This window comes from Stenella coeruleoalba, assembly GCF_951394435.1.
Source record: "Stenella coeruleoalba genome assembly, chromosome: 3".
Lineage (NCBI taxonomy): Eukaryota > Metazoa > Chordata > Mammalia > Artiodactyla > Delphinidae > Stenella > Stenella coeruleoalba.
Window position 1 is genome coordinate 132,583,716 of NC_137148.1, and position 140,611 is coordinate 132,724,326.

The 140,611-nt window shown below is 45.7% G+C and overlaps 2 protein-coding genes across 8 annotated transcripts; one reads left to right on the plus strand and one right to left on the minus strand.

Moving 5' to 3' along the window:
• Positions 1-1,048: 1,048 nt before the first annotated feature.
• Positions 1,049-13,434, plus strand: NIPAL4 (NIPA like domain containing 4; the record flags this gene model as incomplete). Of its 2 annotated transcripts, XM_079916552.1 has the most annotated exons (6): positions 1,049-1,100; positions 4,238-4,477; positions 7,929-7,985; positions 9,145-9,235; positions 11,474-11,634; positions 12,809-13,434. In XM_079916552.1, the coding sequence occupies 6 exons, from the start codon at positions 1,064-1,066 to the stop codon at positions 13,432-13,434; spliced, it is 1,212 nt and encodes a 403-aa protein (XP_079772678.1). The 2 variants fall into 2 exon arrangements, with proteins under 2 accessions (XP_079772678.1, XP_079772679.1); XM_079916553.1 differs by lacking the exon at positions 7,929-7,985 and having other exon boundaries at positions 1,064-1,100.
• A 666-nt stretch (positions 13,435-14,100) lies between these two features.
• Positions 14,101-105,542, minus strand: ADAM19 (ADAM metallopeptidase domain 19; the record flags this gene model as incomplete). Of its 6 annotated transcripts, XM_079916547.1 has the most annotated exons (23): positions 104,793-105,542; positions 102,066-102,151; positions 97,584-97,654; positions 71,143-71,221; positions 65,815-65,891; positions 56,566-56,758; positions 55,826-55,891; positions 51,118-51,189; positions 47,587-47,753; positions 45,349-45,433; positions 44,521-44,660; positions 42,235-42,412; positions 38,687-38,776; positions 36,071-36,266; positions 34,685-34,793; positions 33,267-33,471; positions 32,225-32,302; positions 32,003-32,111; positions 30,819-30,963; positions 29,889-29,973; positions 29,378-29,602; positions 20,534-20,686; positions 14,101-19,715 (listed from the first exon to the last, which is right to left on the minus strand). In XM_079916547.1, exons 1-23 carry the CDS (start codon positions 104,857-104,859, stop codon positions 19,662-19,664), a joined length of 2,730 nt encoding a protein of 909 aa, XP_079772673.1. In that variant the 5' UTR covers positions 104,860-105,542. The 6 variants fall into 6 exon arrangements, with proteins under 6 accessions (XP_079772673.1, XP_079772674.1, XP_079772675.1 ...); XM_079916548.1 differs by lacking the exon at positions 51,118-51,189; XM_079916546.1 differs by lacking the exon at positions 14,101-19,715 and having other exon boundaries at positions 20,465-20,686.
• Between the last annotated feature and the right edge of the window lie 35,069 nt (positions 105,543-140,611).

Consider the following 140,611-nt stretch of genomic DNA (forward strand, 5'->3'; position numbering starts at 1 on the left):
CCAGCTCAGTGTTTCTCGAACTCGTTTTACTAGCACCCACTGTAACAAATATACTTTCCATCACCACCATTTTTTTTTTTTTTTTTTGCGGTACGTGGGCCTCTCACTGTTGTAGCCTCTCCCATTGCGGAGCACAGGCTCTGGACACGCAGGCTCAGCGGCCATGGCTCACGGGCCCAGCCGCTCCGCGGCACGTGGGATCCTCCCGGACCGGGGCACGAACCCGTGTCCCCTGCATCGGCAGGCGGACTCTCAACCACTGCGCCACCAGGGAAGCCCCACCACCATTTTTCTTTTTGATGGTGATTTGGAAAACACCAGTCTCTAGATAGTTGATCCCATTTTGTTTCCCCTATTAATAATATATAAGGTTCTTGGGGGACAGGGAATATGTTTGATTCATTTTGGTCTCCAGTTACTTCATTTCCTTCTTTCATTCAATTTACCAAGCTTGTATCACCCATTCATTCCACATATATGTATCGCCCTTTATTGAGCACCTACTATGTGCCTGTTGCATATTAGTGCCCCAGTGCAGATCAGACCTACGTTAAATGAATAAATAAGGCAGGGAGGTAGGAAGCCAGGAAGGTAGGCAGGAAGGGAAAAAAACCGAATGTCCTGGATGCCCATGGCCCGAGAGAGCCCCAACTGGCAGCAGTTCCCCCTTTTAGTCCCCACGTTCCCACTTCTACCTCAGCCAGAAAATTGAACCCTCTCCAGCCACCCTGGAGCCCATCAGCTGTCTAGGTGCTGGTCCGGCGTCTCGAGGAGAGGCGGCGCCCGGGGACCCGCCCCCTCTGACGCCCGCTCCGGGATCCAGGCAGCCTCCGCGCCCCCGGAGGGCATGCGCCCCTCCGCGGGCAACTCGAGCACAGGGCCCCAGGCCCACGGAGTTGCCCAAGAGGCCGGGCGGCTCCTCCCCGGGGACCCTCCCCCTCTGGGGCGCGTCATTCTCCCCACCCCCGGGTCCGACCCCGGCTGCTCCTCGCACGCCGGCCACGCGGGGGACAAATCTCAGCCACCTGCTCCGGAGCCGGGGAGCCGGGGCACCGTCCGCCCCATGGAGCTGCCGGCCAGCAACACCAGCTGCGAGAACGGTGCGTGAGGCCAGCGGGGACCCCGTGCGCTCTGCGCTTCGCCTTCCCTCCCTGCTGCTCCTTTCCTCTGCGTCCTCTCCTGCCAGGGGGACCGAAACGGGGAGGGGGTCCGCATGCGTCGTCCCCCACCCAGTTCTCAGGCCCGTCTTGGGAGGGAGCAGGGTTCTGGCTGACTTTCCCCCTCTTTGGAGCTGGGTAGCTGAGGGGGGAATGGGAGAAAGGGGGACGTGCGTGGGAGGGAAGAGGCGGGATTTATCGATTGGAGCGGGTCTACCAAGAGGTGTGTGTGGGGGGGGGGGTTGTCTTTTATGTATAGTTGCTTCAGATTTTAGTACCTGCCCAGGTCTGTCCCCCTGGGGCTCATCAAAGACAGGGTAGAGGGCGCAGAGACTCACCACCCCCAAACCCACATCCACCTTTTAGGAAAAGGAGGGAAAGAACAACCCAGGAAAGGATAAGGAAAGATTCTGGGCTTTATGCTCAAGTTCTTATTATGAACCTGGGTAGTGGACTAGGCTCTTTACCTGCATTATCCCAGTTAATCCTTAACACAACTCTAGAAGGCAGGTAGATATTATTACCTTCCTGTCACCATTCTGGAGGTAGGGAAAATGAGGCTCTGAAAAGTCTGATGAACTTGCTCAAGGTAGTACAGTGGGGAAATGGAATATAGAACCAGGGCTCTTGGATTCTAAAACCTGTACTGTGCTCATCTCCTTTCTTGGTATTTCTCCATTTTCCTACCTGGTCTTGGTATGCAGCCTGTGGGATATCCCTGTTTTTCTAACTTCTCCTCTCCAGTGAAGCTTTCAAAGCGGGCCTGTTGGGTGTTAGCTGGCCTTGGTTTTCTGAACAGTGATGCGGTCCATTTTCAGCCTCGTCTTCCCCTGGGGAAAAACATGTTCCCCAGTCTTAGCATATTCAGGAAGAGAAGCAGGAATCATCTGGCCCAACACCCATTTGCCAAGATGAGCACGCTCCTCAGAACTGGATTTCCTTTGGCCATCAGCCCTCTCTCCTTTTCTTTTTACCCCTGTGGGAGGACTTGACTCGATGGAGGGCACTGTGCCCCTTGGATGCCTCAAGCCTCCCCCAAAGAGCCAGGCCCACCCTTTGGCTCCACCTGCTGGAGGTGAACCTTCAGGAGGGCGGGGGAAGGGGGTGGAAATGGGCTTGGCCTTCCTCTTGGGAGTCGCCCTCCTTGGCCCACATCCTCCCAGGTTCTGGCTCTTTTCCTGAACTCAGGGAACTCCCAGGATTTGACTCTTGCCCTAACTGAGGAACAGGAGTGAGCAGTCAGAACAAGTTTGATTAGGGACCCAGATGGTTTCTTGTCTCATCTTCTCTGGATTGTGACACAGGTGTTGGAAAGAGAGGTCTCCCACTGCAGAAGACACATGGGCGTCCCCTGGTGGGTTCCAGACCCAGCTCTGCCACCAGGCTTTTATGAGACTCAAGCAAATCCTTCCCCATCTCAGGGCCTCAGTTTCCCCAGCTGAAAAGAAAGAGGGTTAGACAGGATGCCTTCTAAGGGCTCTTCCAGCTCTGCTGTTCCATGCTCCTGTGCCATGGAAGAAAGGTCAACAGTGCCCTTCCTTCGTTACGCCAAAATGCCACTCTGTGCTCTAGATATGCCAAAGCTAAAGCTGCCTGGCCTTTTGGACTTTGGGCCCTTCTAGTGCAGGCCTAGAGATCTAGCTTGGTTCAAGGAGAAGTGCCTGGCCCGGGCCTACATCCTTGGCACACGAGCCTGGGTCTTTGTGACCCACAGTTTGAAAAAGACCTTCTACTACCAAAGGTCACAAAGTCAGATGCTTATAGGGGCCGAGCACATAACAAAAATGACTGAAGGGAGCCGCGTGTGGACTCAGGGGAATCGCAAAGAGCACATCCTGTCTAGGGGTAAAACCACTGCTGAGCCACAGCTTACTGTTGCCTATGGGACCGTGTGCCCAGCAGAGTAAGCAAAGGCAGCCCTGAAGCTGGACTTTCATGGGAAATCTCCTGATTTTTAAATGTTATCAGGGAGCTCATGTTTTAAGGTAGCCTTCAAGAGGCTAAATGACACCCCATCCCCCTTGCCACCTGCTGTGTCTGTGTGTGTGTGTTGTGTGTGTGGGGGCGGGGGGCGCTGGTGACTGAGAGCATGAACTTCGGTATGATATGGGCTAGGGAAGCAATTCTGGCTTTACCACTTACCACCAGTGTAGCCTTAGGCAGGTTACCAAGCTTATCAGGGCCCCAGTTTCTTCAGCTAAAACCCTGGGCATGACCACTCTGCCGTTTCCATGATAAGGGATGCTCCTGAGAAGCCCCAGGGTGGTGGGCCCTGGGAGTACCAGAGGATTATTGCCGTGCTTTGTACTGTCTCCTTGAACTTGGGCAGCTTAGTTCTTCTGACTGAGGGTCTGCCCCGCATGCCCAAGTTTGTCCTGTTGTCCTTGGTATTTGTGCCAGAAGAGCCAGCAAGGGTGTGCTGGCTCAAGGGCGTGAGAACTGATTGACTCTCATGGACTCTAGGACTTGGAAGGAGAGCTAAAGACAGATCCTGCATGGGGTGGCAGGGACACTGATCTCTCTGAGGCCTGAAGGAGGCCTCAGCCCTGACCACAGCACCAGAGGTCTTTGAAGTAAGGCCTGGGGATGGTCGGTTCTGACAAGCAAGGATGCTCGTATTTCATCATCTTCAGGCCTAGGAGGGGCTGTGGACTCCAGCCTCATGCCCTCCTGTTACCTGTCAGGACTCTGCACTAGGGCTGCAGTTAGGGATACGTAAGTGAAGAGGCCTCTGGGAGGGGAGAATCCCTGTATGATCCTGAGCTGTTGGAGGCCCATGTGCCCAGAAGCTGGGAGGGGATTCCTGTGGAGGCCGGGAGGTTGGATTTGATGAGGCCTGAGAGCTGTGGGGCCCTATGTGGTGGTGGGGGGGGCATCAGTCTGACTTAGTGGTGAGGTGCTGGAGTTCTGGAGTCAGACAGCCTGTGTTCTTAGGCAAGGCCTCCATTTCCACATCTATGAAGTGGGAATCAAAGACAGCACTTATCTGACACATGGTTGGAAGCACTTGATGAGTTCACGAAGGTCCCTAGCCTGCATGCAAATGTCCCCAGCGTGACTCTCACCGTGGTCTTCCCTAGGTTCCCTGATCAGCCTGTACTGCTCCTCCCAACAAGTCCTGTGCCAGATCGTCGGCGACCTCAGCCCCCAGGTGCCCAGCAGTGTCATCTCCAGCAGCTGGCAGGAGGGGTTCAGGCAGAACTACAGCTTCTACGTCGGCCTGGGGCTGGCCATCCTGTCCAGCTTCCTCATCGGCAGCAGCGTCATCCTCAAGAAGAAGGGTCTCCAGCGACTGGTGGCCTCTGGTGCCACGCGGGCTGGTAGGCTCCTGGGGGGCGGGGCTGGATGGGGCGCTGGGTGGCGAGCCCTCGGCCAGCCCCGTGAACCTCCCTTCACGGGGTCCACTGTAGCGGCTTGAGAACCTGTCCTAGATAGGCACAAAAGGCTCATTGTCAGTCCCGTTGGGAGGCCGATCCACCCACAACAGGAGACCTTCCTTTGTAATCCAGTAGTTCCTGAGAACTACATGATCAGTTAATTGGGGTGAAGACAGGGAAAAGTCTCAGGGCCAAGAATCAGAAACCCCGGGTCTAGTCCTGGTTTTATTTCTTACCAGTTGTGTCATCACAGGCAAGTCACAATCTCCCTACAAAATGGGAATATAATACCTTTGCCCAGAACAATGTCAGACACTGGTGCGTCCTCACGTACTATCAATCTGAGCTCCTTTATAGGCTACAAAAGAATTACTGAGTCTCTGTCCACAGGGATTTGCTTGTTTGAAAAATAAGACGTGTATCCATGAAACGATTGTTGAGAAAAGGACTCCTATGTTAAAAAATGTGTTCATTTAATCATCATTCATTGTGTACCAGCTGTGTGCCAGGTGCCGTGCTAGACCTGGGGACACAGTGCCCTTGTGGGGCATTGAGTTGAGTGGAAGAGACAGGCAAGTCGATAAACAGTTGTTCTGTAGCATGTTAAATGCTATCATGGGGAAAATGAAGAATGTTATGGCAATATTTTGGAGGGCCATGTAAAGCCAGGCTTGAGGGGTAGGGGAGGTTTTCTGTAAGAGTTGATTTAGAAGCTGAGACCTACATGATGTGGAGATAACAAGGTGAGGGGAAAAGAGAAAGAAGTAGTATTCCAGGCAGAAGGAAGAGCATGTGCAAAGGCCCAGGGGTGAGAGAGCATGAGCGATATTAGAAGCTGAAACTGTCTCAGGATGGCTAGAGCATGGAGGGGTAAGAGATGGGGTGAGGGCCAGCTCATGAAATGTCTTGTAAACCGGGCTCCAGAGTTTGAGTGTAATTGTAAGTGACAAAGGTTTTAGGCAGGGGAGTGACATAGTTCGATTTACGATTTGAAAATCGTAAATTTTGGTTGCTGGGTGCAGAGTGGATTAGGAGACAAGACTGGAGGGTGGGAGACCAATTTGGGGAGAAAAACAACAGAACTTGGGCCAGGAAATTGCAGTGGGAATGGAGACAAGTGGCGAAGTCCAGAGATAGATTTTGAAGGTAGGACTTACTGGGTTTGGGTTTGGTGTTGCCTGGCCCCAAGGGGAGGATGAAAAAATGAGCCAAGGTGACTCAGAGCGCTCTGCTTTGAGCAACTGGGGAGATGATGGTGCTATTTTCTGAGACAAAGAAAGCAGGAGGAGCAGGTTTATAGGAAGATGATGTGTTCAGGTTTGGACGTGTTCAGTTTAATGTTCTATGGGACACTGAGCTTTGGAAGCAGACTATTTGTGTTCCAATTCTAGCTCCTCAATTCCAGGTGATATGATCCTGGGCAAGAAAACTAGTTTTTCTGCCTCAGTTTCCTCATCTGAAAAAATGGGGATAGGAATAGTTCCAGCTATATCTTGTTGTGAAGATATGTAGTATGTTTAGAAAGATGCTTAGCATGGAGTAAGCACCAGTATTAGTTTTACTGTGATCTAAGTGGGAGAGCCTGACAGATAGTTGGATACCCAGGACTAGAGCCGGGTGTGCTCTAAAATGGAGAGATGTGAGGTGTGGGCATGAAGTCAGGATCAGTGGTCATTGCTGCTCTATCTCTTCTTCTGGACAAGGGTTTGAAAGGCCAGAGACCTCCCAGAGTGCCAGAAAAATAGCTGCTTCCACTCAGGAGAGAGCAGAGCAAGTATCACTGACCATTCAGAAAGGCAGCTTCCCCAGAATCCATTTTTTCTCCCATCTGCTCTTTCAATATCTTCTCTGAGATTTCAACTCAGAGTAAAATGCTCTCAGAGCACTTTTATGGGAGATTCTGACTGCTTGCGGAACCTGAGGAAAGTTAAAGACCATCTTAGACAAAAGGGCATTCACAAAAAGCAACATACAACTTTGGGATTTTCACAAAACTGTCTAAAACCCACCCTAATCATCATCATCCTCATTGCTAATACCGAGTATTGACCATGTGCCAGGCTCTGAGTCCATCATGTGAACAAAGCAGACACAATTCTTGGCTACATGGAGCTTCCATTTTAGTGGGGGAAATTTCAGAAAATAAATAGATCAAATTATAAATGACAAGTGTCATTAAGGAGAACTGAGTGTGACGAGAGAGAATCCCGAGGAAACAATAAAGATAAGGGGACCGGGGAGGGCATTTTAGTGGAAGCAGCATTCAAGTAGAGACCTGTAGAGTAAGTGTAGTTATAGGCAAATATTGTTAAGAAGACTATTCCAAACAGGGAAAAGCACATGCAAAGCCCTTAAGGCCAAAAAGAGCTCATCATTTTTGAAGAACTCAAAGACAGCCTGAGCAGCTAGACTGTAGTAGGAAGTGTGGCAGGAGAAGCCTTTGGAGAAGTGAGCAGGGTCAACACTATGAACAGGCTTGTTAGGGATTCTGGTCTTTATCCTAAGAGCATTTCAAAGCCACTGGCCAGCTAGACGCTGAGGTGTGACATAATTCTTAAAAGACTCCTGGCTGGGCTTCCCTGGTGGCGCAGTGGTTGAGAGTCTGCCTGCCGATGCGGGAGACACGGGTTCGTGCCCCGGTCCGGGAAGATCCCACATGCCGCGGAGTGGCTGGGCCCGTGAGCCATGGCCGCTGAGCCTGTGCGTCTGGAGCCTGTGCTCCGCAACGGGAGATGCCACAACAGTGAGAGGCCCGCGTACCGCAAAAAAAAAAAAAAAAAAAGACTCCTGGGTACTATGAAAGGAATGGATTATAAGGGACAAGAGAAGAACCAGAGGAGTCCTAGGAGGCAGTTGCCTCAACCCAGACCAGAGGTGATAGTGCCTGGGAGTTGGGTGGTGGGGTGGCAGTGGAGTGGACACACGTGAAATGCATTTTGGAGACAGAATCAGCAGGATGGAATGGATGCAGAAGGTGGAGTAGTGGGAGGGTCAGGTGTGATTCCCTGGTTTCTGGCTTAAGCAACTAGGTACACGGAGGTGCCGCTTACTGAGCTTCATTTGGTGGGTAGGGAGCATTTAAAAATCAAGAGTTCCATTCGGGACAGAGTTTGAGATGCCTGTGCGAGACCCAAGAGTTGTCAAGTAAGCAACTGGATATACATCAGGGCTAAGAAGAAAGGATCAGGGTGCATATATGACATAGGGTATCTAGATGGAATTTAAAACTTTGGAAGGGATGAACTCACCCAGGACAGGGCCCAGAAGCAGGCCTGGAGGACTCACCACAGCTGACATATACTGAACCCTTAGAGACTGGCGAGTGAAGGTAGAGAAGGAGAGGTCCTGAGAAAGTACGGCCAACCTCTAACTTCATGCCCATTCCTTTCTACAGTGGACGGAGGCTACGGCTACCTGAAGGATGCAATGTGGTGGGCTGGATTTCTCACCAGTAAGTGGGATCTTTGCTACTAAGGACAGTGCCCTATTGATGACAGAGGCAGAGATGAAAGGAGGGGTGGACGGGGCATTTCTGTCTCTCTTGTGCAAAATATGAATCCAAGGCCCAGATTTCTAGGGGGAGAATCTAAACAGTCTTTGCAGGTAGAACATTTTACCTGCATCTCAGGTCACTCTCTCCATCCAAATTCAGTCTTTCATCCATAAAGCATCTGTCCCCAGAGAGGCTTGTACAGAGCTGGTAGTGATAAAGGTGTAATTTCTCAACTTCCCCTGAAATTCAGGGAGCTATGACTGCCCGCTGGAGTCTTCTGGACTCCTGCAGGGCACAGCCTGGGACTCCTAAGTCAGCTGCCCCATTCCACAGGCAATTGTTGGCTCACTTAGAACATGGCTGGTCTGCCACCTAAGGTTTGCCCGCATTTTCACATTCACACATTCCTTTCCACCCACCCTCTCTGGCTTTCAAACCCTAATTCTTTGGGACAGAAAATTAGCCAGCTTTCGATTTGTAATCCCCTAAGTCAGGTTTTGATCCCTGTCTTAGCCAGAGTTATCACATTCATCATCTGCTTTCAAAGGGCAGACCCAGGTCATTCCCTACGAGCAGGGAGACAGAAGAGGCACTTGCAGGAGTCTGCAAACTGGAAACTCATATGGGGAGAGGTAGGCCCTTTGGGAATGTCTGACTTTCTAACCACCCGCCTGTCAGTCTAGACCATCCATAACTCCTCTGGGAAAGACGGCTCCGTGGACCATCAGTAACTGTAGCTGTGTCTTTATTTGATACTTAACACTTTCTAGAGCTTACCTTGAAGATACAGACCAATCATTCGCAGTCCCTGAGATACACTTAACCGTGCCTAGGCTAGAAGCCAAGGGACCTCAAGAACCAGAAAGCACCATGTGACCCTGGACTCCAGGCCACCTCCCTATCTTTAACATGGGAGGATTTGGTCAGGATCATCTGGGCCTGACCTTCAGATCAGATTCTGCAGGGAGACAGCATAAGGGTGGGGATTTTAAGGAATGCTGGTCTGGGATTCTGTGAGTGATTGAACACTGAATGAAGCCGTCTCCACCCAGATTCATTTGGGCTGGAGATGGCGCATCAGAGCCACTGTGACCTCTCTTCCCCCTTAATTTCCTAGTGGCTGCCGGAGAAGTTGCCAACTTTGGGGCCTATGCGTTTGCTCCTGCGACAGTCGTCACACCACTGGGAGCGCTGAGTATCCTCATAAGGTTGTTGTCACCTCTCTTGCTGTCTCTTCCTATTTTCAGTTTGTTGATGTCCGGAACTGCACATGGGGTCAATTGCTACTTGCAGTCAAGGACCTGGGTCAGTCTCAGCTTCCAGAAGGAGGCAGTGTGCTGTTCAGAGCTCCGCACCCTTGGATGGTTTGCTGCCTGGGCGGTGAAGGGGCAGGCCAAGCCCAAACCAGGTGGAAGTGCTTCCCCTGCCGCAAGGCTGAATGTCTCATGTCAGTGTTTTGGTGCCCCAATAGGAGAAGCACACAAGTTGAAAGTACAAGCCCTAGATGAACCCTCCCTGGGTTCTATCTAACCTTATCTCTGCCACTTCGTAGTTACATGGCAGGTCACTTAACTACTCTGAGCCTCAATTTCCCATCTGCTAAGTGGGGATGTTCATAATACCTGCCTGAAGGCACTGATTTAAGGACTAAATGAGATGACGCACAGAAAGTGCCTAGTACAGAACAGGCGCTGAAGAATAACCACAGCTAACATAGATTGAGGGTTTACTCTGCGCTAAATGTTCTAAATGTGTTCCCTCATTTAATCCTCACAGCATCCCTACTAATTAGAAAGGAGGGGAGACCTGAGGCCAAGAGGGGTTAAGCATCTTGGCCGAGGTCACCCAGGTCCCAGGAGGCTGGGCCAGGATTCCCTCCCAGGCAGTCTAATTTCAGAGTCTGGGTGCTTCACCACTAGGCCCCATGGCCTGGAAGATGTTTGATGGTATTAAAGATAGCTGATATTAAATGTGTGTGCTTCCCATTGCCCCGTTCCTCCCAAGCTACAAACACAGTTCCCCTGTGGGGGTCCTGAGCCCCATTTGAAGCTGGCTCTGATTGTCACCCTAACCTTGGAGCCCCGGTAAGTCCCTAGCCCACCACACCCAGTACCTGTAATTTCCTGTTTTGTTTTACCAGCTTGATGACAATTTTGCAGCATTCATGCAGTCAAAAACCAGATAGAGCCGTGACTCACATGGCACGGTTGGCTGATATAGCTGAGATACCAGTATTGCGTATGTGATTAGTTTACAGATTCCCATCCCAGGAAGTTGGGAGCGGCAGGGGATCCTCCACTGTGTGACCTCTGCCTTTGCTAATGCTACTGGGCGCTGATGAACAGGCATTGTGGGTAAAATGGTTTTGGGAGTTTTAGAGGAGAGATGGGAGACATTCAAAGGAGGTTAGACATCAATCCCCTCTTTCCTGATACCTTTAAGCAGGACTCATGAGGCTCATTGGGTTACCTTAGGTCAGCCAACAGGTCTTTGCCCTAAACTAATGCCACCTGTTTAAAGAAACAGAAGCATGCCCCAGCGATTGTACCTGTCTCGTCTCACCACCCTTCTTCCTTCACCTTTGCTGGCTCATTTGGAGGATGTGACGGGAATGAAAGTCACATCACCAAGGAACAGCAAGGAACTGGAGGTGTTTTGTCCAGAAAAGACTCAAGGAAGTCAGGAGAATTCTTCTCAGTGAGGTGTAGAGGAAAAACCATAGGCTTTATAATTAGACAGAACTTGAGTTCAAATCCTGGCTCGTGTCTTACCAGTTGTATGATCTTGCCATCATTTAAGCTTCTATGGGACTCAGTTTTCTCCTCTATAAAATGGACATATTTTACTTCTCAGAGTTGCAAGATGTTAGTGAGATAATAAATGGGAAGTTCTTAGCACAATATCTAGTATGTAAAGTGTGCCCAAGTGTCACTGTGGTGGTTTATATTGGCATATACAAATGGAAGAAGGAATGGATTTGTTTTGTATGGCTCAAGGAATAGATATGGGATGAGCAGAAACTACCATATTTTGGGTTAATAACAGAATGAACCTACAAGGGATTCATTTACCTTGTGAAGGGGGGAGCTGCTTGCCACCAGAGGTATACAAGCCAAGGCTGAAAGCCTTCTGTTTGCAATGTTAAGAGAAGATGTGCTCATTGGGTAGGAAGTTAGACAAGAGTGCTTTGAAGGGCTCTTCCAACTCTTCTCTTTGGGGATATTGTCCGTCTCTAGAATGAAAGAAATTCACATGTATGTCGTCGATTCCTCCAGCCCACACTGTAACCCTCCCCTAAATAAGTTTCTATTTCACACATTTCCTAGGGGGGGTCTAGAAAAGCTTCCACGTGTGAGAGTAGTGAGCCCCTGCTCAGCCCTCACTTTTCTCCAGGATGCTGGGACGGGGCTGGCTGCTGTAATCCCTTTCTCCACTTTCACATGCAGTACCATCCTTTCCTCATATTTCCTGGGAGAGAGTCTGAACCTGTTGGGGAAGCTGGGCTGTGTGATCTGTGTGGCCGGCAGCACGGTGATGGTGATACACGCCCCCGAGGAAGAGAAGATCACCACCATCGTGGAGATGGCTGCCAAGATGAAAGACACAGGTAGGCTCCAGGCTCCCAGTGAGCAGGAAGGCACTGGGCGTGAACCATGTTAGAGGTCTGGCTGGGTTCTGGCCACCTCAGGCGCTGCCATGTGGAGGAGGAGGCAGCAAGCTCAGGGAGGAAAGCTGATGGGCTGGTACTGAGGCTAGCTTACAGGTTCCCAGTCTGATAGGTAGGGATGCTATTATTATGTATTTGTTATGTGCCAGGTACTGGTCTAAATGCCTTGTTTGCATTGTCTTAGTTCAGGTTGTTTGAACAGAATATCATAGATCGGGTGGCTTATAACCAACAGACACTTACGTTTCACAGTTCCGGGGATCACGATCAAGTCCTAGATCAAGGCCCGATAGATTTTGTTCATAGATGGCCAGCTTCTCGCTGTGTCCTCATCTGGTGTAGAGGGCAAAGGAGCTCTGTGGAGCCCCTTTTATAAGGGCAGTATTCCCTTCCTGAGGGCTCTACCCTCATGCCTGAATCACCTCCCAAAGACGTCACCTCCGAATACCATCCCATTTGGGATTAGCACTCAACATGTAAATGCGGGGGGGTGGCATTCCGTCAATTGCGTGTATTAATTTAATCCTACAAAAAAGCTCCTATGAGGAAGGTCCTAATATTAATCCTATTTTACAAAGAGGAAACTGAGGTCTTGGGGCTTTAATAACTTGTACAAGTTATTAAAAAGTTGTATTGCTGGAACTGGGACCCATGTTTGACTCCAGAGCCCACGTTCTCTTTTTTTAAATTTTTTGGCCACACCAGGTGGTGGCATGTGGGATCTTAGTTCCCTGACCAGGGATCAAACCAGCACCCCCTGTCGGAAGCACGGAGTCCTAACCACTGGACCGCCAGGGAAGTCCCAAGCCTAGGTTCTTGCTTTATTTATTTTTGCGGTACACGGGCCTCTCACTGTTGTGGCCTCTCCCGTTGTGGAGCACAGGCTCAGCGGCCATGGCTCACGGGCCCAGCCGCTCCACGGCATGTGGGATCTTCCCAGACCGGGGCACGAACCCGTGTCCCCTGCATCGGCAGGCGGATTTTCAACCACTGCGCCACCAGGGAAGCCCCAAGCCTAGGTTCTTAATGAGACATCCCATTGCCATGAGTGGAGGGCTCTAGAGGCTACTGGCATCCTCCCAGGTCAGGTTACCTGTCTCCATCCCCCACAAAGGGTACATCGTGTTTGCTGTGCTTCTGCTGGTGTCCTGCCTCATCCTCATCTTCGTCATCGCCCCACGTTATGGACAAAGGAATATCCTCATCTACATCGTCATCTGCTCTGTGATCGGGGCCTTCTCCGTGACCGCCGTCAAGGGTCTGGGCATCACCATTAAGAACTTCTTCCAGGGGCTGCCAGTTGTGCGGCACCCTCTCCCCTACATCCTGTCCCTCGTGCTGGCCCTTTCGCTCAGCACTCAGGTCAATTTCCTCAACAAGGCGCTGGACATCTTTAATACCTCCCTGGTGTTCCCCATCTACTACGTGTTCTTCACCTCGATGGTGGTGACCTCCTCCGTCGTCCTCTTCAAGGAGTGGCACAGCATGTTGGCCGTGGACATTGTGGGCACCCTCTCTGGCTTTGTCACCATCATCCTGGGTGTGTTCATGCTTCACGCTTTCAAAGACCTGGACGTCAGCCGGACCAGCCTGCCCCACATGCACAAAAACCCAACCCCGCCTCCCGCCCCAGAGCCCAGCATCGTTAGACTCGAAGACAAGAATGTTCTTGTGGACAACATAGAACTCTCCAGCGCCCCATCACCAAAGAAGCCCGAAGTATTTATAATCCATTCGTAAAGCTTGGAATACATGAGTGAGAGGGTGAGCCCTGTGGTACAGCCTGACTGCTCAATTTCAGAGCCACCTGGTTATTTTCAACACAGCTCTTACCAGTGGGCTCTCTTTTCTTGAGACGTTCATTTATACCTCACCGCTGTTTCCGGGAGAAAAGTCCCTACCCAGTGAGCAGTGGCGGCAGAACCTCCTGGAAACACAGCCTCAGTGACCAAATACCCTACTACACGTTGGTGCCAGCAGGTCCCCGGCCCTCCCGTCCTCCTCGTTTCCTCGGTGCCACCTCTGTGCTGTTGGGAAGAAGATAGGATTTGATCCGCTGAATGTAGCACAAGCCAAGAACTTCCCTGAAACGTTGGTCATCAGGAAATCCTTCGCACTGGTTCTCCTCCTGAGACGGATTCACCGTTCCTGAGCCCAAGACTGAAGTGCAGCTGGCCCTCCGAGGCCCAGAGAGCAACTCGCCGTGCCTCCCACCCGGAACCAACAGACACACAATTACTGTAAAATGTCTTGTTGCATTTGCCACCTCATCTTCGGAGACAGAGGCGAGACCTCAGCTGACCTGCTTACTGTGAAAGCCACCTGACGTCTCAGGGAAACACTTCCACCAGCCCCGTTCCCGGGAGCAGCCAGCCTGGAGGTCAGCATCTGTTTCCATCCGCCCGACCCCTTCCCCACCCTTCCCTCTCTAGGCACATCCTAAGGAGTCAGTCATGGAGACATTCAGGCAGTTATCTGAGAACTCAAAACAACACAACAACAACAAAAGGTGCTTGCTTCCCAGCCAAGCTCTGCTGGTCAAGCCCAGGGTTTCATTTTGCCTCGCTCTCCAAAGAGAGCAGCGATTGCACTGCTCTTAAAAGTGGCCTGGCTGTCCAGCAGAATGCACTTTCCTTTTCCTCAAGGAGTAAACCAATATGATTTGGGGAGATGGGGAGAAGAGTAAGGGGCAGTCAGGAAAGCAGACACAGGCTCTCTGGAAACCAGGGGCTAACTTTTGTGTCTACTCTGGTGGTGAACCAAGAACCCAGGTGGAAAAGGCTCTGGGTAACTTGTTTTTTTTTTTTGGACACACTGCGCAGCACGTGGGATCTCATTAGTTCCCTGACCAGGGACTGAACCCGCACCCCCTGAAGTGGAAGTGCAGACTCTGAACCACTGGACCGCCAGGGAAGTCCCCTCTGGGTAACTTCTGGGCTGAAGCCTTAGAGGCTTGGCCAGTGGGATCAGCTTTGAACTTCAGTGGCCAAGTCGGGGGGTGTAAGCTCGGCACGGGGTGCAATCTGGCTGTTGAACAGATCACCACCAAGTCCCCAGCTCCACTGATGAGCTGCCCACACTGGGAAGCAGTGTGTCACGACTGCTCCACCACCACCTGCTTTGGGGACTGCCTTTGGTCCCCTCACATTTGACCAGAGGCAGTCAAAAAAACAAGAGCAGCTGGAGAGAGACATAATTAATATCCCCTCCCTTCCTGTCTTCTCTCCAGCAGCAAGAATGTGAGAGTTGATATGAGGACCATTGACAGGGAGGTAAGGGAGCCAGTATATCTGTAAAGAAGGAAGACCTGGCCCTCAGCCCCCAAGCTGGTGCAGAGCCTCCCCTGTGTAACTCCACACCCGTGCCTGTGTTTACGTCCTGTGCCCTAAGCATAGCCAAGCCCAGGCCAAACTGTTGCTGGCCTGGTAGCTCCAAGGAACAGACTGGCTTCCTGCACCGCCAGCCTCAAAGCCACAGTTTTTAATGAATGTGGATTTCTCTCTGTAACTAAAATCAATGCAACATGTTGGATCTTGAGAATGACTGTAATCTGAAGGCCCTGAGAGCGTGGTCTGCAGGGTCAGGAATAAAGACCTCTGAGTGTGTTTACTTGATACTTACATCTTGGCTTTCCTTGGACACGGAACAATTAAAGTGGTTCCTCTAGTGCCGGGGGGCCAGTCCCCAATCTCTGGAGAGTTCTGGCTGCCAAGGAAGTCCCTCCAGTGCCTTCTACAGCCACGGCTTCACTAGAGAGGGAAAGGCTGTTTGGGGAATAGCGTCAGTGGAAGACACCCATCCCATGCCTGAGCCCTTACGAGAAGCCAACCACAGTGCTAAGAGCTTCACGTGAATACTTTTTTTTTTTGCTGTACGCGGGCCTCTCACTGTTGTGGCCTCGCCCGTTGCGGAGCACAGGCTCCGGACGCGCAGGCTCAGCAGCCATGGCTCACGGGCCCAGCCGCTCCGCGGCATGTGGGATCCTCCCAGACCGGGGCACGAACCTGTGTCCCCTGCATCGGCAGGTGGACTCTCAACCACTGCGCCACCAGGAAAGCCCCATGTGAATACTTTTAAGCTCTCACAAATCCTCAAGTCGATCTATATTATTCATGCCGTGAGTGACCCCCAGACCTATTAAAACTAGACTGGCCTGTGTCCAGGTGCAAAGACAAACAGCTCCCTCGACTGGTCATGGGAAAACCCAGGGCTTTTCTGTGGCTCAAGATCTTCCGTGGTGGCCTCACAGGCTGGACAGACGGTCTCTGTAGGAACTCTTCTGAGGAGTCCTCGGTGATGGATCCTATCCAGGCTGGCCAGTGCAACGTTAAAACAAAGAAACAAACAAGAGTTGCCAAACCGGACAACATTTCAAATGACAATTTAATTAAATACAAACAAGGAAAAAAGGCACCACAGCCCATTCAAGTATTTTGCATAGATATACAAATATTGTAAACAATTAATAGGTGGACGAGAGAAAAGAGGATCTGTTTTCTGTGAACAATCTCCCAAATAAAAAGAAAATTCACATTGCCCTGGATCCCAGACGCACACGTACATACACACAGTGGATGGTAAGAGACGATGCATGGAAGGGTGACGTTGGGGGCACTTGGCTTGGGTTCTGCAGAACCTCTCCTTTGCACGGTTCCCTAAGGATGGGTGGAGCACCTTTCCAGTTGGCATACTCTTGACTTTCTTGCGTGTCCAGCAGAGCTGTTACATACACATTTAACGCCATCACCGACTTTAGAACTGGTCCCCAATTTAAAACGCGCAAGTTTTCCATACCCTTGGCCAAATAAGAACAAATTCTGACATAGGTAAGGGGAGGCTTTGTTCAAAAGGATTATTGCAAGAGATGGCGAGGGGCCATGGCCACAGGGGGATGGGGCTATGACAGTACTGTAAGGTCTACAGTGAGACCCTAAGATCTGCGAACCTCTCAGAGCTGGGGCAGAAAGGAGCTTTTCTTTCATAGGGAGAAGTCAATAAGGCTAAAAAGAACCCACGGCAAGCAGGCAGTTACCACTGGAGCCTGGTGCCTGGGCTAAAACTCCCACTGAGACAGGGAAAGAGGGTGCAATCCCCCTTGATGTCCCTTGAGGTTTACATTTCAGAGATGCCTCCTAGGCTCTTAAGGAAAACACACCTACCAAAAAAAAAAAAAAAAACCAAACGAACAAATGAAAAAACACACCTAGGGTTGAAAAACTGGCAGGAGGCTAAGTTAGCTTCTAAAAAGATTTACATAGTCTCCACCTGAACAGAAGGCTGGTTAAGTCACTCCACCAAGCCTCAGTTAGGCTCCCCTCCTACCCCCCAGACCCTGAGCATGGACTCACCCTTGGCCAGAGCCAGCATACAGCCCCTCCCCCAAAGGCTGACCACAGAGATGGTCCCTGAATGTGGTTTTTTCCAGCTATGCTCACTCCTTCCTATAAAAGGCCCCTTCCGTCTGAGCTGTGGGATGCTCACAGATCTTGTAGCCGCTCAGCTCACCTGAGCATTCTCCTAATGCAACTGCCCCCTGCCCCTATCGCAACACTCCCTTCCCCAGTCTTGCAGTAATCCTTGAGAATAAAGTGCCTCTTTCCCTAAGTCCATATTGGTTTCCATCACCTCAAAGCAGCACATGGACACAGAAGGGGAAGAACGGGCTATGACAGCCAGGCTTGCTCCTGGGCAGACTCCCCGCCGGCCTGCCGGAACACAGCCAGGAGTCAAACAGTAAATAGAACCGGCTGCTGAAAGTCTTACCAAATTTAGAAAATTCAACCATTTTCCAGTTCACAGTACAATGTTTATGGGATGGAGGTGGTATTAAAAAAATTGAAAACAAAAACGGAAACAAACAGGAGAGCAACAATCCAGGTCTCTTTCTGGTATGGTTCCAGGGAGGGTGGATTTCAGGTTCAAAAGGCTCATGCAGCCACAGTGGCTGGGGCATTTTCACTTCAGAGCCTTCAACCTCCTGACGTTGGGGAGAAAAGCTGGACAGGCCACAGGAATGTCAGTGAGGCAGGGGGTTGAGTTTAAGGGTGATTTCAGTGGAGAGGTGTTTTCACCGTTAATTTTCTGGGGCCCAGCCTCGAGGCCTGGGGCGTTTCGAGTAGCACACTTACATGGAAGGCCGTCCCCTGACCTCATGAGGCAGCAAGGATGGTGGACATCGGCTGTGGGGAGCAACCAGGGCCCTTGTCAGCAAGACAGGGGTGTGAACATCACCAATAACACAACCTGACTACCTGAGGAAAGAGAACTTCATTTTCCTGAGCTCTTTCTAAATCTATCCCAAGTGTCCCCCTGCAGGTGCACAGCCTGAATATCCCACTTGTCTACAAACCCAAGAATATCTAGTGAGCACCTATTGTATACAGAGAACGATAAGGGGGCCCCGGGGTAGTGGTTGGGAGTGAAAACTCAAGCCTCTTCCTTGCACTGAGGTTTTCAAGAGCAAACGTCTGTTCACTGCAGGAGGCGGGGAGGCCCCAAGCTGCCCGGCACCTTTCTGGGGTGGGAGACCATCCCAGACTACATCTCCTATGGTTCTCTGAAAATCCTCCCAGCTAGCAGAGCACCACACAGTCCCCATTCCCTGCTGCGGGGAGGACAGGACCAGAGGAAAGAACACAAGGAAGAGGATGAGAAAATGTCTGGCTGGTCCCGGCACAGACTCTGTTCCGTCAAGGCTGCTGGCTGCTGCTTCTCTAGGGATCTCTAGAGACAGGTCTGCTCTCTGCTCAGAAGACAACGGCCCTGCCTCAAGCCAGTGACCAGGTCTGGAGACAGGCTGGGGCTCCCAGGATGTCCACTCTCCTCCCTGCACCCACCACTGTCCCTGAGGACCTTCCTCAGATTCAGGTCAGGGAGTAAAAGGAAGACCCACACTCTGCTGAGGTCACCACACACCATGGAAAGTAAAGCTACGACCCCACAGCCATGGCCCGAGTCTACCCGGGTCAACACTCTTGAGAACCAACATAGGAGATCCCGTGGCCAACCTGCAGGCAGGACCCTGACTTGCAGGTCACAGCACCAAGTCCCAGGAAGTCGGGACTGCTGGGGATTCACTCTTCACAGCACCACACATTAGGCGGGTCCCAGCAGAGAAGGAGAACTCAGAAGCGTGAGGCACTTGGAAAATGCAGAAGAGAAAACAAGGAGCACTCAATAACAGTGGCGAGCGGAGTCGAAACCTTTGGCTTGACGGCTCAGAGGGGGCCGGGGCTGTGCTCCCCCTGCTGTCTACACTGCCTGCAAATAGTACCTGTCTGAGTCAGAGTGACCCTTGGGAGTAAGGGGATGCGGGGGCTTTGGTGGGGGGAGGGGGGCGGCGTGAGGAGGGAACTTGACGTGTTCACATATGGCCACAGAGCCAGGAGCTGTGACCTCAACCAAGCCCTGGCTGGAGTGACCCCTCCTGATCAGTAAAGCTAAAAGGGACAGTAAGTGCCCAGCCTCTGTCCAGCCTGGGACCTCTGAGGAAGATGGAAGCAAAGGAAAGCTCTCATGCGTACCCTCCTCCATAGGACGTGGATGGATGGCTTCTCCAAGCTGAGTCCTGGCCTCAAGGGCTAAACAGACTTTTCCCAGCTGGGCTCACCAGCTCGGACAGCCTGCACCAGCTCGACTGTCACCTCTGGGGTGAGGGGCCAGCTGAAGGGCGGATAGGGGACGAGCAGCCATTCAACCTCTTCGGCTCTGCCCTCCCTACCTGGGGCTGAATATTGCACAAAACAACACTTGGATGCCGTTGATGGTAGGCACTCTGGGCCTCTGTGGAAGCCGAGGTGGCACTGAGTCAAGGAGGAGATTTTTCAGAGATGCAGTCGTTCCAGGAGGTGGGGAGGGGGGAGGGGGGCTCAGAGGTGGCCAGGCATGCTTCCTCCAGATTCCGTGGCCACGGCTCCTCTGTGGTGTTCAGAGTCCTCACAGGAAGGGAGAAGCGCCTTCAGACGGGTCTAGATTTTCGAGCTAGCCATCCCCACAGCCCTCTGTGACCTGTATTCAGGAAACTGCAGGGAAAAAAGAGAGGGAGAGAGACATCAGCTCCGTGCTATCAGCGGGGAGCTGTCCTCTGGCTTGTGACAGGTGGGCATGAGTGGCAGACTGTCACCTGAGAAGAAGGGTTTCCGCAGAAGTCTGTCCACATGTCTGCTCGTCCAGACCATCAACTCTGCAGTAAGAGGCATGGTGGCAGCCCCCAACCCCCAGCTGACAAGCCATTCCCCTCCTCCCTCCCAGCAAAGCTGCAGCTCAGTCTGCAGAGTTCCCAGGGCCTCGTAGGAACACAGGGAAGTGAGCCAGCTTCCTCACCTGCTCCCCTCTGCCCCAACTCCCAGGACTAAGACTAAGTCCCAGGACTAAGTCCCAGGGAAGATGTATTAAGAGGGGCCATTTGTGCACAGCCTACCGTAGGCCAGCGGTTAATGTAAATTAACTGCCTTGACCTTCACAGTAACCCGATGGGGTTGGCTATTTCTGCTTCGTAAAACCTCTTTCTAGATAAGGAAACGGAGACTCAAGAGAGTGATTTGCTCAGGGCCGCTCAGCTCAGCTCATCAGTTGCAGACCCAGGTTTGAAGCTACCATAGCTCAGCCTCCTAAACATCACCTTTCACATGAAACCAAAAAAGGGGGTGTGCAAGGGTCTCACCAATTTAAGGGACAGTTATGCAGGCACCAAGAAATGCTAAGCTTCTGTCCTTTGCTTTTGTTCTGGAAGTTCAGCACTACATCAAGAAGCATGAACTGGTCTGTTTTCTCAACTCTTATTTTTGTCCCCTGGATCCCTCTGCCCCAGCTTCCACCTCGAGTGTTTCTGAAAACTCACCTTTGGGGTAAGCACAGCCAGGGGCCGGGTCTGCTGAGGTCTAGAGGCAGGGGGCCACAGAATGGAGACACCACCTGGCCTGGGGAGACTCTTGCGGCCTGGCACCGGGTTAGCCGGGAGTGCCTTCTGGGGCGGCCGAGGCCTGGAGAAATCCTGGGGAGAAAGCCACAAGCCTCACTCAAAGGCCAGAGGGGCCTGTTCGAAAGAAAATGTTCTCAATATTTTACAGGTCAAAAGCAGATGAGAAAAGGGATATAATATTTAAAAAGAATGGTCCCTCCGGAGCCTGTGCTCCGCAATGGGAGAGGCCACAACCGTGAGAGGCTCGCGTACCGCAAATAAATAAATAAATAAATAAAAATAAAAAATAAAAAGAATGGTCCCATTTAAAAAGAAATTGTGTACATACATGTTTACATGCTCAGGAAAAGGCTTTTTGGAGAGCAATTTAGCAGTATCTATTAAGATTAGAAATGATCATTCTCTGACCTAATACATAATTTCATTCCCTCTGAGAACTATTTGCACAGGTGCACAAAAATGAAATTGCAAGGATGTTCCTTGCAGCACTGTATGTGACAGCTAAAATAAACTATAAATAACTAAAATTTCCATCAACAAATTACTAAAATTATACAGTGATATATAAAGCAGCATTTCAAAAGAAGGAAGTAGGTTGATAACGTGCTGAGGTGGAAAGATGGTCAAGAGTCATGGCAAGCTGCAGTACAAGCTATACAGGATAGTTTAGAGAAAATAAGTCACCCCACTACCCCCCACCAATGTAAATGCAGAGGTACAGAGGAAAGTCAGGAAGGATGAAGACCAAATTGATAACAGAGGTCAGAGGTTCAGAGTGGGCTGTGCATAAGGAGAGGGGTCGTCCAAGTGAACATTCAGTTTTTTTAACAAAGCATATATGTGTATTACTTGTGCAAATAAAAATAAAAATTGTAAAAAGAAGAAATATTTTCCGTATTGTTTGTCTATGGGTGGCACAGTCTTTCCTTTGTGCTTTTACATTACCTTCATGTTTTGCCCCCTTCTCAATAAGGTCTTCCCTGATGACCTGATTTAAAACTATAACACCCCCAAACACAACAATACACAATCAACAGGATGCAGCAAAAGCAGCCTAAGAGAGAAGTTCATAGCCATACAGGCCTTCCTCAAAAAACAAGGAAAATCTCAAATAAACAACCTAACCTACCACCTAAAAGAATTAGAAAAAGCAGAACAAACAAAACATAAAGTCAGCAGAAGGAAGATCAGAGAGGAAATAAATAAAATAGATTTAAAAAAATAGAAAAAAAAATCAATAAAACCAAGAGCTGGTTTTCTGAAAGGATAAATAAAATCGACAAACCTCTGGTCAGGCTCACCAAGAAGAAGGAAGAGGACCCAAATAAAATAAGAAATGAAAGAGAAGAAATAACTACTAACATTGCAGAAATATAAAAAATCATAAGAGAATACTATGAACCATTACATGCCAACGAATTGGACAACCTAGAAGAAATGGACAAGTTTCTAGAAACACACAGCCCACCGTAACTGAATCAAGAAGAAACAGATCATTTGAACAGAATGATCACTAGAAGTGAAGTGGAATCTGTTAAAAAAACAAAACAAAACAAAACTCCCTGCAAACCAAAGGGAGTGGCTTCCAGGATGGCTTCACTGAGGAATTCTACCAAACATACAAAGAAGAGCTTACACCAATCCTTCTCAAACACTTCCAAAAGATTGAAGTGGAGGGAACACTCCCTAAGTCATGCTATGAAGCCACCATCACCCTGATACTAAAACTAGACAAAGACACTAACAAAAAAGAAAACTACAGACCAATATCTTTGATGAATATAGATGCAAAAATCCTCAACAAAATATTAGCAGACTGAATCCAACAACGTATAAAAAAGACCATATACCATGACCAAGTTGGATTCATCCTAGGGTCACGAGAATGGTTCAACATATGCAACTCAGTCAATGGGAAACACCACATCAACAAAAGACAAAACTCACATGATCACCTCAACAGATGCAGAAAGAGCATTTGATAAAATTCAACATCAACTCATAATAAAAACTCTCACCAAAGTGGGTATAGACGGAACATATCTCAGCATAATAAAGGATATTTATGACAAACTCACAGCCAACATAATACTCAACAATGAAAAGCTGAAAGCCTTCCTGCTAAAATGTGGAACAAGAAAAGGATGCCCATTCTCATCACTTCTATTCAACATAGTATTGGAAGTCCTAGACAAAGCAATCAGACAAGAAAAAGAAATAAAAGGAAATTGGAAAGGAAGAGGTAAAATTGTCATTATATGCAGATGACATACTATATAAAGAAAACCCTGAAGACTCACACAAAAACTACTACAACTGGGACTTCCCTGGCAGTCCAGTGGTTAAGACTCCGTGCTTCCAATGCAGGCGGTGTGGGTTTGATCCCTGGTCAGGTAACTAAGATCCCACATTCTGTGCAGCACAGCCAAAAAAAAAAAAAACTACTAAAACTGATAAATGAATTCAGCAAGGTAGCAGGATACAAGATTAACATACAGAAATCTGTTGCATTTCTTTACACTAATAATAAAATTATCAGAGAAGTAAAAATACAATCCCTTTAAAAATTGTATCCAAAATAAAAATACTTAGGAATAAATCTGATGAAGGAAGTGAAAGACTGATATGCTGAGAATTATAAAAAACATTGGCAAAGGAAACTGAAGATAATTCAAAGAAATGGAAAGATGCTCTTGGATTGGAAGAATTAATATTGTTAAAATGGCCATACTAACCAGAGCAATCTACAGATGTAATGCAACCCCTATCAAATTACCCATGACATTTTTCACAGAACTAGGGCAAATAATCATAAAATTTATATGGAACCACAAAAGACCCAGAGTTGCCAAACGATCCTGAGGAAAAAGAACAAAGCTGGAGGCATAACCCTCCCAGACTTCAGACAATACTACAAAGCTACAGTTATCAAACAGTGTGTTATTGGCACAAAAGGAGACATATGGATCAATGGGACAGAATAGAGAGCCCAGAAATAAACCCACACACCTATGGTCAATTAATCTCAACAAAGGAGGCCAAAATATACAATGGAGAAAAGACAGTCTCTTCAGCAAGTGGTGTTGGAAAGCTGGACAGCCACATGTGAATCAATAGTTAGAACACTCTCTCACGCCATACACAAAAATAAACTCGAAATGTCTTAAAGTCTTAAATGTAAGACATGACACCATAACACTCCTAAAAGAGAACATAGGCAAAACATGCTTTGACATAAGTCGTAGCAATGTTTTCTTAGGTTAGTCTCCTAAGGCAAAAGAAATAAAAGTAAAAATAAACAAATGGGGCCTAATCAAACTTACAAGCTTTTGCACAGCAAACGAAACCATAAACAAAATGAAAAGACACCTATGAAATGGGAGAAAATATCTGCAAATAATGTGACTGACAAGGGCTTAATTCCCCAAATATACAAACAAACAGCTCAATATCAAAAAACAAACAACCCAATCAAAAAAATGGGCAGAAGACCTAAATAGACATTTCTGCAAAGAAGACATACAGACAGCCAAAAAGCACATGAAAAGATGCTCAACATCACTAATTATTAGAGAAACGCAAATCAAAACTACAATGAAGTATCATCTCACACCGGTCAGTATGGCCATCTTCAAAAAGCCTGCAAACAATAAATGCTGGAGAGGGTGTGTAGAAGAGGGAACCCTCCTATACTGTGGGTGAGAATGTAAATTGGTGCAGCCACTATGGAAAACAGTATGGAGGTTCCTGAAAAAGCTAAAAATAGAGCTACCGTATGATCCAGCAATCCCACTCCTGAGCATATACCCAGAGTTTTATGGTGTCATGTCTTAATTCAAAAAGATACACGCACCCCAATGTTCATAGTCGCACTATTTACAATAGCCAAGACATGGAAGCAATCTAAGTGTCCATCGATAGATGAATGGATAAAGAAGATGTGGTACATATATACAAGCAAATGTGCCATTTGCAGCAACATGGATGGACCTAGAGATTATTACACTAAGTGAAGTAAGTCAGACAGAGAAAGACGACTATCACATGATCCCACTTATATGTGTGGAATCTAAAAAATGATACAAATGAACTTATTTACAAAACAGAAACAGACTCACAGACTTAGAAAACAAACTTATGGTTACCAAAGGGGAAGAGGCAGGAGGGATAAATTAGGAGCTTGGAATTAATAGATACACACTACTATATATAAAAGAGATAAACAACAAGGACCTACTCTATAGCACAGAGAACTACATTCAGTATCTTGTAATAACCTATAACAGAAAGAATGTGAAAGAGAATATATATATATATATATATATATATATATATATATATCTGAATCATTTTCCTACACATCAGAATCTAACACAACACTGTAAACCAGCTATACTTCAATTTTTAAAAATTGCAACACTCCCCAGTCAGCATTTCCAGACCCGTTTATCCTAATCTACTTTTTCTTTTTTGGTATATATCACTTATCCCATTCCACCATACTATACAACTTACTTATTTTTTATTTTCTGCCTCTCCATCCCCCACTATATAAGAAACAGGGGCAGGGGTCCTTTTCTGTTTGATTCAGTGACACAGCTCAAGCTTTAGAACAGTGCCTACTATACAGTAAGCACTCAACACGTATTAGCTGAAAAAATAATAAAACTCTGCACCCGTCAAAAAAATTTAAATAACTATATTTATTCTGTGAGCCAAAAAAAAATTTTAAGGGTCAAAGAATGGATCTCATGCCACCACCCACAGATCCCCAAGCTGGTGGGGTGCAAGAGAGAAGCTGATTCCACGGGTGAGAGTTCCAGTGCCTACTGTCCTGGATCGCTCCCCTTCCTGAGAAGATCACTAGCAAGCATAAAAATGGCTCAAAGGCAAGCATGAGGAGAGAATGGGAGTAAATCAGAGATCCTCTGAAAGCAGCTTCTCAGCCAGCAGAAAAGTGAGAGCAGAAATGAAAAAGAGCAGCAGATTCTCATGACCAAAGCGCCTCGTTGTCCAGCGCCATCCCTTCCCGGACGGACAATGCGATCCCACACGCTTCCAGCCCAGAAAGCTGTCAAATCAGTGGCTGCTGGAGGCCAGGACAGAGACCTTCTGGGGGAAGCAACAGCTGGGGGCAGATGTCAGGATGCCGTGGGGAAATGCTGTGCTCCCTTGGCTGCTTTCTGTGCCAAACGAACAATTTGTGTGTGTGCAAGTGCACACGCAGGGCGGGTCATCTGGGCAGAAGCCTCATCAGCATGGCAACACTGGGCCTCCCAGAGCAGGGTCATGCACTGGCCACGTCGGCTTTGACCCAGCTCGGCTCTACCAGGGGCCTCACCCAGCACTGTTTTCTAGAGGCAGAAACTGTCCTTGAACCGCTCTGGCCCACTGCTCCTGTCCTCAGCGGGTGGCACCTCCATCAGTCAAGCTGCACAAACCAGACACTGGGCAGTTGTGTGTGGGGGGGTTTTTGGGGGGGGCGGGTTGTCATCCCCTCCCAACCCTCATCAGCAACTGTTCCCCTGTCCTTTCTCTTCTACACATCCCTCATCAGCAACTGTTCCCCTGTCTTTTCTCTTCTACACATCCCTCATCAGCTTCACCCCATCACCGCTGTCACCCCCGCTGCTCCAAGCTACCATCACCTCTCCTCTGGACGCTGTTTAAACTTGTAACCCCTGCACCCAGTCTCATCCCTCGGATCACAGTGCTGCTACAGTGAGCCTCTCACTCTTTAAAACTAATTTTTTAATTAAAGTATAATATACATAAAAAGAAATGAGTCATACAAGCAGATGAATCATCAGAGTGAACACACCTAAGTAATCCTCACCCAGGTCAAACAATGGAAGATTAATAGTCTCAGAAGCATCTCTGGGCACCCTCCCAGGCACTGTGCCTCCCTCTTGCCTAAATGTAGCCCAAAGTGAGATCCCTGTAGATGGCAAATCTGTAGGGAAATTTCCCTGTAGATGGAAATCCCTGTAGATGTCACCCATGCTCCACCACTGCCCTGTTCCCATCAAATGCAGACCAAATTCCTAGTCCATGCCTGTGGCACAGTCTGGCTTCCCTTGGCTCTCCAGCCTTTCATCATAGCTCCATGGGCCCCAGGCAAAGGGACCTTGAAGTTCCTTCCATCTGTGGGCTCTCTCCATCACAAAGCTTCCCTACCATCAGGTCCCTGGTCCAAGAACCTCTCCCACCCCTCACAGCCTGCTCACCCCGCAGGTCTCAGCTCAAATGTCACCTCCTCACGGAAGCCTTCCCAGATTTCCCAGGCTAAGTCAAGTCGCCCATAACTCTCTTTGTAAGAATGCTGAACCTCTCCTTCATAGCACTTACCACTACTGTCACTACATGTATACCAGTCTCGTCCCCAGCAAGCTGTGAGCTCTGTGAGGCGGAGATGGCATCTGCTTTGCTAACCACTGCCTAGTACAGAGTAGAAGTTCATACACATTTGTAGACAGAATAGAAGAGGTTACGAAGCTTCACCGTCCACCTCTCCAGAGTGGTCCATGTCACCAAGCTAGGAGGTGGTGGAGCTGAGATCTGGAGAGCGTGAATTCCCCCAGGGCAAGTGGTATCTCAGCTCTGGGCTCCAGGGCCTAAGCCAGGACCTGACCCACAGGGTGGTGAAGGGTTTGGAGTCAGCCCTGGGTGCAAGTCCTGGCTACTCCACTTACAAACCGCCACTTTGGGGTAGCCCCTTCAACTCCATGAGACACAGCTACCCAACACCGAAAATGAGGGCAGCAGAAACTCTCTTCTTGGAATGGTTCTGAGGAAGGGGGCGGCGCCCCGATTTAATCCCCGCCACCTGCTCAGAGAAGCTGCCTCCCACTCCCCGCCCTTGAGAAACCCCCATCTGGGCCCGGGCCCAGCAGAAGCCGTGCTTGGCATGTGTTTTGGGATAACTTCCACCGGCCAGGTGGCCCTCTGAGCTCTGGATTCCTGCCAGCAGCCACCAGGGAAAGTGGGAGTCAGGGCAGGACATGGAGCCTCCAGGCTTCCCGTCCCCCCAGCTGGAGTCCACTGTCCCTGGAGACCCCTCCCCCAACCTACTGCGCGGCACCTTGGGGTGAGGCTGACACCATCTCCACTGAACAGGCCTCCAGTGTGGGTTTTTTAGGACCAGTGGTTTCAATGGACTGCTCCCTCCTTCTATACCTCTGTTCTTCCCACACCCCTGTCTGCACGTGGCTGCTTTCTCCCCTCTTCCTCCCTTTCTCTCCTCTTTCCTTCTGTCATGGGCTGAACTGTGCCCCGCCAAAATTCATACGTTTCCGCTCTAACCCCCAGTACCTCAGAACGTGACTGTATTTGGAGACAGGGCCTTTAAAGAGGTGACTATGTTGAAATGAGGCCGTTAGAGTGGGCCCTAATCCGGTCTGACTGGCGTCCTTATAAGAGGAAATGTAGACACAGAGAGACATCTGGGTGCACGTACACAAAGGAAGGACCATATGAGGACACGGCAGATGCAGTCATCTGCAAGCCAAGGAGACAGGCCTCAGAAGCAACTAGCCTACTGGACTTCCAGCCTCCAGAACCATCAGAAGATAACTTCCTGTTGTTTACACCACCCGGTCTGTGCTGTTTTGGCCGCCCAAGGAGGCTAACGCACCCTCCGTCTCCTCGTCCCTCCTCTACTCCTCTTGCTCTTTTCCCTTTCTCCTTCCCTCTTCTCTCCCTGTCAGTCTTTCCTTTCCCTTTCTGCATGGAATTTTCTATCCCCCCGCTGCCCCAGATGAGAAAAGTGGGATAGTAGCAGCTTCGCATCATCAGAGAACCAAAACTGATGCTCTCGGCTCTGCTAAACATGACACTGCCCAGGGACCCCCCCCCCCACAGGACCTGGAGCCAACCACAGTCCTTAGGGGCAGAGACAGCCTGGGCCCCATGGAGCCCTCTGGACCATGCCCAAGAACAGCAGTCCCAGGAGGAAAATGGGCAAGTCCCCTACCCCACCTGAGGGGCTCCACACCAAAAAACACAGGCCGCTCTGGAAGGCACCACGCCTGGCCACCTTCCTGGAAACATCTGTGTCTGTGCTACAGGAACTTCTGCCAGAAGGTAGAGCTGGAGCCATCAGACACACCGGGTGAACAGACTGCTGGGCAGGCTGCTCTGCTTCCAAAGAACACCAGTGGTGGGGGGATAGCCCAGCCCCTACTCAGCCCTCCCAGAGGCCCGGCCCCTTGACCAGCCTCCCAGACGAGCGAGGCATCACCACCGTATGTCCCTCAGTAAGACTTCCCGACTAGTGCAAGATACCAAGAGGCACAATTTGGTGGAATGAGTACTATGATGAGAGAAGTACAGAGGCACCAAACTCAGGCTTGGGGGTCAGAGAAGGCTTCTTAGAGGAAGTGGCATCTCAGAGGAGACCTAAGGATGAACAAGAGCTGGCCGTGCAAAAGGAAGTATATGTGGCAGAAGAAACAGCATTTGCAAAGGCCTAGAGGAGAGAAAAAAGACCATGGGGAACTGAAACATTAACTGAACATTAACATTTGGGGTGGAAGGTGGGTAGTGGTTTGTCACAGAAGAGGCCAACCAGGAAGGAAGTCCTCGATAGTGTATTTCCTCATGCTCATCACCCTCATGCTCTGTGTGCCCTGTATCTATCAGAATGCAGAAAAGGCAGCCAGCCCATGAGTCAGCAAGCTCCCTCTTCCCAGCCTCTGTCATTCCTCATGGCTGATGGCCTGAAAAGTGATGCTTCCGGCCCAGGGTTGCTGAGAAACCACTTACCTGGGAGAGGATGCACTTTGGTGCGGGGGGCACTGGCCGGCTTGGGGGAGGCCTCCTGGATGATTCTTTCCTCTCTACTGGGGGTCCGGCCCCAGGGGAGTTCCTAGCAGTCCTGCTGAGGTGCGCTGGCAACGGCGCAGGTGGGGACCCACCATGCAGATAGTCCGCAGGGGGCCTGGGAGGAGGCTGGGAGGGCTTCCGTAGGGTTTCAGGGGTGTTGGTCACCTGTATGCATAAGACGAGGAATGCCTGAGACACAGGAACCCTTAATGCACTTAAAAAGTCAGGGGTGGTCTTGTGTGTCTCACTGACATGCACAGAGGCCTAGGATCCCAGAGGTCAGATGCAACGTTTAAAGTCATTAGGGGATGGCAGAACCAGCTGACCATCTCTCAAGCCAAGAAAGTGTCTTATCACCAATCCCGTGGGCCCACAGAGGCGCTTAGGAAAATCTAGCAGAGTCCTGAGGGACAAAGTTAAAGTGGCAAAGTTCATGGTGCAAAGCCCTTACCTTTCGCTTGCCCTGGGGTGTCTGCAACTTGAACGTTGGGTTGGCGTGGCCAGTTCCACTGTTCTGAGACACCCTGAAGGGACAACTAGTAACAAGGAAGGAGAGAGGAAGAGTAAAGGGGGTGGTGTTCATTGAGGATCAGTGCCTGACATCCCTCTGACCGAGGCATGGCAGTGAGCAGCTCAGTCATCCCAAGTCTGCTCTGGTGGAAGTGGGATGGGTCCTCCTGAAGCCCAGCTCCCTAGGCATGGACACGGTGGCCAATGGAAAACTCCCAAGGAAAGACAATTGGCCTCATACAAAGCAGAGTGTTCCTCAGCACCTTTCCTTCACCCTTTTAAGACCTTTCTCCCCCAAGAAGACGAGGATGTCACCAGCCATCAACCAATCTCCCTCAGGCGTCGTGCCAGGAGGACCTGGGATTTAAAATCCCCTCCGGAAAAAGTGTCATCTAATAGAGGACTCAGAGACTATACACCTTCAATATTCAAAGGAATGAACTGCTTAGGAAAAAAAATTACTCTGTCTTGAGCTGATGTCCAGCCACCCCTGTGATTGACGAGCTAGTCAGTTTTTCTCTGTTGCCTGCCTCAGTTTCCTGCCCTTTAAAATGGGGAGCAAATCAATTAGATAGATACACGCTAGCAAAGAGGTTTCATTTCTATTCCGACTTGAATTGGTGGGGGCATTCTGCTGAGAAGGATTCTGAAGTGATGACCAGGCTCAGCCAAGCTTACTTATTAATAAAAATCAGCTAGTAATGTCTGCCACGGTCAAGGAGCATGGCAGCAGCGGAGAGAGCGGCGTGTACCTGGCATTTGCCTTCCCCGAATTAGACCCACCACCACCAACTTCTTCACCAGGTACTGCTTATGGAAAGCTCTGTGATCTCCAAGTGGACCCCAAATCCTTCACGGTACCCCGTCATACCTGAACTGTTGCCTCAACTTGGAAGGGAGGGCTAGGGGCTTGAGGTAGCCCAGTTTGTTGTTCTGTTTACAGCAGCGGTACATCAGCATGAGGACCGCCAGCGCAAAGATGGCCGAAAACACACCGGCTACTACAGGACCAGCACCTTCCAGAAATAGAACCCAAGTGAAAGACTTAGAAGCGGTCTGAGCTTTAGCTGTGGATTTCAAATAACGTATTCCTGACACTCTTCAGATATTTGATCTTCATTTACATTGTATTACTTACTTTAACTTAAAAACTATAATAAAAAAAACACACATTATGTCCCACTGGGAAGCCACTATTATTAGCTTAAACAACCAGGTCAACTTGCTTGGCACAGATCTCATAATGAAGCTTCTCTGGCCACTTTGCCTAATTGAAGAGAGTGCCTTTTAAGGCAAGGAGTTTCAGCTCTATTATTATTTACCACTAGTTTTCAGCCTGAATCATGATGTTCCTGGACACAAAGCAACCAACACAAAACACTGAGAGTCACAGATTGATGTAAGATTAGAACTTTCACACATAATCCACAATTTCACATTGGGTTTCACCAAACTGCCTCAATGTTCTCACAAATTATAAATCTAATGCACAAAATATATATAGACCAGTGACCCACTACTTTTATGTTTTACATGTTGAGGTTTCTTCCTTAACAAAAAAAAAAAAGTTCTCTATTACTTTTTAAAAGCTTGGAAACCAAAGAGCTAGAATCCCTTAGATTTCCACTAAAAAAAACTGTAACATTTTCTGAGTTTCTGGTTCCTCATTTGAAGCTTTGTTCATCCAAGGAGATCTGAGCCACTATAACGTGCCCTAGGTTCGTGATTATTTTTAAGTGGCCGAGAAGGGGTAGTCGCCTCCACCGCCCCCCAGAAAGAATGTGATTATTCAGTAACCTGTGGTCTGTCTGAATCTCTCTCTAAGCAGAACCATGCCCCTCAACAGAAGGGACAGAGGAAGACCAACTGAGGCTGAGCCCCACACCAGGCTGCTAGCCTGGGCCACTCCTCCCACTCGGTCCCTCTTGTTCTCTCATCTACAAAATCAGGATAGTGATGCTGACTCGTCCTCTCTCTGCATCATGCCACCCACCCCCATGGCACCCACCCCTCCTCACAAAGGTGGGCAGAGGCCCACACAGGCCAGGCACTCACTCTCGGGGGGCATGGGCCCGCTGTCGATGCTGCCCCCTTGGCCCGGTGTGTTGCAGAAGGGCGGGGCCCAGCCCCGGAAGCAATGGCAGTTCTGATTGTTGTTGCAAACCTGGAGCAAGGGCAGGGCAGAGGCGTCAGCACCCTGGAGAGCTCTGGCCTCCCATAGGGCCTGCCCCCTCAGTCATCATGGCAGAGGAGCCCCAAAACCCCAGGCACGCGTACCCCGTGGCCGTGACACTTCTTCCCACAGCCTTCTGTTTCGAAGAACGAGGTGTTCCTGCACTGCCCCTCGAAGCAAATCTGTAATGAGGAAGAAGCCACTCGGTACAACGGAAGGGACACTGGTTGGCAATTAGGAGACTGGGGTTTTGCACTCAGAACTTACGGGACTCAAAAAGGCAGCCTACTTCAGGTTATTACTGTGAAAAATTAAAAACAACCTAAAGAGCCAAGGACAGGATGGCAGTTAACTAAATTCTGCTATCACTTGTGTGATTAGGGAGAAAAAACAAAATATTATATTTTTAATAAATATGTGTTATTCCACTCTATATTACTATACGTTGGTGATATGTTAATTACTTAATTGTATATTAATATGCACTAATTGAAATATTATACTTAAAAATAATGACCGGGGCTTCCCTGGTGGCGCAGTGGTTGAGAGTCCGCCTGCTGATGCAGGGGACACGGGTTCGTGCCCCGGTCCGGGAAGATCCCACATGCCGCGGAGCGGCTAGGCCCGTGAGCCATGGCCGCTGAGCCTGCGCGTCCAGAGCCTGTGCTCCGCAGCGGGAGAGGCCACAACAGTGAGAGGCCCCCGTAACGCAAAAAAAAAAAAAAAAAAAAAAAAAAAAATAATGATCATGGTGACAGCTGTCTGCTTTGTGCCAGGTAGTATACCAAGTGCTTCAAATGTTTTTTACAACATCATTCTCATAGTAAACTCTGACCATTATTTTCCCCAGGCTTCCCTGACTCCTAGTCTAGTCCACTTCTCAATTCATAAGATAATTAATGATAAGGACAAAAGAGATAATAGCCAGCCTTCTAAATGGTTTACAGGGATTATCTCGTTTAATCCTTATAACAATTCTATGAGGTGGGTCTTGCTCTTACTAACATGCTTATTTAACAAAGGAAGCAAGCCACAGGGCCAGAGAGGTTGGGGAAGCCGGAACTTGAGCCCAGGCACCCTCGCTCCAGATTCACACTTTAGTCACTGCAACCCAGCGACTGAGTGAGGCTGGAGAAAGGGACTCACGTGGTTATGGCCACATTTGGTCCCGGTCATCACCAGGCCTGGGTCCAGCATGTCACCCTCCTCCTCGGGACCTCGGTAGACGTGGGTGCCCCGACATCGGATCTGCCTCCCGTTCATGATGATGGTGGTGTCGATGGGCACTGCATTGGACTCCAGGGGCCGGGCCTCAGAACTCTGACACTGGATCTTCCCACACTTGGCATCTCTGGGCCCGAGAGAGAAGGAGGGAAGGAGATGGAATCAGAGGCAGGGGAAGAGCTGGGGCACCAAAGAGCTTCAATCTTTCTTGACCAGGACAGCAGGCTTGGATGGGGGAGAGGCAAAAGGGCAATGAGTGTGCTGTAGGGACTCAGCAGGAAAGACCCCATGTGGACTGAGACCAAGGATGGGATGCTAGATCTTTATCCCCAAGCAGATCGAGGCCAGAGAGCTGGCCTTGGAAAGTCCTCTTTACTGCAAGGACAACTGCCTGACCTGAGCAACCTGCCCCCTTATGCTCCTTGCACCCCCATGCACTCGAGTGCTGCAGCCAGAAGCCTGGTGTCATCCCCGACTTCCCATACTCCCTCCCTCCTATATACCTACTCTAATTCACACCACCATCCTTCCTCACCTGGACACCAGGAATCTGTCTCCCTGCCTCCCGTCTTGCCCTGTAAGAGTCTAATTTCCAAACTGCTCTCAAGCCAAAGTCCAAACTCCCCTAGCCATGCATTCGAGGCTTCTCATGATCTGGTCCCTGCTTAACTAGCTAGGCTCATTTCTCAGAAGCCCCCTCCCCACTGCACCCCAACATTATACTTTAACTATATCAAATTGTTATCAGTTCTTCCTACCAAGGAGTTTTCTCTACTCATCTCTCTGCCTGGTACACTCTCCCAGGTACCAGCGCCATTCCCCATCCTGTTCAACTGGATAATTTCTCCAAATCTCAGCTTAGGCATAACTTCCTTTGGGAGACCACCTCAACCCACTAACACTTCCATTATTACACCGTATTGTTATGTTCCATGTACTCAGCACAGTATCTGGCACATGGTAGAGCCACAATAGATAGTGGATGGGTGGGTGGGTGGATGGATAGATGTTTGAAATGAATGAATGAATGGGTGAATAACAGGCTGTTCAGATGAGGGTATAATTCGTACCCTGTGGAAATGACCCAAGAGGGCTGATGCCCCACCCTACTGTAAGAAGGCCCCAGAAGGAGGTTGGACCAGCTTTCTAGGAAGCATTGCCATCTGTGCCCTCCCTCGGACTCCCTTGGGGCTGAATGGCACATTGCCAAAAGGGCCTGGAACAGATTTATGTAAAGGCCCAGTTTGGGGCCAGCCAAGCTGCTGAGAGGGCGGGAGTGAGGACGGAGCAGGAATTGCTTTGTCACCCTCATCTCGTGGGGTCTACCCTATGGTCATCACCTCATGTTGCACTTCTTGTGTTTCCCATTCATGTCCTTCCCACAGTTTCCAAAGGTGTCCCCTGCCACATTAACCTTCTCGAAGCAGAGATCTGGAGCGGGCCGGGCTCCTGGGTGGGCAAGAAACATTTATCAGTACACTAGCCAACGTTAGCAGAAGCCAGAAGCCCCCAAAGGGCAGAGCTAGCCCTCGGCAAAATCAGAAGGTTAAGAAAGTTTTAGGGGAGGGAACACTCAGCCTGTTCTTTCTTTATCCCTATCAGTTATTCGACCCCCACCTCCTCAAGACCTACTCATAGAAAAAGGTTTTACATCAGTTCTTTATACCTTATTGGGGTTTTATATCTGTGGGAGGTTTGTGTGCTAAGCCTTCTCTCTAATGAAGAAGGCCTGTCCCACTTCAGGTTTTTTACTAAAGGTAATACCTGCACAACATTTTAAAGAATAAAGCATGTCTTTCAGTTTTTTCTACCTAGTCATTCCAGTTCCTACTTTCCTACAACCTGGTGAAGCAATCTTAATTAACAGTGTATCTTCTAAAGATAATTTTATCTCTACCGTCTAGATACAATTCTTGTGTATCTTCTAGAGATAATCTATCTAATAAAGAGTGGCAGCATAGTCTATTCACTGGTCTGCGTCTTGCATTTTTCACTTAATTTATCACGAGAGATTTTTTTTTTAATTCAGTACATACAGAGCTGCCTCCTTTTATTCAGCTATATAGTGTGGAGGTACCAGAATTACTTTAATTGGTCCCTACTGAAGGATTTATAGGCTGTTATTGGTATCACTAACAATGTTGCAACGAATATCGTTGTAAATCTATCTTCACATAAATGTGCAAGTGCAAATGTAGGATACATCCCCAAGGAGCAGTGTGGATGAGCCCAATGACAGGTGCACTTAAAATTCTGGCATCTCCAAACAGCTTTCCATTGGGTTTGTACCTACCTGTTTTCCCACACCCTCCACAACTATATTATTATTGTTCTTATTGTTATAGTATTATTACCTTATTATATTAATTCTTCAGTCTTTGCCAATATGATACATGAAAAAAATCCCATCCCACAGTTGTTATAATTTGCTTATAGCTTAAGGCCATTTGCATTTCCTTTTCTGTCTCCATCCTCTGCCATTTCTGTTGGATTATTCTTATCCACTCACCCACTCTGAGAATTTAAAGCATCAAAGAACAAGGAAGAACACTGCCTACTGCCTCTCCCTGAAAGTCTACCCTGAGGCAAGGGGTTTGAAAAAAGGTAATATCTGGAGATGTTGTTTTAAAGCCAAGGATTCTAAGCGACCCAGAGTGCCTGAAGAGGGAGGCTGGCTAGGAAGCAGTGGGGTGGGAGGAGGGCCATTCCCCCCAGGAGAGACTTACCAGGACCCCACAGCTGCTGGCACTGCTCCTGGTAGGTAAGGCACATGCCATTGTAGCAGTAGGCCTGGCCACCCTCGCAGGGGGTGCCGTCCATCTGGTAGAAGTTGGTGGGGCAATGGGGGGACTTGCCCGTGCAGAACTCCGGGAGGTCACACTGCCGCGCCTGCTCACGGCACAGCGTGCCAGGGGCCAGCAGCTGAGCCGAGGAACGAGAGCAGAAAAAAAGGTCAATCTGCCACCTGCCCTCAACCCTCCCAGCAAGGGCTCATGAGCATCACTCTCGTGGAACAGGATTTCCCATTACCATTATTTCGGAGTGCTTTTTACATGACCTCATTAGCTCAAATCACCATCATTCATCTAATATGAATAGTGACTTAGGGTTTCGAGGTGTTTTCACAAATGCTAACTCTGCATAGCAGTCTTAAGAAGTAGGTAAAAAATAATATTTATGCGACAATTTACACTTTACTAAGTGCTTTAGTAATCACAGCTACTTTATGGAGCTCCCACTTAAGTGCAGTACAAATATTACTTCATTTAGTTTTCATGATAGTCCTATGTAATATAATTATCCCTATTTCACAGATTATGAAATCTGAGGCGAAAGAAGTTAAATAATGTCTCCAAAGTCTCATGGTTAGTAAGTGGCAGAAGAGCCAAGCCCAGTAGTACATATGTAGAGATACACACACACACAGAGTAGCATTCATACGTCTTTTTTTTTTTCATTCATACATCTTTGAATTTACAAAGCACTCTGGCAATGATACATCCCCGTTACTGAGCCAAGTGCCAGGCTAAGTATGTTACACCTACTCAAGTCGTGAGATCCTCACAATATCCATGAGCTACATATACTGCTATTTGCCTCATTCTGCAGATGAAATAACCTGATCAATAGCACACCTTGGGCAACTGGTAAACACTGAGTTTCCACTTGAGTCTTCCAGCCTCCCAGGGTGGTCAGAGTTATTAGTACTCTTCCCGTCTTACAGATAAAGAACCTAGGCTTGGATGGGTAATCGGCTGCCCCAAATCACACAGAGGGCTTGAATTGAAGGCCTCAGACTCCAAGCCTCATCTTTTCCCACACACTTCTCTCCAGGAACTCCTTTTCAAGATCCAAGCTGATATCCTGGGACTGGGAGATGGGCGCTCTCCACACTCACTCTCAGGCCTCAGCCTGAGACTTGAGGACCTGACCCCAGCTAGCACAGCCTCCCTGGGGGACGCCGGGTGCATCCTAGAGTCAAACCAGATGGCGTGGGAGTTCCCCTGAGCCAGGCAAGGAGAGCTACGTCTGAGAACAGCGCCCCTCCACACTCCCGGGTGACTCCACGCCACCCACAAGGCCCTCCCAAGACAGAAGGCAAGAATGGACCAGCTGAGCAGCTTTCTGACAGTCTCAGTTCAAGGGTGGCCTCAGGATGCATCTCTCCACCTGAGAGCAAGATGGAGGGGAAGAGGACCCACCATGGAGCCAGCCTGCCTGGGTTCAAATCCCAGCTCCTTAACCAGCAGTAGGACCTTATGTTTATGCACCCGTGAGGGTAATAACCCTCTCGTGGTTATTGCTAGAAGGTCATGCTAGAAGGAATGTTCTAATAAAGTACTTGAACAGTACGCAGAACATCATGAGCCCTCAGCAAGTGGTAGGTGGAAGCACAGTCCACAATCCTATCCAAAACCCTGGGATCAGATGGGCTTCAGACTTTACAGATTTTAGAAAGCAGACACTACACTGATGTACATACATATGTGTGTATGTGTGTGTGTGTATATATATATATACACACACACGTACACATTACATATGTATGTTACATAACCCACCAGCAAGGCCTAGGATTATACTTTTTAATCATACACATTAATATTTCTGCAATGAAATATAATATTCACTTTAAGTATGATTTTTTTTAAGATTATAATTAGACTCATGTCAATTCAGGTCAAATTTTGCCACCAATAAGTTAAAAAAATTTTTTTGAGTTTTCAGAACTTCCTAAATTTCAGAATTATAGATAAGAGACTGTAGACCTATAGTAATATTAGTGGTAAAAATGATGTGATCTTTCACATCAATATTAAGAGGGTGGGCTCCAGAGTCAGGTCAGCCTGGTTCAGCCTCCTCCTGCTGTGTGACCCCAGAGAAGCCACTTATCCCTTCTGAGCCCCAGTTTTCTCATCTTAAATTGAGGATATTAATACACATCTCATGGGGCTTTTATAAGGATTGAATGAGATGACATATATAAAATTCTCTGTACCATGCCTGGCACCTAATAAGCAATTCATTAATGTTAATCAAAACTGTGATGAAGACCATTATGAGTTCCAAATAAAAGCAAGCCTACTCTTTCTGGACACTTTTCTTTTTTTAATCTCCCATCTTCCAGGAGGCACACACAGCCCTCTGGGACGATCTGAACTCAGTGAGGCCCAATATAGAAAAAAGGTAAACTTTGTTCAAGGGCCCTTTCTAGCTCCATGTTTCTGAAACTTTGATGCCACCACTTCCCCAGGATAGAGGCTGAATCCTGGCCATTACCCCCCAGCAGACTCTTGGACTGTTAGGTCAGAACCCTGAGCAGGGAGGAAAGGGCCACTTACCTTACACCGGTGACAGCAGGAGCCATGGGCACACTCTGCCCCCTCTCTCAAGGTGCAATTAGAGGCATTGCAGCAGGGGTTATCACATTCCTGGGGAGGCAGTGGGAGGGGGCGTGAGCCTCTGGGGCAGCAGGGCAGGGATACAGGGGACTAGGCAGGGTGAGGGCCTTTACCCCCTACCCTGCCCCACAGGCCCCTGGGAAGTCTCCACCAAAAAATCACTTTATAGCTTTATCATTAAGGTAATAAGTATACATCGTAAAAACACACATATGCATAATCATCAGTAACACACAACTTGACACAACTACATTTTGTATTTTTCTAAGCACTTTCCTATATACACACAGACATATACTCATTTTATAAAATCATAGTATCCATACTGCTTTTTTTATTTTTTATTTTTATTTATTTTTTTATTTTTTGGTAAGCAGGCCTCTCACTGTTGTGGCCTCTCCCGTTGCGGAGCACAGGCTCCAGACGCGCAGGCTCAGCGGCCATGGCTCACGGGCCCAGCCGCTCCGCGGCACCTGGGATCTTCCCGGACCGGGGCCCGAACCCGTGTCCCCTGCATCGGCAGGCGGACTCTCAACCACTGCGCCACCAGGGAAGCCCCATACTGCTTTTAACATAATATGCCCATTTCTCCTTGTAATCATGGATTCTTCTAAAACATGGTTTTTAGCATAGTATTACATTATATGGAAATTCTGTGATTTGGTTTTCTCATCCCCAACACAACAACCAGAGACCATGTCTTCTACTGCTGTGCCCCCCACACTCCTAAACCTTACTATCTGATAAAAAGAGGCCATCAGGAGTCAGGGCATGCTGGAACAACTCCTGAACAATTTATGTCAGCCCCCGGGCCTGCTTCCCCAGACTTCTCTTGCCATCTGCTGCTCCTCCTCAACCCTCACTGGCCTGGACCCTTCTCTAGGGGTTCCATGCTCTCCTCTCTTCCTTCCTGCCCTACGGGTCCTGATTTGCTGACATACAGAATGAGATTTAAAAAGAGGACGGGACCCCCCCGGTGGCACAGTGGTTAAGAATCCGTCTGCCAATGCAGGGGACGTGGGTTCAAGCCCTGATCTGGGAAGACCCCACATGCCATGGAGCAACTAAGCCCACGCACCACAACTACGGAGCCTGTGCTCTAGAGCCCGTGAGCCACAACTACTGAGCCCACACACCACAACTACTGAAGCCCACGTGCCCTAGAGCCCATGCGCCGCAACAACAGAGCCCATGCCCTGCAACTACTGAAGCCCAAACATGCTAGGGCCTGCGTGCTGCAACTACTGAGCCCGCATGCTGCAACTACTGATGCCTATGGGCCTAGAGCCTGTGCTCTGCAACAAGAGAAGACACCGCAATGAGAAACCCACGCACCTCAACGACTGAGCCCACTTGCTGCAACTAGAGAAAGCCCGCACGCTGCAATGAAGACCCAACGCAGCCAAAAAATTAATTAATTAATTAATTATTTTTAAAAGATGACTTTTATCTACAAAACAGAAATAGAGTTACAGATGTAGAAAACAAACTTATGGTTACCAGCAGGTAAGGGGTAGGATAAATAGGGAGATTGGGATTGACATATACACACTACTCTCTGTATAAAATAGATAACTAATAAGAACCTACTGTATAGCACAGGGAACTCTACTCAATACTCTGTAACAGCCAATATGGGAAAGGAATCTAAAAAAGACTGGATATATGTATACATATAACTGATTCACTTTGCTGTACACCTGAAACTAACACAACATCGTAAATCAACTGTACCCCAGTAAAATTGGAAAAAAAAAAAAACAAAGATGATGAGATGCCCAGTGACTCCAAATGTCCCTATCACACCCCTACTATAGACACAGGCCCATCCATGGGTCCCTCACAGCAGGATTATGAGGCACAATTATGCCCATTTCACAAAAGGGGAAACCGCAACTCAGACAAGTCCAGTGGCTGCTCGAGGCACATACCTGGCAAGTGTTGGAGCCGAATTCAAGCCATGTCTGCCTGGGGCCCACCCCGTGCTTATTAACCATATCATAACTGTCACTGTCCAGGTCTGGCTTGTTGGAGAGACACATGCCACCACCTGACTACAGATACTCATCCACCTGTCTCCCCCTCAGAGAAGGAATAAGGGCACTTTGTTTCCATGAATCTCCTACCACCCTGGGCTGCAGGTAGACCTGTGTTCCTTCCCTTCTAGCACACCATGTTTCTTCTCACCCTAAGGCACGGTTCCTCCTCTAGCTGAAATGTGCCTTGGACTCCCTGCGCTCCTCGCTGACGCCTACCTCAGCCTTCGGCTATGGGGTCAGAGGTCACACTCCCACCCGAGTAGGGCAGTTCCCCTCACATTACATATACTCCTAGCATCATGCCATTGGCCCTCCTAGCACTTACCACAGTTGTGTTTCTACATTTTTGCAATTATTTGGTCAATGTGTGTTTCCCCCACTGGACTATACCCTCCATAAGGACAAGGACCACGTCTATTTTTTCTGCCTATCTATTTTCCTATCCCTGGCACATGACATAGTACCACATACTCAGTAAATATTTGTTGAATGAGACGCTCCTCTGAATATAAGCCAACTGGCCAAGCCCACTCACAGTCTGCTCTTCAACCCCACCGGGCCCTCCGTGATAATACAACTCTCTCCTTTCTGAAGGGTCTGGGCTGATCTCTCTGAACTCGTGGTGCGGATGGTGAGCCTTTAACTAGTTCTTGTTTTATTATGAAAGTTACGTGCTGGCATTAAAAAAAAGTCAAACCATGGAGAGGATTAGAAAATCAAATAGTCTTATCCCACATATACAGACCCTCAATCTCACCTGCATAGTTTATTCTGAATACATAAAATACTCACGCATTCTCCCACAAATTATTTTGCATGTTAACGTACATATTTTCATCCTTCAAAAAACAGATATGAAACTATTCAGTTCTGCTTTCTGCAGAACAGCGAGCATCTGTTAAAAGTGAGAGAGCTATGCTGTACGCCCACCACTCTCATTCTGAAGATTATAAGGAAGGAAAGAGCTTGTACACCAAGAGTTCTGCTCCTTCTTCCTTCTAGAAGCCCCTTTCAGACTTGCCAGTACTTCCTACATCCCCTTCCTTTCAATCATCTCTTCTCCAGGCCAAACAGCATGAGCTTGTTATTTTAAGCATCCTCGTAAGGCCCAGGTTCAAGTTCATATATCTGGCTGCATGGCCTTCAGAATAAATTCAGTGCAGCTGGAGGGCCAAGGAGGCCACCTGTGGCTTCACTGGCAAAGACTGTGGTTTCTGGGTAGACCTGATACTCACAGTCTGAACATAAACAATGTCAACTTCAAACCGGGAGAGTCCATAGACATGGTCCATATTTACCCCCCACATCTTATTTGTGACGGGGTCTTTGATAGCCACGTGTGTGCAGGAAATGCCTATGACTAATTTTTTGCTTGCATTCTCTTTAACCTTGAGATTTGAAGCCAATGCAAAGTCTTCCCCTCCCACTAGCACCAGCACAACAGCTTACCTCCTCCTCTCCACAGTCACACTCTTCCCCATCTTCCAGGTACCCATTTCCACATCTCTGGCCTCCATACAGCGTCCTGGTGTCCGGCATGTTGGAGAGACACATCCCTCCGCCTGACTGCAGATACCGGTCCAGCTCCTTCCTGTTGCATCTATTGAACACTCTGGGAAAGGGGTGCCTGGGAGAAGAACAAGGTTGGAATTAGCTGGGAGTCTGAGCATCAAGCAGCCAGAACAGCATCAATCCTGCCGCCCATGAGGCTGATTCCAGCTGGACTCAGACCCCTAGAGTCCCATATGCACATATATTCTGCCCGCCTAGAACATCACCTGTACATTAACATTCTAAGAATTAAGAAATATTAACCACCCCATAATGCTTTTTTTTCTCACGCCCCATGGAGGATTTACTTGAGAATTTGAAGCAACAATTTCAGCCCTTTTCATGAAGGAGTTGCAATAAATAAAGGATAACTAGTGTGTCACAATAGGTCTCTTGAGCCTTAGAGCTGAATAAAATACCAGCCAACCCAAACTCTTCCTGAAGCTGATATTAGATGGAGATTTTCTTAGAACAGAAGACCAGGCCAAAGAAGGCCAAGTTCAAGGGTTTAATTTCTTTGTTGGGCCAGTGATCTGATCTCTGTTCTAAGGATGCAGGCAGCACTCCAAACTCAACCAGCTAACTCACAAACACATGGTCTTTAATCACAAGAATATAAAAGGTCCTGGATCCCGCTATTGGGAAAAAGAATCAAAAGCCGCACACTCTCTGGCGGCAGGTCAGTACCACAATTTGGGTCTGTAAGGGAAGACTTATCCTGATCCCAATTCTCTAAACCAACTAAAGGTTAAACACTGGAGGGTTTTCTTCAGTTGTCAGGAATGTCACAAAGAACTTGTTACTAATAATTGTTAAACTATTGTTTAACAATTGTTTAACAATAATTGTTAAACTACTAAATTTTGTGAACAGCTTAAAAACAAATATAACTCTCTCAACCATTTGTCTACAGATATGCTTTTTAGATTGAGAGAGAAAGAGGTGGACTTAATGGTGAGCTCACAGGGATTTGAGAGTGACCCATGGAGTTGTCCCCTGCATGTCAACATCATCCTTTGTGCGTCACTTTCTCTGAGAAGTGAGGAGAAAGCAATGGACACTGGAGCTCCAAGAAAGCTGCATCTCCTATCTATCTATCTATCTATCTAATCTACTTATGTATTTAGGCTGCATTGGATCTTCACTGCTGTGTGCAGGCTTTCTCTAGTTGCGGCAAGCGGGGGCTACTCTTCGTAGCAGTACGCAGGCTTCTCACTGCGGTGGCTTCTCTTGTTGCAGAGCACAGGCTCTAGGCGCACGGGCTTCAGTAGTTGTGGCACACGGATTCAGTAGTTGTGGCTCTCGGGCTCTAGAGCGCAGGCTCAGTAGTTGTGGCGCACGGGCTTAGTTGCTCCGCGGCATGTGGGATCTTCCCGGACCAGGGCTCAAACCCGTGTCCCCCGCATTGGCAGACGGATTCTTAACCACTGCGCCGCCAGGGAAGCCCCTGCATCTCCTCTTGGAGACACACCATTCCCTAAGAAGCATAAGCAGACCCTAATGGTTTGGGGTGGGAGGAACACAAGCTCCCACCATGGTGCCTTCTGAAGAGTGACTAGGGTCCTGGAAGAACCCAGTGTTCTCTGCTCTCTGAGTCCAGGCACTGACTTTTAAGCAACTCCAGAATTCTCTTCAAAGGCTCTGGTTTAAAGACCCCTCACAGCTACAGGGAGATGGCGCTGCCTTGTCCTTATTCCTTGTGGTAAACACAGCCTGTAAATTCCCTGAGGAGTCACTGGGGGGGTGTGGGTGCTCCCCTTCCCTTTCCTCGTTCTGGAGGCCACCTCAGCACATTCAATCTGGCCCGAGGCATAACAGCACTGATCACACTTCGTTCACATGGAGGGATTAAGGACTGTGGCTGTTATAAATGGGTTCTCAGCAAAAATTCATGAAGTGGAAAAGACACACGTGGTTATGCCAATTTTATAGCTAAAGAACCCCAAGACAGAAACTAAGTATATCTAAGGTTACACCACACCAGACTTCCTGCTAGAAACCTGTGCTCCTTCCACACGATTGTTTTCTTGGTCTTCTTCCAATGCTTTTGTTGTCAAAACCCCCTTTTTCTTCAATGCCCCCGTTAGTATAACAGAGGCTCCCTGGGCCGGGAGCAACACGGGGGCCACACTGGCCTCTCGTGCTCTGCCGTCCTCCCCATCCTCACCTTCCTGCTTGACTCACCCGGTGGCGGCTGCCATGATGCACCCACCATCCGCCGCGCTGGCGGAGCAGCAATCCGCAGAATCATGGCTCATGCCGAAGTTGTGGCCCATCTCGTGGGCCATGGTGGCAGCCACGCCAATGGCATTCTCAGAGTGGTCCTGCTCAGGGAGACAGTTCAGGTCAAGGACATCTCCCCACTACAGCCCTGCCTCTCCTTTAGCCAAGCCTCACAGTCCTCCACTGATTGTACAATTGCTGTGCGTACAGGCTCGGTGACTAAAGCCCGTGCTCTTAACTACCCTGCTGCATCTGTCAATAAATACAGGTGGATGGAGGGGTGGACAGATAAATGGACAGCAGCCTCCTTGCTGTCTACTTCACAGGTCAGACATGAGTAGTCCAAACACTCCCACAAAGTCAGAGAGCACTTCAAAAGAGGGCAATAATTTCCTGTGACTCTGAGACAGGCTCTTGCTCCATAAAGGTATACAGAACAACATGAGACTTCAGATAAAAAAAAAAAAACATTTCATCTCTGTATCTTACAATTTCTCAACCCCTGGTCTGGAACATATAAGACATCTAGTGATGTATGATTAACGTAATTGCTTCAAGGTGTCTCCTGAGCTTGAAAATTGGGAATAAATTACAATAAATGAAAATTCATCCCTGAGTACCTCCACCTCTTAGAACGTAATGCCTTCATTTTAAACAACGGCCCTTCTTTATGTTCAATCTCTTTTTTCCTGCAACAATTAATACAAAATTATTCTTTATAAGATGACCTCCTGTCTTGTGGGGCAGTTCTCCACCTTCTGCAGCATCAATATATTGGCTGAGACTCACCATGTTGACCCCTCCAGACTGGTACACAGAGCACATGGCCATGAGGGGGGCCAGGCCGATGGTGGTGCCGTGGAAAGACATGCCCCTGCAGGAGGGAAGGAGAGAGGGTGACTGGAGTGGGGACCGAGAGGGCTGTTTCCATGTGCCCAGGAGTGGGTGGCCATCACGGCATTCCCTGGCCCTGCTGACATTCCCAGATCATTCCCAAGGGGACAGATCCCACTACTCTAGGCCAGCTGGACAACTTCCAGGTCACCACCCCTCTCACTTCCTCTCACCTACTCTCTCACTGCTCCAGAGAAACAGAAGAGAGAGCAAAAGTTCACTTCTTCCCACAATATGCCCGCAGCCCCATTCCCTGGAAGGAAATGGGCAGGGCTTGCAAAGCTGCATCCCATTCCTGCTGCAGAGGAAAAGGTCAGAGGGTGGGGATGAGGGAAGGGTGGCACAGGTTCTGAGGCTGAAGTGAATCATGCCCACTTCTGCCAGCTGCCAGGGTGCCCTGCCATATCCCTGGCTCTGTGGTATGTGTATGGGGAGGGGGGGCCAGGGCAGCAGCTGTGGGGGCTGATGCTTCATTCCTGCATCACTCTGGGGCCAAGGAAACAGATGTGTCCCATCAGGAGCCTCACAAAGTGCAGCTGGGTGCAAGGATGAACTGTTTCTGCCTTTGTTTTGCAACTGTGCTCCTAACCTGCCAACAGCCAGCTACATTCCCCCAGTTTAATACACGCTTTTCTCAGCTGTACGCATCCAGGGCAGGGGCAAGGGAATGAATAAAATACCAGTGTTTTCGTGCATACCACAAACATGAAATTTATTTAAAGCATCTACATGGAAGTTCATTACATCATGCTTTTATATCTCTGTGTTTGTCTTCTTACTTAGACCATGATATCTTAGAGAGTCAAGGCTATCTCATGTATTTTGGGGTCATTAGAACTTAGCAAAGAATCAGACACGTAGTGGGTGCTTAATACATGCTTGTTGAATTCAAGGCACACTTATCTTCAGAGAAACACTCTGCAAAAAAAATACATGCAGGGCTTCCCTGGTGGCGCAGTGGTTGAGAGTCCGCCTGCCGATGCAGGGGACACGGGTTCGTGCCCTGGTCCGGTAGGATCCCACATTGCTGCGGAGCGGCTGGGCCCGTGAGCCACGGCCGCTGAGCCTGCGCGCCGGGAGAGGCCACAACAGTGAAGGGCCCGTGTACCGCAAAAACAAAACAAACAAACAAACAAAAAAAACATGCGAAGCTCTATGACGCCCTACTGGTTATCTGATAAACTCACACAGGGCTCCGAGGAAGTCCTACTGGAAATTGGATTCAAGGTCTTGCCCAAAGGAGAACTCCAGGCTTTCAAAGATCAGGCCAAAGTTTTGGTAACCAAAGACTCTTCCTAGGTAAATGTGCTATCATGAAGTAAGCACTTGGGTTTGTGGTACGGCTATTTCCCCCGGTCTCTTTTAAAGAGTAAACAAAGGTTTAAATGATTGTTGTTTCAGAGATATTTAGGAAACAGGAAAAAAAATTGGTTTTATTATGTATGTGCCTTTTGTTGTAACTTCCTGAGAATATCTTTGGAAGTCAACACTAATAAATACTAGATAATCACCACGGGGGACTATCACGGGCCACCGCGACCCCCATCAGTTTCTGCTCTTTTCTCTCTGGGAATTGAACAAACTCCAACACATCCGCCCTCTCCCCCCAAGTCTCCCTCCCCCCAAACACACTATTCCTGCACCACCTGCCACTTGACTGTCTCGCAGTCGACCCTGAGCCCCTGGGAATGACGTGAACGACAGGCAGAGGAGGCCCCTCTCCTGTGCCTGCTTTGGGCGATTAACACCTGTTCTAGAACAAAGCGCCACGAAGATCAAGGTGAGCCCCTTAGAAAGTCTATTTCAAAGCAGCCATGACCAACAGTCACTCACTTCCCAAATACACACCCAACTGTTTCAGAGACTCAACTAAATATGTCTAAGGCTAATTGTCTTATTTGGGCTGTAAACACTTCTTGGGATTGCTATGACTCAGGCTTTTTAATATTTTCCTGGATATACTGGGTACGGAGCACACGCCTGAGGAACACTTCGTTACCTGGACTGGAGAGTAAGGATGGCTTAGTCCAGCCAACCTTCAGCACTGGGGAGAAAAGGGCAAACAGCACACGCACTGCAGGCAGGGGCTTTGCAGCCAAGGCCAAGGCAACACATACGGAAAAGGCTATTTACGTGATTAACTGTGCATTGTCATGGTTCTTCCAGGCGAGCAGCTTGCGCCTCCAGCTAAGAAATGACCAGAGGGTAGAGTACGGGTTCTCCGAAACTTCACACATATTTCCATGAGTCCACACTTCCAAGCCCACGAGGGCAATCCGGATATTCAAGGATCGGTAAAACTGAAAACACACAGAGAAGAGAGTCACAGCATCATCTGTCAACACCACTTGAGGTTATGAGCCCCTTCCTAGCCCAAGCGCTCAGAGCACAGATTCCAGATTTCTCTTCTATACATGCCTCCAAGGGGAAGAGGGAACACGTGTTGCTCTTCACCTTCTCAGAAGGGGGACATCCTGAGACAGGCACGACATCCTAAGAGAGGCTCTGCCCCTGGTGGCAGAGATGGGGTGACTTAGCTTAGAGAAATGAAGACCGAGATAGGACACAGAGTTGCTTTCAGACATGCACGGGGTTCTCATGTGGAGAAAGGATCAGCATTTTTGCACATGAGCCTAAAGCGGGGCTCAGTCCATAGGTAAAAAAGACAGGAAGACATTTCATTTCAAACAGGAAAAAAGCTTTCAAAGTGAGCTAAGCCACGCTGTCATCTATAATAAGGACCTTTGGCCCAGGTGTCTGGTACAATTATCCCTCCCAATTCCTTTACGGCCCTTATCATTTTTATACATGTCTAAAAAGTTCTCTTGTATATGCATTTTCAAAACAACTTTATTGAGGTATAATTTACATATCACAGCATCCACCCATTTTAGGTGTACAGCTCAATATTTTTTAGTAAACTTACCAAGTTGTAAAGTGATCACCATAATCCAATGTTAGACTATTGTCATCACACCAAGATCCCTTATGTCCACTTACCATCATTGCCCATTTTCACCCCCAGACCTGGGCAATCACTAATCCACTTTCTGTCTCCACAGATTTGCCTTTTCCAGACATATTCTATAAATGAAATTATACAATATGTAGTCTTTTGTTATTTCTTTCATTTAGCATGTTTCTGAGATTCATCCATCTTGTAGCCTGTATCAGGCTGCCATTCCTTTTTATTGCTGACTAGTATTCCATTGTGCGGATATATTAATGGATTTATTGGAAGACGTCTCCGACTCATTTTGGAAGTAAATGGGTGTAAATGAAATACGGGTAGATAGATGTGCTTACTTTGAAAATTTCCTTCCCCATCACTGGGGGTTTTTGGGTTTTGTGAAGGATGCCATAAGCAGGTTGCAAGCTTTAGGTTGCAAAGGTCCCAGATAATCTTCAGGATTTTGTCCAACCCAGAGATCCTGAAATTCTATACACGAGCCTTGATCCTTGGGCTCCTTAAGGCTAGAGCTACGCCTAACTTTCATGACACAGTATATTTCATCTCACACACACATAGCAGGAAGAGGGTTTTCCTTAAAGCAAAGTACTGGAAGGCGTAGGTACAAGGAATTCTTTGACTGGACTATCCCAGAGAATACTGAGACAGCAATTTAAAAAAAAAAAAAATTGCAGGTAAACCTAGGTCATGTGAGCAGGAGATGCCATCTTAATTCGAAAGTGGCAGGTACTGCCCCAAGGTAAATATAACAATCATAGCACCAATGCTTATCAAGTGCTTTCTATGTATTAAGCACTGAGGCCTAGAGAAGTTCAGTAACTTGCCAAAGTCTCAGCAGGAAGCTGGCAGAGCCAGGATTAAGGTCCGGATTATTAGACCTCAGAGTCTAATCATGACGACACTACACTGCTGAAGTGCTACCATATTTACACATCCAGAGAATCAACTTGCCCCCAAGAAACTGTGATGTAAATGGGCTCCAGATTCAGCAGAGTATCAGTTGATTTCAATGGAAATTTTGATTTTCCTGTTTTATGCTAGGTCAATCATTACAGAAAATAAAGGGTTTGGATTTCAAGTTGAACTTGCTTCACTAGGGAGCTTTTTGAGGACTTAAACTTGGCTTTTTTCACAGTTAAGGAAAAACATTTTTGATTGGGTTCATGATTCAGCTGATTAGTGCAGTGCATTCCAGTTTTAGTTCCATAATAGTTCAGTTCAAGTAGGTGGGTCAGCAAGCCTCAGAGAAGTGAGTTTGCCTTCCCTAACCCCAGCCGGGAGTGACTAACCTCAGCTGCAGATGAGATAACCGAGACTGCTTCACAGAGCAGACCAGCTGGCAAGGCTGGGGGCCTTCCAGCAAGGATGTGGTTTGCTAACGCCTCTCTTCTCCTTCCACTTTTCACCAGCACCACTGGTTCAATCACCCAGACCAGCTGCAGAATCTACATAGCGGAGACCCAGCCAAGTCTCCCACCTGCAGCATCTCCAGAACAATAGATGTCACATGGGGGATAACATGGTCTACCCCCAGGGAAACAAGCTTTTCTTGTTTTCCCAGATGCTGAGTGTTTGGGTTGTGGGATCATTTAGATGTTATTGCTGAGTGAACTGAAGGCTAGAGAGAGGACTGGACTGTGTCCCTGGAGTCCTTCCTTCCAGGAAATGCCAGTGTTTGACTTTCACCAGGCACCAAACACCGACCAGCGTTTCCAGAGTCATCTACGGCAAAAACACAGGGCATAGACCTGCCCATCCAATGACTTCAGTACGCTACCAAATTTGCTTGTAAATCCCTAAAAATATTTGTTCTCTTCCTTATCCTCTAATATTTTTTTAAAAAAAGAAAAAAAATATATATATATATATTCCCCCTTGAGACCTGGGATCCAGGAATCCCTAGCAGGCCCAGAGTTAAGGTTCAGAAGTTCTGTGAGTGCCCTGAAACTGTACAATAAATGTGATCAGATTCTCAGAGACCTGCGATCCCAAACATTAAAATCTACTTTTTAAAACTATTTACCACTCGCCTATCAAGAGGCCACTGTCATTCTAGGTTACCTCTTCTGCATTTTGCACTCTTTCATATAAACAAAGTATTTCCAAGTCCCAGACCAGCCTATTCTAGTAAAATTCAAGAATCTGGGTATTTCCTAAGAGCTTGTTTAAAAGAGCCTGACCTAGGAAAGTTAACCAACTGCATGGCTTTTCTAAGAGACAAACCCAAATGATTTTAGAACTGTTTTACAGATGGAGATTACACAGATTGACCCCAAACCACCCACTCCTCAACTTTTAAGGCAGGGATGAGGGGAAGGGGGTCAGAGGACAGCACTCTGGGTCCTCACCCCTGCTTCAGCTTAGAGGCGCCTGTTGTCATCGGACTTCTATATTAGACATTGGAAAAAGGATTCCATCAGAAAAACAAAAACAATCCAAAGCTCTTGATTTAAATCAACCCCTCATTTTGTAAATTAAAAAACAAAACAGCAACCCAAACAAGACAAGTTACTTGGCTAGGTCCATGCAGTTGACGGTCTGGTCGTGACCACTGAGCTTCGGCTGCATCGCTACTGCCTCCCAGAAGCTGGTGGGGCGGCCAGTCGAGCAAGAGGCAAGTCAGGTGTGATCTCCTGTCCTGCAGCTCCTCTAAGGTGCTGGCACCTTTCCCACAAGGACACACCTGGTCTCACCTTATCAACGTAATTGGCGATCTCCATGAGCTTGTGTTTGGTGGCGTCCTGGTCTCGTCGATTCTTCTGAAACTAAATGGGGCAAGCAGAACTAGGTGAGACCCCAGAACCCTTCCCAGGACCCCTCGTGTGCCCCATTACTGGTCTTTGAATTCCTTTTCATTTTCTTCTGTCTTCTATGACGACTATCTCCCTGACACATAGTGTCAGCTTGGGAGGGCAGAACGTGGGTCACATCCATCTTGGTACCTCCAACTACTAGCTCAGTTCCAGGCACACGGTAGGCATGTTAACAGTTGTGCAGTGAACTGAACTGTCTTCCTCCAGCCTGTGAAGTCAACCTTGTTCTCCTGTCCTCCTAATTACAAGGCCTCCTGCAAACTTCCACTGGGGCTTAGAAGAGGGACCAATCCAATCCTTGCCTCGGTCATCACCCCAGCATGGAGCCGCCATCACAGGGATCTCACAAGGCCTCCGTGCACGTGATTAGTCAACATGGTCAAATTGTTGCTGAACAACTGCAGTGTGTAAGGCACTGCACTTGGTGCGGGGTAGGATACAAAGTGTGTGGTCCTGGTCCTAGCCTTGAAGGAGCTTCAGTTAAAACACAGAGCGGACCAGAAATAACAACAATGGCAGATGCTATATTTAAGCAGTATGAAATAGAAACGGGCTGAGAAAACCTGCACAGAAATAACTGCAACAGGAGGCTGCGTGAATGACACAAAATGAGTGCTGGCAATGAGGATCATAAAACCTTGGGAAATAGGCTTCATCTAGGCACGATACTCAGATCAACTAGCAATGCCTTCCACAGTGAGAAGAATTCTAAGACTGCAAGGGGCTCGGCAGCAAACAGTGCTGTGCTCCATCAGAAATATCTGCCGTGGGCAGCAGGAGGGGCACATTTCTGTAGGTAGCCTCACTTAATCACGCCTGCTTCAAAAGGGTAGATCACGGGCTTCCCTGGTGGCGCAGTGGTTGAGAGTCCGCCTGCCGATGCAGGGGACACGGGGTCGTGCCCTGGTCCGGGAGGATCCCACGTGCCATGGAGCAGCTGGGCCCGTGAGCCATGGCCGCTGAGCCTGTGCGTCCGGAGCCTGTGCTCCGCAACGGAAGAGGCCACAACAGTGAGAGGCCCGCGTACCGCAAAAAAAAAAAAAAAAAAAAAAAAAAGGGTAGATCACTTTCAGCTGCAATGATGAAGGAAAGCTTCACAGCATAAAGATAAAACTTGCTACAACTGAAACCTAAATTTGAAAATGATGGGTACGTCCTATATGCTGCCATTGTTACACAGAACCTGGGTACCTATCTGATTTACCTTGTGTACACACGATATATGTTACTTCAGTCCAAACCTTCACGTCCTTCCTCCACTGCATCCCACAAGAATATACAAGAAAGAAATGAAAAGAACAGCCAAATAAAACACCCTGGGATATTTGTCCAGATGGGGGTGTGTCTCAGCCACGATAGGGGGAGAAACGCACCGTTTCCTATTCTCCCACTGCTTCTGGACCTTCCTGGGCCTCCTGGGAACCGTGACTCATCAGAACTGCAATCGTCTCACTTTCACCATTGCTTTCTATGGAGTTAAATTCAATGTAAGATCCTGGGACTTAGACCTTTCCAAGGTGTTAATCCTGAAGTTTCTCTTTACTCAGTCATCCCATTTCTAAACTCGTCTCACAGGCACAGAAAGTGCTGCAGCATTTAGGGAGTATTTATTAGAACATCAGAGTCAGACTTCATTGTCTTTCAGATATATTAATCCTATCTTCAAACAGCTGCCCGATAATACCACCATAGTTTTAAGGAATGTACCATGCTATCCTGAAGAGCCTCAGGCAAGAGTCAGCAAACTTTCTGCAAATGGCCAGACTGTAAATATTTTAGGCTTTGCAGCCATAAAGTCTCTACCACAACTACTCAACTCTGCCATTGTAGCTCAAAAGCAGCCATGGACAACACATGCAGCGGTAGGCATGGATACGTTCCAGTAAAACTTTATTTATAAAAACCCGGAGTGGGCTGGATTTGACCATGGGCTATAGTTTACAGACCTCTGATGTAAAGAAAAGAGTATCTCCCACTTACACTTTCTGGGCTGACACAGGCCTTAAAACACGGTGCATCACCTGGTCTTTCCCAGCTGCCCCACATTCTGTCTGTATCTTGAAAAGTCCTTGGCATACCTGTTCTCACAGCTGCCCTGTCTCCTCCTCCAAATCCCATCTTGCTCTTCCCCCACCTGGATCTCCCATTTCACCTAAGGAATGAATAAACTGAGAACCACCCCCCAGGTGCTCCCACCTAGGCCCAGGGAGCTGCATGGTCATTTTTACTGCTGAAAACCCTCTCTCCAGGCAGCAACCCCATCCATGTCTCTGCTCCCTGTGCTAAGCCCAGAGCCCAGAGGTGAAGCCTGGCCTGTCTCAACACCAGGTTATAAATCACAGATAAGGCGCCCTCCTCTTCCCTGTCTGCCGTCCTCTCAGATTAATTAATTGTCAGGAATACATTTCTGCCCGCGGAGGATGAGAGGCCACTTGGAGAGGGAGTGGGGGAGGAGGTGGTGAGGGGGGCAGGGGTTTGTGAGCCTGTGAGCCCAGCCTGGCCTATTACTTCCCCACCCACGCCTGCCCAGGACCTGAGTAGTGAGCACATTCCCTATCCACCATCCACTGAGCTGCATGAATCATGGCCTGTGGGCAGCACCTATGGGGCGCTGCTGGAGACCCTCCCTCTAGAACAGGAAGACGGCTCTATGCACAGCACAGTTCTGGAGGCACCTTGGGCGCACACTTTTCCTTTCGGGGGTTTGCAGTGACCCTGGAGGTCAGGAGACTGAAGATGTCCGATCCTCACCCCACCCCCGCTTCTCCAGCTTTCAGACTCACACCCAGTGGGTTTTAAATCCCCACACCAGGAGTCGTCTGGTGAGAGTGCAAGGCCGAGGGGGAGCATCACCCCACCTTTCCATTAGAGCAGCTGTGTTTCTATATGCTTAACTATCGGGGTCCCAGGAGCTTTCATCTGAACAAAGGATTCTGCAGCACACACAAAAAAAGGTTCGAAACCACTGTATTAGAGGATCTCAAGATGTCCCGGAGCCGGGGAAGCTCAGCTCTCTTCCAGCAACCCTCCCACTATGGCAGTTCTGTTAAGCAGGGGCCAGCGCCATTAGCATCCCCCATGACTGCACAGCTGCTGCTTTTAAATCACTTAGGATTTTGCTCCCCACACCACTCCCCCATCCTACACACACACCAGTCTTTGGAAAGGAAAACAAAAGGAAAAAAAAAAAAGAAAGAAAGAAAGGCTGCTGGAAAAACCAATACCGACACCAATTAAAAAGCAAAACTCCTCTCAAAGGAGAACAAGATGTTTCCTCGGGGCTTCCCTGGTGGCGCAGTGGTTAAGAATCCGCCTGCCAATGCAGGGCACACGGGTTCAAGCCCTGGTCCGGGAAGAACCCACATGCCACGGAGCAACTAAGCCCGTGCGCCACAACTACTGAAGCCTGCGCTCTAGAGCCCATGGGCCACAACTACTGAGCCCACGCCACAACTATTGAAGCCTGCACTCTAGAGCCCGTGCTCTGCAACAAGAGAAGCCACTGCAGTGAGAAGCCCGCGCACCACAACGAAGAGTAGCCACCACTCGCGGCAACTAGAGAAAGCCCGCGCGCAGCAACGAAGACCCAACGCAGCCAAAAATAAATAAATAAAATTGAAATATATATATATATATATATATATATATATATATATATATATATATATATATAAAACAAAAGATGTTTCCTTGGCCTGGGAAAGCCCTTCACCTCCGCGTCTCTGCGCAGTTAACGACTCCGTGTCCTTGCAGACACTCAAGGGCCACCTCCTCCTGCCACTAACACTGGAAGGCAGCTCTTCCAGCGCGAAGTCTAGTATTCTTCCCCCTTCCCTGCACTGCCTCCAGGATCTGTGCTGCGGAATTGCTCCTCTGGGGGAGCCGCTCACTAACCCATTTGGATGGTATGTGACAGATGGGAACTGTGATGAGTTCTGTCAGAAAGGGAGCCCCAGGCGAGGTGCAGTGTGAGAACGTGGGGAGTGCTCAGCTCATCTGACCTTCCATGCCCAGAAGATATGTCAGTTCTGTGGTTGAGCCACTACATAAAGTGAGAATGAGCTAAAATACGGCTAATTTAGGCAAATATGGGCCGTAGGGCCTGAATCCATTCTTTAGGAGTCAGCTTCAACGCCACTGCCTTGGGAAGCTTTTCCCAATTCATTATCTGCACTCTAATCCTCTACAATGAACCATCCTGTAGCAGTCATCACACTTGGAACTGGAGAGTTTTTGTGCTGCTACTGTAAACCCTGTGATGTGAGGGGCAGGTCTATCTCTATTCTCCCAAAGAATAAGCACCAAAACCTAAGGGTCTTCAGACCCAGTCTAAGAAATGTTAACCCAAATAACATCCTTTATCCTGATGTTCTGATTAATGCACTGAGCTGGAAGAGACTTCTCCTTGTTTTTTTCCCAACTATGTTTAAAATAGCAAAAAGAGCCCTTGGTCAGATTTAAGGTCAAAATCACATGACAAACCGGAAAAAGAGGAATGCTTTAGTATTTCCCCAAAGCAGTTTGAAGGCTGGAATGGAAGCTATCAAGAGAGCAATTTTTCTGCTAAAACCCATTGCCTCCCCCTTACCTCTTCATAATCAGCCACAAGGTAAAGCTCCACATACTTCATGGAGTGTAAATCTTCCCTTTTCATCTAAGAAAGAGACATAAGCAGATCAGAGCTATAGAAATGGCGGACTTGACCTCATTTCAAAAAACTGCTCAGAAATGGTGCAGTTAATAAGCAGCGGCCCTCCTTACTAAATTTGTACCTGGGATCTAGAGACAACCCCAGCTATGGTCGCTTCATCATCACCCTCACTACACCTTCCGCCCGCCATCTTGGTTATCGCGGGAGGCTGCTCTGGGACAGCGGGTCCGGTCCTTTAGTCTCCAGAAATAACGAGCTGGCTGCCTAGTGCAGACAGAACAGAGGCTGACATACCGTGAGGGAACATGCTGACAGTCAAGTTCCCAAAAGACATTTAAACCACATACCTCTATTTTCGGTATAAATAAATACAAGCATTTTGTGCACATGGTTAAGTGGCTATTCCAAAAAGGGAGGCGTATATTTTTTTCTCACATTTTAAAGTTTCTGAAATCAGCACCTTATTTTAAAGGTAGTAATGTTTTCCCCCAAAGCTGTTATTCTGTCGAAAACAAGGGTTTCTCACACTCAACAATGACTTAGACTAAGAGGAAAAAGCTATTTCCTCCTTCTTAGCCATCTCCCTTTAATTTAGAAATACTCCTGGATCCAAGGTAAGGGTCCTCAGAAGGGACAAGCCTATCCCCAGGCTAACTCCTGTGCTAAGAAAAACTCACCCTGCGAGGTCGCTTCTTGGTCTGGTTTGTAAACTGAGGGACCCAGTCCCTGGCGGTGGGCTTGGAGTGCTCGAACCCACAGTTCCTGGGGGGAAGCTTGAGATGTTCGGATCTGTAAATAAGGTGGTAGCCCTCGCTGTCAGGGAGGGGCTCGATGATGTAGCTGAGGTTACTGCTCACCATAATCAGTCCTCTGTTGACGGGAGAAATAGAATCTCTGGTCAAAGATTATGGTCCTGGAAAAGTCCCTTGCTCAGGCCTCAGTTTCCCCCTATAAAAAATTTCACAGTTGGTTTTGATCATTGCTTCTTAATCTTATTATGGGGTCATGCACTCCTTGGTGAGAATCTGACGCAAACTCAGACTTCCTCTCCAGAGAAATGCACATGTACGTGAGATGTGGTGCACGGTTTCAGGGTACAAAAGCATATCACAGAGAAGCTTGAAGGTTCTAAAAGGGCTGGACCAGGGACAGTTCATACTCATAAAGGATGGCAGGACTAGGATTCCAAAAAGCCTCCCAAACCCAAACATAGCATACAACAGATCACAGGTCAAAACTTGATAGACGGAGAAAAAGACAGTCTGGTGACTGGAGGAAGAATGCTGGCCTGAGGATGAGGAGACCCAAGTTCTAATCTTAGCTCCAACATTAAATTGCCAAATGCTCTTCAACAAGCCTCTTCAAACACTCCAAGCCTCAGTTTCCCCAAGTGTAAATGCAAATGATAATTTTCTAACTTCACAGGACTCTTGGGATGATTAAATGGAAAGACAAGTGTCCTTGCTCTTGGAAACCAAAGCTAGAGACATCACTGATGGCATGCCTACCAGCCCCAATTTCCCTGTGTCAGCAAGGCAGCTCTGCGGTGAGGTGACACCCACAACCAAGCATGTATGACTACTCTTTTCTCTGGGTTACAGATACTAGCCTTGAGCTCAGAATAAATATGTGTGTTCATTCATTATATTTTTTCATTCACTGAACCCTTACTCTGTATTAGATGTAATCTAGACATAATCCCTGCCCTTGTGTAATTCACATTCCATTGGAGGACAGACATTCATTCCACAAATACTTCCTGAGCTGCTGCTATGTGCCAGGCATCGTGCTAGTTGCTGAGGACGGACTAGTGAACGGGACAGACAAGATGCCTGCCCTCACGGAGCTTAGAGTCTGAACAGGGGAATAAATCACTACAGTATGTTAACAGAAAAGGCAAAAAGCTTTCATCGCCCTTAACACTGATGTTGGATGCTGCTGCCTGGGGTGCTGCATCAATGAGGCTTCTGGGCGCTTTATCTGGACTCGGTGAGAAAGAGTGCACAGCTTATCACCAATCGCTATCACCAATAATCAATGGAAGGGACAGCAGAGGCCCCCGTAGCAGGTATTTGCCATCCTTGACACCGTGAGATGAAAACTAGAGCAAGGGAATGTTATCAGGGCCCTGGGGAAGGAAGGTCCCAGCAATGTACCCCAGGGACCCCACATCATTTCGTGTGCTCCAAAACCTCAGGCTCTATCCATCCAGAAATTTCAAAAGGTAAAGTGTAGCCAAGTCAGTCTTTGCCACTCCAAACTGGCAGGACCTCTCTTCGGCTGTCTCGGCTTCCATCCCTGCCCCTAGCACCTCCGGATCCCCGCCCAGGTTTTGCCCTTTGGAAAGAGCCTGTGATGCTCTCAGGAGAGACAGCGCCAGGCCCTGATCAGCAGCAGTCCTTCCTGGAATCCATCCCTGGTTGACCTCATTCCGGTGCCAGGGAGCCTGACGACTTCCCGGCTACCTCATCCAGGCTGACGCAGCAATCCCAGACCAGCCCCCCGGCGGGACGCCCAATGGGCTGCCTGTGCAGCTGGGGGTGAGAGTGGAACAAACAGCAAGGGTCACATCCGCTCCTGAGTCCGGACGGGAAAGGGCAGAGGGCAGAGCTGCTGTGGGCATCCTGTTCTCAAGCTATCTTCTCATCTTGGCTGACCAAGGCCCCTCCCCGTCACCTCAGTTTCCCCCAATGGCTACAAACACTACAAACCAGCCGATGGCTTTGTGTGCACTGGGTTGTGGCTGTGGAGATAACACCCAGTGGGTGGAAAGTTCCAGTGCAGCTGACCAGGCATCACTTGAATAAGCCTCTAGGCCGAATAGGACAGAGACAACACAGAAGTTTGGTGCACAGTGAACAACAATCATGGTGGTTATAAACGATTGAGTCTTTACTATGGACCAGGCACTGTGCTGAGTATTTTATTATTCACACCAACTTCTATGATCCTTACAAATATTATCCTCATTTTACAAACGAGAAAACTAAGGCTCAGCGAGGTTAATCAACTGACCAAAGTCACACAGGCAGTAAAAACCTAAGTAGTCTGGTTCTAGGTCCCAAGACCTTAACCATGACCTCACACTGCCTCTGTCACCAGAGCCCTGTAGAGTAGCTATAAGTGACAAGAATCAGCAACTCTCCTCTGAGGCCTGATCAGCCATTACCCAACTGGCCTGTCTGAAGTAAGACCCCAGCTGGGAGAGGCAGTCAGTCCACTTCTCATTTTTGGACACCATTTTTTGAGAGTTAACTATATGCCAGGCCCTGTGCTTATAATTGTCATTCTTATTTCATTCTTACATCAATGCTGTAAAGCACCATTATGGGTCCCATTTGATAGATAAGGAAACTGAGCTCCAGAGAGATTAAATAACAAGCTCTCATGGGTATTCTGGGGCCAAAGATTTAAGGTCCGGCAGACTCTGGACCCCATGCCCTTAACTTCTATGCTATCTGCCTCTATCAGTGAGTTCCAAACCTAGGGGTCAGAGATCTTAGGATCGAATCGCCCAGATCTATCCGTTAGAATATTCTACAGTATCCATTAGAATACTCTCCATTAAAAATGGAGATGTCCAGGCCCCACCTAGGAGATGCAGATTCTGTAGGCCTGAGCAAGTGAACAAGTCCCATAGGAAACTCCTGCACAGCCACACTCAGGAACCTTGACCTGGAGCCCAGCCTCTGGCAGGGCCCTGTCTTTTCACAGAGCTCTAAGCAATTCTGTTCCAGGGAGTGGGCAGATTATAACTGGAGAAACACAAGCTCAGAAGGACATTGAAGGTCCTTCCAGCAATAGGACTCTGCGGCCGCTCCCCTCCCCTGCCCCTGCTGCGGCTGCTGGTAACGCGCCTGTGTCACAGTTGCCACCTTCCCGACTGCCAGGGGATGGAAAACAGGCTGGCGCAAGCCCTAGCATGTCAGAGCGAAGCCCAGCTTTGAAAGTGGGGGGATTTGTGAGAATCTACTGCCCAGGGCCCTTCACTGTCACCAATCCCAAGCCCTGCTAGCTGCCCTCCCCTGAACACTCACCAGTCCTTTCTCCTTCTAAGTGTCTCAGTTGATCTAATTTGCTAAATGTAAGCACTGGCAGAGCTTAGCGGGGGGTGGGGGTGGGGTGGGGTGCGTGGGAGGGGGACCCATGAGGTTGGGTGGCCAGGACCTCACACGCTATTCATTGTTGAGAGCGACCTCACACGCTATTCATTGTTGAGAGCTTGATACAAATGAAATTGTACAGAGGAACCCTGGCAGGGCAGGCCAGGCAGGCAGCAGGTTTAACCCCTGAATGACTACAAGACTCGCTCAAATGCATCCTTCCAGGAACTAGGCAAGAACTGCTTCTTAGGAATTTGTCCATTCAGAGCTGAACCCAAGGGGACACACCCTACATGCCTACATCCAGAGCTGCCCTAAGAGGTAATCACTCTGTCACACTTCTTTCCTTCCCCCAAAATCTGCATGCAAGCGAGAAGGAGTTACAGGGAGCTTCAAAGGCAGCACAGAGGTGACGTGGTCACACGGGTGATGTGGTCCCTCTGGGATGGGGTGGCAAGCCACAAGTGGAGAGCATGGGCTCAGGAGTGGGACACACCTGGATTCAAATTCCGGCTCTGCTGTCTGCTAGCTTTGGGCTAAGTTACTCAACAAAGCTTCCCCTCTCACGGGGCTGCTATGACAGTTGACTGAAGTAAGAGGCAATGTTTACTAATAATTAGGGTAATATTTAAAAAGGATAGCTAATAGTCACTGAGCATGTATGATACACAAGGCAGGGTACAAGGCACCTTATTCAGTAGCCATTCAGCACATATGTATTGAGCACGTACTGTGTGACAGGAACAGTTCTAGGCACCGGGGATGCAGCGTGATAGGAAAACAAAAAAAAAGTCCCTGATCTCAAGGAAGTTGCACTGATCACCTCATGTAAATCCACCAATGATGTCACTATTGTTGCTCCCATTTTACAGGTGAGAAAACTGATGCTAGGGAACTGAAGCAACCTGTCAGGTTTTATACCAGGAACTGCCTGGCCCCAGAATCTACACCTGACAAAACCTGATGCTGCCCTGTGAGCGCTTACTCTATGCTTGACACAGAGGTAGCATTTCTTATCTGTTCTGCAGAAGGAAGGCCAGGTATTCAAATGGGAAAGGGTCACGCCTCTCCTTGGCAAAAGGGCAGATAGGCATGGACTGGCTCCTTCTGTCCCAGGCGCCCCACCTCCTGGAAACTCTGCCCACTCTCTCTGCAGCACAGACATTTCTACACTGAAGAGTCCTTTCCATGGTCTTGTCTACCCTGCTTTCTCAGATAAGAGGAACCAAAGCCCAGAGAAGTAGGAACTTGCCCAAGGTCACCTAGTGAGCTACTGTTAGAGCTGGGGGCAGATCCCAGGTCTCCTGACATCCAGGCTCCTTAATCATGGGCGGAGCCATGACACCACCCTCAGCCTCCCACCCAGAACTCAGCAGCCCCCTGCACCGTGGGCATCATCTAGAGAGCTGAGCTGGCCAAGGCAAAGACAAGGAGGAAATGAAATGAAACAGGGGGAGGAAAGCTCAGAGATCATGGAGCTTTCCATGGGGGGAGGAAACAGGGGGAGGTATGGAGCTAGATCTGAAACTCAGGTCGCTTGACTCTAAATTGTGAGCTCCTTCTAAGCCATCACATAACGTTCACACACATCCTCCTGTGCACACTCTTAATTTCATATCCTCTCTCTCCCACAAAGTCTGAGTCCAGGGACCTGGGGTAAGGTATAACCACAGTGAGTATGGGCCCCAGGGTTTTGAGGACAGATCTGCTATAAGAGTGATGCATCAGGGCTTCCCTGGTGGCGCAGTGGTTGAGAGTCCGCCTGCCGATGCAGGGGACACGGGTTCGTGCCCCGGTCCGGGAAGATCCCACATGCTGCAGAGCGGCTGGGCCCATGAGCCATGGCCGCTGAGCCTGCAAGTCCGGAGCCCGTGCTCCGCAACGGGAGAGGCCACAACAGTGAGAGGCCCGCGTACCACAAAAAAAAAAAAAAAAAAAAAAAGAGTGATACATCAAATAGATGACTACAGGTGATCTACTGTATGTCTTTGAAAGACTTTCTATGTAATTAAACTTGCCAGACATTAGTACTTAAGATACTATACAGCCATTAAAAGAATGAGCTAGATCTATGCGTGCTTACGACATAATGTTAAACTGGAAAAAGAAAAAAACAAATTACAGAATGGTATGTATAACCCTATAACCAATCTCCCTTGGATTAAAAAATCATATATACACATAATTATGTATTTCAATTATGTATACTCCCCAACAGATTACAGATGGGGAATGAGATTGATTGAAAGGGCAGGACAGGATAAAGAACTTTCACTTCTTTTAGTTTTATGCTCCAGTATTATTTGGATGTTTAGCACCCTCATTAGTTACGTAATGATAATCTTCAAGCGCTTTCTTTACAAACAAAGTGACCAATCAGGTTTAAAAAATGTTTTTACTGCAATCAATACCTCTCCTGCTGATAGACAGTGAGTTGGACACACATGTGCGCACGCGCACACACACACACACGTACACGCACGCCCAGTGTCTATCAAATCCCACAGGTTCAGTCAAGGACACCTCAACCCAGTCATGTCTAGATTTCTTCACAAATAATCGTTGCTCCTAAAATTTATACTTTATGTTAATTTGCAAAGCATTTGTGCACACAAGACATCGTATAGGACATTTAGATGAGTCCTTCATAGGAGACAGGCTTGGGGAGTATGGACACTAAACACCCCTAGGAAATGGTGTGCCACATCGTTTCATTGGTGTAGTTTATAAATATCCAGAGCTGCCACTCTATTCAGGGTCAGGGGCCTAAACAAGATTACAGAGCATTATATTACATACCCATGTTCCTTTCTGGAAGGAAGATTTCTAAAAGGATACACAAGAAACTGGTAACAATGGCTGCCTCCGGGGAGGGGGGATTCGGGAAACAGGAAGCGTACTCTTTCATTGTACGCTCTTGTATTATTTGAATGTATTTTTACTATGATCCCGTATTACCTCTTCAATTAAATGAGCCTAAAGAACTGCTTTGGAGAGAAGAGGACGCCCAGCAACAATCTAGAAACTCAGCTGGATTCCTCTGTATTTGTATCATCAGCCTGAAGAGCCCACTTGGTATAAATCCTACCTATTTTCTCCAATCACAAAGAGCATGTTTCCAGGAGAGAAGCACAATCGCTATGGAGATTTTCCATTGCAGCATCGCTTTATGAGCCTTAGTGGGGGGCGACTGGAGTGTTCCGCGTTCCGCGGGTTTGAAGCCTGCTGCTGCTACAGCTGCTCCTACTCCAGAGTCTGAATCGAGCCATCTGCCAGGCGTCTCCAGCTCTTAAATCAGTCGGGCCCACAGACACCCTTGGTTTCTTAAGGTGTGTAGTGAGAAGGCTGGGAAAATAAGGCGGGTGGACCCCATAAAAGGGAAGCGTGCAAAATAGAAACACATGGACGGCTCACCCAGTTCCCCCCTATCAGCACAGCTGTGGGAATGATGTACAAGAGGCCAAGCCAAATTCCCACTGCGCCAGACCAAGAGGACAGAGGAATAGGCAGAGAGAAGCAAGTCACACCCGCATGTTCCCTTTCCTCCTTCTTGGGACAGATGCTGTTCCCTTGCAGACTGCAGACGACTGGGCCTGTAAACACCACTGGAAGGCCAGTTGGCTAGGCTCAATCAGGTCACTTGAGCAGGGGATTTGGGGTCTCTGTTATGGCCTCCCAGCCAAAGCTTGTTTCCTGCCTAATCCCCTCCGGCCAGCTCACCATGAAGCCTTACAGATGAGACATGGCTCGATTTATAAACAAACACGTGGGATCGGCAGCATGATGGGCCTCACATTGGCATGCGAGCCTGGGTGAATCTTAGCATGGTTTCACTGTTATAGGATGATAATAATCCCGTCTGCATGCTGTAGCGTTAATACAGCACTTAACATTCTCTACCATGCCTATCATCCATGCCCACTTTACAGATGAGAAACTGAGGGCTCAGGAAATTACTTTTATATGCCTGTCTTCCCTCCACCCGTGTAGGACATGGGCATAGAGCAGACACCCACTGTTAATTTGCTGAATGAAAGAAACAATCATTGGCTCAATCAATCAAGAGAGAGGAAGGGTACACAGTGGAAACACCTCCTACTGGCTCATGAGGGCCAACGTGTGCGTATCTGCCCAATGCTGCCTTCAGTAACATCATGTTGATAGCTTTGAATTGGTCATGGTGGGAATATTTTTACCAGCATACTGGCAGATGCTACATATCAGTGCTTTTTTTTTTCTTTTTGTTTTCATAGAGCTAGGTTATCAACACACTGGGTATAGGTACCACATAGTATAGGCAATTAAAACCCAGGCAATTAGTAGAGGCAATTAGAACACAGGTTTTTCAGATCATCATCTCTTTTCCAAAAGGAGGGGAGGGTGGGAAGAGTCTAAATAAATGATTTTTATTACTCCAACATACATGTATAGATCCTACTATATGCAAAGCACCAGGGTAGGCTGGAGGAGAGCAACAGATATTGAGATAGAATTCATATTCTCAAGGAACACATATTCTCAGGTATAAACTATAACGTGCACACGTATCACCTGGGGATCTTGGTAAAAATACAGGTTACAATCCAGTAGGTCTGGGTGGGACCTAAGATACTACATTTTGAACAAGCTCCCAGGTGATACTGATGGTGCCCCGCTGCGGGCCCCGCCCAGGAAGCACGGGTCTGGGAGGTGACTGAGTGTTTGTATATACTGGCCAGTTCTAAAGGTTAGATATCTATTAGCACGTGCAATCCTCACAACACGACAGATATATATTTCCCTTATCCACATTTTACAAAAGAGACCATCAAGGTCCAAGGTCACCCCTCTGGTCAACTGCTACTTGCTCAAAGCCAGGTCGTCTGGCTCAGAGAATGAAGTCACTCTCTTTCCAACACGCCCCCTCATTGGAACTTTTCAGTTCATTTTCTGTCTTGAAGATTATCCCTGCTTCTCCCTTCTCTTCCTGCTCTTTTCACTAGCTGCCCATTTCCTTTTTTGCCTCCTATAAGCACTTCTACCAGAGAAGAGCAAAGGAGACGTGGGAATAAATGCTCAAATTCATCAATTTCAAGTGTATGAACCATGTCTTCTATTTCCTATATCCTGGTGCTTTGACACTGGGACCTTGCTCCTGCCCCCAGGGTTAGCCACTTCCTACAGATGGTAACTCACCAGTGAGCACAGCATGCCTTTCCAATGGGCTTCTCACTCTCTGGGCTGCCCACCTCCCCGGGCCTGTTCACCCCAGGGCCAGGTACCAGACAACTAGGGACAGCCCCATGCCCCAGATCCCACCAAAATTATTCAAACTAGCCAATCCTAAGCCTGCTTACCCTGCCTTTCCTGTTCCTTTCCACAGAAACCACAATAAAGACTCTTGCCCACGTTCCCTCTCCCCCGTCTGCCTCCTGACTGACCCCTGTGCTGCCCTGTGCCCCAGCCCCAGCATGGCGTGCCCCTCCTCCTGGCATCTTGAGTACAATAAAGTGTCTTTTCAACGGCAGTTGTCTCCTGCTCTGTGGGCTTCACCACACCTAAATAATAATAAAACCTCAAGCTCCTCAGGAAAGAGTCTGCTCAATCCCCAGTGAATCTGTGGGTTATCTATTATTAACGTTATTATTTTTACCGTCACCATCATCAAAGGATTACTTCCCTTGTCCCTCCCAAGCTCAGCCCTTCTCAGAGCTGGCTTGCATACATTCTCGACAGACAGCTTCTCAAAGTCCCTGCCCAAGGCCAGCCCCGCTTAGCTTAAAAAATTCCATTGCTGGGGAGAGTCTCAGGTGCGCCCCACCCAGCACTGTCAGGGCCTCTTACCTCATTCCCCGGCAGGTGCTGAGCGTGACACTGGACTGTTCTGCCTTCCTCACCGTCCCATGGTAAAAGCAGTGATCCTAGCGTGGAGAAAGCGGGTGGTCAGACCACAGGATACTGATAAGCACGGCAATGTTAGCGTCTCGTGAAAGTCAGGGATGATTATATGCCTACCCTAAGCTTACAGTCTGCAAAGAGCTTTCTAAGCCACCGTTTTGTTTGACCCTCGCAATGTTCCTGGGCGGTGGGACAGGGCAGATGCCATCATCCTCACTGAAAAGATGAAGAAGCTAAGGCTCAGAGGAGCAAAGAGATTTGCCGCAGGTCTCACTGCTAGTTGCGGAACCCAGGATTTCAGATCTCTTTTTTTTTTTCAGAGAAACAGTTTATTTATTTATTTTTGGCTGCGTTGGGTCTTCGTTGCTGCGCGCGGGCTTTCTCTAGTTGTAGCGAGCGAGGGCTACTCTTCGTTGCATTGCACGGGCTTCTCATTGCGCTGGTTTCTCTTGTGGAGCACAGGCTCTAGGCACGTGGGCTTCAGTAGTTGTGGCACGTGGGCTCAGTAGTTGTGGCTCGCAGGCTCTAGATCACGGGCTCAGTAGTTGTGGTGCATGGGCTTAGTTGCTCTGCGGCATGTGGGATCTTCCCGGAGCAGGGCTCGAACCTGTCCCCTGCATTGGCAGGCAGATTCTTAACCACTGCACCACCAGGGAAGTCCCTCAGATGTCTTTCTATGACACGATGCTGGCCACAGGAAACACTGGCTTCTCAAAAGCCTGCCTCCCCACTAGACTCACATCTTTGACCCCCCCGTAAGGACTGAACACTGTCCCCCGCAAAATTCATGTCTACCCAGAACCTCAGAATGTGATCTTATTTGGAATAGGGTCTTTGCAGATGTAATTAAATTAAGATGAGGCAATACTGAACTAGTATTCTTATAAAAAGAAGAGAGGACACAGAGAGACACACACACACAAAGAGAAAGGCCATGTGCAGACAGAGGCAGAGATTAGACAAAACTAGAAGCCAAGAAGCACCAGGCGTGGCCAGGAGCCACTAGAAGCTGGAAGAGGCGAGGAAGGATCCTTCCCTAGAGACGACAGAGGGAGCATAACCTTGATTTTGGGCTTCTAGCCTTCAGAACTACGAGAGAACACATTTCTGTTGTTTTAAACCTCCAAGTTGATGGCACTGGTCTATCCCCCATCCTCCCTGCTCCCCTTGAATCCCTACCCGCCTGGAGCAGACTTGATTTGGCACCTGTGTCCATGGACGCTTGCAGGTCTGCTGCTGCTCTCTAGCCAGGGCATCTCACGGCCATCTGGTCTTCCGAACCCGGCTGGATTCCTCATGGCTACAAACCACTCTGTGCTAGGCCCAGGACTAGGCCCCGAGACACAACAGCGAGCAACAGACACAGCTCCAGCCTTCGTAGGACTTAGGGTCTTGTGAGAGCCAATATTAGTTTAAAAGCCATACAAAGATAAATTACAAATCATGAAGAAGGGCTTGAAATAAAGTTCGAGGTGCCAGCAGAGTGTTTGATAAGTAGGGTAGCCAGAGCATTTATGAGGCAAACCAGGACCCCGTTGAGAGTGATAAAGTGCTAAACCAGACAGACGGACACAAACCAGGACTGTTCCCAGCACACCAACGGGTGATAACAAGGGACACATTCCTACAAGCTTCTTCCCAAAAGGTCAAAAGAGATAAGCTGGTCCGGAGAGAAAGAAGGTAAAGTCTCCAGGGCAGAGCCAGGTTCTTAAAAAGGGCTTAAGAAGGATGTAAACTGCGTAGTTGCAGACACAGAAGCTTTATCTTTCCCCACCAACGTCCTGGGCCTGAGCAGGGCCAGTTGGGAATCTCTGGCATTCACCTACATAACAACAGTCCGAGTGACCCATCACCAGGACCACACTTGATTGTGGTTGTTCCTTGGTCCCCAGCAGGCAAGCATGTGACCCAGGAGACAGCTAACCCATTCGGCTACATTCTCTGGTTCCACCCTCTGCTCAGCTCTAGACACGAGTATAGCGCAGCACACTTTACAAAGGGCTGTCACACACATCACCGCACGTGATGATAATGCCTGCCATTTACTGTTATTAACAGTAAGAGCTAACATCCACGCAGCTCTTGCTCCTGGATAAACAATTTACATGATGTTTTTCCCTTTAATTCTGACCACAGCCTTATGAGGTAGATACTCTTATTCTCATTTTTTAAAAGGGGGAACTAAAAGTTGGAGAGGTTTTACGTCATTCACAGGGCCACACGGCAAAGTGGAGATTCAAACCCCAGCAGCCTGACTTCAGACTCCATGCTCTGTCTCTCTTAGCAAAAGCAGACCCAGCAAAGTGCATGGAACTTAGTTTGTCAAAGCTCTATTATCCTCCAGCACCAACTGGAGGTACTAGTCTAAGCCTTGCCTCTCACTGGTTATCTTGACTTCGGCATGTTCCTTTTTCTCTTCTCCCCTCAATTTCCTCATACGTAAGATGTGGCGTTGGAAGAGATGTTTATAAATTCCCATAAAAATCAGTGATTCATCTTACCCTTCCACAGCCCTGAGAGTCAGATCTTAGTATATCCAATTTTCAGATGAGGAAACTCAACACTAGTGTGGTCAAAAGGGTTTTTCAGGTCACACAGCTAGTTAAAGCCAAGACTAAAACCCTGGCTTCAGACCCCAAACTCTGCAACTCGTTCTATTGGAACACACTCACAGACCATTCCCCCAGTGATCTGACCTAGATCAGGGCTGGAGCCCACAGGCCCAGCAATGGGTTGGATAAGGTTCCCACAAATCCCACTACCCCTGGCCAAGTTTGGTAGGAGAGTGTGATCCGCAACATTTGGGTCAAGCGAGGCTAAGTGGTTTATTCCATTCCCATTTCTCTTGGAGTCTTCAGCTCCCAAGTAAGAAAGCTGACTGGAAGCCCCCTGGGTCTGGGTGGGGGGCTTTGCAAGAGCCCAGGAGCAGGGGATGTAAGAAAACAAAGAGGCATCCCATGCTTCAGGCGAGATGTGCTTCTGTGCTTCAGTCAACGAGACCTTCAGGAAGGAGGGGCTCTCTGGGAGGGAGGGGAAGTTCTCTCACTGTCCTCTGTTTCTCAAAGGCCCTCACAACATCTCTGCCTAACCCTGAGAGCACAAAGAACAAGTACACAACAGCCATGAAGTCATCGCATTCCTTCCCAGATTCTCAGCCTGAGGGGGCCACCCTGAGGGGGCTTTCGTAGCAGGAAGCATGAGCTCATGGCAAACTCAGAGCACTGAGACCCATTCTTCAGCACAGAAGTGCAGAAGCCAAGCCCAGAGGAGGGTGCTTTGTGAGGTCATAATGGCGAGGGGCTTTTGAGGCATGTCTGTCCCTTCCTCACCGAGCTGGAGACAGAGAACAGAAGTCTCAAGGGAGGAAGAAGTTTCAACCAAGGGGCCTTGAAGAAGGTGTGGAGCCACAGCTGGCCAGCCTTCCCAGAGATGAGAAGACAGAGCCTACTTGCCTCCCGTGGGCACCAGCCAATCCCCCCACCCCAGGAAGGTCTTGGTGAAGAAGGCAGCCCTGATCTTCACACCCAACGGTCCAACATAACCCCTCAGCTACCGAGTTACTACAGACCTCTTAGACCCATCGAAACCTAACTGTCCTGTGTCCCTCTCCTCATTCAGGGGTGATCTGATAAACTCATCTGTGCTGCTAACAACTGTTAGTGGCTGTCATTGTCTTCTAGGCTTTTGCATTCCGGCAGGGCTACTGTAGAGACTGGATCACGTGGGAACCTCAGGGTCATGGGAAGCTGTGGGAGGAGCCCATCGTGCTGCCTACACACCACACCCCCCAGATACGCACACCACAAAAGCCCATGACATCCAGCCCCAAAGGCAAAAGACTGCTCCTTCTGCTGGAGTCTGTCTTCCCTTCTCCTTCACCCCTGCTCTTTGGCACAGAGTCTCAGAAGGGTCACTCAAGTCCAGAATGTCTCAGCTTGGGCACTATTGACATTTGAGGCCAGATAATTCTCTGCTGTGGAGGACTGGCCTGTGCATTGTAGGGTAATTGGCAGCATCCCTACCCACCAGATGCCAGTAGCATCCACCTCCCAGTCATGATAACCCAAACTGTGCCTACAAATTGCCAAGGGTCCCCTCCTTTGTTGGCTAAAACAGTCAAAGAGACAAATAGAATATTTTAGGGTAATTGCACCTGATTAAAATGGGTATAAATCATCACGAAGCATATTTCCTTTGCTTTATGTTCATTACCAACATATTTAACAAAAATTTAAGGAAAAGAAATGATTTAAACCAAAATCACTCCTAGTGGAGAACCACCACTCTAATCCTACAAATTCTAAAAGGTGCCCTGTAGGAAAAGCTAGCAAACCATGAAATGCGTATGATTCATGACCTTAAATGTCCACCAGTGACCAAATGGTGTGGTGGAGCAAACTAAAAGACTAAAACTGAAACACCATTTTTTAAATGACAAATCTCTGTGCAAACAGCCAAACTCAACTTGGAGGGGAAAAATACCCAATATGAAGATAGCAGCAAAATAAGAAAATCTTCACATCCTAAAACCACATTAAAAAGGCAGAGTACAGGGCTTCCCTGGTGGCGCAGTGGTTGAGAATCTGCCTGCTAATGCAGGGGACACGGGTTCGAGCCCTGGTCTGGGAGGATCACACATGCCGCGGAGCAACTAAGCCTGTGAGCCACAACTACTGAGCCTGCGTGCCTGGAGCCTGTGCCCCGCAACGGGGGAGGCCGCGATAGTGAGAGGCCCGCGCACTGCGATGAAGAGTGGCCCCCGCTTGCCACAACCAGAGAAAACCCTCGCACAGAAACGAAGACCCAACACAGCAAAAATAAATAATAAAAAATAATTAATAAACTCCTACCCCCAACATCTTAAAAAAAAAAAAGGCAGAGTACAAAACCTTACATGTCCATATGAAAAAAAAACAAACACCCGACTGGGTGAGATGACAGGATTACCAGTAAATCATTTCTCTTACTTAAACTTTTGTTAGTATGTGGGTAATTAACATAAAGCAAAGAAAATGTATGCTTCACAACGATTTATATCAACTTTAATCAGATGCAACTTGTTTAAAATATTGTTTGTTTCACCATTTTAGCCGGCAAATGGGAGGGTACGCTTACGAAACAAATTCATATTTCGTGTCTCCTGCTCACTCCCTGGGTCTCAGTCAGGGAAACAATTTCTTCAGGGGAGGGACTGTCTCCACTGAGCATCTCCTCACTTCCTAGGGGTGGGTCTGGGATAGGGCAGCTGCTTGACAGATATTGACCTGAACTTACCTCGGATTTCAGGGTGGTAGTTCGAGGGTTGCCACTTGGAGTATATTGGGTTTCTGTGTAGGCTGGAGCAAAAAGGTGCCTGAAAAGAACAAAAACAGGCATTTGTCTCCTTAGATGATGGACTTCACGGTCCTGGGAACAGCAGCCAGTGATTCTAACTAAACTTGGTAGAGCCACCCCAAGCGTCTCCACACAGAAGGAACTAGGCAGTCCTATGGAACGGCTCAAGGAATAAAAAGAAAAACAGAGTGAAGTTTGTTATGAACTTTGTGTTCATTGGGATCATCGCTTAAGTCAGCCACAACCAGATAGAGTTGACCACAAAAGCAGTTATCTCAGATCTTAACTCGTTCTGGGTCCTGGGAAAATACATGTGCAAACACATTCACAAAATTTCCCAGGGTCTATGGACCCTATTGTGTACCTTGACTGATTATTTCTCCAGCGTAACCACCAACTTTTGGTATCAGCACACCAATTTTTCTTTAAGGGAACCCCTATTCCCTGTTGCATGTTTTGGTAAGACTGTCAATCAAGGAATCCTACCTGGCCTTGGCCAAGGGTGGCCCTCGGCGCGAGCCAAGCCAATGGAGCAATGCTGCAAGAACTTAACAAATGGGAGCTATTCATCTGCTCCTGTTCCTGCTGCATGGGTTCCAGGAGTTTCCTTTGCCCATCTTTTCTGAGACCTAGTGGTTCAGATCCCCTGAGACCTGGTAGTTTTACGTGTTACCCTTCCAATATTGTTTTTTCTTTCCTAAAATTGGACATTGGTTTCTCTCTTGCCACAGACCTCTTGCAGCTGGGGTTAAGAATCCCTCACCAGGACTTCCCTGGTGGCGCAGTGGTTGAGAGTCCACCTGCCGATACAGGGGACACTGGTTCTTGCCCCGGTCCGGGAAGATCCCACGTGCTATGGAGCGGCTGGGCCCGTGAGCCATGGCCGCTGAGCCTGCGCGTCCGGAGCCTGTGCTCCGCAACAGGAGAGGCCACAGCAGTGAGAGGCCCCCGTACCGCAAAAAAGAAAAAAAAAAAAAGAATCCCTCACCAAAGGCAAGGTGACCTCAAATAAGGCTTTTAGAATTTCCCTGAAAGTTAAAAGACAAAAGAGCCAAATGGACGCTTCAACTAGCTCAGCCACGTTAAAAGCAGAACGAATCTAAAGAAAATCGTGGTCAGGGGGCAAAGTTTGTAATGGAAGGCACCACTAAAAATTGAAATCTAACAAAAAAGAATTAAGTGGATCTATATCTACTAATGTGGAAAGATGTCTAAAATGGAGTTAGATAAAGACAATAAATTTCAGGAAAGTATGTACTTTTTAAATCCCTTTTAATGAAAAAGTAACAGCAGTACACACTAGTGCATGCATCAACAACAGCTGGATGAGGGCAAGCCCGTCGTTAATGGTGGTTATCTCAGGGAATTACGGAAGATGTTCACAATGTAAGCTGTATAATATTTCTGAAAAACTGGTTGATCTTAAAGAATAATTATCATGTTTTTATTCTGAAAACAGAAAATCTAATTTGAAACTGCTTTTTAAATAAGAAGATACAAGCTGAGGCCAACATAGAAAGCCAAAGGGACCTGCAGGGACCACCCTGGTTTTGTAAGAGGTGACATTTCCCACAAGAGAGGGTCATTGAAGAGGATCTCCAGAGTCTCTCGGAGTCACTTCCGGCTCTAAGTTCCGGACCCCAGACTCTCAGATTCCCCTCCACCCAAAGAGTGCAGTCGGAAGGCAAATGCCACAAGGGTTGTCTCTTGCACTATGTCAAGCCCTTCAACGTGCTGGCTTGGACGAGAAGAAAAGAAACCCAACAGGGAGATGTAAAAACAAAGCAAAACAGAAAACCCAGCTTGTGTAGAGAAACTCCAATTCACATGGAAAGCTTGGGTCAGTAGCTAACTTGCCAGATTCTGTCTCCCTTTCTCTTCCTCCGTAGCATCTAACCAGTCAGGGATCGAAGGGAAGAGTCACCCATTTGTCTGAGCGAGATAAACTGTAAGCCCCAGGAGGACAGAGGCCAAGCTGTTTTGCTCACCAGTATATACTGGTGTTTAACATGTACTCAGTGAAAGAATGTGTTAACTAATTACTGAATGAATGAATGAGTGAGTCGTTGAGCATACTAGGAGCTTAGAACATGGTCTGGAGTCTGAGAGGCTAAGTTTCAGTGCCAGTTCTGACATGTACTGTCTCTATGGCCATGAGCGAGTTGTTTTACCTCTCCAAACCTTTGTTTCCTCTTCTGCAAAATCCCTTCTACTTGACAGGGTTGTCATCTGAGTAAAATAACATAATGCATGAAAAGAGCTTAAAACCAGTCCTGGCTCAGAGTGGAGCTCAGTAAAGGTTAGTGATTATCATTATTGCTTTCAACAGGGATTATGATGAGAAGAACCCAGAAAAACTGGTGGAATTTACCTATTTCCTTTCAATTCCCCCCAGCCATTAACTCCCCAGTATATCACTTGAGAGAGGTGAAAAAACAATGAGCTCATTCCTGCAGCCCATTTCCTTGGTCTGCTTTCACAGACTGCATAATGGACGGCGAGTCAGGAGTTCAGAATTTAACAGTCCATCCTGGATGACAGTAGGGAGACGTGAGTTTTCCCACAGGAATGCACTCCTGGAAAATACACTCCCAGCCTCTTCTGAGCCTTAGTGGGGGGGGAATATTCATCCAGTGACACCAAGATGCTCCAAAGAGAGCAATCCAGACTGAACCTCAGAGGAGTCCACATTCTTGTCGTTTCTTGGCCACACATCCTCAGAAGGGTAAGCACCTTTCTGCACCTTCTCATTCAGGAGTTCTGCCACTGTCATCATAGGACTCTCAGAGCCTCAGTGCTGAGAGGGACCTCAGGAATCAGTAAGCCAAACTCACTAGACTGTGGACTCCCTAAGAGCAGGGAGCACGGCTGCCTTGTTCAATGCTTCTCCCCAGCTCCTAGTACCAGGCAGGTTTATTCTGTGGAAAAAGTGGATGAATGAATAAATGAATGAATGAATGAATCTTCTACCTTGTGTAGGAATCTGCCAGATGGCCATTCGGCACTGGACATCTCCAGTGACAGGGAGCTCCTGAGACCACCCACATAAAATAGTTAGAGAAAGTTCTTACACTGAACCAAAAACTACCTCTCTCTGTAACCTGCACCCACTGGCCTCATTCTTGTCTGCTGAATCTACAAGAAACAGTCTGCTCGCTCTTCCACCTAACTGCCCTTTTCAGGACCAGCAGCATTAGCACCACCTAGGAACTAGTTAAAAATGCAGATTGTAAAAAAAAAAAGAAAAAAAAAAAAAAATATATATATATATATATATATATATGCAGATTGCCAGGCCCCACTGCAAACGTCCTTGCACACAGAAACTCTGTGGTTGGAGCCCAACCATCTGTTGTTGTAATAACTCTCTGAGTGAGTCTCGGGCAGAACCACTACCCTAGACCACGAGTTCTCAACATACTTTTAAAGCAGGCAAACTTCAGAAATATCCACTTGTCTCACTACCCAAGCCTCCATCACCCTTCTACCTCCACCACACCCTGGATCATTCTGAGCTTAAGAAACCCTGAAAAGTTGCCATCAAAACAGTTCACATGCCTTTAAGTGAGAAAGCATTTCACCTTCACAACATGCCTAGGAGGACACTGCAACCTCGGAACTGTAACTTGTCCAAGCTGTCACGGCACAGTGTCAGAGCCGGGTTTCAAAGCCAAGTCTGTTGGGCCAGACCATACTTTTTAAGCAGTTCTCTGCTCCGTCTCTATTAGAAGGTAGAAGCATAAAACTCAAGCACTGCCAGCAGTAGTCCAAAGCACAATTTGACGGTGATGACAGCAGCCTTGAGAACATGTGATGCCACAAAAAGGAGGCTCCTGGGTCTTAGATGTGAATACATGCAGAGAAGAGCCGTAGGGGTAAGCAAAGCACAGGGCAAGATAAAGAGGATAGACATGTAAGGACGTCAGGGGTCGTTTTGGGGGGGGGGGGGTTGTTTGTTTTTTTTAATAACAACCCTTTCCCCAAATGCGGTTGCGGATGTTGACCAGGAGGGTCATCCTTCCTTCTAAAAGCAAAAGGAAGGGTCATGTTCCATCACCACTATCTGTGCAATTGTACCGATTCACAAGACACTGCTTTCACACGCTCCCCATCGCCCCAAGCCAGGCCCATCTATGCCTCCAGTCCCTGGTGGTGCCTTGGCGCTGCTCTCGGCACCAAAGACACTATCCCCTCAGAGACAGGGCTGCAGGGCCACTGAGCAGCCCAGCTCAGCCCAGCCACCCCTTCTCCAACCACATCTTGTTCTCATCTCCTCTCTGACAAGGGGCTGGCTCAGCAGATCTGCAGGAAGCTGTCTCTCACCACTGGAGTGTGCTAGGATTTTCAGGAAACGAGTTGTGAGTGATGTGCATCCAGGAAGAGAGAAGGACTGTCCAAGATTTCCCACCCTGCCCCCTCCTTTTTCTGGCTTTGATGGAAAAGCAATTTCTGAAGAAGTGCCTCCCACCCGTGCCCTCAAGGCTCACAAGCCCACAGGCAAGCAGAGATCACACATCATCCCAATGCTAATAGCAGCCGGCACTGCAGTGCTCCCTTTGGGTGAAACTCAGGTTGCCCAGACCCCAAAGTCCTCGAGCAATCTTCTGAATCTTTGTATCTTCTGCATCCCAGCTGGGAAAATAAGCTGTCCCCCAAATATTGGGCATAAAACATAAGGTCACTCTCCAGGGAGGGACAACAGAATTGCCCTTGGTGGCCTGGTAACTGTACACGCAGCCACACCCCCCAAAACACACTGCAGCTCCAACAGCCCTGACCCACCTTTCCTAAGGCTCACAGCCTTCGAATCCAGAACCGTCCCTTTAAGGACTACGCACTGTCAGACTAATTTCAAATGCTTCTCTAAGCTTCTCTAAAACCCCCTCTAGGGAGAGAGAAGCAGCAGGACTAAAATTTGCAAAACATCTTCCGGAGTCCAATCGCCCCATCCAGCATGCTGCTTCAGATAAGCAAATGGGTGAAGACAAAGTCAAAATTTCCAAACTACCTTGAAAAACAACCCTACCCAGATATGCTCAGCATAAACAAACAGCACTCTGCTCATCCCAGCGGCTATGTTTACTGACTCCTCCTTCTCCCAGGTCTTGCTCCATATCTAGCTCTTTCAGGAGTATTGGGGGCACTTATACACTGGTGATGCTTGGGAGGTACAGCCTTGCTGGTCCCTCTTATCTTCTCTGGAGGAGCCTCACCCTCACCCTGTCCATCCATGCGGGTGATAACATAAGGCTCTTTCATTTCTCACTTATACTTACAATGCTGTCATAACGGGACTCAGCCCAGTAACACCACACCCGGAAATGCTGTTAAAAAATATAAAATCCCAGGCCCCATCCCAGCCCCACTGAGAATTACATTCTCTAGAGAAGGACTCAGAAATCTATATTTTTAATAGTTTTTCCAGGTGATACTTTTTCAGTCTCTGGGAATTCTCCGCTGTACCAATTTTAACATTTTTAATTCTTTTTCTTAGTTCTAGCCTCCTAAGCACCCAGTCAAAATCTAAAGATGATATCAGCACAGCCTAGAGGGAAAGTCCCGGGCTCAGAAAGGTTTGGTTCGAGCACTAGCTGCATTACTCTCTACATGACTGTCATTTCAAACCCTGCAAATGAGGCAAAAGATCACCGTAATGCCTTTCAATGTCACACAAGAGCACCGTCAAATCACAGGCTCTGGGAGCTCTAAGGTTCTTTGGACTCCATGGGGGGAAATGTAGCTTTGAAAGACTATTTACAACTAATTAGGGCAGCTCTTGTAAAACTCTGTAAAATCAGATGTTAACTTGTAAAACCTTAATAAGATACAATAGAGATACAAATGATTTCCATCTAGCAGAAAAGATAACTCTCAAGGTTATGATTTTATTGCCCATAGAATATTAACCAGTTTTGTATGTAATTTAGCAATGTTATCTCAGCATTCCTTCCTCACTATTGAAAAAAATATGTTTCCTTTATCTATCCAATTTTTAAACCAGTTTTATCATTTTGTTGGTTCCCCATTAATTAAACAAAACTTTGACAAACGCTCACTATCTGTATTTGTATGAGAACTGTTTTCACTTGAGCCACATAAATTCTGTTTTTTTTTCCTAGACTGAAAATGAACAGGGTGATAATTATGATCTCACAGCCCCACTGAGAGGATCAAATGAGAAAATACATTCAAATACTAGCTAGGACGTTTATGAGTTCTGTGAACTTGGGCAAATCGGCTAGCCTCTCTGTGCCTCAGTTTTCTCATCTATAAAATGGGGGAAATAATAGAATCTACTTCATAGGGTTGCTAGACAATGTTAGGAGAGTGTCTGACTATGAATATTTGCTAAATAAAATGAATAAATGTGAAAGAAATCTTTGCAAAGTATAAAGTATTTCTTTCTACAAATATCAGTTAACATTTTCTCCAGGACTATCTATGTGCACATGTGGTAAAACTCGGTAATTGTTAACCAAGATAATGGGCTTCTGAGAGTTCATAATACTAGTCTCTCTCCTTTTGGGTATATTCAGAAATTTTAATATTCATATTTCTTAACTAGCAAGGTGATACTATACACATCACAAGCTATCCAACCTCAGTTTCCCTTTCTATCAGTTGGAAATGGTGATGCCCAGGACAGGCAGACATTGGGAAGAGCTTTTGAAAAGCAGAGAATGATATTCTCATGTAATGGCTAGTGCCTGCCCATATTTGGGACAAAATAACAAATTCAATAAGTAGTGTTTTGTTGTCTTTTGTTTTCAAAGAGCAAGAAAGAAAAGGGGAGAAGAGACAGCTCAAGCTGTCTCAGAACCAAGATTTCCAAAGCAGTGCTCACTCCACCTCTGACTCCAAAGGAATGGAAACAAACCAACATGCCAAAGGCATGGCCCTAAAGCCAAATAAGGGGCCCACAGGCAGAGGCATTCCTTTTTGAGGGAACAGAAAGTTTAAGGAAGGGGGAACTTTAAAGGTTGCTCCTGATGTAAAGAGTAGGAGATCTCCTCCTACTCCAAGGACTCACTTGAGCAAGCATCATCGCTGCTAGAGGCCCAGGTCCAGAAGCAATGCCGCAAAGCAAGATGGTGCCACCCACAAGCCTGGCATAAAGCCGAAGCATGTTGTCTTTAATCTTCTATTAAGGAAGTGTCCAAACAATGCATTAAATCAACACTCCTTGTCACCAAACGCATCCCATTACATCTTCTCCCAGTCCCCACGAGACCTGGCACCCTTCCGACCAGGCCCTGGTCCTGTGTTTTGCTTTTGTGTTGTCGACCAAAGGATGTTTGGATGAGCACTGGTTACTCCTTTGACCAGCAGGGTCTTTATTTAATCCTCTTCAGGCCTCGCTCTTGGCTGCCTCCACGAAGATGGAGTAACCTCTCTGTGCAAATAGGGCTGACCTCTTGGGATCAAGATGCTTAACTGTCAGGGACCCGAGAGGCCCTCCAAATGGCTCACCCAAGAAGAGTTTACGGGTTTGTTTTGCAGTGTCCTGTAAAGTACCCATTACAGGCACTTATTGGAATCGGATAAGAACAGTTCAGGGAAATGGGGTACTATGTTTACTACTTCTGAGAAAAATAAAGAAGTGGAAACCAGTTATCACAAGCAACCAAACCCATTTCCGATAGCAACAAGTTTCTGGTAAATCACCACAGTTATCAGATTAATGTGAAGGGAAGGGCCAATGCAAGAGGCAATGGTTCAGTTGTACAGATAAACTTTGGGGATAAGACACAGGAAAAGTGAAGAAAAGAAATCTCTAAGATCACAGGACTTATGAAAATATGCTTAGAAAAAGGGGAGTAGGTGGGCTATCCCACGAATAAAAGCAAACAAAGAAAAAGCAAAGACCACAAACCAACCTACCCTAAATGTGGGTTCTTGGTCCCTTTTAGGCTCTGATTAAATATCCCAGTAGCTCTGATAAACCTTGACCAATGTTTCTTAGCATCCTAAAGCACAAATCACAGTGAATGCACAAGTCAGGAAGGTTAGAACTTGGAAAGTCCTCCTAGAACGTAGTGGACATACGTTGTCCTGCACTGCCCAGCAGCCCTGCTACTTTCTTGGGAAAACAGTGCCAAATTTACATTTAGAGAAATGTTCCCCTCTGGCTGCATGCTGACTGGGCCCATCTGGAGTCAGTCATAACAAGTCAGGACAATCAGGTCTCATTTCACTGAATTTCTAGATGAGTGACACTGGTAAAAATGGCTGGAGCTGAGACACACCATTGGTGGTGCCTGAAGATGATGTTGAAATCTCAGCCTCTGCTTACTGATGCTGAATCGAACCTCAGAGACAGAGTTTCGGGTGAAGTAGAAAGAATAGTGTTACTGCTGTGCCAGGCAAAGGGGACCACAGCAGGCTCCTACACTTGAAAACCATGTATCCCAATCCGGATGGATTTTTTTTTTTTTTTTTTTTTTTTTTGGCTGCTTTGGGTCTTCGTTGCTGCGCACAGGCTTTCTCTAGTTGCAGCTAGTGGGGGTCTACTCTTCCTTGTGGTGCGCAGGCTTCTCATTGCGGTGGCTTCTCTTGTTGCGGAGCACGGGCTCTAGGCACGTGGGCGCAGTAGTTGTGGCTCGCAGGCGCTAGAGCGCAGGCTCAGTAGTTGTGGCACACGGGCTCAGTTGCTCCACAGCATGTGGGATCTTCCCGGACCAGGGCTCGAACCCATGTCCTCTGCATCAGGCAGGCAGATTGTTGACCACTGCGCCACCAGAGAAGTCCCCAACCTGGATCTGATGAGGGGTTTTATAACAGTGGTTCAAGGGTGGGGTCGCTGACAAGATCAGGGTGTACACACAGGCCTGCACTCCCTTAATCCCAGGTCTCAGGTCTCCTAATCTTGATGAGCTTCTCGGGTCCCTTTAATCTCGCCTCAGGCAGTTTCTGGGCTGCTCCTCCCTTGATTAGCAGCTGTTCGAATCTGCCTTTTGGAACTCAGGGAAGGTCACGGAGGCTGGAGTCTTGCCTACAAGAAATGGGGAACAAAAAGGCCTCCGTGCCCGGGAGTCCCACAGGGTCCTGCTCAGTTTCAAAGAGACTCTCTATGAATTCCTAGACCCTGTCCTTTTCAAGCCCTAGTTCTTCAGCTTTTCCCTCACTCTATGTGTTGCCTCATATGCTTCCCATAAAGTTTTTTTGGAGGGGAGGGGGACTGCTGAATAAATGGCAGAGTCTACTGCAACAAAAAATCTTTACATGTCACCCTCTCTGTTCAGTGCTTACCCCCATTCCATTCTCATGGATGAAAAATTTGAAAAAGAGGAAAAGCAACTTCCCAACATCACAGAATTATATTTGGCTTCTAAACTCGTCAGCCTAAATGAACGAAAGCTACCTAAACATCAGCGTCAGCAGTAGATAAGCCAAGAGTTAGGCCATCCAGACACTCCCAAAAGGCAGAGAGGAAGGATGTTCATGCAAACTCATCAATGAACGCTTTTTAAGCAGCATAATATGGTACAAACTGCGGGGCACATGGCCTTGGGAAGACCAAGTTCCTCCTGGCTTGAATTCATCATGTATTTGCTCTGGATTCTTGGCCAAGCTGCAGTGCCTCTTCGGAACACCCATTCCACAAATATTTAATGGAGGCCAATCATGTGCCAGGCACTGTGCTGGGGGACGTGAAGGAGGCAAGCACAGCTTTCCTGCCCTGCACATGGCACCTCGCTCATGAAGATGAGAGGAGGCTGAAGGGCGGCAGCTTATGCCACCCCAGACATGCCACTTTAGCATAAGGATCATTCTGAGCTGAAGGCAACTGAGAAGAAGCAGATACAAGAAAAGCTCCTTGCCCTCCTATTTGCCTAAAAGCGGGTCATCAGTTCTCAAAGGTGTCCCTCCTCCTCTCTCTACCAGGAAGGACAAAAGTTAATCACCAGAGACAACTTTAGACCCCGTCAGCCTGGAGACGGCACCAGAGGAATCCACACAACAAACTTTAAAAACTAGCCTTTATCTATCATTTCCCAAATATTTACCTTCCCACAGTGTACGGCCTTTAGAAGCCTAAAACCTCTTTCCTTTTTCCTAACATTTCTCTACAAACTTACTGTTCTTTGTTAAAGATGCTACAGAAGCCTCAATTCTGTGTCACTCATTTTTCTCTGGGTATCTCCCATGTATACATGTTAATAAACTTCTGTTTGTTTCTCTTTTGTTACAGGGTACCCAGCAGAGAACTTAAAAAGGAAGACAGAAAATTATTGCCTCCTTTCCAAAGTCATCTGTGAAAGTACTTTGCAAACACTAACAGGCCACACAGAAGGTAGGTATTACTCTTTGGTCCCTAGAAACCAAGTCTCTATATTACAACCTATCTTCCTTCCTTCCTAGAACTGCTGCAAACCACAGCTGCAATCAACTTCCAATTTCCCCTAACAAGCTGCCTACACAGCTTCGGAGGAGGGGTGCCTGTGCGTGCGTGCGTGCGTGCGTGCGTGTGTGCTCACGCGCATGCGCGTATGTTGAGCAAGAGAGAAAGGGCCGCCTAGGGATCAGGAACTCAGTATCCTCAACACTGCTGATCTCCTCTTCCACAGCCATATTCCTATCACCACATAACTGAAAGGCCAGTTTAACCTTCACATTCTTACCCAAGCCCCAAAGCCAGCATCGATAAGAGATCAAGAGTTTCTAGAATACAAGGGGTCTGACATCTTTCCCAACACTTAGATCTCCTCCTTCTCTAGCACTCCAGTCTTCCTCCAAAGGAATCCCTTTCCATGACTTGTCCTTCCTTTCCTGGGAAGGGGGGCAGGGGGGCGGCCTTGGAAAAAGAAACCAAGCCTGATATAATGCAGTCATTATAGCCTCTTTGGCCCATCTAGACCTCTCTCCAGGGAGACTGATGCAAGAGGAGAAAACGTGGGGGCCGCCAGTTTCCTGCAAACCCGTAACCTCGGGGGTAAAAGAAGGAGGAAAAGGGGGCAGTGGGGCACATGGGAGCCATGGAGAGGACTGGAAGGGAGCCATAAGTACAGAAGTCATAAAGACCCATTTCTCCTTAAACTGGCTCAGGAAAGCCTGGCCCAGCTCCACCCACTCAATGATATCATTGTTTTCAACAAAAGCTGGTTTGAGAACCCGAAGGGAGACCCCCAGCGAGGCCTCTCCAGTTCCTGGGAGATCAATCAAGTGCTCAGAATTGTAGATAAGGGGGGAAGTCGATGTAAGGGTGCAAATTACAGAGATAACCAGGGTAAGGACAGACTTCGCTTCTGCCAGGACTTTTAGGGTCACGGAAAGAGTATAGGATGCTACTTGTCACATAGATTTTATCAGTGGATTCCCCACCACCAGAGTTGATGACTGGAGATTATTACCTTCAACTAATGAGAAAACTAAAGATCTAAGAAGTGGCTTATCCGAGGTCCCACCACAAACTAAGGACAAACACGGGGACTTGTACCACTGTCCTGCTACTTACTCAAGCCCGGAACCTCAGATTGGCCTTTGAATCCATCCCCTTCCTCAGCTCATATCCAACCCATCTCCCAGTCTCCATGATTCCACCCTATAAGTATCTCTGGAATCTGTCCCCTTCTCTCCATATCTGCAACCACTTCCTTATATTAGATCACCATAATTACCCCCTCAGATTAAAATAAAGCTTTAGAATGGGTCTTATTACTATCGCCAGTCTTGCCTTTTCCAATCCATCCTCCACACTGTAGTCTAAGTAATTTTTCTCACATGCACTTTGGATGCTGTCACTATCTGGCTTTTAAAATTTCTTCATCGGCTCCCCATTGTCCTCAAGATACACACCCAATCCTTTTAAGGAGCCTACAAGGCCCTTCGAGGACTCGCCCCTGCCTACCTGGACAACCTCTTCTCTCACCGTTTCCTTCCTCCCTCTTGCTCTCTGCTCTAACCACCAAGAACATCTTTTCATCATCAACAAAGGCCTTAGAGCCTTTGTTCCTGCTACTTGCCCTGCGTGGAACCCATCCCCCTCGTATAAGCCACAACTCTACCACCACCCTACTTCTCCTTTTACTTCGCTTCCTCCTAGAAGCCTTCGCAGGCCCTCAATCCAGGGTAGGTTCCCCTTCCCCATGCTCCCATGGTACCTTCTACTTCCCCCAACATAGCCTGTCCCAGACTGCTCAGTAATGGTTGGATTATCTCTCTCCTCCACTAAGCCCTAAGCCTCATGATGGCAAGCTGTGTTTGCTTGCCGTTACTCTTCCAGGAATACCCAGGACCTAGCCCAATGCCAGCCACCAAACTGGCACGCACAATATTTGCTAAATGAAGGAAGAGAAGGTAAGAGAGAAAGGAAGTTAACAATTCCCAATGAGTAACCCAGAGCTCAAGCCCTGGAGACTCAATACACTGGAGACTCTTGTCAGAAAAACCACGGGTTCTCTGACCCAATACCTACTCCCAGTTGAGTTTGAGCAAGACCTGCAACTTGCTCCGGGGTGCCCAAAAGCCTATTCATTTAGCATCCAAGGTATCAGCCAGAGGTCTGTGTATGTCACTGAGTTCTAAATAGAGAAAGAGTAAAGGTTACATTCTTAAAATCAGAGTATCTCCTGGGCAAAATGTAAACGTGGCTTCATTCTCGGGACAGAACCAGTCCAGAGGCCTCAGAACTGGCCTCCTCCTGTAGACATTTCCCCGGGGATGATCACGCTCCATGTCCTAAGCACACAGGTTGGAGAGTAGAAATCCAGCTTCCAGGGAGTCTGCATGAAGAGCCTAGGCACATCCTTGAAGATGAAAACAGAGGTCTGGAAGGGGGGACCTTCAGCACATCTCCCAAGTCCTAATGTAGATCCATCCTGCCCACCAGACCCTGCTTCTCAGGAGACTCCCCCAACTCCCCGAGTTATGAAGAAGCCATCTTGGCCTTGGGCTCAGCCCCTTGCAGTCCACGGCTCCATCCGCCAGGTACACCTCCACCCACTGGGCTCAGCCCAAATTTCCCTTCGACGGCGAGGGGTTGGGGAAGAACTTCTTCTCATCCGAGGTGCAGAAAACACAGCTCAGCTTTAAATTGCACCTCAAGCCTCTTTCCTAAAAATACCCATCTACCTCTCTGACAATATGGTTTTACCAGAGGCAAGAGAAAGCCCAACTCAAAGTCAAAAATAAGAGAACAAAAAAATTTGAACTCTAAGCCACTCAAATCCTCAGGTAGCCCAGCTGTGGAAGGGAGAGAAACCCCTTTCCCACTGCCACATACCACTCTTCTGAATTATAATGATTTGGCTAGCTGGAATCCTGAATTCCTAAGAGCTTATTAGCACTCCAGTTTTGGTTCCCCTAGATCCAGACCAAATATTTATATATTAATTTCTCAGTCTGAATTCCTTTCTCATTCTTCCACTCATCTCTCTTCCCTCCCTCATCCGAAGCCTCCCCTCCTTGCTCCCACAAGACAGAGCTGCAAGGTACCCTCCTGAGGGAAGTTTTCTCTAACCCCCAGGGAGAAATTCCCCCTTCCTTATCGCCCCCTCAGCACTTTACTTTTAACGGTATTAAGTAAATTTGTAACCAACCTCGGATTATGCTGTTTGAGCATTTTCTCTCCCTTAGAGAGTAAAGGGCCAGAGGGCAAGGATATGGTCTTTGCATCTGCTCCCTATAGCACCAAGCATAGGACTTTACACACAGGTGCTCAATCAATATTTGCTGAAATCAATACTACAAAGCTACAGTAATCAAAATAGCATGGTGTTGGCACAAAACAGACATATGGATCAATGGAACAGAATAGAGAGCCCAGAAATAAACCCACACACCTACGGTTAATTAATCTTCGACAAAGGAGGCAAGAATATACAATGGGAAAAAGACGGTCTCTTCAGCAAGTGGTATTGGGAAACTTGGACAGCCACATGTAAACCAATGAAGTTATAACACACCCTCTCACCATACACAATAAATAAACTCAAAATGGCTTAAAGACTTAAACATAAGACCTGACACTATAAACTCCTACAAGAGAACATAGGCAAAACATTCTCTAACATAAATTGTACCAATGTTTCCTTAGGTCAGTCTCCCAAGGCAATAGAAATTAAAAGCAAAAATAAACAAATGGGACCTAATCAAACTTACAAGCTTTTGCACAGCAAAGGAAACCATAAACAAAATGAAAAGACAACCTTCAAAATGGGAGAAAATATTTGCAAATGATGCAACTGACAAGGGCTTAATTTCCAAAATATACAAACAGCTCATACAACGCAACAACAAAAAAAACAAACAACCCTATCCAAAAATGCACAGAAGACCTAAACAGACATTTCTCCTCAGAAGACATACAGATGGCCAACAGGCACATGAAAAGATGCTCAACATCACTAATTATTAGAGAAATGCAAATCAAAACTACAAGGAGGTATCACCTCACACCAGTCAGAATGGCCATCATTAAAAAGTCTACAAATAACAAATGCTGGAGAGAATGTGGAAAAAAGGGAACCCTCCTACACTGTTGGTAGGAATATAAGTTGGTGCAGCCACTGTGGAAAACAGTATGGAGGTTCTTCAGAAAACTAAAAATAGAATTATCCTATGATCCAGCAATTCCACTCCTGGGCATATATCCAGACAAAACTATAATTCAGAAAGATACATGCATCCCTATGTTCATAGTAGCGCTATTCACAATAGCCAAGACATGGAAACAACCTAAATGTCCACTGATAGATGAATGGATAAAGAAGATGTGGTACACACTGCTATTTTTAAAATAGATAGCCAACAAGGGCCTACTGTAAAAAAAAATTTAAAAAAAATTTAAAAAGAACTATATGTCAGTAAATGTTAATAACATTAAAAAAAAGATGTGGCATACACACACACACACACACACACACACACACACACACACACACACAATGGAATACTACTCAGCCATAAAAAAGAACAAAATAATGCCATTTGCAGCAACATGGGTGCACCTAGAGATTATCATACTAAGTGAAGCAAGTCAGACAGAGAAAGACAACTGCCATATGATATCACTTATATGTGAAATCTAAAATATAACACAAATGAACCTATCTATGAAACAGAAACAGAATCACAGACATAGAGAACAGACTGGTGGCTGCCAAGGGGAGGGGGGGTCGGGGGAGGGATGGAGTGGGAGGTTGGGGTTAGCAGATGTAAGCTTTTATAGAATGGATAAACAACAAGGTCCTACTGTATAGCACAGAGAACTATATTCAATATCCTATAATAAGTCACAATGGGAAGGAATATTAAAAAAAAGAATGCATATATGTATAACTGAATCACTTTGCTGTACAGCAGTAATTAATACAACACTGTAAATCAACTATATTTCAATTTTTTAAAAAATCTGCTGAAATCAAACTTGTAGAGTGGAGTCAAGTTAGCTCTGGTTTATAAGGCAGGAGATCCATCAACTGATGAACAGATAAACACAATGTGGTACATCTATACAGTGGAATATTATAAAGCAATAAAAAGTAATGAGGTACAGATGCATGCTATACAACTTGGATAAATCTCAAAAACATTACACAGTGAAAGAAACCAGTCACAAAAAACCAATATTGTATAATCCCATTTATATGAAATACCCAGAATAAGCAAATCTATAGTGACAGATAGCAGATTAATGGTTGCCTAGAGCTGATGGTGTTGGGGGAACGTTGTGGGTAACCAGTCATATTAGTTTGCTAAGGCTGCCTTAACAAAGTGCCACAAACTGAGAGGTTTAAAAAACAGGAATTTATTGTCTCACAGTTCTAAAAGTTAAGCCTAAGATTAAGGTGTTGGCAGGGCCATGCTCCCTTTGAAGGTACTAGGGAAGGATCTGTTCCAGGCCTCTCTCCTAGCTTCTGGCATTTCCTTGGCTTGTGGCCACATAACTCTAATCTTCATATGGCATTCTCCCTCTGTGCGTGTCTGTGTCCAAATTTCCCCTATTTATAAGGACACCAGTCATATTGGATTAGGTGCAATCCTACTCCAGGATGACCTCATCCCAACTAACTACATCCACAATGACTATCTCCAAATAAGGACACTCTGAGGTATCAATACAAGGGGTTAGGACTTTGACATATGAATTTGGGGGGGGGGACATATTCAATCCACAACACTGCTAATGGCTTCTTTTTGGGGTGATGAAAATGTTCAAAAATTAGAATATGATGATGGTTGCACAACTCTGTAAATATACTAAAAAACATTGAATGGCATATTTATATAAATGGATCAGCTGTATGGTATGTAAGTTACATCTCAATAAAGCTGTTAAAAAAAAAAAGCAGGAGAGTTGGGTTTAAAGATTCTGCCCAAGCTCAATAACCAACCCATTGGTGAGAGTGTGTGAAACAAATTCTCTCAACACAGGTGGTGGATTTAACTTACAGAGAAGCCAAAGGCAAAGTGCCTTTATCTACCTGTTCTGTGTAAATTCCCTGTGACCCAGTGATTCACATCTAGGAGATGATTCTCTAGAAGTACCTCTCAAAGAACATGAAGGTGTCCACTCCAGCACTATTTGTAAAAATGAAAAAAAAAAAAGAAAAGAAAAAAAATAGTTTGAATGCCCATCAATATGGGGTGATTAAATTGATCATGACATCTTGATTATTACTGAATCTGAGTGATGGGTATAAGGGATTCATTATATCATTCTCTCTACTTCTATGTGCATTTGATAATTTTCCATTATACGAAGTTCTAAAAGTTAATTATGGCATATGCATACAATGTACCATCACATAGCCGTATGATCTCAAAAATTTACATGGAAATGTATCCAAAATATACTCCCATACTGTGCTGTATGAACGTAAAATGGTACAGCCTTTGGGAAGGAATCTGTGGAATGGGAGGTACAATTTGTCAAAATTTAAAACATTTTAGATATATATGCTATATGACCTTGCAACTCTATTGCTAGGTATTAATCCTACAGAAATACTTGCAAATGTACTCAAAGATTATGTATAAACCTATTACTGCAGCATTATTTGTAATAGCAAGAAAGTAGAAAACTGTCTATTAATAGGCAAATTTTTAAATTCCGGTTCATCCATTCAGTGGAATCCTATGTCATCATTAAGAAGAATGAAATAGGTCTATAATTATGCTAATGTGGAAAGATATTGAAGAGATAAAATAAAAAAGCAAATTATAGAATGGTACATAAAGTATGATCTCATTTATTTTAAAACTCTATTACTTATGTAATTTTTTGCTAGAATTTTATTATCAAAGTTTCAAACACTCCAAAAGTTCTTCTGTAAATTTTTAAAAATAACTGATGATTGCCCATGTTATATTTCCAAATGAAAAAAAAAATAGGTAATAAAACTTAGGATATAGTATAACCCCATTTGGATAAACTTACATGGAAATTTATACAGGGTTAAAATAAAAATCCATATGAAACAGTATGTTCAGGGTAAATGTTCACTCACTGGATGCCAGCTATCGTTGTTATCTTAAGGTAAACAGCCTGATGGTCAAGGGTTCCTCAAACTCAAGAATCAAATCTCGACTTCCTCCAAGTACACAGCTTCCCTTCGCTCTGACAAGGGTCCATCTAAGGCCAACAGGGCAGCTGACAGCTTCCTCCCATTCATTTTACCCTGTGCTCCTGCTGAAGGGCCGCCAGGAGAAATAAGCTTGAGACAAAAGAAAACCATGGACATCCTTCCTGGCTACACAGGCAGCCCTGGCTGCGGGTCCCTGAAAGGAGATAGAGCCGGAACTGGTGAACAAATCCCAACCTCCTTATCAGACAGCTCAGAACCTTGCCAAGGGAGTGCCCAGGCACTGATTCTGCAGGCAGAGACAAGAGGTACAGTTTGGCCGCCTGGAGAACACTGCACAGCTGTATTCTCGAGATACAGTTAGGTCAAACTGGGCACGGCAGGGCAGCAGAATTGAGTTTCCTCCCAGGGGCAATGGGTTTTAAGGTCATCTTCCTAATTACATTTGGAAACCAGCTCAGGGGAATTCCCTCTTACTTCATTCTTAAATGTTTTTCCCATCCTGCAAAATACAAATAATAGCAACTATTTATTGGGCTCTCACAGTGCACCAGGCACAGTGTCCTTTAAGAGAACTGTGTTACTGAATATCACATGACACCTGATGAGGTGGCCACTATTACGAGCCCCATGATGTGGATGAGGAAACTGAGACTTGCATAGGTAAGCAACTTGCCAAAGCTTACACCTCCAGGAGGTGCAAGGAGCCAGCCTGACTCCTGTGTGCCTGGATTGCAGCACTACAGTCCACTGAAATCCAAATTCTAACCTAGGCCTAGGGAAGGCAGGAGGAAAGGGAAGAAGTAGGGCAGAGTAACAGAGAAGTAACACCAGTGTTCATCGAAGAAGAGCATACCAAGTAAGGACAGGGCATCCAAGAGGCAGTATGAGGCCACAGCTAAGACCCCGGGCTTGGAGTGCCCTTCCCAACCAGATGTCCTTGAACAAGTCACACGGCTCCATGCCTCAGGGTCCCCATCTGCCAAACAGGACTAACACAGGTACCTACACCTCACAGGGTTGCTGGGATGATTCAATTAGAGATTGCACAACAGAGCCTGCTACATAGGCATCTCCTATGTTGTAGCTATTACTACGGTTGACGATATCATTCTTCCTATCTGACCATCATTCCTCAGCCAGAAGCCGCCTGAAGGCAGACTGTGCATCAGACAACACGAGCTGGAACTTAGGAAATGCTGATGAACGGTAACCACACATGCTATGTCTCAATATGTTTTTCTCTTGCTACTCTTACTTGAAGACAGTCACAGGGGCCACATGCAATGCTTTGCGTCACCAAGACACTTTAGAAAACATCCGTTCTTGACTCTGCATTAATGAAACTTAGCATGTACTGAAAACCAGCTTATTTACGTGCCACGAGTGATACTACGCACAGCGTAATACATTATCGCTGGGACTTCCCTGGTGGTGCAGTGGTTAAGACTCCGCGCTCCCAATGCAGGGAGCCTAGGTTCGATCCCTGGTCAGGGAACTAGATCCCACATGCATGCCACAAGTAAGAGTTCACATGCCACATCTAAGAAGCCCCTGTGCCTCAACTAAGGAGCTGGTGAGCCAAAACTAAGGGGCCCACCTGCTGCAACTAAGACCCGGCCCAACCAAAGAAGTAAATAAATAAATATATATTTTTAAATACATTATTGCTAAGGCTCACAAACCTGGTGTATTTGTTTCCTGTGCCTGATGTGTAACAAATTACCACAAACTAGGTGGCTCAAAACAACAGAAAGCTATTCTTTCACGGTTCTGGAGGTCAAGAGAGTGAAGTTAAGGTGTTAGCAAGGCTGCACTCAGTCTAAGAGATTCCATTCCTGGCCTCTCCCAGCTTCCAGCGGCTGCCTGTATTCCTCGGCTTGTGGCTACATTACTCCCATCTCTGTGGTCACACTGCCTTCTCCTCTTCTGTCTGTCAGCAAATCTCCCTCTGCCTTCCTCTTACAGATATACTTGTGATTGAATTTACAGCCCACCTGGAAAATCCAGAATTATCTCCCCTTCTCAAAATCCTTAATATAGTCACACTTACAAAGATTCTTTTCTGCCACGTAAGACAGCATAGTCTCAGGTTCCAGGAATTAGAATGTGGGTCTCTGGGAGGGTGGGGAACATTTTTCAGCCTACCTCATCCCACAATGAAGTTATTTTCTATTTTCTATGCAGGACATAGAGTATAGTAAGAAACAGACAGACCTGAGTGTGACTCCTGGATCTGCCTGACATTGAGTGAATTACTCAAATTCCTCACACTTGAGTCTCCCCATTTATAAAATATGAATACTAATATCTTCTAAAAAGAGTTGCCATGCGGATTAAATAAGATGGCATGTGAAGTGCCTCTGCACAGTGCCTGGCTCTCAGTAAATGCTAAGGAGTGAGCGTTATCGTGAACACAAATGAATAAACAACATTCAGAAGGCAAGTGACTTGCCGAAGGCCACCTAACCAGAAAGTGTCAGTGCCTGGAACTGAATCTGGGTCTCTCTGGCACCAAAGCCCAAGCATGTTCTACCCTATGGATTAGGCATTTCGGGCTTATGTGCTCACAGCCTTAAGAGGCAACACATCTAGGTTATTTCAATTGTGGATGCTACTTCATACTCTCTTCCGGCTACTGTACAGCTGCATCCCTTCAGATCACCACTTCTAGTTACTGAGACTGACTTTACACAGTCTACCCTAAGAAAGCAATATCATGTTTCCAATGATTTAGAAATACTGGAGACTCTGCTTATGCAGGGGTGCGGTTAAGAGTTTGGCTTGTACAAAATCACATCAGATTGGCTGGCAATCCATTTGGTCTGCAACTCCAGGGGTTCTGGACAATATGGGAATTATAACCGAAATCAATCTCCACCTACAAAGCTACAATTGGAAACTGCATTTCAAACAGGACCATGAGGTCTCTCTGGGGCAAGGTGCCTAGCCCAGCACTTAGAATTTAAATCCACCTAGGCATTCGCTGCCTCAGAGTCAACGCAGCAGGGTTAATTCCAGTTCCTGATACTTCAAAAAAATGTTTGAAGAAAATTTCAGACACTCACAGGGAGCTCTCTTCAAATTCTCATGTCCCCACCCATCCATCCAACCGTTTCCTCGGCACCGGTCTCCTCGGGTTATACAACATCGGCTGCGGGGAATGGGGAGCCCAGCTGTGTGCAGAGTTTGGAGAAAACATTCTGAATACTTTAGCTCTGCCAAATACTTGGTTAAAGAACGATATCCTCTAATTTCTTAAGCCATGTGTATTTTAAGTGAAATGTAATCCATATGTCTGTGACTCATTTAAATGCACTTCAGTGAAGCATGGTTCACCAAGAGCGCTGGGATATGTCTAAGCCTTTCTTAAGCTTCTCTTTGATCCAGGAAATTGAATTCTGCCAACGACAAATGAAGCTCCTGACAAGAGAGGGGCTAAGAGAGCTGTCCTTTATCCTAGATAAGATGTTAAAATCTATTCCTCACCCAGGAGGAAGCCGGGGAGAACTCCACAGCCTGGGTGATATGCAGAGTTTTGCTCCAGATCAGCTACGCATTTCCACCAGGCCTCCTTGGAAGAGAGGTGCGGCAGCAAGCGGTGGTAACCTACCCCATCTACTGCTGAAAACACTCCTCTTCTGCCTATTTCTCCCCTTCTTGGGTCCTCCAGTATTATACAACTCAAATAGGGATGAAGGGGAAAAAGCCCAGGAGCTAGATCACTCCATTAGCAGTGAATGTTAATTTTCCAGGACAATTAATTTTGTTGCTTGATTTCCAAGACAACAAAAGCAGTCTCCACCCCTAAGATATCTCTGAGGGACTGGTAAGAAGTTAGAGATATGAAGTGAGATGAAAGTCGGAAGTAGTGGTAGGTACAATCATCAGTAAACCTCCAAATGCCTAAATTCTGCCTTGACCATTACTATTCCCCATGAGGTCTGGAGGTAGATATGCACACAAAAGAAAACAAATATCCATTCTTATTAGCTAGCCTTATACAAACAGGATTTCTCTTTCGCTGAGCTGGAGCACAATGAATGGGGTGAGACCAAAGGACATCTCTCCTTTTCCCAAGCCAAAACCTAAATCTGGCATCATTTGGACTCAAGGAAGGAAGTCTACTGAAGAGATGAGAGTTGCAGAATGTGCTTCAGAGACTAGCAGAGAGAAGTATATAGATGGCCAGAGATCCTCTGGGCACAGCGCCCACTGGCTGAGCTGCTCATTTGCTTTTGAAGGTGATCTTGTAATGTAGTAATTGAGCCAGTGAGCATCCTGCAAGCAGGTTCAACAGTTCAGTGTGCCCTCCTCTTGGGAGAAAGTGGAGAAGGGAGAGAGCCAGGGCCTACATCTCCCTGGAGGCGACCAACTCCCCAGATGCCTACAGCTAAGGAAGATTCCATTTGATTTCAGCAAACAAACTGTTGTCCAATAGGGTTTCTGGATTGATGAGGCAGTCCTCAGAGCCTGGGGGAAATTACGTGGAGAAAAAAATATTATGGATTTATACCTCAAAATTGTGGGTTGTGGAAATAGCAGCCTATAATTTCTTCCCTGTAATTTCCCTTCTCGTGCTTATGTTGCCTAAACGGTGGGTCCTGAGCTATCAGTTCATCCCCAACTTCAAGGTCTGTGGTTTTGGGGGTATTTGCCTTTATTCCACTGTCCCCTATTTCCAGGAATGTCTACAGAACTGGAGAATAAATGCCCTGAGGCAGGGACCTCTTTTCCATTTTCCACTTATGTGGTATCCTTTCAATAGGTAGCACAGGAAAGGCTTTTAGAACCCAACTGGGACAAAACCCTCATTCGACAGATGAGAAAGTTGAGGCCCAGGAGGGCCAACTGGCTTGTTGACCAATTCCACATTGTCTGTCTCTGAGCTCAGTACTCTCTCCACTGTACCACACAGCCCTAATCACAAGTCAGGTTCTCCTAACGACAGCTATGTACCAACAGTGGCAAATGATGGATAGGTGTGAGTAAATGTAAGACTAGGGAACATATCAGAGCAGAGTACTACCTTCATCACATACAGGTGAGTCTACAAAAACACGTGTGGAGCAACATGTAGAGTATAATCTCATTTCTGCTCCTCCCTCAGCACAAAAACAGCAGCCTGGTGTGCTTCTGTGTGATTGTGCCGATGAGTATCTACGTGCGTGCTCTCACACGCAGAGAAAAGGTCCATGGCAGGCTCACCAACTGTTCACAGGGGACTCTCCTTGTGGGTGGGAGACTTCCATTCTTTCACTCATTATATTCTGGTATTGCTACATGTTTTACAATGAACACGTACTGCTTTTGCAATTTAAAAAAGCACAAGCTAGAAAAAACTAGTGGCTGCCATTTACTGGGTATGGAGTACAAACCAGGCACTGTGCTGACCCCCTGACGGGCACCATCTCATTTCATCCTCCCAGCGGCTCTACGGTGTGGGACTCTTATTATACCCCAGATAGGGAAACTGAGGCTGGAAGAGGACGTACAGTTAGTAAGTGGCGAGTCAGGATCTGAACCAGGACCCTCCAACATGAAAGCCGCATTGAGGTTAGCCCTACGATGTCACTCTATTCCACCTGCACTCAACAGAGAAAAGAGTGTGTGTCCCCCACGGGAATGTCATCCGTTTATCCGGAGTTGCTTCACAGCAGAAGAAGGCTGCCAGCTGCTGTGCTATGGAACTAAGGCACCTTGGGGTGTCTGCTGCCTGCGCTGAAGGCCCATTTGCTGTGCCCCTCTCTCCTGGCCTAACCCCCATGCTCCTCCATCCTCACTATGCTTGGCTATCTCTCCATGTGTGAATTCCATTAGAGGCCTGCTCACTGCTATTTTGGGCCATGCATTAGCACATGGGCTTTGATTAGACGAGAGAAGGCCAGACACTTCAGGATGATGAAAAAGAAATTAGAAATGTCCTCTCCCTCCCCTCAGAGTCCCAGAAGCCCTTGTCCACAGCTCCTAGGAGGCCTGAGAATCCAATATATGAGGAGACGTACGTGGGGGGCAAGGGGAGGGAATGGAAACCCTCATAACCTATTAGGACCTTTGAACCCGGCTGTTCTTGCTCCTTGGAACTGTCGTCTCCCCGCTGTCCACGTGGCTCACTTCCTCGCCTCCTTCAGGTCTGGACTCAAATATCAATTCAACACCAAGGCCTGCTCTGGCCACCGTTCCCAGCACCTCCCTCCTGAACCCCTGCTCTCCAGAGCCCTTATGTTCCTTTTGTTTCTGCCACAGCAGTTGTCACTGGACATACTACACATTCACTTGTGTATTTATTGTTCCCCTCACTGAAATATAAGATCCAGGAAGGCAGAACTGTTTTATTCACAACTATATCTGCAGTACCTGCACTGGTGCCTGGAATGCTACAGATGCATCCAAGAGGGAAAAGATAAATGAACCAACTGAGGAAGCTGAGAACCAGAGCCTGAGGATCACTTAGCACAGGGCCTAGTTTCCCCCTCAAATATCACGGGATTATAAAAACTTTATAATTTTGATAAAATGTGAAAAATCAGAAAAGCAGCACCACCACCCCCCAAGCTGTTTTGAATCCAGACTTGCACGCACCATGAATGAGAGGGCTTTTGGGAAGTAAACACACTAGGAAGTCATGTGCAGTTGGAGTTCCGCTTGCTAACACATGTTCAAAAACAAAAAGCCCAATTTAGACGAAAATAGCAGGAAGCCATCCCCAGGGATACCTGGTGAGGTCATATTGCTTGGCTCTGCTGCTTCCACTTTTGTCAAGTCTCCTGCCTGCTGCCAATTCAAGGACGCCAGGAATCACATCCAGGCCACTGCTGATCACTGGGAAACAAAAGAGCTCCAGGCAACAGACAACAGAACCCCATCTCCGGGCTCTCCTCTGGAACCTCAGTGTGGGACCGTAAAACATCACAATAGTAGTCAACTATTTACTGTGTTCTCTGTAAGCACTTTGCGTACATCACTGTACTCAGCCCTCACAACCACCCATATGAGGCTGGTGTTACTAGTCTCATTTTATAAGTGGGGACACTGAGATTCTAAAAGACGCAGCAATATGCCCCAGGTTACTCGGCTAGTAAGTTGAAACTGGGTTTCTGTGACTCCAAATCCAAGAACACAAATGATCCTCATTTCACCTCTCTCATTTACTTGCTGTGTGGCCTTAGACAAGTGCCTATCCTTCCCTGAGTTGAAGTTTCTGCTTCCATGCATAAGACTGCTGCACTCAGTGTTTTCTATGGCATCTTCGCGCTCTAACTTCCTATGACCTCTTGCAAAGAGTCCAAAATACGAAGGAAAGATGAGTCCTGGGATCCCTGCTTGGCCAATCCAACTCCAAAGAATTTGCCCATGACACTAACCCCATCACGTAGGCAGCCCAGAGGAAGCTGAGGGGTCAAATGCCCCAGCTGGTGGCAGAATAGGACAGATTAGACGGAGGTGGCAATAGGGAACAACAGACTAGAGCTAGAGCATTAGGGCCATGAGAAACTGAAGAAGGCCCCTGAGAGAGACTAAAAACAGACCCTCTGGGGGCCTTTCCTGCAAGACCAAAGGAAGACAATGCAAGGAGAAATCCCAGGCAGATTTCTGGGCCTGCACCCTCTGCAGACACAGCCAGCTGGGTCTATTCCAGGGAAATGGGACAAAAGGAACACATTCTTGGGCTGGTTTTACTCCAGGAGTAACGTAGGAGGAAAGTAGCAAAAATGATTGAGATGCCCATCTTTCTGGCTTCCCGAAGGCCACCACATTCTGGAGGCAGAGGAAAGACTCGGATGAAGCCCGTTACTGCACAGGCTGCTTAAGTCATACTTTTACTGCACTTCCGACACCACTCATCCTCCTCTGAGAGTGTCCAAAAAGCCCAAATTTGGAATAATTTATATTCTTGCTTTCCACCCAAGCTTAGCAGTCATTCCCATCCTCCTGGATATGGGAAGGTCCCTATCCATCGCCTTCTTGGCAGGGATGCGTGTGATTACTCATCTGCTTCCAAGGGACTCCGGAGGCTGCCAAGAGGAGACAGGCAGTTCTGAGAGCCATGCAGCCTTATCTGCAAGGTCTGTGCGGCAGAATGTAAGTGGGACTGTTGGTGGGGAAATATCAGAAGCCCTCAGAGGACCCCGGCCAAGTAAGGAGAGCTCTCCAGTGGCCAAAGCAGATTGGGAATGGCCAAAGAATGGGCAAAAGACACAGCCGTGCCTTATGTCTATTCACCTGCTCGATAACGTGAATCAAGATACAGCTGCACTTGATGGCAAATCCATGTGGAAATATTTCTGAGCCAGGCAGCCACCCAAGAGGAGTGAGGTTAGGAAGATGGAGGAACCAGCCCGATGAAGCCAGGAGACTGCTGACCATATGCCCTTATTGGCAGGAGCTCAGATGCAGCTGACCCAGAATGGACAGAGCAGCCAGGGTGTGAGCATCAAATCCCAGAACACTCCACCTTGCCTCTCTCCTTTCTGCTGTTTTCCTCTAATCTCCTTCACTTCCTGCTGTGCGCTGTGCTGGAGCTAGTAAGACAGCTGCCAAAGTCCTCCAGCCCATCCCTCCCTTCATGTCTCCCACATACACACACTCACACACACTCACGTGCAGTGAATTCTAAGAGGCCCCAGAAATACAGCCTGAGGAAATTCAAGGAAGACGTTAAACAGTCCACTAATTTCACAGCAAGTCAAGAGACTGTGGAAATGCTGGCTCTGTAAGATGCTCCCCACAAAGGAACCCTAGCTTGAGAGCTTGGGTCACTTCGCTAACTGTTTCCTTACAAAACAGCGGCACCTGCGTCCGGCACTGACATGCAAGTGGGTTGTTTCATTTCAGACAAAGGAGAAGTCCACTTACTCATTCTTCTCCAGGTCCAGGATCAGTTCTCGCCCCTCAGCCATCACCCTGAGCTCAGCTTTGAGTGGATGCTAAAAGCAACAACAAAAGAATGTCAGTTCCTAAAAGCAGGGGACGAGGCTACCAGGAAGGGGCGCACGATCTAGCACAGGGCTCTGACCTGGATCCACAGGAACTGGATCGACAAAAAAGGCTCAATCTCATTTCCAGCCCAAACGTGAAATATCTTCACTCCCAGAAGGACCCAATTCCCCTCCCCCATCTGCATTCTCCTCAAAGACAAAGGAGAGAAACTCCAAGCCGAAATGTGGTTGTAAGCGCCTGCATGCAGGCCTGGTAAAGGCAAACCCTGAAAAACACGATCTTGGAAGACAAATTCTGAGTGGAGTTAGATCTGGCTTCAAGTGCTGGCTCCGACACTATAGTTGTGAATTGGGCACATTACCGAACCTCCCTACAACTCAGTTTCCTCATTTATAAAACAGAGGAGTAAGAGTCAACTTTATGGGGATCTTGTAAAGACTAAGTGACATGGTAAATGTAGAGAATTTATTACAGTGCTTGGCATACAGGAAGCCCGTTACATGTTGGCTGTTATCTAAAGTACCAGGGAAAGCCTCTTCATCATGGTCTCGTATTTTATTTTATATTGGCTCTCAGTTTGGATACCCCTCAATCATCTCAGAGGAGACAACTAGAAGAACCTCCTACTAAGGTTTTAAAGGTCTGAAAGATACATTTTACACACAGGAGAAAATTTGCTGAGGGCCGAAGTAGCTACACACCCAGAATAGACCATTTAAAGTATCATACAAATGGCCAATAAGCATAAAAAACATGTTCAGCATCACTGGTAACTTTCCCTCACCCAAAAAGATTTTTTTAAGATATCTTTTAAAAAACCAAAGCAACAAAGATTTTTTTTAAACCATAAATCACAATGCAGTGGAGTATACTATAGAATGGGCACTCTCACACCCTACCAGTGAGAATTTCAATCAATACTGGCTCACCGGAAAATAATCTGTCGGTATGGCCCAAGAGTTTAAAAATGTTTAGGCCCTCTAACTCAGAAATAGAAGATTCTATCTGAAGGGAACAAATGGAACCACAGGCAATGCTTTACACACAAGGATGCTCATTACTTACAATAATGACTAATGAAATAGAACCTAAATGTCCAAAAATAGGAGAATGGTTAAATAACTGATAATCCATTCACATGACAAAACATTACACAGTCACTAAAAATGATGACTTTCAATGATTTTTAAATTATCAAGAAAGTACATATGATAATGATTAAGCACAAAGGTTTAAAACATAACATTGTATGTTTTATTCATTCACACTTTTGTAAAGGGACTAAAGTAGAGAGAAATAAACCAAAAGGTTACCATAGTTACTTCTCAGCAGTGAGAACATGAGTTAATTCTATTTTGTGCATTTTTCCATGTCTTTATAATGGCTTTATATATATATATATATATATATATTTTTTTTTTTTTGGACTGCGTTGGGTCTTCACTGCTGCACACGGGCTTTCTCTAGTTGCAGTGAGTGGGGGCTACTCTTCGTTGCAGTGCACGAGCTTCTCACTGCAATGGCTTCTCTTGTTGTGGAGCTCTAGGCACGCGGGCTTCAGTAGCTGTGGCGTGAGGGCTCAGTAGTTGTGGCTCGCGGGCTCTGGAGCGTAGGCTTGGTAGTTGTGGCGCACAGGCTTAGTTGCTCCACAGCATGTGGAACCTTCCTGGACCAGGGCTCGAACCTGTGTCCGCCGCACTGGAAGGCGGATTCTTAACTACTGCCCAGCAGGGAAGCCCAAGCTTCTACCCCTTTTAAGGTTGACCTCAAAGCTTAGTTCTGGCATGTATGAGAAAGTGGGTCACCTGCTTTGCCACCTCTGGTTGGCGCCTGCCTCTTCCAAGCACGTTTCTCTCCTTATCAACTTCAAACTCCACTTCCCATTAGGGTCCTGGGCATCCCTGAAACTTTTGTGCCACTGAGGGCTCTGATGAGATCCGAACATTGTGATCTAGGATGCTTATGCAACTCTGTCCTTTGCTGTTTTTTGCTAATTTATCCTACTCACTTCTCTTAACAAGGGACATTTCAAAAACATGGGGAGAGGAAGCTAGGGGGATGTTTACCCAATAACTTTCACTAAGAAATTCACTTCTCTGTTTCTGATGCCTATTTCTGATTCAGCTCCACCAATACCTATTTCTGGTCGCTGGTCCTTTGCCACTTCACTCTGGGGGGTCTGGAGCAAGGGCCCTGTCCAATCACATTAAGCATCAGAGACACAGTCCCAAGTGGGCATTTGAGGAAAAGCGCACAGCAACAGAGCTGTATCAATCCCTTATCCAAGAGGTAGGTGGCCAAGAGTCCACACAAAAAAATGAAAGTTGACACAGATCAAAGCACTTTCACTTCTCCCCCAAAGAGACACAAGCTGCAACATGAGTATGAACATTTATTTTTAAGTGGATAATCCAAAAATATTTCTCTAGTCTGGAAGATGCTCAGACACTGATATTTAAGATATGATGTTTCCAGGGGACATTTCAAGCAAAACAATGAAATAGCACTGTGAGGATTTATGTAGCTTCCCTGTCCAGATTCACTCAGTTTTTGTCTTGCAACTCTACTCTGTGCTAGGAAGGGGCAACATCACCTCTCCTAGGAAGTGTAGGAGCTGACCCACTGCTTATACTTCCCCAGGGCAGGGTTAAATGCCTTTCTCTTTTGAGCTAGATTAAACAGATCTTCAGCTCCACAGGGTATTGGAAATCTGTCCTATATATCTGTACCCCCCTTAAGACATAGTACAATATTTAGCATATAGTGTTCAACTAACGTTTGATGAATGAAGTAATTACAAAATGAGAATAAGATGCCTGAGTGAGACCTACCTCTCCCTCTCTTGACATTCATTCATTTGTTCTTCAACAAATATTTATGGTGCCAGGCACGGTGCTAACTATTCCTACAAAATACAATGACCCAGATTCTGGGCAGACAATGGCTGGGAACAAAGACAGGATCTGAGCTGCACTTTGTTTCTCAGGCCCTTCCTGAGGATGCCCAGCATCCCACATCTGGAGGGAACAGAGAGGCGTCTATAAAAGTATCAGATCCATTCCTCGGACAATAATGGATAGGTTGGAATATCCAAGATCTTAATTTTTAAAAATAACCTTCTCTAGGACGGCCATCCATTAATTTGTCTAGACTTTTCCTGAAGCTATTTTCAGTCTCTCCTACTTTTTGATGAAATGAACGCCATACATTTATTGTCTTTAGGATAAAACATTATTTGCTTTCATTTGTCCTAGTATTTTTGCTGTAAATTCCCTTATTAAATCCAAACTGGAGCATTTTTGGACATGTCTGTATTACTCTAGGCATAACTTCATGTATTCTGGGCATTTCTACTCTCCATTTACCTTTCCAGACTCAAGGACCACAAGTCTGAAATCTTTCCTGACACAGCTCTCTCCTCTCTCTGCTACCGTAATCTGGCTCTTATATGTTGCCCAATAAATCACTGACCATTTGAACCCAAAGGGCTCTTGCTAACTACCCCTCCTCTCCAGCCCTCTTCCTTCTTATCCCATCTAAGCCCTATTTTATAAATGAGGAAACTGAGTTCAGAAAGTGAAAGGTCCAGTAGCTGGTTACTGACATGCAGCAATCACATCTTCCTTTCCAGTTCTTTCTTGTCTCACTTGAGCTATAAGAACCAGAACCAAAGACTATCCTAGATGCACAGATCCTTCCTGCAAGAACAGGATAATGTTTTCTGTCTTATTCCCAATCCCCTTTATAAAGCCTGTGCATTCTGCTGGTGTCATGGCCCAAGGAGCCTACTGAATTTTAAGATTATTGGATTTGAAGACAGATTCCTCAGTACAAGGTCTCTACCCTGCGTCTTATTTTAAAAATAGTTTGGGTTATCATTTTTCTCTCCAAGTATATTATCTCATCAATAAAGTGAAGCAGGGACTTCCCTGGCGGTCCAGTGGTGAAGACTCCGCACTCCCAATGCAGGGGGCACGGGTTCGATCCCTGGTCAGGGAACTAAGATCCCGCATGCCTCACAGTGTGGCCAATAAATAAATAAATAAATGAAGTGAAACACATATTATGCAGAGCAAAAACTAATGACAAAATTTAATCAATCCCAGCTGAGAGTCGGTGATTTTTGTGACACATATTTGCACTTAGCTTATGTCAGCATTAACGTGGATTTTCATTTCCTCAACTACTTGCATTTAGAAGTGTTTCTAGTAGGTTGTCACACAACGAAGGAAAGCCCCGTCTGGGATTTCCAAAACTGGAACACAGAGCAGAAAGAGTGGGCCAGAAACGGAACTAGTGGTGATAACTGGGCTTCCAGGAAAGTTGAGTAGGTGACCTCAAGCCTCACAAAATGGAGTTGTCAGCTTCTGCCTGTGAAAATGAGATTCTTTGTCTTACCTTTTCCCTCAAGGGGCTTTCTGCAGTCTTCCACTGAGGTATTATTAGTTCGTGCTGTGGCTGGGGGCTGCCTTCCCCACTTCCTCCTGCCAACACAGGAAGCACACCATTGGAATCCCAGACCTCTGCACCCTAGCTAAGCCAGGCATGCACTGCCAACCGGAAAGACCCATATTGGGTTGTCAGGAGACCTGATGGATTCCAGGCTCTTGGCACTCACTATGGGTCAGGCACTCTGCTAGGTGCTGATAATATAGTGGTTGGTCTGTGTATACTTCACAAAGTTTATCTTCTAGAGATGGGAAGCAGACAACACAAATATTCTCCAATGGTACCAGAGGGTCATGAAATAAAGAGACCCTGAAGAGGAGGTACCTATTTTAGAGAGGATGATCAGCAAGGATGGCATTTAATTGAGACCTGAGGGACCAGAAAGTTGCAAAGATCTAGGGGACGGGTGTCCCAGGGAGACAGGTCAGCAAGAGCAGAAATGGCCTTGGCCTGTTTAAGGAACAAGCAGAAGTTAGAGGTAGCTAGAACGTAGCAAACGAGAGGGGAAATTGGTAGATATGGTCAGCAAGACAGCCATGGGTCTGATATCACAGAGGGCATGGAAAGTGTCTGGATTTTATTATAAATAGACTTGGAAGGCACTGGAGGGTTTAGACACAGAGCAATATGATCTGTATTTGGTTTTTAAAAGATCTTTCTGCCGCTGGGTGGAGATGGAGAGGGTGGAGGTGGGGGAGGGAGGCAGGAGTGCAAGTAGAAGCAGGAAGGCAAGGCTGGAGACTTGCAGGAGCCCTAGTGAGAGTTGCTGGTGGCTCAGACTAGAATGACATCAGTAAAGAGGAATGAAGTGTTTGGATTCTGGGTATATCTGAAGGGCAAGCCCCTGGGTATTATTTCCATTGAGTTTCAGTTTTCTCATCTGTAAAATGAAGACAATGATACCCACCTGCCCATCTCACAGCATTACTGGGGAGAGTTACTGTGAAAGTGCTTCCCAATCCGCAAAGCATCATCACGTTAACCTGAGCTTCCTAAGGGCAAGTTTGCTTTTTCATATCACTTTCTACTTTCCAAATGATTCTCACCACCCAGTTCTCTGTACTCAAGACAACCCTGGGAGCTAGGTAGGAGGATTCCTATTTTTCAAGAAAGGTGAATTGAAATCTGTTTGAGGAGACTTGTTCCAGGCAGGGCAGACCTCAAACATTGGTCGCAGGCAATCTTAATAAAGTGGTAATTGCTCAAGACCTAGGCAAATTAGTCTCCGTAAGAATAGGCCAAATCCACAGGACTCCTGGGGTTGAAGTGAGGACTCCAAAATTTATTCTTTCTAAACCAACCACATCAATCACATAGCATACAATGAGTGACACAGAAGATGGCCATAGTTGTTCTGTTAGACTGGCCCAATTATGAGTGATTAACTTTCCTTTGAGATTACTGATATGATGTGTTCTCAATCAAAATAGAACCTAAAAAATAACCTCATTAGAGTAGAATTAGTTTCATCATATTAGTAAAAATGAGAAGCAATTCATTCATTTACTCATTACATATTTTCTGAGCGCTTAACTGTATGCCGAATACTATGCTAGGTGCTTGATATTCACTGGGGAATCAGGCATAGTTTCTGATCTAGTGGCTCTGATCAATCTAGATTCTCTGCAACAAAAAGGAATTATGCTATTCAATGGAACATTCAAAGGAATGAAATGATCTTTATGATTGCAAAAATTATTGAAAGCTAGGCTCAATAACAGGAACACAGTACATCTTAAGAAAAACTATTCAAACCTTGGAAATAAGGCAAAAAGAGCAAGCAGGATGTCCTTTCAATGTCACATTTGGAGCATTGTTTAATGGGCCTTCCCACATATTAGTGAATTATCTAGAGGAATGTACCTTTGTTTGACTTTTTTGTTTCCTATTAATTAAAGGCTATACTCTGTGAAATTATCTGTTAACTGTAGCTTTCAGTCTGGTAGAGATGCAAATGACTTCAGTATAGTAGAAAGATAACTAAGAATTATGGGTGTTTGGCCCCATGGAGCACTGACCACTTGTGTATCTGTCCCAGCACAGGATTTCAACATTCTTTCTCCAATGCTTGTATCACTCCTGTTCCTCTAATGCTTTGAACTAGCTTTACCATTCTATTCACTGCCTCATTAATGAATCAAATCAATCTTTGCCAACCTTTCATCCTATATTTGTATAAGAGTCATGTTTTTAACTTTTTGAAAATTATACTTCTGCGATTTCTTGAAGGAATTTATAGTCATTGAAACCATGTTTTTGGAGAATGTAACGATGTGGCAAATGCTCATAATGTGAAGTGGCTTATGCAAGACACAAAACAGTACCTATGGTATGGCTCCAATTTTACCAAAATATATTTATAGGCACACACACAAAGACTGGAGAAAAGAGGAGAGACTAGGAAAGCAGCGGAAAGAAAAGCCAAAAGCAGAAAAACCGAGGAAAAGGAGAGAGAGGGAGGCAAGCCAGGGAGGGACCGACTGTTTTCTGCCTGCTCCGGGTCTCCCGCATCTCCACCACCTCCCCTGGCGCACAACGTGGGAACAAAGCCGGGGCTCCCGGCCTGGGGGCCGGCGGGGGCGCTGCCCCGAGGAGTTGCGGGGGGCGACTCCCAGCTGCCCAGCTCCCCCAACCCACCCACCTCCAAAGCGCCCCGTCCCCCGCCCTGCTACTTACTTCTGGTCCACCCCGGCAGGGCGAGCGCCAGCAGGCAGAGCTGGGCAGCGCCCACGCCCCGGGGCATGGTGGCAGCTGGCCCCTCGCGCACTCTGCGTTCACCAGCACGCGGCCATGCCAGCACCCTAACCAGGCCGCGGCGCTTCTGGAACCCACAGTCGCCCCGCAGCTCCCAGCCCTGCTCCCAGCCATTGGCCGGGACGCTCCGCCCCCGGCTCCGCGGAGGAGGGGCGGGAGGAGCCAGGGGCGGAACCAGCGCGACCCCTGGGAGCCAGGCGAGGTGGGGGCGGGGGGCGGTGTTCGGCGGTGCTCAGGTGCTGGCGATCAGGGGCGGGCGAGTCCGAGCCGGAGGAAGGGTAGGGATTCACTGTGGGCGTGGCCTGAGGAGGGTCGGGGGCTTGGGTTTGTAGGAATTAAGCTGGACCCCTCTGGGGACAGCGGCCCATTTCCTCTGTCCCGCACTGGGCTAGACGCCTTGGGTGACACTCAGAGGCTACTCACCCAGCACCGTCCTCTAGAGGCCGCCACGCTTGGACGCAGGTTCTGAAAGAGTTAACCTGGCACAGAGAACTAAGTGCTATATGGAATTGTTTTCTTAGCAGGACACAAATCAGGGATCCTTTCCTTCTGACTGGGAGGAACGGGGTGGTGAAGAGAGGATTCCCAGAGGAGAAGACGTCTGAGTTCAGGAGGAGGCGAAATGGAGCACCAGGCAGAAAACGCGAGACAAACAGACTAGGGCGGGAAAGTCCATGGGCTGTACTGGGGAAAAACTGGAATTTGGGATGGTTAGGATTTAGGGCTTTGGAGGGAACGGAGGGAGATGAGACTTGAAAATAATAATAATGACTGTCACTTACTGAGGGTTTACTGTTTGCTAGAAAAAGAAAATAATAACTAAGACTGATAGAGCGCTTCCTAAGTGCCAGACACTGTCTTCAGCACTTTACATGTCAACTTATTTAATTAATCAATCTAGGAAAAGAACTACCTTTTATTGTCCTTTAATATGTGCTGGGGACTCTCTATACATCATCTCTTTTCATTAGCCCAATGATCCCCTGGGGTAAGTACTAAGAGTTTCCTGGTTTAGAGATAGAAAACCAAACCTGAGAGGCTAAGTAATTTGCCCAAGGTCACACAGCTAAAGTCAGAGTCTGGATTCAAGTCCACATCTGAATAACTCCAGAGCCTCTTACAGCACACCTTATTTTACAGATGGGTAAACTGATAATCAGAAAAAACTGCCTTGCCTAAGATCCCTTAGCAAGTTTTGGCAAAGCCTGTTTCTAAAGCCTCAGACCTCTTGTCATCTATTCCTTTCACTGAGTCTCCTTCTTCAAACCCAGGTTGGTACAGTTAAACAAGATGCTGTGTTTGGGGGGAGGAAAAGGCACTCCTGAAGATTAGTAGGTATGTCTGTTGAAACCACTGGACATATATAAAAGACACTGCTCTTGCCATTGATGTATTTAGAGGCTGTATTATTCTGTTCAAGCTGTCATAACAAAAAACACAGACTGGATGGCTCAAACAACAGAAAGTTATTTTTTCACAGTTCTGAGATTAAGGTGTTGGCTTGGTTGGTTTCATACAAGGCCTCTCTTCCTGGCTTGTAGAAGGCATTCTTGCTGTGGCCTCACATGGCCTCTTCTCTGCTTGTGTGAAGAAAGCAAGCTCTGCTGTCTTCCTCTTCTTAAGGACACTAATTCCATCAGACAGAGCCCCACTCTTATGATCTCATTTAATTTTTATTACCTCTTTATAGGCTCGATCTCCAAATACAGTCACTGGGGGTTGGGGGTTCAACATATGAATGTGGGGACACAGTTCGGTCCATAACATTCTATCCTGTGGTCCCCAAAGTTCATGTCCTTCTCACATGTGTCAACTGAAAAAAATGCACAATGCGAGAGTTGTGAGTTAAGTTTATTTCGGGCAAGATGAGGACTATAGCCTGGGAGACAGCATCTCAGGTAGTTCTGAGGAACTGCTCCAAAGAAGTAAGGGGGAAGGTCAGAATTATATATGACTTTAGTGAAGGGGTTACATACATCAAGCACACATTTTGGCAGAGGCTTGCTAGTCAGGAGGAGCAGATGTCACTGTTAACGACTTTAGTGCTTTTCTAGACGTGAGAAGATGCAAGAATTTGGGCTCATAAAATCTTCTCCTGAAGATATCTAACTATCTAAAGGCCTGTTCTGCCAGTTTTTCCCAGAGCACGGAGTGCCTCATTCCTGATCTCCACCCTGAACTCCATTCAGGAGGTGTTGAAAGTCAGCGACTGCAGCGGCTAGTGACTTACTTCCTTCTTGTAGAGGCAGATGGCAAGTGCCAAGTTTTAGCTGATGCGTGCAATTACCCCATCCCAACAGCCCCTGAAGACTTAACCCATGCCAGCATCAATTCCAAGCCCAAGGTCTCATCTAAATCAGATATGGGTGAGATTCAAGGTATGATTCATTCTAAGACAAAATTCCTCTCCATCTGTGAACCTGTGAAACCAGACAAGTTGTATGCTTCCAAAATATAGGTTTAGGGGGACATTCTCATTCCAAAAGAGAGAAATCCGGAAGAAGAAAGGGGTGACTTCCCATGCAAGTCCAAAACCTAGTCCAAATTCCATTAGATCTTCAAGCTCTAGAATAATCCTCTGGCTGGATGTTCTGCCTTCCCAGCCCACTGGGGCAGTAGTGTCATCCCCACATCCCTAGGCAGTGGCACTGCCCCCTCTGCTTTGGGCAGCAGCCCCACCCTGTGGCTTCTTGCTTCAGTCCTGCTCCTGAGGCACTGGGCAGGGGAAGCCTGGCTCCCTGAAACCAAGAGGGGGTCCTACCCTCTGAAACCAAGAAAGAAATAGCCTTGCCCTCTGGGCCTGTATGCTCTACGCATACAGTGGGAATGGCAGCCCTGCTGATCTCTGAATCACCTTCAGGGTCGTTCTTCCCTTTTCTTAAAGGATAAAGCACATTCACAGCCAAATAGCTCTATTGTCCTGTCCTATAGAATCCCAGTTCAAAAGCCTTCCTTTATTTTGTCTTATCTCTGTTCTCCTTCGTTGGAACTGGCAGTGTCTCTGCTAGCATAATCCCATCTCTATCTCTGGCAGCTGCAGAGATGGCTGATTAACGGTTTGAGTCATCTCATTATCAGGTGATTGTCCAGCCACACCCTCAGCATCTTCTCTAGAACATGTGCTTTCATTTTTTGCAATGTAGATGGGCTGAGAAGTTTCCAAATCTTCAAGCTCTTGTTCCTTTTCGCTTAGAATTCCTTCAATTTATCTCTCTCCTTTTGTATTTTACTATAAGCAACAAGGAGAAACCAGGTCACACCTTTAACATTTTGCTCAGGAATCTCCCCATCCAAATATCCAAGTTCGAAACTTGGAATTTCTACTTTCCACAAAACACTAGGACACAATTCAACCAGATTCTTTGTCAATTTATAACAAGGATCACCTTTCTTCTAGTTTCCAGTAACATGTTCTACCTTTTCATCTGAGACCTCACCAAAATCACCTTTAATATTCACAGCTCTACCAACATTGCCTTCACAATATGTGTCTTCTCAAAAATGATAGCCGCTTTCTTTAGAGTGCTTCTCTTTTTTCCTGAACCCTCACCAGAATTGCCTTCAACATCATATTTCTACCAATAGTCTCTTCAAGGCAATCTAGGTTGTTTGTAGCATGGACCTCAAAGCTTATCCAGCTTCACTATTTACAATAGCCAGGACATGGAAGCAACCTAAGTGTCCATCTACAGATGAATGGATAAAGAAGATGTGGCACATATATACAATGGAATATTACTCAGCCATAAAAAGAAAAGAAATTGAGTTATTTGTAGTGAGGTGGATGGACCTAGAGTCTGTCATACAGAGTGAAGTAAGTCAGAAAGAGAAAAACAAATACCGTACGCTAACACATATATATGGAATCTAAAAATAAAAATGGTTCTGAAGAACCTACGGGCAGGACAGGAATAAAGATGCAGACATAGAGAATGGACTTGAGGACACGGGGAAGGGGAAGGGTAAGCTGGGATGAAGTGAGAGAGTGGCATGGACATATATACACTATCAAATGTAAAACAGATAGCTAATGGGAAGCAGCCACATAGCACAAGGAGATCAGCTCCATGCTTTGTGTCCACCTAGAGGGGTGGGACAGGGAGGGTGGGAGGGAGACACAAGAGGGTGGGGATATGGGGATATATGTGTATGTATAGCTGATTCACTTTGTTATAAAGCAGAAACTAACACACCATTGTAAAGCAATTATATTCCAATAAAGATGTTAAAAAAAAAAAAAAAAGCTTATCCAGCTTCTACCTATTACCCAGTCCCCAAGCCACTTCTACATTTTTAGGCATTTGTTATAGCAGGACCCCACCTCTTGGTACCAAAATCTGTATTAGTCTTCTAGGGCTTTGCATAACTGAACACCATAGACTGGGTGGTTTACACAACAGAAATGTATTTCCTCAGCTCTGGAGGATGGAAGTCCAAGATCAAGGTGTTGACAGGGTTGTTTTCTGGTAAGGCTTCTTTTCCTGGCTCCTAAACAGCTGCCTTTTTGCTGTGTCCTCACATGGCCTCTTCTCTGTGTGAGCATGCAGAGAGAGAAAACCCTGGTCTTCCTCTTCTTTTAAGGACCCTAATCCTATCAGATCAGGGCTCCACCCTTATAACCTCATTTAACCTTTATTACCTCTTTATAGGCCCTATCTTCAAATACAGTCACATTGGGGATTAGGGCTTCAGCAGATGAATTGGGGTGGGAGGGAAGACATAATTTAGTACAGAACAGGGGCTCTAGCCCTAGAGCCATGAGACTAGAATTCTAGTCCCAGCTCTCTCCAACCAGCTCTGTGACTTTGGGTAAGTCACTTCTCTTTTCTAGGCCTGAGTTTCTGACCCAATGGCCTGGGAATGGTAATGGCTACCCCAATCCATCTCACTCAGGAGCTGTGAGAAGCTGTTGAGATAATGGTGGTGAAAGTGCTGTGCCAGTTAAAAAATATTGAAGTATCAAGTCTAACTCATTCTATGGACAATCTACTTGCAAAAGGCATCCAAGCTCCGTATCTGAAATTTGCTCCCAATTGCTGGCACTCAGCTGAACAATATTTAATCAGCATGTGCCCCTGAAAATTGGGAAGTAGCTCACAAGAGAAAAAGTCCAGTGGTTTCCGCACTGACCAAAAAAATGATTCCCAATTCTGTCTCTCATCTATGCCCTTCCACACTTATACACAGAAACATATACACAACTTTTGACCCCCAAAAGACTTCCCATTTATTTGTAAAGAATGTATTTGTTATTTATAAAGAATACTACATCTCTACATAATCTTTAAAATATTCATGACATTTAATCTACTAATTACATTTCTGGAAAACTAGCCTAAAAAAATAATCTGCAGGGCTTCCCTGGTGGCGCAGTGGTTGGGAATCTGCCTGCCAGTGTAGGGGACGTGGGTTCAGGCCCTGGTCCAGGGGGATCCCACATGCAGTGGAGCACCTAAGCCCGTGCGCCACAACTACTACGCCTGCACTCTGGAGCCCGTGACCCGCAACTATTGAAGCCCATGCACCTAGAGCCTGTGATCCGCTGCAGGAGAGACCACGGCAATGAGAGGCCCAGGCACCGCGACGAGGACCCAACGCAGCCATAAATAAATAAATAAATAAATAATTTTAAAAAAATAATAATAATCTGCAATGCACACAAAGATTTATGGACTACAATGTTCATAGTGGTGTTATTTATAATAGTGAAAAATTGGAAACATAAATGTCCAACTGTGAAGGAACAGTTAATAAATTATAGAATATTCATATGATGGATTATTATGTGGCCATTTATTTAAAATAATGTTTGCAAAGAGTTTATGCTCTGAGGTTAAGGGAAAAAATCAGTGTCCAAAATTACAAATGTAAGTATGATCTCAGCTATGTAAATAAAAGACTAAAAAAAACACTAGAAGGAAATGTGCCAAAATGTTAATGGCAGTTACCTCTGGATGGTGAGACTATGGATGGATGAAGGTTTTTTGTTTGGTTTGTTTTTTTTGGTTTTTCTTCATCATTTTTTGTTTGTTTGTCTTGCCCCTTCCATTTTCTATAATACTTCTCTACTTACATGTTACTTTAGTAATGGGGGTGGGTGGACAAATGGTAAACACAGGAAAGAAACACAAAAGGAATAATGGTTTATCCTGGTGTCTTATGCAGAGAGTTTTGCATACTTGATCTCTCTACACAAGCTTGATTCTCTCCTCTGATGTTAGGGAAACTGAGGCAGAGTTAGAGCAACCAGTTCCAAATTTCAGGAGTCCAGGTGACCGAGGTCACTGTTCCTTCTAGCTACAGTATAATATCATGGTTAGGAGGTGGCCACCCTGCCAGGTTTAAATCCCTTTTCTGTCCTTTACCAGCTGTGTGACAACAGGCAAATAAACTTTTCTGTGACTTTGTTGCCTCATCTATAAAAGATGCTAATAATGATAGTTCCTAGATCATAGAGTTTTTGTGAGGCTTAAACGGATGCTTAGAATAATACCTCTCACTTAGTAAGCAGTTAACACATGCTAAATGTAATAATTCTCATTCTACTGCTAATAAGTATGGGGGTGGGGACCATATTCATAATGCTTAACTTGTGCTTTTAGTTGTGTAATGTGTGAAGAGTCTAATTATATACTGATTCCTTAATTATTATCAAAGATAATGATCACATTATATTGTAACTGTCTTTTTCTTACCCCACATTCACGACATTGTGAGCCCCTCATGAACAGGAGCTAGACATTTTTCTTCTCTCATCCACCTCCTGCATCTGGAAGGCACAATAAATGTTTAATTAAATTAATTATAAATTAAATAACTAATAATAATTCTTTCATTCTGGCTCAGCACAGACTTCCAAGTTGCTCATGGGAGAATTTTCTTCATGGGCCCTTACTGTGAAAATAGTGTTGGCCCTGTGATAGCTTTCCTTTGTAAATCATTTTCCCAGCAACTAGCTCTTTCTTTTTAAAGTTCGGTTTATTCGAGTATAATTTACATACATTAACATTCTCCATTTTTTTTAGTACACATTGCTATTAGTTTTGACAAATGCATATAATCTAATAACCACTTCCACAATCAAGATCACCCTCCTGTCTCCTGTCACTCCTAACCCCTGGCAATCACTTATCTGTTTTATGTCCCTATAGTGCTGCCTTTTCTAGAATGTCATATAAATGAAACCATACAGAATGTAGCCTTTGGAGTCTGGCTTCTTTCATTCAGCATAATGCATTTAAGACTCAGCCAGGATGCTGCATGTATCAATACTTCTTTCCCTTTTTATTTTGGCCGCGTGCGGCTTGTGAGATCTTAGTTCCCTGACCAGGGATTGAACCCGTATCCACTGTCCCCGGCAGTGAAAGTGCTGAGTCCTAACCACTGGACCTCCAGGGAACTCCCGATACTTCTTCCTTTTTATTGTTCTGTAGTATTCCATTGTGTGATTATACCCTAGTTGTTTACCCATTCACCAGCTGAAGGGCATTTAGATGGTTCCAGTTTTTGACGATTATGAATGAAGTCACTATAAATATTCAAGTTTCATGTGAATGTAAATTTTCATTTCTCTAGGGTAAATAATTCAGAATGGACTTCCTAGGTCTTGTGGTTAAATATATGTTTAACTTCATAAGAAACTACAAAAAATATTTTCCAAAGTGGCTGTATGATTTTGCTTTCCCACCAGCAATGTATCAGAGTTCCAGCTGCTCTGCATCCCGGCCACAATCCCGTCAGTCTTTTAATTTTAGCCATTCTAATAGATGTGCAGCTCCCCAACAATGTTCTTGCTCTTCAAATACTCCTTGAGGTAGCAGGTTAGTATTACTGGATCCATTTTGACAGAAGGAATTAAAGTCTAAAGAGGATCTTTTACCCAAGTCTCTTGGTTATATTCAAGATTTTAGTCTTTAATTTTGAGTTTTTACCCACAGAAAAAGCAAATCTCCCTAACCCATGGGAAACCCATAAAGCTCTTGGAATCACTCATTCAACCAACAGCATTTATTATAGGCCTGGCCTTTGCTAGAATCTATCAATACAAAGATTTCTAAGATAAGATCTCCACTATAACAATTAGGGCAGGAGGAGGTGGGGGAAAGAGTGAAGGAGGTAGAACTGACAAGTAAATTAAAGGGCTAGTTACAGACAGTGATCAAGTTTCTTGATGTGTGACTTGGGTCTCTTGATTTCCCAACACCAGGTAATGTCTCCAGGATTGTGGACCATCATCATCATTATCATCATCATCATCACCATTAAGCACCTCAAATGGTGCTTAATTAAGCACCACGCCTATATTATCTCATGTAGTTCTCGTAACAGTCCCATAAGAGATACTAGGTCAAACCATATGAAATTATTGATTTTATAGGTCATAAAGAGTCAAACTTTGTCAGTGTAATATGGTTCAACCTAATAAATAATAGTTGTAATTGACTGCGCAAGGCTTACAATGTGCCCAGTGCATTATTCATTTTATCCTCAGGATAACCCTCTATGGTGGGTACTACTGATATTCCCACTTTATAGATGATGCAGCTGAGTCTGGAAGCGGTGGTGGAAGGGTAACTTAAGCACAATCATGCAGCTGCTAAGTTGGAGACAAAGCCTGAATTCAAACTGAAATGTGGGGAACTTCAGAGCCACTGAAGCCATAGTGGTCCGTATCCATACGTATCCACGTATACTCTGGGATTATTACAGAAGAGCAAACTGAGTGAAGAGGTGAAGTTGCCTGAGGTGACTGTGGGATCTACCATGCCCAAATTTGTAGGGCAGCCTAGCTTCAGATTCCTGGCCAAACTGCCTTTTTTTCCTCATCACCTGCTTGTCACTCTGGAAATTGGGCTGAATCCAGGCCATCCTCAGGTGCACTTCCATCAGGGTAGTGACCCCATAGCCAGGAAAGAGGCATTGATACTTGTTTGCTCTCACTAGACTCTAAAAGAAATATATTTTTTATTTAACAAACTTTATTTATTTTAGAGCAGATTTAGGTTTGCCACAAAATTTAACAGAAGGTAGAGAGAATTCCTTATACTTCCCCACACATGCACAACCTCCCCGCTTCTTCATCCGTGAAATTTCCTTGCTTTGACGTCTTCTCCATCTAAAATTAATATAGCTCCTCCTGATTTCTTTTTTTTTTTTGCGGTACGCGGGCCTCTCACTGCTGTGGCCTCTCCCGTAGCGGAGCACAGGCTCCGGACGCGCAGGCTCAGCAGCCATGGCTCACGGGCCCAGCCGCTCCGCGGCATGTGGGATCTTCCCGGACCGGGGCACGAACCCGTGTCCCCTGCATCGGCAGGCGGACTCTCAACCACTGCACCACCAGGGAAGCCCCTCCTGATTTCTTTTGGATAGTGTTAGAATGGTATATTTTTCTCCATCCGTTTAATTTATATACATATATATACACATATATATGTATATACACACACATATATACATACATATATATGTATATACGTATAGGGTTTCTTGTACACATGTAATTGGTCTTGTTTTTTGATCCACTCTGATGATCTCTTTTTTTTTAATTGGTACATTTAGACCATTGACATTCAAAGTAGTTATTGATATACTTGGATTAATACCTATCATATTTGCTACTGTTTTCTATTTGTTGCCTTTGTTCATTGCTTTTGGGGTTTTGTTTTGTTTTGTTTTTGTGATTTTTGTTTTTGTCTTCCACTCTTTTCTGCCTTTTGTGGTTTTACTTGAACACCATATATGATTCCATTTTCCCTCTTTTCTTAGCATATCAGTTATACTTTTTTTTTACTTTTCTTAGTGGTCCCCCTAGAGTTCACAACACACATTTACAGCTAATCCAAGTCTACTTTCAAATAACACTCCACCACTTCACAGGTAGTATGAGTACATTATAATAACAGAATAATCCTAATTCCTCCCTTGTATCATTGCTTTCATTCATTTCACACACACACACACACACACACACACACACACACACACACACACACACATATATATGCTCTGATGTTTTGTTCTCAGGTGATGCTGATGCTGTTGACAGGAGCACATTTTGAGAGCCACTGCTTTTGAATGTCATTGAAAGAAACTGTAGTAATCCTCTTCCCTCATTTCCAATTTTTGGATAATTTTTATCAACATTTAAAAAATCAGAACATTAAAAATAGGCAGAACACTCTGACATAAATCATAGCAATATGTTTTTGGATCTGTCTCCTAAGGCAAAAAAAATAAAAGCAAAGCTAAACAAATGGGACCTAATTAAACTTAAAAACTTTTGCACAGGAAAGGAAACCATCAACAAATGAAAGGACAACCTAATGAATGGGAGAAAATATTTGCAAATGACGTGACCGATAAGGGGCTTATATCCAAAATATATAAACAGCTCATATAACACAACATCAAGAATACAACCTGATTTAAAAATGGGCAGAAGACCTGAATAGACATTTTCCCAAAGAGGACATACAGATGGCCAAAAGGCACATGAAAAGATGCTCAACATCATTAATCATCAGAGAAATGCAAGTCAAAACCATAATAAGCTGTCGCCTCTCACTGGTCAGAATAGCTATCATGAAAAAGAACACAAATAACAAGTGTTGGTGAGGATGTGAAGGAAAGGGAACCATTGTATACTGTTGATGGGAATGTAAATTGGTGAAGCCACTGTGGAAAACAGTACGGAGGTTCCTCAAAAAACTAAAAATAGAACTACCATATGATCCAGCAATTCCACTCTTGGGTATATACCCAAGGAAAACAAAAACATTTATTCTAAAAGATATATGCACCCCAATGTTCATAGCAGCACTATTTACAATAGCCAAGATACGGAAACAACCTAAGTGTCCATCAACAGATGAATGGGTAAAGAAGATGTGGTATATATATGTACAATGGAATACTACTCGTCCAGAAAAAGACTGAAATTTTGCCATTTGTAACAGCATAGATGGACTTAGAGGGTATTATGCTCAGTAAAATATGTCAGACAGAGAAAGACAAATACTGTATAATAAAATTTATATGTGGAATCTATAAAACAAAACAAACTAGTGAATATAAGAAAACAGAAACAGACTCACAGACATAGAGAACAAACTAGTGGTTACCAGTGGGGAGAGGAAAGCAGGGGAGGGACAAGATAGGAGTAGGGGATTAAGAGGTACAAACTACTATGTATAAAATAAGTAAGCTACAAGGCTATATTATACAGCATAGGAAATATAGCCAATATTTTATAATAACTATAAATGGAGTATAACCTTTAAAATTGTGACACTATGTTGTACCCCTGAAACTTTATTCTATTTCAGAGCAAATTTCTTTATATTAAAAAAGTTGTCGATACATAAAGAAGTGTGCCATAAAAAAGATATTTTAAAATGTGGAGGAAATGATTAAGACTGTCCACTGGATGCGGGAAGGGGACTGTTCTATAAAGTCCTTTCATGATGCTATGTAATGACTAAGATAAATCTTGAAGAATCAGTAGATATTTTCCAGGTAGACAAAATAGTTGTGAATGAAGAATGTTTCAGGAAGAGAAAGCAGTATTTATAAAAGCATAGTGGTGTGAATCCCTCTTCATTAAAACAAAATTTACGCAACCAACCTTTACTGAGTTCCCACTAACTGCCAGCCTCTGGACCAATCAGGGAACTGCAGGAGTTCAGATCGGCTGGCATGCAGGCAGCTGAAATGGGGTAGAAGTTCAGAGCGTAGGCTCTGGTGTCAGACTTGAGTTCAAATCTCAGCTCCAAGTTGTGCAAACTTAGGTAAGTTATTGAATCTCTTTGTGCCTTGGTTTCCTCATCCATCGATACGTGCAGTGAGTATACACGAGAAAATGTATATAAAGCACTTTGCCCAGTGCCTGTGTGTGATCACATGTCACCCACCAATACTTTCATGTTGTTAATTGGGTATAAATGAGTACATATTACTTGTATGGGTGTACAAGATAATAAACTTTTTGTAACCACAAAAAAAAAAATCAGGAGTTAGCTTTTTTTTTTAAAGTCTTGATCCTGACTTCTCTTGAAAAGTTAGAAGGTTGAGCAATAGTCAACCTACATTCTCCCATGGTCACCACTAGCCCACATCACTCATTTATGTTATAGACATTCGATTTTGCTATTCCTATAAAACATGGTAGAGATATAAGGCCCACTTCTGAGGAGGGCCATGAGCATAGCTGGTTAATCCTCTCTGATTAATTCAGACACCCAGGGCTGGCTTCGCAGAAGTATGACTCAGGCAGTCTGCACAGGACCCCTGTCTCAAAATGTCCCCATACTTGGCTTAATACCTTGCTGTTGCTATCTTGAAATTCTTAATAATTCTTGGACCAAGGAAACTGCAATTTCATTTTGCAGAAGGACCTGCAAATCATGTGGTTGATCCTGCAGCCACCCCACACTTAACGTTAACCCTCTCAGAGATGGTCAAGGAACCGAGACCTGGGTATGTACAACTCCATCCCCAGACCCACTGTGTTTGGCTCATTGATGGGTATGTGGTTCTAAGCTGGACCAATGAGTATCCTCCCCAAGACTCTTGACAACTCTACCAAAAAGTTGCTTTCTTTTCTTCTGAGATGGTGAGCAAAGTAAATTTGGAGCTGTGGGTGGTCCTTTTACTACCCCGTCAGGAAAGAATCTGTCTGAAAATTAAGCCAAATAGTGGCAAAAGATAGAAAAAGAGAGGGGGGGTGGGTGTGTTAATAATATTATTTGAACCTGTGGATGCAACCATGTCTGAAGTGAACCTACCCCCGGAACTTCTCAATTACTGAGCCAAAATTTTCTATTTTGCTTAAGCTTGTCTGAGTTAGGAGTCTGTCCCTTGTGGCTGAAAATGTCTCACTAACATAAAGGCCTTCTCCATCCTAGGCACTGTGCAAGGTGCTGGGATTACAATAGTGGACAAGACACATGTCATTCCTATCTTCGTGGTACTTAGAGTCCAGTGGGAGAATGGCAATAAGCAAGCAACTACACAAATAAATAAAATATAATAATTACACACTGGGATTTGTAAATAAAAGGAGCTAAGAAAGAGAATAAGAAAGGAGGACTACTTAGCATGGTTGGGAAAGGCTCTCGGTTGAGTGTATTTTAAGCTGAGAGTCAGCAATAAGAAGAACAGAGGGAAAAGACTTCTGGGCAGAGCAAACAGGAACTGCTTTTAGGCTTCAAAGGGCTTGATTCATTCAAGGACTGAAGGAAGGTCTTCATTTGTTCATCTGTTCATCTATTCAACAAACATCTAGTAGGCAGTGACATGGTGCTAGGCACTGGGAGACAAAGGGAAATAAAAGCAGTCCCTGACAAGTTGGCAAGATACATTGAAAGATGTAAAAATGTTCAAACCATTCAATTCTAGGAATTTAGTCAAAAGAAAAAAAAACAGGAATGTCTGAAAAGATATAGCTACAAGGATGTTCAATACAGAATTACTTATTTTTTCAACTTTTTGTTGAAGTACAACATACATACATGTGTTAAGTGCACATATCATAAATATACAATTCAACTATTTTCACAACCTAGATACACCTATATAATTCGTATGCAAATCAAGAAAAAGAATATGAGACCAGAACTCCAGAAGCCCCCTTTTGCCCCCTTCTAGTTACAAGTCCCCTTCCCACCAAGGGTAAATGTTAGCCTGACTTCTAACAGTATAGATTAATTTTGCCTCTGTTTATACTTTATATAAATGGAATAACACAGTATGTGATTTGCAGTTGGGTGGCGGGGTTGGGGTAGTTGGGATGCCCTGTCTTCTTTTGCTTAACATTGTGTTTGTCAGATTCACTGTATTGTTCATGTAGTTATAGATTGCTCATTCTGTATAATATTCCATTACTGGAATGTCCCACAAATTATTTATCTATTCTGCAATTTATAGACATATGGATAGTTCCTAGACTGAGACTATTATAAATAATACTGTTGTGAACATTCTTTTAGTTAATGTATGTCTGCATTTATTTGGGGTATATGCTTAGGAGAGACATTGCTGGGCCATAGAATGTTGGGTCAGAGTATATGATACACTTTAGCAGATATTGCTAAACAGTTTAGCAAAATGATTCCACCAATGTACACTCCCACCAGTTTTGTAAGAGAGTTCGGGTTTCTTCAGATCCTTGATAACACTTGATAGTTCCCCTTTTAAAAAACTGTAGCCATCTGGTAGTGGTATCGAATTGCGGTTCCAATTTTCATTTCCCTAATGATTAACAAGGTTGAAACTTCTTCATATGATTATTGGCCACTGGACATCCTCTTTTCTGAAAAGTCTATTCAAGTCTATTCCCCATTTTTCTACTGAGTAGTCTTTCTTTTTCTTATTGGTTTGCAGGAGTTCTTTAAACATCTCGTCTATAAGCCCTTGGTCGGATATATGTATGCAGATATCTGCTTCCACTTTATGAAGTGCCTTTTCACTCACTTTTGGTGAAAAGAAATTCTTAATATAATACTAATATATCCAAATTTATCAATCTTTTTTATGGTTAGTACTTTTTGAGTCCTATTCAAGAAACTGTGTCCTACCCCAGGATCAGAAAAAAGTTCTCCTCTAAAACTTTACTGTTTTTATTTTATATTTAGATCTACAATTTATCTGAAATTCATTTTGTTTATAGTGTGAAGTAGAGGTCAAGGAAATTTTTTCCATATGGCCATGGCTCTCAAACTGTGTACCAAGTACACAGTGGTACCTTGGGTGCCACAGTGAATTCACAGGGGTGTCATGGGATATTTTACATTTTTGAAGGCAGCACAGTGACATCTGTTGGGTACCATATAAACTATTAACCTGAAGTAGTTCACAGTTTCATCATTAAATTGTACTATGTCCCCTTCAATGACATCATATTTTTGCAAAGCTGCGTTTTTCAAAGTTGCCGTGACATAAAATAAATATCACGTGAAATCAGGAGATGAGAGTAATGGTGTTCAATCTGATTCTAACACATGATAAGCTCTGCAGTGCCCAATAGGAGCACAAGTCCATTAGCAAATATTGTGGTTGCTTAAAAGTAAAATAAAATGTTATTTTTTCTTTTAATTTATGTGTATTATATAAATACTAAGTTGTTTGGATCTAGCTACTTAATAAACAGAATTATTAGGTATTTGTATTTGGGCCTAGAGGTGCCATGAAAAAAATGACTGAGCCATTAAATGTTCCATGCATCAAGAAAGTTCGGGACCCTCACTGAGGCAGAGCCTAGAGCAGTCCCAGGATTCCCACCCTGGTGTTTATGTTCTGTGTGATCCCCTCCTCATGAGTGTACGTGGTACTGGTGACTTGCTTCTAACCAATAAAATATGGCAAAAGTGATAAGATATATGTGATTATGTGTACGTGATTATGTTACTTAAAATTGTAACACTCAACTTCAAAGGTCTCTCTCTCTCTCTCTCTCTCTCTCTCTCTCTCTCTCCCTCCTTGGCTTTGAAGAAGCAACCTGTCATTTTGTGAGCTACTCCATAGAGAGAACCATGCAGCAAGGAGGTGAGGGCGGGCTCAGGTTCTCAGCAGCAAAAAACAGGTCCTGAGTTTGGCAGCCTGCAAGAAATCGAATTCTGCCTATAACCACATGAGTTTGCTTGTAGATCCTTCCCTAGTTGAACCTCTGATGAGACTGCAGCCCTAGCCAACATCCTGATTGCAACTTTGTGAGACCCTGAAGCAGAGGGATTAGTTAAGCCATGCCCAAACTACTGTCTACAGAAACTTTAAGATAATAAGTATGGGGGGGCTTCCCTGGTGGTGCAGTGGATAAGAATCTGCCTGCCAGTGCAGGGGACATGGTTTTGATTCCTGATCCGGGAAGATCCCACATGCTGCAGAGCAACTAAGCCCCATGGGACACAACTACTGAGCCTGCGCTCTAGAGCCTGCATGCCACAACTACCGAAGCCCGCGTGCCTAGAGCCCGTGCTCCGCAACAAGAGAAGCCACTGCAATGAGAAGCCCGCACACCGCAACGAAGAGTAGCCCCCGCTCTCCGCAACTACAGAAAGCCCACGCGCGGCATCAAAGACCCAACAGAGCCAATTAAAAAAAAAAAAAAAAAAAGTGTGGGGACTTCCCTGGTGGCGCAATGGTTAAGAATCTGCCTGCCAATGCAGGGGACACAGGTTCAATCCCCAGTGCAGGAAGATCCGACACAGCGAGGAGCAACTAAGCCCGTGAGCCACAACTACTAAAGCCCGCGTGCCTAGAGCCCATGCTTCGCAACAAGAGAAGCCACCGCAATGAGAAGCCTTTGCACCACAACAAAGAGTAGCCCCCGCTCTCTGTAACTAGAGAAACCCCGCACGCAGCAACAAAGACCCAATGCAGCCAAAATAAATAAATTAATTAATTTTTTTAAAAAGATAATAAATGTGTGTTGGGAATTCCCTGGCGGTCCAGTGGTTAAGACTCTGAGCTTCCACTGCATGGGGCACGGGTTCGATCCCTGGTCAGGGAACTAAGATCCCATGTGCCACGTGGCACAGCCAGAAACAAAAGCAAAAAATAAGATAATAAGTGTGTGTTGTGTTAAAGTGCAAGTTTGTGGTAATATTGTTACATGGCAATAGGTAACTAATACACTCGCCATGTGGATATCACATTGACCAGCCTCATTTAATGAAAATACCATTCTTTGCAGTGTCACCTCTGGCATAAATCAGACACAGCATTTTTTATAATAATAAGTAGAAGCCACCTAAATTTCTAATAGATTTTTGATGAATAGATCATGATACATTTTATCCACTTGACAGAATAATAGATGGCCAATAAAAATCACGTGGAAAAATAGCTAATTACATGGGAAAGTTTCCACAATATATAATTAAGTGAAAAAAATGAGTTATAAAATCGTATGTTCAATTATATCCTAATTGTGTAAAAGGTGAGTTTTGTGTGTATCTGCATTATAAAAATGGTGTTAAAGTGTGAGTTTTGTGTGTATCTGCATTATAAAAATGGTGTTAAAGTGTGAGTCTTGTGTGTATCTGAATTGTAAAACTGGTGTTAAAGTGTGTTTGGGAGAGGAAGGATTACAAGTGTTTAACAATCTTTTTGTGTGTTTTTAAAATTTTCTATAGAGAAATTGCCTACAAATTTCCTACAAAGAGAACATACTACTTTTATACACACAAATTCATACACGCATATTATTTAAATCAAAGAAAAGTCCCTGCCTTGAGGAATTTACAGGGTGGTAGAAGGAGACAGACTACAGACAAACAAGGGCATATAAAGTTAGAGATTGTATGTTCAGGACCATTTAGAGATGCAGCATCTTAACACAAAAGGCTCATGGGCTGTGATTGGCCCTGCTTGGGTTAAATAACATAGTTGGACCAACTGCAATTGCTAGAATATGGGGTTCTAGGCCAGGATCATGAGGTCACTCTATGAGCCTTGCCTGTCATCAGCACCACATGGAGAGTTGGGGGGGAATCTTCCCAAAGGAAAGAGAGTACCATGAACAGAAGCGGGATGAGAAAGGTGACAGTGAATGACAAGACAAGAAGCAGTCAATTTTGCCTGCAGGAGCACGGCAAAGGCACAGAGGAAGTGATGCTTAGGCTGAATGTTCCAAGGTGAAGAGGTGCTTCCAGGTATCTGGGGTCAGGAGGGCATCTGAGGAGGAGGGAGGGAGTGATATGAACAGAGGTGAAGGGAGCCAGAGAGATAGATAGAGACCAGATCATCCGAAAGTGGTTTCTGTATCAGGCTAAGGTATCTGAGCCTTCATCCTGAGGATAATGTGGTGTCCCAAAAGAACTGAAGGCAAGGACCAATGTGTTTGATCACCTTTGCTTACCTTGCAAGGTACAATACCCGATGCATACTACTATAAGCAAGAATAGTTAATAATATTTTCTCTCTCCTGCACTAGCCTTCATGAACTCTCCAGTGACTGTGAGGAGGATACTTTGAGGAATCTTTTATAATAGACTCCGCTAAACCAGTGTGTTTCCATGTTTTTGACCATGATCCTCAGTAAGAAATACCTTTTACAACAGAATTCAACTGAATTATGTTTAAAAAAAGAAAAACACTTCCCTAGACTATCAAATTCACGATGGCAGTGACAAAAATGTATGACTCTTTTGATTATCACTATAGCCTCTATATCTGGCACAATACTTGTCCTATGGTGGGCCCATAATATTACTATTATTACTAAGTATGTATTTACTGAATGAATGAATAGATGGACGTTCGATAAATGATTCAAAATGCGTTGCAAACTACAAAGAGTTATACAGATACAAACAATTGCTGTTAGCATCCAACTCAGAGCTGGATTTATGAGGCTCTATGTTAGATCACCAGAGCAGGCAGGGGGAGGGGATGCTGAGGGCAGAGTAGAATTTGGATATAATGCCAACAGTGGGTGGTGCCCCATACACCCCACTGGAATGATTCATAGTACTTCCTGGGCCAGGGTCCCCCTTCATAGCCCCACTTCCTCTTTAACAGACCGTGAGTAATTTCAGTGGCATACTGAGACCATGATTCAGAGACTGGAGATGAGAGGGTTTGAAGGTTCCCTCTCAAAGAGAGTGCATCAAATGCACAAGGTAGTCTTCTTCACTGATTAGGGGACCTGGGTTTTAAAAAGCCACTGCTTTAGATACCTTGAAAGTGCGTTTGGCTCAGGCAGGGTAGCCAGGGACCACTTAAACCCATCATATCCTCCCTGCCTCTTGAAGCTTATTGACCAGTATCATTTGCAAAGCCCTTCTCTTGCGTTCTCTGTAACCAAAGTTCTCTAAGCAAAAAGCCAAGCCAAGGAAACAACTCTAAAAGGAGTTGTTTGCCCAAATATTAGCAATGCTAACTGGGGCTGAGAAATTACTTCCTCCCAGTGTCAATATTCCTGCAAGGTTTAAGGATTAGAACCCCATTTGAAGAAGGGCTGGTCAGAAGAAATAATGATTTTCTGTCATTTTCAAAGAGCCAGAATCTTTTGTGATGAATGAAGTCATCATTAAAGATCTTTAGTTCAGGACTGCACTAACAATAATTTAATAGTTATAGATGACTGTGGGGGGAATTTCCAATACCAATCACATAGAGCCTTTTTCATTCAAAAAGCAAGCCAAGGGCTTCCCTAGTGGCACAGTGGTTAAGAATCCGCCTGCCAATGCAGGGGACACGGGTTTGAGCCCTGGTCCGGGAAGATCCCACATGCCGTGGAGCAGCTAAGCCCGTGCGCCACAGCTACAGAGCCTACAGTGTAGAGCCCGCGAGCCACAACTACTGAGCTCTCAAGCCACAACTACTGAGCCCATGCGCCACAACTACTGAAGCCGACGCACCTAGAGCCCATGTTCCACAACAAAAGAAGCCCCTGCAATGAGAAGTCCGTGCACCGCAACAAAGAGTAGCCCTGCTAGCTGCAACTACAGAAAGCCCATGTGCAGCAATGAAGACCCAATGCAGCCAAAAATAAATAAATAAAATAAATACATTTATTAAAAAAAAAAAAAAGCAAGCCAAGGGTTAAGACAATGTTTGAAAGCTAAGGTTCAAGATTAAGGGACTTTGGGAGCAAGACCTGGGTTGGATTCCATTCTCTCCCCTGTACCTTTTAAGTAATCACTTTGGTCAAGTTAAAGAACATACCTCTCTAAGCCTCAAATATCTCAGCTATAAAAATTCAAAGGTACTCTGAGGATTGGAAAAAAAATGTGGAAAAAAATGTAGTGCTGTACCTGGCACATCATGTGTTGGATAAATAGTTGTGGTAGTAATGATGACAATGATGATGATGGTGGTTGTGATAACCTTTATTATTTTGTCCTAAAGCAATATGAAGAGATATAAGATCAGGTTAATACTCAGATTCCAGTTGGAAAAATAAGCTGGATTCCCAAATAACCACAGTACCAAGCAGTATTCAAGAATGAGTATCACATTCCTATCTTCTTGAATTTATCCAAGCTGTTCCAGCTACTGGAAAAGACGTCTCACACCATGTTCACTTCTTCAAATATGGCCTGACTTTGTTTCAAATGCTGTTATTCTATGAGACTGTCCTTGATCACTCAAGTCAAGGAAGCTCTCCTGCAAGCCCCCCGCCCTTCATTTGTGAGACAGTCCTCCTGCAGCCTTTCAATAAACACTGCTTTCTACTTGAGTTAATTTGAGTGAGTTTCTGCTTCTTGCAGCCAAAAGAGCTTTGATTCAGATACTGCCAACGCATGTGGTTTCAGACATATTGAGTGTGAGGGTGCTGGAAACGCAAGGGAGGATGGAAGCAAGCCAGGCAGAGGGTAGGATGTGGGAGTCACAGGCTGATCATCAAAGATGGTTCAGAACCCATGACATCTCTAGGGAGGGAAAGAGAGATGAGAGAAAAGACTGGAAACATGACTGATTTCAAGAAGAACTTAGATAAATTCTTGTCCCACTAAACGAAATCACACTACCACCGAGCACCTAGTGCGTGTGGCTGAGCACTGCCTAGGCACCAGGAGAGAATGCAAAGTAGAGCAAACACGACCTCTGACCTTCAGGAAATTACACCTACAACTTCTAGTGAGCACAGATGAAGTGCAAGGATGACTATCTTGCAGTTCTTTCTCTTAGAGGGTCTTAAAGCATGAGACAGAAGAATCGGACAAGACCATACCAAATAATATATTCAAAAGTGCTTTAGCAATGGTAAACAGCTTTGTATATATAACTGATGTTAGTGTTCAGTCCACAGTTATGGAGGACCTACTGTGCCAGGCACAGTGGCAAATCTTTTATACATATTCTTTGAAGGAAAAAAAGTACCCTAGAAGTAGGTGCTATTATCCCATTTTACAGATAAGGCAATGGAACCTCACAGAGGCTAAGTCCTTCTGTAAGGTCATGAGGCTGGTGAGTAGCAGAGCCAGAAGTAAATGCACATTTATGCTTAGCAGATTGTTGACAGGAGGAGAAAAAAATTATATTTTCAATAAGTGGTACTGGAACAACTGGATATCTGTACGAAGAAAAGGGAATCCTGGCCTTTACCTCACGTTGTATACAAAAATTACCTTGAAATAAATCATACAGCTAAAAGTAAAGCTAAAATTACAAATTTCTAGAAGAAATCACAGGAGAATATATTCACAACCTGAGGTAGGCAAAGATTTCATGGACAGAATACAAAAGTATAAACCATAGGAGAAAAAAATGATAAATTAGACTTCAAAAAAAAGCCACCAAACTTCTGCATTTCGAAAGAATGCAGAAACAGCAAGCCACAATTTGGAAGAAAATATTTGCAATGTAAATATCAGATAAAGGGCTTGCAACCAGAATAAAAAGAAGGTAACTCAATCTTTTAAAAAGGACAGAAGGTTTGTAAAAGATGATACATGAATGGATAACAAGCACAAGAAAAGATGTTCAACATGATTAGTTATCAGGGAAATGCAAATTAAGACCACTGTGAGATACCACTTTATACCCCTGAGAATGACTAAATTTAAAATGACTGACAATACCAAGCATTGGGGAGGATGTGATGAAGCACCTGGAACTTTCAGATATTCCACTTTGGAAAACAGTTTGGCAGTTTCTTATCAAGTTGAAAATATACAGGACTTCCCTGGTGGTCCAGTGGTTAAGAATCCGTCTTGCGATGCAGGGGACACTGGTTCAATCCCTGGTCGGGGAACTAAGATCCCACATGCTGCAGGGCAACTAAGCCCGTTGCGTCACAACTTGAGAGCCCAAGTGCCACAACTACAGAGCCCACGTGCTCTGGAGCCCGCGCGCCACAGCGAAGAGCCCACACGGCGCAATAAAAGATCCTGCATGCTGCAACTAGGACCCAACACAGCCACCAAATAAATAAATAAATATTTTAAAAATATATATACTTATTCTATGACACAGCAATTTCACTCCTAGGTATTTGCCCAAGAGAAATAAGTGCACATACAAAGAGAGTTTTACATGAATGTGCACAGAACCTTCATTCATAATAATCAAAAAATGGCTAACTCAAAGGCTAAACAGATCATTGTACATCCATAGAATAGTATATTACTCAGCAACAAAAAAGAACTATTCATATATACAACAACACTGATGAATCTCACAAAATTTCTGCCGAATGAAGCCGGGAACAAAATACTACATTCTCCGTGGTTCGATGTAAAAGACATTCTGGAAAAGGCAAATCTAAGCTGCAGCGGCAGAAGATACATCGGTGGTGGCCTGGGGTGGGGAGTTGGGGGGTGGGCATTGCTTGGAAGGGGCAGGTAAGAATTTTCTAAATCTTGATTGTGGTGGTGGTTGTATTGGTGCACACTTCTGTCAAAATTTATTGAGCTATTTGTACATTTAAAATGGGCACATATCACTGTATGTAAACTCTACCTCCAGAAATAGTTTTTAAAAGAACCTTAAAACATGGCGAATTGTTCCACAGGCTCTGCGGCGGGGAGAGGGCCTCCTCAGGTAGACTTGTTGTGGAAGACGTGGAGTTGGCATGGGCGGGAAACCTTCCGGAAATTATTTAGTTTATAAGTCACTCTCCACCTTGCCAAGACCTTTCACACTCTTAGAAGTTGCAGTCCCTCCTCAGGTCCTGTCAGACATGGAGTGCTGGGCCGGCAGGAGCAGGGCTGCCCAAAGGACAACAATATGGAGAAAGGGGACTGTTTTTTCCGGGTACCTCCCTGAACCTAGGACACATCATCTGACTTAGTTCTGAGTTCCCCACAAAAACCCTCACGGCCTTGCTCCTCCTCTGGGCTCACATCTCTGCCTCACTTCCTTAGAGGGCTTGTCTCTGTCTCTAGCTCTCACTCAGCAGCCAGGGGCCCCTCACAGGTCCTTGGGCAGAACAGAGACTGCAATAGCCATCAACTCTGAACCCTTTACCTTCTCCTTCAGGGAAGCCACAGGACACATTGGATGGAATAAATCCCGCCAATCACAAGCATTCAAACATTCTCATAAGTACTGTTCTTTTAAAAAGCTGGAAAGTTGGGTTGAGGAGTTTGGGGTTATTATTAGCACCACACACTATAAAAAGGAAATGCCACTGATGATCTTAGATGGCTGTATTTTTATATGGGATAATTCAAGCTTCCTTCTTAGAGTTTCCAGTCATAAGAAATCCTTAATAAAAATACTACCTCAGGTCGTACCCTCAAACCCAGCTCAGCATTGTTGAAATCCGTTGGGACTATTCCAGTCAGGACTGACTGGGAGAATTAGGATTGCATTTTTAGCCCATTCTTATGGCTGTTCCCTTCTGAGCTGCTCAGGTCTGTCCTACCAGAAGAAAACAACCAATTAATCAACCTATGTATAAATATTTATTTGTAGTGACCATGTGGAAGCAGCATGGCAATGGGCTGATCTGCAGACTCTTATCAGACTGATCTGAGCTTGGTCCCTGTGTTGCGTAAGGCAAGTTGCTCAGCCCTTCTGTGCTTCCTCTACAGAATGGGTCATTGTGAACCCTGTGAGCTAATGCCTAATGTCTGGCACTTAGTAAATACTCAGTAAATGCTGATTCATTATTATTATGTGTTCACTCATGCCTCTTACCATGGGGACTGCAAAAGTGTGGTTTTGCCTTTGGGAATTCTATATTCCATTTTGACACTCAAAACATACAGGCAGGAGAATAAAAGAACAACAGAAGTAATGAAATCTCACGTCAGTGAAGTTGCTAAGAAACGTGCAATTTAGCCTTTCAGATACTGCTGGCCCCCTGCTTTGAGCTTTATTGGAGAGGAATTTGTCAGTGTGTGTCAAAAGCATTTAAAATGTGTTTGTCCTTAAGAAAGCAATCTGTCTGTCATGGAGGACTGACACAGGAGGACCATGCCATTTCTGTATGTAGACTAGATAACTTTAAGGTCTCTTAGAGCCCCAGGAGTCTGGGGCATCTTTAAGTGAAAATATTAATCTGAATTTGGAAAGTCATAGGGGTTAGGGGTACCTAACTCCATGTATTCAGTTTAGTTAGGCTGTAGCAGATCACTAATTTTCCATCTTATTTCACAGAACCCAAGGCATGACTTGGGATTTACTGACATAGAAAATAGTCACGGCAGTTGTGTTTCCATTGTATTTGCACCCATCACCTCCCATCCCAAGAAGAAGGAATAAATCTGCAGCTGTTGTTTGAACTTCTGCAATCTGAAACAATTTGAAAACCACAGCTGTTAGAGGCATAAACCTGATTCTGGCTTTGTCCTTGATCCACGTCTCATGTTTCATGGAACTCACCAAAAGCCACGCTCTGGGAGTTGAGTCAGAGAAGGCCGCTTCTCCTAACCACCAGCCTTCCAGAAAACAGAAGTGCTGAGTGCTTATTCCTGAGGGGACTTTCCAGCGTGAAGCAGAGCCCGTTTGTGCCTTGGTTCAGTGGAACCAAACCCCTGAGAGGGGTGCTGATATTCCTAAAGTCCTACGAAAAGTTCAGCTACTACCCAGCTTTGCCCACTGGCAAGCAGAGATGAACACTATGGCAAACACCAGCATCTGGCTCCCAGCAGCCTGGCTATTTGGAGGAAGGGGCAGTCTGGAGGGCTTTAGTGCAGCTCAAGTTAACCACGCTAGTCTACCCTCACTTCCACAGAGAACAGCAGGCTGTATTCAGGCATCTCAGCGACAGCTGTGCCTTCCAAACCAAAACGTTGTTCGGAAAGATGATCCAAATGTGGGCTATGTGTTTCAGTGGGATTAGGTGGGACTTTCCTACTCAAATGGCCCTTTGTGTGCTTCTCAAAGACAGGGTATTAACCTCACGCGTGCTAAAGCATGATGGATGACTTGGAGCTCTCGATCTACATTTGGCTGGCAGTCAGAACTGAACCATCAGAATGCCTGGGTATCTGATGGACAGTGCCTGGCTTATTCAGACTTGTTTCTGATGGAGCGGGTGGATCCTGGGGCTTTTGCTCCATCCAGGTTTGATAAGCTAAACAAGGCTGGAATGTTGTTACAAAGTTCCTCTCAAGGCAGCAGAATTCAGTGTCCTGAATCAGTAGGCTCTATTATCATTTTTGTTTATATTCAGCATCTTTACCTACTTCCAGATCTACTCCGACCTCTGCCCATTTGTTGCAAGGTGTGGTCTCACCCGAGACTGGGGCAACCGGAGCACAGGGCCTCTGCTCGAGTCACTTCTCCCAGCTCCTTAAAGTCACCTGCTTGGTCTTCTTGCTTTCTCAGTAAGATCCCTTGCAAGTGTGAAGTGCTTCTGTCTTCATCAGTGCTTTGGACCGTCTTCCCAGGCCAAGGGGAGTCAGAAGTTGACCTGCTCTATCTTGCCTGTTACAGGCTTGCACCATTATATGACAAGAGTTCAACACTCCCAGGCTGGAAGTGGGGTGGGATTGCCCCTCCATTCTCCTACAAACCAGAGTGGAGAAGGGGCTGCTTCATCTTCTGGTGAAGAACTGAGCTTTTAGAGGTTCCAGAATGATTCAGATGTCTTGGTTCCCAACAAAAGCTGTGTGGGAGACTTAGGCTGGCCTGCTGCACTGATCCCTTGACTAGGCCCAATGGCAAACAAGTTATCATGTGGGAGGAGCTAAGCTAAGTACCTGGGGTGTCACCAGAAGTCATGAACCCAGAATCCAGGCATTATAAACCTAATAAAGGATCCAAGGGAACAAGCGCTCCTCTGGCCTGGCAGACCCTTCACTCCACATGCTGAGTCTCTTCACTCAGTGTGAAGAAGGGGCTGAGACTGAGATGTGTGGGCTGCTGGCCTGAGACAAAGTGAGGTCTGGGGTTGAGGTGGAGAGTGGCTGCATCTGCCATCATGGAGCCCTGGTTCTATGTGCAGCCTCTGCCCTGCTCGCTGGCATTGGCAACAGTGAACCAAAGTGAGAGCGACCTCAGTAGAATGGGACATCTTCTCAGTTATTCCCAGACACAACCAGTCTTTGTGTTCTGGCCTAGCTCAGAGGAAACAAGAGAGCCTCTTAGAAAGTTTAACTCCGGGACGTCCCTGGTGGCGCAGTGATTAAGAATACACCTGCCAATGCAGGAGACACGGGTTTGAGCCCTGGTCCGGGAAGATCCCACATGCCGCAGAGCAACTAAGCCTGTGTGCCACAACTACTGAAGCCTGCATGCCTAGAGCCCGTGCTCCACAACAAGAGAAGCCACTGCAATGAGAAGCCTGTGCACCGCAACAAAGAGTAGCCCCCGCTCACTGCAACTAGGGAAAGCCCGCGCACAGCAACGGAGACCCAATGCAGCCAATAAATAAATAAATAAATTTATATATATTTAAAAAAAGAAAGTTTAACTCCATGGAAACTTTTACAAGGTCAAACTTTTTAAGCTCTGGCACTGAATTTACTTACAGGAATCTATTCTAAACAAAAGAATTTGTTGTCCTCTCCATGTTGGTAATCACAATACATGTCAGAAATAATTTAAATTCCAATAGAAAGGGATTGATTAAAGGGATTATGTTATATCAATACAAGTAAACCATTAAAAGTTGTATTCTAGATTAGTTCTTCCTGGTAGAAGTACAACCCACTACCAAGAAGTGTTCTGATCAAAACTCTAGATCTAACCACCAATTTATAGAAAATTCAGAGGACAGAGAAGCATGTTAAATGACAGCAAGGGAATGCAATCAGGAAAATTCAGAATGCAAGTACTCTACAAAACAAACCTAGTTTCTTCTTCAACAATAAAAAAATACAAGAAAAACAAAAGACAAAATGGGAACATACAGAGAAAGAGACTTAGGATATATCTGAACCAAATGCAATGGGAAGACCTTTCTTGAATCCTGACTCAAACATACAGTTGTAGGGCTTCCCTGGTGGCGCAGTGGTTGAGAGTCCTCCTGCCAATGCAGGGGACACGGGTTAGTGCCCCGGTCCGGAAAGATCCCACATGCCGCAGACTGGCTGGGCCCGTGAGCCATGGCCACTGAGCCTGCGCGTCCAGAGCCTGTGCTCCACAATGGGAGAGGCCACAACAGTGAGAGGCCTGCATACCGCAAAAAAAAAAATATATATATATATATAATATTTGCAATTTGCTTTTTAAAACTCCATGGGGGGTGGGGGCGGGAGGGTAAGAATGTATAGAATTGGTGATTGTCGAATGTGAGTGATAGGTACAGAAATTTTATGATAGTATTTATGCTTCTTTTTAATAATTTTATTTATTTATTTATTTTTGGCTGTGTTGGGTCTTCGTTGCTGCACGCGGGCTTTCTCTAGTTGTGGTGAGTGGGGGCTGCTCTTCGTTGCTGTGCATGGGCTTCTCATTGCGGTGGCTCCTCTTGTTGCGGAGCATGCGCTCTAGGCGCCCAGGCTTCGGTAGTTGTGGCATGCAGGCTCAGTAGTTGTGACTCGTGTGCTCAGTAGTTGTGGCTCGCAGGCTCTAGAGCGCAGGCTCAGTAGTTGTAGTGCACGGGCTTAGTTGCTCCGCAGCATGTGGGATCTTTCCGGACCAGGGTTTGAACTCATGTCTCCAGCATTGGCAGGCAGATTCTTAACCACTGTGCCACCAGGGAAGTCTTATGCTACTTTTATATAGTTTGAAATTTTTCATAATAAAAAGTTTTTGGAAATCATGTTGTGGAAGAAATCTTATGTCATGGAAAACTGTTTATGGCATATTACATTAAAAGAAAGAGGGAGTTGTATCTTAAGTACTATTATGATCTCATTTTTGTAACTGTGTGTATGTGTGAAAAAGTCTGCAAAAATATATGAACCAAAATGACTGATGAACTATGATTAATTCTGAATGACTGAATTACAGTGATTATACTTTTTTGGTGTGTTCACTGCTATAAGTTTTTATAATAATCATTATTACTCATATATAAGCATGAAATAACAATGAATATATTTAAAATTAGAAAAAATATATGCATAACTATATTTGCACAGAAAAGTTATGGGAGGATAGTCTTCTAGGATTTGGGGCTTTCCTGTGTTTTCCTAATTCACTGAAAAGAGTAAAATTTCTTATAACAAGAAATTTAGAACAAAGAAAAGTTGGCTTCATTTTAGGGCACTGAAATGGTTCTGATCACCAGTTCCAACCTGGGGCAGGGGGGCATTTCCCACACCACCAACAGGCAATTCTCCATGACACTGGCTGGGTATTCTACAATGTAGCTCAATTCTGACACCATCCACCTGGAGATAATGTCAGACTGTACAGGTGAAGGACTCAGTCCCACAAGACTGTTTCCACCCTACTTCAGACACCAGTCATATCCCCAGGTTACCACCTGTGTTTCCGACTGACCAGCTATAGAATGAAGCTTCCCAGTGACCCTCTGCTAGGATTCAACCAATTTGTTAGAGTGGCTCACAGAACTCAGAGAAACATTTTATTTATTAGATTACCAGTTTATTATAAATGGTAATAAACGGATATAAGTCAGGACCATCCAGATGAAGACATGCATCAGGACAAGGTATAGGAAAAAGGGCATGAAGCTTCCATGCCCTCTCCAGGTATGCTACTCTCCCAGCAGCTTCATAAATTCAACCTGGACGCTCTCTGAACCTCATACTTTGGGGATTTTTATGGAGGCTTCATCACATAGGCATGATAGATCATTAACTCCATTTTCAGCCCTTCTCCCTTCTCAAGAGAATGGGGGGCGGGGCCGAAAATTCCAAGCTTCTAATCATGGCTTGGTCTTTCTGGTGGCTGACCAGCACTCATCCAGCCGTCATCCAGGAGCCCACCCAGAGTCACCTCATCAGAACAAAGACGCTCCTATCACCCAGAAAGCTACAAGGGTTTCAAGAGCCCTGCATCAGGCACCAGGGTCAAAGACCAACTATTAGAAAAAAAGATGTTCCTAGTTCTCTGATCACTTTGGAGATTCCAAGGGTTTTAGAAGCTCTGTGCCAGAGACAAAGACCAAATCTGCATTTATTGTTATAAATCATAATATCACAGATATTTTAAGAAAATGTTTGAATACGTCATAACTACCAATTTATGCACTCTATTTCTGTACAAAGTTGAACAGTTCCCTGGCAAACCTGAGTTCTGTTCCTCCACAGAGGAGATGTTTGATGTGGGACAAGTCAATTGTTCCTGAGTCTCAGTTTCTTCCACTCACTTGGTGGGTGGCCTTGGATAAGTCACTTCACTTCTTTAAGTCCTCAGTTTTTTCATTGGTTAAATAAAGAAAACAACTATTTACAAGCTTGTTATGAAGACTGAGATAATCCCATAACATACCAGATACAGTTGCAAATAGTAGGTGTTCAGTAAAGTGTAGCTTCTATCTATTAATTAATCCAACAAATATTTATTGAGCATGCAATACACTGCAGGCACAGTGCTAGGTATTAGGGATAATTCGTCAAGCAAGAAACACAATGTCCCTGTTCTCTTGAAGCTTCTAGCCATGGTTGGTGGGGAGAAAATAAACAAGGAAACAAATAAATGAGATAATTACATTTGGTGATAAGTGCTTTGAAAAGAAAATTATTTCTGTGGTTATATTTACTATTAGTGTAAAAACCTTCCTGGTCAATCTCTCTCTACTCCTTTATGTTTTAGGAGCCACTCTCAAATTAAAGAGAGCTCAACAATGACTTCAATTGAGCTTGGAAATTCACTGAACTATTGACTCTTAAAGCGACATGAAGAAGACAGAGAGAAAAATGAAATGTTGGTGAGAGGAAAATCCTGAAGCTGTACCATAGCTCCCAAATGCCATTTGTGAATCATTGCCTGGTGGGATTCAGAATTACCTGGGGAGCATTTTAAAGATACAGACTCCCGGGGCTTCCCTGGTGGCACAGTGGTTGAGAATCCGCCTGCCAATGCAGGGGACACGGGTTCAATCCCTGGTCCAGGAAGATCCCACATGCCGCGAAGCAGCTAAGCCCGTGCGCCGCAACTACTGAGCCCGTGCTCTAGAGCCTGTGAGCCAGAACTACTGAGCCCGTGTGCCACAACTACTGAAGCCCGCGCACCTAGAGCCCACGCTCCACAATGAGGGAAGCCACCGCAATGAGAAGCCCGCACACTGCAACGAAGAGTAGCCCCCACTCACCGCAACTAGAGAAAGCCCGTGCACAGCAACGAAGACCCAACACAGCCAAACATAAATAAATAAAATAAATAAATTTATTAAAAGAAAAAAAAAGATACAGACTCCTAGTTCCCATCCTCAAATATTCAAATTCTGGAGATCCAGGAATTTTTGTTGTTGTTGCTTTTTTTTTTTTTTTTTAAGTTCACTGGTAATTCTTATGGGCAATCAATCATGGGAAGCAGTGCTTGTCAGGCAACTTATGAATTCCATTAGTCACTGAAGCTGAGAATACAGAGCTATGTCTGTTAGTCTGCTGGCCACCATATATTTATTTTTCTAATTTCTCAAATACTTGCCCTGGTTGGCCCTCAAGGAACTTAGAATGTAGTGGGAGATATAAATGAAGGTGCTGTGGGAATACAAAGCAGGAACAACTAAGTCTTTGAGGGTTAGAGAAAACTTTCTGGAGGGGAAGAATCCTGAATGAGTTAGAATCTGCTCCAGCTGCATGTGACAGAAAACACAAAATTATAGTGGATTAAACTAGTTAAAAGTTTACTTTTCTCTCATATAAAAGCTTCTAGTCTGTACGAGTGCTCACTCTGAAATCTCATCATTGAAATTTACTAGGACAAATTACTGAAACTGCAAACCTAACACTTTCATATGATTAATTATGGCACATCTGCCTGAAGCCATATTATGCAAACATGAAAAGTCATCACTTAGGGGCTTCCCTGCTGGTGCAGTGGTTGAGAGTCTGCCTGCCGATGCCGATGCAGGGGACATGGGTTCGTGCCCCGGTCCGGGAAGATCCCACATGCCGCAGAGCGGCTGGGCCTGTGAGCCATGGCCGCTGAGCCTGCACGTCCAGAGCCTGTGCTCTGCAACGGGAGAGGCCACAACAGTGAGAGGCCCACGCACCGAAAAAAAAAAAAAGAAAAGTCATCACTTAGGAAGCTACAGAGTATGAAAAACAGCTCGTGATAAAATATTGAGGAAATGCCAATTTGTGTATATGCAAAATTGTGTATGTGTTGTGATTACAACTGTGTGAAAAATGTGTGCATATGGGCAAATATAGAAAGACCATCATAAAATAAAAACAATTATTGGATGGATTACAGGTTTTTTCTTCTCTGAAGATTCCCTTTAGTACAGTTATATTGTTTTCATAACAAAAATTTAAATGTCTTGCAAACTTTACATGGTGTCAAAGGTAGGAGTGCTTAAGAATCACCTGAGGAGCTTATTAAAAATGCATATTCCCAGGCTCTAGCCAGAGAGATTCTAATTCTATAGATCTAGGGAATGGCTGCATTTTTAACAAGCATCCCAGGTCATTTTGTTGGAAGCAGTGCACTGACCACATCTGAAAAACACCACCATATCTAGTGTCTCAGAGACACTTAACAGTGTGTAGAGTTGGAATATTATGTGTGCCAAGACAGCCCAGCTTTGCATTGTCCTAAGGACTCTGGCCAATATTCCACTATCATTGTTGGGGAAACAGTAAGAAAGTTTAAAACAAAGACTCCATATTCACAAAAATGTTTTCTCTCCCTGGTTTATATAGTGAAATATCACTAAAAGGTACAGCTTTGATCATTTTTCTTTTGTCTTTAAGCAAACTTGAAGCTACCTAATAAAAGCAACCCAGGCACTAACAGTTATGTACCTCCAGTTCTCTTACAGTCCCCATGTATCCTGTAACTTACTCCATGCCTTTCTAATAGGCCCAACACAAGTTCAGCTATAATCTGCCATCGTGAGTGAAGCTCAGTCATTTCAAATTCGACATCTGCATTGCACAATGTGCATAAGCATAGATCTGCATAGATCCAGTTGATTCTGTACTCACTGTATTCACTAGAATGATCAGTTTATCTTAGTTTGCCCAGGAATTTTCTGGTTTTATCACTGGTCCTAGGTCCCATGACCTCCACCCCTGCAACCGCTCAGTACTGGGCAAACCAGGACGGTTGGTCACCCCCATACCTTTCCATTGCCTGTGACCCATGTAATTACGCACAGCTTAAAAGACCCTTTCCAGGAGGGGTCATCAGCCTCCACAGACAGTGTCCCAGGGAATACAGGCACGAACATCGCTTTTGGAAGATCTTCCTCTGAAAAAGAATACATATAAAATGCTGTTCATTATTTGTTAGAAATAAAACATTTCCCTGAAGTGGTTTCAGAGGAGCCAGGGATTTAAGGTGCAGCAAATGGTCCTCCTCCTACATCTCCATCTCCCCCTTTTTCCTGCAAGCATTCATCATTTAATGAAAAGTTTACTAAGATTTGTGTGTGTTACCCATCAGAAAAGAGACATGTAGGGTTCGGTCAGGCAGTTAGAATGAGGAAAGCAGAGATAAAGGGTAAATCTGTCTAGAGGATGTGGAATTTTTCATCAAGTAGAATTAGAAAGTAACTCCTTCCACATTTGTTTTCAGAAAAGTAGTTTTATTGTGAAACTCTTGGAATTTCTCTAAAATCCTAAAAAGTTAAGATGATTCAGAAAGCTGGAACAGGATGTTCCTCAGCAGACTCTGTTCTAACATGTAGGACAGATTTTTCAGAATTACGCTGTTCACATCAAAATTATACTACTTTAAAATATTGCAAGTAATGCATAGAATCCCCAGAATTTCATTTTGAAATCATTTCCAAAATGGAACTTTCAAAAGTAGCTTGTATTTTTGGCTCAGGAATAATCCTTCTGACAGCTGGTTTTCACTGTGAAAAATACACTTATATGGGAATTTAGCACATTTGCCCACTCAAATTCTTGGGTGCAATATCAACTTTCATTAAAAAGTCAGTTTAGTGGACAATCAAAATTTATAACAATTCTAGGTTTCAGTTCTTCTGTCTTTTAAGACCATCAGATACTTAATGCAGAATACAGGTTAATTAGTCACCACCTTCTTTCAGTAAATGATTTAAGGATTTTTTCCGATCAATGCAGAAAACCATATGTGAAGCCAACGACTGAAAACCGAAGCAACAGCCATAAGCAGCATTTTCCAGAGTGAATTCTGTTAGTAGACATTATGTTAAAAGAAAAAAGGATACTCACGCTCAAGTAGGGGAGCACTGAGATAAACAGAGCTCAACATGTCATGTCAAGATTTTTGAGAAGCTTTGTAAAGACAATAGGCATTGGCACTCTCCAAGGTGGGAACACAGCATATATTTCCCAAAATTATTTGACCAAATATTGTCAGAATATTTAAAAGGCTCGGGTTCCAACTAACACCCTTAGAAAAAGACTGCTGTTGACTTTCTAAATTTGATGATTCAACTACTTGAAGTTGGGACTAAATCTATTTTCAGTCTATTTGCAGTGAAAAGAATTTTTATTTGCAAATAAGAAGGGCAGATTTGTCCAAAGCACAGAACAGTCTGAGTGACATTCAACACACTTTGAAAGGAAGTTATTCTTATCACAAATATGGTTACCTCCAATTTACAATAAGAACAAATAAGGCCTTGAAACCTATTAGAAAGTGCTTGTGGTTTCAAGCTTAGAGAATTTCACTTTGATGACTTGGAGAGGCAAATGAATTCATTCCAATAGCGCAGGGTTTTGTTTAGTCTATAGGTCTCTACTCAGAGCTAACAGTGGTTTGAAGAGCTATAAATGAGCAGATATGGGCATTTGCAGCTAGGCATGCTTAACTGCTATTGGATATTGTTTCACCTAAGAGAGACCCATATTTCCCAGCCCAAATTATATTGTGGATCTGTAAACAATCTAAACTGACTTCTGATCCCAGCATTAAGGGAGAGAAGGAAGAAGATTAAAAGAGTAGCCCTGACTCAACAGCCATTAAAATGAAGATTGGGGAAGGACTAGCCTGAAGACAGTTAGTTAGGACACACTGAACTATCCTCTATATTATTCCACTGCCTTACAAAGGGATTCCCCCAGTGAATTTGTCTATAAGAACAAGGTCCGTTGGAGATATTGCCTCACACCTCTCAGAATGGCTATAACCAAAAAGTCTACAAATAACAAATGTTGGCACAGACGTGGAGAAAAGGGAACCCTAGTACACTGTTTTTAGAAATGTAAACTGGTGAAGCCACTACGGAAAACAGCATGAAGGTTCCTCAAAAAACTAAAAGTAGAGCCATCATATGATCCAGCAATTCCACTCCTGGGTATATATCCAAAGAAAAGGAAAACATTAATTCGAAAAGATATACACACCCCAATGTTCACAGCAGCATTATTCTTTTCACTGCAAATAGACTGAAAATAGATTTAGTCCCAACTTTCAAGTAGCTGAATTATCAAATTTAGAAAGTCAAGAGCAGTCTTTCTCTAAAGGTGTTAGTTGGAACCCAAGCCTTTTAGATATTCTGACAATATTCGGTCAAATAATTTTGGGAAATACAAGATGTGGAAGCAAACTAAGTGTCCATCAATAGATGAATGGACAAAGACACACACACACACACACACACACACACACACACACACAATGGAATATTACTCAGCCATAAAAAGAATGAAATTTTGCCATTTGCAACAACATGGATGGAGCTGGAGGGTATTATGCCTTTTTTTTTTGGCCACATCACACAGCATCACACAGCACAGGATCTTAGTTCCCCGACCATGAGGGACCCATGTCCCCTGCAGTGGAAGCACAGAGTCCTAACCACTGAACCGCCAGGAAATTCCCTATTATGCTTAATGAAATAAGTCAGACAGAGAAAGACAAATACTGTATGTTTTCACTTATATGAGGAATCTAAAAAATAAAACAAACAACTATAGCAAAACAGAAACAGACTCACAGGATAAAGAACAAACTAGTGATTACCAGTGAGTAGAGGGAATGGGAGAGGGGCAAGATAGGGATAGGGGATTAAGAGGTACAAACTACTATGTATAAAACAAGCTACGAGGATATAGTGTACAGCACAGGGAATATAGCCAGTATTTCATAATAACTTTAAATGGAGTATAATCTATAAAAACATTGAATCACTGTTTACACCTGAAACTAATATAAATTGTAAATGAGCTATAATTCAGTAAAAAAAAAAATAAGGTCTGTGATCAAAACCCAGTTCAGTCACTAAGGTGCGATTAAAATGAAATGGGATAAAATGGCTCAAACTGTCACATACAACGGTGTAGACATCTGTCATGGTGTAGACATCAAATGTGCTGTAGCTCCAATGTGAAGTTACATGTTTGTTCTCTACCAAGAAATTCAAGTTTTGGTCTTTAACCACATGCAGATGATATTGCACAGAGTAATAATAAATATAAAATGTGAAAATAAAAATTTTATTGGGAAGAGGAAATGTTACATACAATTAAGTATATGGTTGATGAAATGTATCATACAGTAACAGCCTTTGCTTAAGGAACAGGTTTAGTAAAGGAAGAAGTTGGAAGCTTAGTATAGGTTTCCATACATAATTTCCAAGCAGTTTTAAGTAAAAGATCTCAATTTGCATAAATTATACAGATCATTGAGAGAAAAGTGTATTGGTTTGTGGTGATTTCTGATCATCAATTCACTTTGTGTCTTGTAGATCTCTTTTACCCTGATCCCAATTCTGGTGGTTCTGATCCTGTTCTAATATGGTTCTCTCCATCCATAAGTGGGCATTTACCCAGAGGCCACATCGCAAATAGGATTTTTTTGCTCATTATGAATTAAACAAATTC